Raw genomic sequence first — 106,367 nt, 5'->3', positions numbered from 1 at the left:
TCCACAAATACAGGGGCCTTTTTCTGTCATGTTCACTGTTTTGTCTCCTGGGCCTTAGCACAATGCCTGGGACATCAAAGATACCCAATAAATTGTTGATGAATGAATTCAAATAATTCTTTTTATGTGTGGTTGAATTCAGAACTTCAAAATGCTTATACAATGCTGATAGCTATGTTATACTACAGGGCTTATAAGAAAGGTATATAAAGAAATTAATAGCACAATGCATAAAGATTTCCAATTTAAAGTAATTCTGTAGAAGACAGAGCATGTAATGTGCTATGTACAAATATCTTAGTAAAGAACAGGAAAACCAGAAATTCTACAGTAAAAGCACACCTGGAATATTAAAACAGAAATCTCCATAATCTTCAAAAAAGTTGATTTTATAGATAGCACCTTTGACTTTACATATTAAAGAATACCTTTATTTTATTTTTTTTTAGTCATATAGAAGGGCTATCTACTCAAAGGTTAACTAATTTCAAAATATGGTGAATGTGTGAATTTAATACTTCATCAATACTCTTTCAAAATTCAATTACTTTCATAGTCCTTTCTGGCCACTGGCCCCAATAAAAGGATTTTAACAGTGTTCATATACGAATTCAGTGAATATGTAATTTTGCTCTCTGTAGCAAGGTCTCAATACTTCATTACCAGATTTATATTGATTAGAAAGGACAATATTCAAGCTGATAAATCGTTAGAATATCTAATGTATGAATATAAGGTTGCCTCTTGGTTCCAACTGTATTAGAGTGACAGTTTTAAGATTTTTATAATTAAGTACTACAGATATTTAATTGTAGAGACTGAAGAATATATAGAATATATTGAATATGCTTTGTTTTGTGAAGTCTGATTTTCCAACTGTGAGTTACTGGCACTTGGAGGAAAAAAAACAATCACTTAAATGAAAACTGAAAATATAAAGCCTATGTTTAAAACATGGCCTTTATTAATACTGCCCACTGAGCTCCATTTTTATTTTACATTGAAATACTTCTGCTTTGCAAAGAAAAGACAGAAAAGTGCATTTTACAAGAGTACTTTTTTGTTTTTAATTCTCTGCGAAAATGGAAGTAATCTGAATCACAAGTTCACAATGTGGTAAAATGAAATTAAGAAACAATGATTTCAGTAATGCTATGCCATCACTAGTGTTTGGCTCTGACTTTGTTCTTGTAAATCAGATCCTGATATACAGTCTAGAGCATCTAGGTTATTACTCTACAGCATATTAAACACAGAAAAGGAGGTTTAAAAAAAACCCCTTTCAATGTACAAACATGAATTTAAAAACTGATTTTAAAAAATCACCTTTTTACATAATGTATATGGCAAAAATGCTTTAAATACATGATTTTGGAAGAATTATTTACAAAATGTATCAGTCTGTGAAACAATTCACAAACAAAGCATACATAATTGCTTTACTTAGTTGTCGCATCTCAACTTTGGGAGATATAAATTTATTCGGCAGTATAGCAAACATAAAAACGGTGACAAAATATTTTAAGGGCAACCAAAAATTTGATCCTCAAAATGGTTTAAATACTAGGACTGCCAAAGTTTCTAAACAAGGACATACTTTAATGATCCAGATGCCCATTTATATAGTTCTACACTGTTCGAAGGACTGAGACAGATTCCCTTCAATACAGGCAAAGCTGCTGGATGCAACCTCCTGTAAAAGGGACAGCTGAGAGCTATTGTCATTTGAAGAGTGAATTAACCTAGAATTTTCTTTTTTTCAATTTTATTAATATTTTAAAAAATACATAAAAATACAACATCCAATGTCTGAATAAATATATTTAACAAGTTGCAAGATAATACCTTATTTTACACAAAATTTTCAGCTTTAGAAATCTTGTTAAATAACTTCATTGTTGTTATATATTTCATTTTTGGTTTTTTGTAACAAAATAAAAACTCTGAAATTACATAGAAAAAAGACAAAATATTTTTGTCAAGGGATAAGATAGTCCACTGAAAACTTATTCACAATTCCACTGTAAACATTAATAAACATTAAAATATTTGCATAATTGTGTGCTCAAAAATCCTATAAAAAGTGGAAGACTTATTACAACTGTAGTTTTCAGTCAACTACACTTCCTTTCACAATTTATTTTGTCCCATTTACACATTAAACCTGGGCACACTGCTGAACATATACTTTGGCAGTTCTAAAGAGCAAGTGCTTCCACAAAAAGAATAAAACCAACAACAATTAAAAAGAACACAACATAAACCCCCTACTCACCAAGTGTTCAAATACATCTCAGTGAAAGTGCAGCAGTAACTATGTAGCTGGATAATATTTGATGTTTATCATGTGCACTTGCTTGTCTATGATTTCTGTAACACCTGAAAGCTTTATTATACAGTTTCAAATTTGCTAAGTGCCCTTTTTCTATCTTCACAAGAAAAAATGAAAAAAAAATTATAAAGGAAAAATTATGACAAATATGGCAGGCTGCCTAAACTTCAGTTACTAATCAGCGTATTTTTTGCAACAGAAAAAAAGAAAAGAGAAGGGAGTAGATACAATCCAGCCTTGAAAAGTGTACAGGATATACTTAGCAATGTCAAACCAGTTGAGTGCTTTCTGTGGTTGTATTTCAGGGTTTGGGGATTTATGTCCATGGCAGCAAACTGCTGGGAAGGCAGAGAAAACGTTTATCACCTGCATTCTACAGCAAGCACGTTTTGTGGGGGAGACGATGAAGAGGGACTCATTCCAGTGTCTGATGAAGCAGATGACATGGAGGCTCCGGCATGAGACACTGTGGAATCAAACAAGCTGCATTAGACTGGAAAACTATCACACACAGATACCCAACCACTGGCAAATTAGAAATAAATTTCTTAAATATTATTCACTTCCATTACAGTCCTCTCAAATGGTGCATGAAGGAATTAACAGCAGCAAAAACTTTGTTTGGCTTAACTGAGTGGAATCAGTCTCTAATCACTTAAGTAACTGAGTTCAAAAAAGGCACCATAAAATATAAAGACTAGGTATAACCTCTTAAATTCCTACTTGAAAGATCCCTGAAAGAAAATCACCTTGTCCCCAAATCAGAAACAAGATCAACCTGAGATAAGTTCTCACTGTAGCAAATTCCTGCCTTTCTCTGGGTTATAGGGCTCTAAAAGAATTCCCCATCCTAGAAAATATCTTGTAACCAGCTAACCATTGGCTTCCTATCTTTATCCTGTCCCAATATATCTGATGGACACAAGACTCTCATAAGCAAAGAGCAGTAATCTAGATCAGATATCAGAATCATGGGATCAGGATGGAACTGTGGCTGAGTGACTAGAAAAAGTACCCAAATGACTTTAACATAATGCTCCAGAAGCATGGATTTAAGATCACTATTCTATGCATCAGCTGCTTTGCCATTTTTTAGTTTACACTTCTTTGCAGAGCTCTATCTTTTGCCAATCTTTGCTCAATTATTCCTATTTTACGTAAAGTTTTAATTTTTATTTAGGTATACCTCCCTCTGTGTACTGTCAATATATTTAACTCAATACTACAAATTCCAATATGTATACTAGAAGTCACTCAATGTCTCACTTTAATAACTCACTTCACACACACACCCCCACACACACACCCCCACACACACATTTTAAAAATCAAAAAAGGGAAAAAGACAGTAAGAAAATTATATTTTTGGTTGTCTGAAACTTGTATGACCTTTAGGAAACTCAAAGCAACTCAAAGTTCTTTGAAGAAAGTTCCATTTGTTGATTTGTTCTTCTTGTGTTTAAAAATTCTGTAAAGACTTCTTGCTATTTAGTTTTCCAAGAAAAGGACAAACATGGAAAGTCAGTCTCTTTCCTTTTGCTCCACTGTATTTCCAGGACTTGAGAACTGCTGGACTTGGAGTCGAATGCTTCAAGACCATATATGATACAGGCCATTCTATCAGTAATTCATCTCTTAAGTGCCATAAATAGAAAACTTCTCTCGAGATGGGCAAGCCTATCAGGTAATTTACTTTTTTTTTTTCCTTAAAGGGACATCTCTCCTAGAGCCCTCCCCTACTGTTCTATCCTATTTCTGAAATAGACGCTTTGTAGGCTTGCTATGCAGTAGTCATTCTAGGGCTTCCCTTCACCATCATTTTGAGATTTTCCTTATTGTTTTCCTATATGGGATTCCTTCTTTGCTGGATCTCATGTTATCTTCATAACTTGGCTTCTAGTTTTAATGTCACCATCGAGAAATCTGACATGAGAAATCTGACGCTGTTCTGAGGCCAATCTTTTTGTATGTACCTTTATATGGTAAAGGGCTTCCCAGGTGGTGCTAGTGATAAAGAACCCAGCTGCCGATGCAGGAGATGTACGAGACATGGGTTCAATCCCTGGGTCGGGAAGATCCCCTGGAGAAGGAAATGGCTACCCTCTCCAGTATTCTTGCCTGGAAAATCCCATGGGCAAAGCAGCCTGGTGGGCTACGGTTCCCTAGGGTTGCAGAGAGTCAGACACGACTGAGAGAATAACACATATATGGTAAACTTTTAGAATCTTACCTTTATCCAAAGGTTTCTGAAGTTTCATAATTTGCTTTGGTGTGATTCCTGCCCACCCTCCCACCACCCCCACTCCCATTCTTTATAGAGGTCACAGCAAGTCCTTTCAATCTTCTAATCCATCTCCTTCAGTTTTGGAAATTTTTCTTAGGTCTTTGATGACAATTTCCTATGTTTATTCAGTGCTCTCTAGAAAGCTTATGATTCAGAAGTTGGATCTCCTATACTTCTCTTATTCTCTATTATCTTTTTTACTTTTTACTGGTATCTCTCTAGCCTTGTTATCTAATCCTTCTTTTTATTTTTTATTCCTACCACCATATTTTTAAGAGATCCTTCATGTTTCTGAATTTCATTAACAGTCTCATATTCTGGCTTCCTGGGGAAGGAAATGGCAACCCACTCCAGTATTCTTGCCTGGAGAATCCCATGGACAGAGGAACCTGGCAGGCTACAGTCCATGGGATCACAAGAGTCAGATACAACTTAGTAACTAAACCACCACCACATTCTTGTTTCAAGGATACTGCAGTATCCTCCTGTAACTCTGGATATTAATTATGGTTGTTTTTATGTGGCATGTTGTCCAAGTTCTTTTTTGTTCTCATTTTCTATTTTGGTTTCTGTATTTATGTAAGGGTTTTCCTCAAACATCTGGTCTTCACTTCCATGTTTAAGAGAAGGAGCATTAAGCTAATCGGAAGCTGTACATGAGGATGTCAGGCTTTTTTTTTTTTTTTTTTTTGGATGTCAGGCTTTTAAATGTTGGGCACTGCACATGTAGTGACTGGCAAGGAACTTGCTTTTTGGTTCAGGAACCTCCAAATGCTAGTATCTCTGTTAGATCATTTCTCTTGGACTAACCAGTTTCTTTAGAGGAATCTTTCAGTCTCCTTCCAGGAATAATCATAAGCTTAGTTACCAGCTTTCAGAGAGCTAAGAAGATGAGATCTTTGTTTGGAAAAGGAATAGGAGTCTCGTCATTCATTACTGGCAACTTTCACTTAAGCTCCCTTTTCGGTTTACCACTTAATACCATTTAACCCTCACCTTCAGCTATGGTTGGTTTCCTGAGTCTTTTTATAAGCCTGTGATCCCTTCCAGCCTCCAATAACTTAACCTCCTGGGTTTTTTTTTTTTGGCTAAAGCTAGGGGAAAAGGTAGTTTGCTTCACAGAGTGGGATGAAAGGATCCAATTTCTCTTTCCATTTCAACCAGTCTCCATTTTTCAGCCTCACACTTTACACTGCCTTCAGAGCTTTTCTGGGGGGTGATGTAGTATGAATTAGCTTCTGCTTGTTTTGTCCCGCTACAAGGATAAACAAGCTTAGGTTTTTAGCATTCTCTCACGTGCTGACATACCGCTGACATTTCCTGTTGGCCACAGTCAATCTGCTGTCCCATTCTCTTGTCCTTGGGCATATAGGGCTTCTAGTTTTCTTTATATTATTTTAGTGAGGCCTGGGCTTGGGGCTTGGGGTAGACATGAGCATGACAATGTTTAGCTAAAGCCAATCCTATATATTTTTAAAGTTTAGCTTAGATGCTACTGTCTTTATGATTATATCAAAGTCATCTCTCCTTCCACCTATACTTGTGTATCACTCTTAGGACTCTCAACACACAGTTTCACTGGACAATAAGACTTTGAGATCGAGGTCTGTATCTCATTCATCTCTGTACTTTCACCACCTGAAAGAAGGCCTGGCATATGATATATGTGCATTAATGTTGTAGAGCTGAAGTATCTTATGCAGTAGTTGCTTAGGAAATGACTTACGATCCCAACAAGACAATCTCCTAGAGAAGCCATATGCCTCTTCATTTTGATGAACCCCATAATATATAATGCCTGTTAATAGGCAGTCAATAAAATGTCTGTTGAATAGTGAGAGATACTCAGAGGGAGCAGGCTCTTCCAGCACATTTAGTAAAATCACATGTTTTGTAAAACAGCTCATAGTCCCTTTCAAAAGTCTCATTCTGGACTGCCCTGGTGGAGCAGTGGAGTCCACTGCCAATGAAGGGGACACAGGGTGGGTTCAGCCCTGGTCTGTGAAGATTCCACACGCCACAGAGCAGCGAAGCCCACGCACCACAATTACGGAGCCTGTGAGCTGCAACTACGGAAACCCATGTGCCCTGGAGCCTGTGCTCCACAACAAGAAAAGCCACCCGACTAAGAAGCCTGCACATCGCAATGAAGGGCAGTCCTCGCTCGTGGAAATCAGAGAAAGCACACACAAAGCAGACCCAGCACAGCCAAAAAATAAAAATAAATAGTTAAAAAAAAAACCATTTAAAGCCCAAAAGCAAAAGTCTTATTCTGACTAATTCAGTTGTTGACTCATTTCAACAACAGCAACAAAGAAGAAAACCTAGGAATCTAAAAATAATTTATATACTATATTCAAAAAGTGACAAACCTAAATCTTCTAAAGTGATACGATATATATTTGAAAAATAGAGGGAAAAAATTATAATCAAATTACCTTCTCTGTCTTTCTTTTTTAATCTTTTTCTCCTCCTGTCTATGGTTGCAACTTCAGACTTCAAAGACATGTAATATTTTCTGATTTCCTGTAGTTTTTCTTGGAGAAAAGAGATTCTCTCTGTACTGTTCATATTATCTAATTCATCTAAAGGGCAAAAAAACAGTTACTTTGGATTTAAAAATAATTCTATAAGAAAAAATAGATGGCAGTTCTTTCAAAACTCTGACTCATAAATCAACAAAAGCTTTAGTTTATTAAAACCTAATAGTACACTAAATAAGGTTCTATAAAAACAGAAGACATTAAATTCATGAATAAGATTTCTATATACATCCCAAATTTTCTTAACTAAACATAATACTTAATGATATGTCACTGAAATGATCAGAGAAGCACAAGAAAACATCCAACATACAGCATCTCTGATCTATAATTGTACCTGTTCACCCATATAGTGTCTTTGTATTGATGTTTTAGTTATTTCCAATTGTCAATACAAGAAAGGATATTTAAGTTTCATCAATCTGTATAAATCATTCATGTCTCATTTCATAACTGGAGAGCTTTCTCCAGTATTTATTAAGTTAACATATAAGACACATATTCTTTCATTTATGATAATAAGTAAAGGTTATTGATAAGGCAATATTTAGGATACCTAAATAAATGAATGTGCTAATTATTATTCCTTGTTTTGACATTTTAACATATCACTTTTGACATCTGACATATCACTTTGTGATATACATTCAAGTTTTCTATAAGCATCTTACTTAGCTGAAAGCTCCACTTATATGCCCGAGGGGATGAATTCGGATGTTTTTCTTTCTGTTTATCTTTTTCTCCATCTTTGATGTGAGGGGATATCCTTGCAGGGGATCGTGCAAGCTTCTGTGGCTTAGATACACTAAGATGCTTTACTGGGGTACATTTACTTGAATTGTCTAGGACAGGAAGATCTTCACTATCACTGCTTTGTCCTATAAGAAGAAAAAGTTAACTCAGATTATAAATTATAAAAACTTTAAAAATGCAACAGACTCAGCAATTACACTTTTTGGTATCCTAAAGAAACAAACGTACAAAAGTGCTAAGTTTTATAACAATAAAAAGATGGAAATAACCTAAATACCCACCAAAAGGGAAATGGCCAAGAATTATATATTATTATTGTTTTTCAGTTGCTGAGTCGTGTCTGACTATTTGCAACCCCATGAACTGCAGCATGCCAGGCTTTCCTGTCCTTCACCATCTCCTGGAGCTTGTTCAAACTCATGCCCATTGAGTCGGTGAGACCATCCAACCATCTCATCTTCTGTTACCCCCTTCTCTTTTTGCCTTCAATCTTCCCCTGATGCTGGGGAAGGGTCTGGCATTAGGGTCTTTTCCAGTAGTCAGCTCTTCACGTCAGATGGCTAAAAGTATTGGAACTTTAGCTTCAGCAGCAGTCTTTTCAATGATTATTCAGGATTGATTTCCTTTAGGACTGACTGGTTTTATCTCCTTGCTGTCCAGGGGACTCTCAGTCTTCTCCACACCACAGTTCAAAAGCATCAATTCTTCCACATTCTGCCTTCTTTATGGTTCAACTCTCACATTCATACATGACTACTGGAAAAACCATAGCTTTGACTAGACGGACCTTTATCAGCAAAGTGATGGCTCTGATTTTTAATATGCTTTCTAGGTTGGTCATAGCTGCTTTTCTTCTAAGGAGCAAGTGTCTTTTAATTTCACAGCTGCAGTCACCATCTGCAATGATTTTAGAGCCTGGGAAAATAAAATCTGCCACTGCTTCCACATTTTCCCCATCTACTTGCCATGAAATGACAGGACCAGATGGCAGGATCTTAGTTTTATGAATGCTGAGTTTTAAAGCAGCTTTTTCACTTTCCTCTTTCACCTTCATCAAGAGGCTCTTTAGTTCCTCTTTGCTTTCTGCCATTAGAGTGGTATTATCTGCATATCTGAGGTTGTTGGTACTTCTCCTGGCAATCTTGATTCCAGCTTGTGCTTCATCCAGCCCAGCATTTCACATGATGTACTCTGCTTATAAGTTAAATAAGCAGGGTGACAGTATACAGCCTTGACGTACTCCTTTTCCAATTTGGAACCAGTCTGTTGTTCCATGTCCAGTTCTAACTGTTGCTTCTTGATCTGCATACAGGTTTTTCAGGAGGCAGGTCAGGTGGTCTGGTATCCTCATCTCTTTTTAGAACAAAAATGACCAAATATCCAAAATAGATTATGAAATGATAAAGTTAAAAAAAACAATAGGCATAGTATTGCCCTATATATGTTTAAAACAAAACACAAAAACAACCCAAAAGGGGGACCAACCCAAACTATATATATGAAGAAGCACGAAATAAACACCCAGCTGTTAATATGTGTCTAATAAAATGTGAGCAGATATTTGGTTGCAAATCTGCATCCCTCCTCACCAAATCTGCACTGAGAGAGATGCTTTTGGTGTTCATTTAATAACAAATTAGAATTTTCTCTCAACTTTTCTGCTTTATTTCAAAGTCTACACCCTACTTCCACCATATTTACTCTCAAAATCCAACTTTGCCTTCTACTAAAAAGGCAAAGTTGTGGGTTACACACCAAACTTCCCAGCCCCTTCCCTACTGTATCTGTCCCTTTGGCACTTTTTCAGCTTCAAAAACAGGAGACTGTTAATTCTGGGCAAACTACTATAATATCTTCAGCTATACTCTTGAAGCCATTTATTCTCAGCTCCTCTGAAACAACCCAATGTCATTTTATCTTTTCTTCTTTTTTCAGAGTCTACAAACATGCTTTAAGCTAAGGAGGGAAGGAGAGGAAAACCTCCCCCTTTGGCTGGTACCTCTTTCCTTCCCTTTAGGGTCAAATTTCATGAAAGAGAAATCCTTTGTTATCCTGATTTCCATACCTTCTAATTTATCTCCTTCCCATGCTCTTATTAGGGCCCCTAACACTATTCACCAACTTCAATGAATACATTTTAATCACCACATGAATATTCTATTGCATTTGAACCCTCTTTCCTATTCAAACCAACAACTGTTTACTGATTTTCATTTATCTCTAATCTGCTTCTATTCTCCTCTTCCTGGCCCACTTAAAGGGATATGCCACATAATTCCACTCCTGGTCCTTTTTCTTCTCATTTTACAACTCTCACATAGCAGCTTTATCATCTTGTAATCCTTCGACAACTATCTTCTAAAACCATACTCTCTTCAAAGCTCCAGAGCCTTATTTCCCTAGTACTTGGTACCTCTAATAAGGGCTTCCCTGGTGGTGCAGAGGTTAAAGCGTCTGCCTGCAATGTGGGAGACCTGGGTTTGATCCCTGGGTTGGGAAGATCCCCTGGAGAAGGAAATGGCAACCCACTCCAGTATTCTTGCCTGGAGAATCCCATGGACGGAGGAGCTTGGTAGGCTGCAGTCCATGGGGTCGCAAAGAGTCGGGCATGACTGAGCGACTTCACTTGGTACCTCTAATACAACATTCCCTAAATTACTCTTCCAACAATCTGCTGCTACTCCTGTATGCCATACGTTAGTTAACCAGTTCCTCATATCTTACTACTAACAGAGTCCTAGTGATTTTATGGGCTTCCCTGGCAGCTTAAATGGTAAACTTAAGCCCACAATGGAGACCCAGGTTTGATCTTGGGTCAGGAAGATCCCCTGGAGAAGAAATGGCTACCCACTCCAGTATTCTTGGGTTTCCCAGGTGGCACTGGTGGTAAAGAACCTGCCTACCAATGCGAGAGACATAACAGACACAGGTTCGATCCCTGGGTTGGGAAGATCCCCTGAGGAAGAAATGGCAACCCGCTCCAGTATTCTTGCCTGGAGAATCCCATGGACAGAGGAGCTTGGCAGGCTACAGTCCATGGGGTCACAGAGTTGGACAAGACTAAAGCAACTTAGCGTACACACACAGTGATTTTCTGTCCTAATTCTCTTCATTCATTCCTTCTTTCACTGCCTCAGTTAAGCCAAAGATTCTTTCCAAAAAGAAAAACTGATCATCTCCTTTCTTTTTTCCTTTTCTAACTTTTTACTTTGAGACCATTTTCGAACTTACAGAAAAGATGAAGAATTGTTACTAAAACATGTTTTTCTGCCATTTGAGGATAACTTGCCCTGCCATATTCGAGCACCTTATAGTGTTTATGTCTTACAAATGAGAACATTCTCCTTGTTTTAGTTATCTACAAATTAGCCAAAAATTAGCAGTTTAAACTACAAATGTTTAGTATCTCACATGGTTTCTGAGGATCAGAATCTGGGAGCATCTTGGCTCTGTGGCCTGGCTCAGGGAATCTTGTGGGGTTGCAGCCAAGCATTTCGCCCAGGCTCTGGTCTCTGAAGACCTGACTGGAGCTGAATCATATGCTCCAGGATGGCTCACTCACATGGCTGTTAGTGAGCATCAGGAAGCCTCAGTTCTTGCTGGCTGTAGGAAGGATATGCTTGGTTCCTCACCACACAGGCCTCTCCATACACTGCCTGACTGTCCTCCCAACATGGCAGCTAACTTTCCCCAGAGCAACTGATCCAGAGGAAAGCAGAGAGGAATCTGTTGTGCCTTTAAGTCATACTTGAAGTATGAGCTTCAAGTCATACTGCATCACGTCCACTCTATTTTACTAGTTAAAAGAAAGTGACTAAATACAGCTCATACTCAAGAGGAAGGAACTGGGCTTTGCCTCTTGAAGAGAAGCATATCAACACATTTGTGGATGTATTTTTAAATCCACCACACTCCTAAACAACCAGATATATTACTGTCATCTAATCCTCAGACTCCACACAACTATCTCTAGTTTGACCTAATAATGTTCGTTATACCAACAGCATCCAGGTGAGAATTATATACCTCATTTAGTTGTCACATAAATCTCCTTCATTCTGGAATGGTTCCTCCTTGACTTTCATGACCTTGACAATTTTTAAAATTACAGGCCAATCATTCTACAGAGTATCCTTCAGTTTGAACTTGTTGCTGGGTCCTCACGATCACAGTCAGGTTATACATCTTTGACAGGAATGTTACAGACGTGCACTCCACTCTTCAGGGTGCATCCTGTCAGGTGGCACATGAGTTCACTTGATCCCCTTCCTGGTGGTGTTCATTTTGACTAAGGTAGGGTCTGTCCATGCATCCACTGTAAACGTAATCATTTTCCCTTTGTGATTCCTGCTATCTTTCTAGTCTCATCTCCTACACTCTTTCTCTATACTCTATACCTGTCTTGTTCAGCCATTAGCCACATCTGGTTACTGAGTACTTGAAATATAGTTCAAAGGATTTTTTTTTGAAATGCCCTTTGTCCTAAATAAATTATATGCTCCTTCCTTGTGTCTACTGTAATCTAGTATTTCCATTTCAGACTTGTATGAAGGCATGTTTTGGATGTAAAATTATCATTTGTCAAAATCAACCATGTTTTTTCCTACTATATCCCATAACTTAACTTTATTCTTTATTGTACATACATCTGTTTTTCAGATGTATTTGAAAAACATTCTCATGTTTTTCAAATTCTGTTTTATTCTATTCTTATTTTTTTCAAGATTTCCAAACATATTCCTAATATTAAACTGTATTACATAAGAAATGCAATAAGCATAAAAAATAACCACAGCTATCTCAGCTCTAAATAAAATTGACAAGCAAATTTTCAGATGAAAAGCTAATGGAAAAATTGCTACTTTTCAGAAAAGAACAAACCAAATTTAGTTTTAAGCTGACACAGATGATCAGGCCAAAAAACTGCTGAAAGTACTAACACCATACTAAAGCCAGCGCTGCAAAGCACCAACCTGCTCCATTCTTTTCATTTTTGGCTACAGCACTTGTTCGCTTTGGGGTTCGCTTCTGCTTTTTTGCCAATAATCCACTAGTTCCATCACTTGGCCTTTTCTGACCTGAAAGAAGTGGAAAGAGAAAATTAGAAAAAAAATCAAGAGTGAGTATGTTCATTCATCTGCCTACACGCATTCCCATGTATATGTTTTCTAAAACGGGTTGGGTAGAGAGGGAGGGGGGGAGGGAAGGAAGGAAAAAGAGAAGAAACACAGGAGGGGAGGAAGGGAAAAAGGGAAGGAAGGAGGGAGGGACAGAAGAAGGAAGGGAAGAAGGGTACTTAACAGATCAAAGCTCCTAAAACTCTTAGCATACTAATTTTGAATTTTAACATAAAGACTGATTTTCTCCCTAGGAAGTCCTTACCCTTCTCTCTGCTCTCTCTTTCTTGAACAATTATACTACAGGTACCAGAGGCAGCTTCAAAGCCATTTGCTGATTCCCTCTCACAGAGACCTTCTTGAGATTCTTCAGCAATACTGTCAACTTCAATAGTTATGTCACTCTCACTTTTTATACTTCGAGACTCATCTTGGCTGAGAGTAAGTGGTGACGCTGCTGAAAAGTTATGCTGTACTACAGGAGGTAGGGCAGGTGGAATAGAAATAAGAGAGTTAGATTCAGAGCTTTCAACTATGGCGTCCTCAATGCTGGTTTTATCCTTTTCATCCAAATCATCCAAATCTACTTCATGGCAAACCAAGGTTTCTGGTCCAATCAGAGGCATTGCATCCTCTTCTTCCTTTAGTGGAGTATTTACAGTTTCTTCTGCTGGACCATCAAATTTTTCATTAGTCAATTCTTGAACGCATTGGTTTGGCTCTGCTATTAATGATGGCATTCCTTCATTTTCTATTTCAAAGTGTTGTTCAAAATTTTTCATTCCCTCAGATGCAGTGCAATCACTGGTCCTTTCTTGAGATATGCTAGATATGCTATTTGTCATTTCCATTCCATTCTCAATTCTTATTCTTTTCTCTGGTGATAACTGTCCCAGTATCTTTCGTTTCAACTTTTTTTCTTTTGCACATTGGTCAATTTCATCTTCAGTAGCAGAAGAAAAGTTTTTACTGTCTAACGAAGAAAATTCTGGACTCTGAGCATCTGTATGAGGTTCAATTCCTGCTTCATCCTGGCTAAACGATGACATCTTTATAGTTTCTAAAGAAAGATCTTTTGTCTTGCTTCGTCTTCCCTTTCCTTTAGGAGATTTTTCTGCTTCTTTCTTAACTACTTCTTGCTCCACTTTATTTCCTATAATCTGTACTATTTGTTCATTTTCTCCAACTTCTAACTTTAAGGTTTCTAAAGGCTGCATTTGAGTCCTATCATTTTCTTTTAATATATGTGGAGCAGTCTTTGGATTTTCTTCATCTAGCTTATCATCATTTAAATTTTCATTTTTTTCTAATTCTTCTTTAATATCAGGAGAAAGTTCTTCATTCATCAAATTCTTTTCTAAAAGGTCTTCTGTTTCACTATCAGATGAACAGGAGTCTGCAAGAGAAAACATTATATTACACAAGTTTCTACTTAATTACCAATGTAATTTATAATAAAAATTCTGCCAAAGGCAAAACTCTTCATCATGTACCTCTGAACACCTCCTTGTAGAAATTTCTCATATAAAATAAACCATATATTTGTGCCAAAAATGGGGGAGGGGAGATCTCAAATAAAACTCCATGTGAAAATATATTACATAGAAAAATATTACTGTCTCAATTCTGTAAAAGAGCTCTTTTCCAATTTTTACTAGTATCATATTTATGCTACAGTAACCCTTAGAAAAATCAAAGGACTAGTATTGAAATATGAAGTTAACATATGAAGTGGTTTGATTTGAGAAGGTACTGATTAAAATCTGGAATGCCCATTTTATGTCTTTAGAAAGGAGTATGACATTCTACTTAATTCTGAAAAGATGTATAAAAATGAGAAGCTTGAATTCTCAAAAATGTAAATATTCCTCTGATTAAGAGAAAGGAAAGTATAGGCCAGTAACCATTCTGCAAAGAAAACCATTCTCCTAAGTCAGAGCATTTTTTAAATAAATAATGTTATAAGATGATATAGAAGTTGTAAAATACAAGAATTCTGCCCACATGGTGCTCATATTTTAAAGTGCAAAAAGGCAAGCTTAAATGTACTTTTTAAGTGAAAAGGTATGTAGTTTTATGGTTTTATCATATACAGAATTTAGAATTTTGTCTCATGTTTTTTAAAAAGGTAGTTTTTTACTTTTACTTTTATGAAGCAGTTTAGCAAGAAAATGTATAGTTTTGTAGGCTGTACATGTGCAGGCTTCTAAGAGCATTTGCAACTTTGTAGAACTCTTGCATTTGTGTATTATGTCAGCATTCCAGCAGATGGCAGTAAAGAGGAGGAAAGATGCCCTTTCTAACTTGCACAAAAGCTCATGGCAATCCTGTGGTTCAGAAAAGTTTTCAAGGGAGGAAAATTCTTATGTGAACATTTTCTATATTTAACATCTCTTAAATTACGTAGAAAAATATACAAAAGTAGAAAAGCTGGAAAAAACGTAAAAGCAGAATAAAATATGTTCACTTATATTCATCACAAAACCTGTCTACCACTTTAGTTTGTGCTCTCTTTGAAAAACAGTCTCAGCTTTATTGAAAGATCCTAGGTGAACAGCAATGGTGAAGATCCTAGGTGAAGGCAATGGCAACCCACTCCAGTACTCTTGCCTGGAAAATCCCATGGACAGAGGAGCCTGATGGGCTGCAGTCCATGGGGTCGCTAAGAGTTGGGCACGATTAAGCGACTTCACTTTCACTTTTCACTTTCATGCACTGGAGAAGGAAATGGCAACCCACTCCAGGGGTCTTGCCTGGAGAATCCCAGGGACAGAGGAGCCTGGTGGGCTGCCATCTAAGGGGTCACACAGAGTCAGACACGACTGAAGCGACTTAGCAGCAGCAGCAGGTGAACAGCAGTGGATTACAGGAGACACCAGTGCATGCTTTGTAGGACAGGGTGGCATACTGGCTTGTCAACCCATGCTCTATTAAAATAGCATATTCTCTGATATTGTCAAGAAAAGGTACTCCTAGTTGAAGTAAAATACCACTTAATTTTAAATAAATAGGGTACAGCAAAATAAATATTTTGTTCAAATCAAATTTTTTAATTTAAATCATGTATTAAAAACCTAGATAACCTCCTATGAATCTCTCACACAACTGGTTTTATTATTTATATGATTGATTTTTTTTTTTTTTTAATCAATGATCCTCAAAATTGAGCACCTTCCATTCCATTTGACAGAGGTGAGCTGTCTGGCATATTGCTTCGAGCACTTCTGGTACCTGATTTTCCGTCACTGTTTGCAGTCTTAGATAAACCATATGGCATGTTAGACGAAAGAGTAGATTTTAAAGGAGGTCGTCCCCGTTTTGACTTCTGCCTCTCCTCATCCCTCTTTTCATCCTTTTCACTGTCTTCTTTGTTCTAGGTTACAACAATAAAATGTATGAGAAACAGTACCTTTATGGAAAATAAATACGCTACTTTGCCAAGGAAAACTGTAACTCAAAAAGATTAGTTGTTACATCAACACCTAATCTGTAGTTACGGAAAAATTAAAAGTAAATAGTTTTCTAATGTTTTGTACTTAAATGAGTATGATGTTCTACAACAAGGTTACACTGCAATTATATTGTGAAGGTCAGAGGCAGCACATAAGAGAGCTATATACTACGCAGCTCTCCCCTTGTCTCGCACTACTTCCTTCCTGAGAAAAAGAAAAGATATGTCATCATCACTACAGCAAAGGCTGAAAATTGAGGGTGTGGATGAGAATAGAACATATAGCCAATGTATGCTTTAAAACTTAGTATTAGCTTCCAGCATTTAAAAATCAGATTTTACTTTTTAAAAAATATAGTTGTCTTGAGAGACAAAAAAAGTTCTAAAATCTGGCAAGCCTGAGTCTGCCTCCCACAGCACAGTGTTAGTTCCATCCGCTCCAGATGAGGGACATCACCTCTTTGTTACTCTCAGTCCTACTTCACTCTCCTGGAGAGCCTCGTAAGCCTTTGCATTTGAAGCCTGTGCCCCAAGGGAAGCTGGATTTTACCTTTCCCGAAATAGTGCGGAAATGTGTTCACAGTTTTTACTTTTTAGCTTCTGGGACATAAGGGGAAAAGTCACAATTACTTTGAAAGACTCAACATGATTATATGAGAAAATAAGTTTTATAAAAAACACAGTAGTAATACAATATGAACAACTCCTGTTATCTAAAGGATATGGCACCTGTATACATACTTTAGCTTTTTTCTTCTGTTTTTTCTTTGGTCCACCTTTGTCCAATGGCCAGATTATCCTGTCAGCCTTTACCCATTCATCATACCTTAAAATAAAGAATATATTTTAAAATTCACAAGAACACCTTATTTGAAATGTAGTCACCAAGTACAAACAACACTGAGACAGACTGCAGAGGGCTGAGTTCTATGTCGACAGAAGGTGATGGGCACAGGGGCCAACTTGCTGGTAGTGTGTGCCAGGTGCTGCAGCAGGTATTTTGGGTACCCACCACCAACAGGGCACAGTGAGAGAATTTCTCAGGACAGACAGGTTTAAGGGGGAGAGGAGGGTAGGCAAACTAAAGAGATTCACGGCTGTTTGAACTGCCTTTTTCCCCACAACTCCCACTCATCTGAGCTTAATTAAATAAGCTGATTCTGCACTGGAATTCATTCTAGTAACCAAATAATGCAAAACAAGTGAGACAAATTCAAACTTGTAGTATGATGAGTTCTAGATTATTTTATGAACTCCTTTTCAACTCTTTTCCTCCCAGAACTCTCTCTAGCCTCCAGTATTTCTAATAAAATTTTATTCTGAACTGTACACCTCTAAAACTGAAATTTCTTTTAGAGGTATTTTAAGTTTATTCTGAAAACTCATTTTCCCCTTTCCCATAATACTGACATAACTTCTAGATTTTAATATAGCCAGTCCAAGTTACTAATCAGGGGCAAATAAGAAATTAAACCTCCCACAACTAAACAATAGCTTTTACATTATAAGTATATATTTATAGATCTATCTATGATTTATATGTTTAATGTGCATTTATAGGTATTTATAGAGATGAACCAAAATCTAAAATCTGAACATTTTAGCTAAAAAAAAAAAAAAAAGAAAAGAAAAAAACTACAGGCAGTCCTTGCTTTGAACTGCACCCTGGTGATGCAAACCACACCTTCACTTTGTAACCCAATCACCGTTCACCGATGCGAAAGAAGGACCCTGTTCCAACCGGCACAAGTTCAGCTGACCCAGTACCATGACTCTACACTATGGTTTAAACATGATCTTCTCATGCATTATCCCAGTATCTAGCAGGGTGGAAGGCTAACGAAAAACTATTAACCATGTGAATTCCAGTTGGGTAGGAAGATAACCAGTTAGAACAAACATGATCATATAATAAAATGACTGTTAAGGGTCATACAGTAAAAAATTAAAGAGATAAAAAGAGAAGGATGCTAGGAGGGGGATAGTCTAGAAAACAGAACAGACACACTGATGGCAAGTAAAAGCAGATGGTTGTGAACTAAGTAGACTCTGAGGAAAAAAGAAGGCTACGTCGGGCTGCACATGCAAAGCAGGGAGGTTTGTTAAGGTTGTCAAGTGTAGTCTTTAGCCCTGAATTCAATACATAAAAAACTACTGAGAGATGGACAAGAAAGTTTGTTTTTAGTGTTGGCAGAAATGTGAAGGGTACAGAAGCTGATCTGAGAAAAAAGAAAAGAAATTTTAAATTTTTTTTAAAAGTTTTACTTTTAAAATTTTTTATTTTTAATTGGAGACTAATTACTTTATAATATTGTGGTGGTTTTTGCCATACAGCAACGTGAATCAGTCACAGGTGTACATGTGTCCCCCCATCCTGAACCCCTCTGCCACCTCCCTTCCCCCCATCCCATCCCTTTGGGTCATCTCAGTGCACCAGCTTTGAGTGCCCTGTTTCATGCATCGAACTTGGACTGGTCATCTATTTCACATATGGTAATATACATGTTTCAATGCTATTCTTTCAAGTCATCCCATCCTCACCTTCTCCCAGAGTCCAAAAGTCTGTTCTTTACATCTGTGTCTTTTTTGCTGTCCTGAACATAGGGCCATTGTTACCATCTTTCTAAATTCCATATATATGTGTTAATATGCTGAATTGGTGTTTTTCTTTCTGACTTACTTCACTCTGTGTAATAGGCTCCAGTTTCATCCATCTCATTAGAACTGACTCAAATGCGTTCTTTTTAATGGCTGAGTAATATTTCATCGTGTATATGTACCACAACTTCCTTATCCATTCGTCTGCCGATGAACATCTAGGTTGCTTCCATGTCCTGGCTATTGTAAACAGTGCTGCGATGAACACTGGGGTACATGTGTCTTTCAATTCTGGTTTCCTTGGTGTGTATGGCCAGCAGTAGGATTGCTGGGTCATAAGGCAGTTCCATTTCCAGTTTTTAAAGGAATCTCCACACTGTTCTCCGTAGTGGCTGTGCTAGTTTGCATTCCCACCTACAGTGTAAGAGGGTTCCCTTTTCTCCACACCCTCTCCAGCATTTATTGTTTGTAGACTGTTTGATAGCAGTCATTCTGACTGGAGTGAGATGGTACCTCACTGTGGTTTTGACTTGCAAGAAATTGTAAAGTTTTATATGCTATTCATTCAATCCATGTTCTTTTTAAAATGATGTGAGAGGACAGAAACCAAACATGCCCCCACTAAAGAATAAGTTAATGTTTGCTGAGCACTTAAGTAAGTGCCAGGCACTAACTATATAAACTTTCATGTTAATATAATTATCACTACTTCTCAGAAAATCCCAATAAAGTAGATGCTCTGTATTTCCCAACTCAGAGATGAGGAAACTGAGTATGTAGGGAAATTCTGGAACACCTGGGCTCCAAGCAACTACAGGGCCCGCAGATACAGTGAACACACAAGACTTCCCAACGAACAGAGAGAAAAGTAGTCCCTGACATCCAGCAACTGGCCTGGTACTATTAGCTGGGACTTGCTGTTGCTACAGAGCCGTCCTGGCCCTCACAGCGAGGGTGTGTTATTCTCCTGTTGCACATAAACAATTTCACAGAACATCAATATCAGACAGGTCTGTTCCATGACCATGATGGATTAAGACAAAAAAAAGACCACTTCCTAGTTGTATCTCAACACAAAAAATAACAGGAACACTGTCCAAGCCACAGAAATGACCAAACATCCTTTCTACCCCGAGTGACTGCTACTGCTTTACCAATGACAGCATTGTGGTGGTGGTGGCAGTATGGGGGTGGTTTAGTCGCTAAACTGTGTCCAAGTCTTGCAACCCCCATGGACTATAGCCCGCCAGGTTCCTCTGTCCATAATTTTCCAAGCAAGAATACTGGAATGGGTTGCCATTTCCTTCTCCAGGGGATCTTCCTGGCCCAGGAATCAAACCTGCATCTCCTGTGTCTCCTGCACTGCAGACGGATTCTTTACCCACTGAGCCATTGCGGAGAAGTCCAAAGATAGCATTAACCTTGGTCTAGTCTTCCCTTCTTACAGGTAAGATTAAGATAACCAATCAGAATTGTCCCCTGCTTCTTGACAGCATCCAGTCTAGAGCAATGCCCTATTTCCTAAACCCTCCCAAACTCACCTAACAGAAGCTCAGATCTAAGTCTTATCTAACATTCTTATTTATTAATTTTCCAATTCGGACCTATTACAGTGCTTGATATAGGCTTGATTTCTGATAAATTTAATAAACAAGCAAACAAGCAAAACCACTTGTGATGTTGGGAGCCATGGGTCTAGCTCCCTAAAGGATGTTTCCACAGAATCCTGAGTTGTTGCTACTCCCAAAGGTGGCACCCTGAGCTTTCATGACCCACCTTCTAACTGACATGCCACATGGTTCCCTAAGTTAGGTGTCCTCCCTTACTGCAAATGAGTAGCAAACCCAGCTTGTTCAGGTACAGATGTGATCCTGGTGATCTCTGGCTGGAAGTATTGACATGGGAAGTGAAATAGTAGGAATGTTCAAAGTCCTGGAAAAATCAAATGCAAGGTGTGCTGTGTAAGTGCATATATACTATTTGCTTTAGTTCTTCAAAACATTAAAAATGATCTTTCTGAACCAAAAACAAATTTCAAAATAGGAAAATACATTTCTTGTTTACCTGACATTCCATCCATAGTAATGTACCAAGTATAAAACTTCTCCATCATCAATTTCAGTGCTTTTAATACTGGCTTCATAGATCTTCTGCGTTTTCCCTCGTCCATATTTTACTTTCACTTTGGTGCCTGTTAGGCAGGGTTCTGTGTCTTCCTCATCTTCCTCCCCTTCAGAGTCACATTTGCTTTCAGTTTCTTCCCTGCAGTAAGTTATAACACTGATAATGCTACTGATAACTTAATGGAAAACAAAATAATATATGCTAAAAGAATCCAACATGTAGAAGAGTCACAACCTAATTATTACCTTCATAACCTGTCAGTGGAGGAGGAGAAGAAGGAGGAGAAGGAGAAGATTTTCATAGACTACTTAGTAAGGAACTGATTTATTATGAAAAGGTGCACTGTACCAAAAGTAAATCCGTACTTCTTAAAGGCAAGTCAGTCATCACAGTTAATGGTGATATGGAATCAAATAAATCACTTTTGATAAAGCAAAATTAGAACAACATGCTTTGAAGAAGTCTTTAGGATTCAAGTGCCACCTTATATGTGAAAATGACCTAAAGACAGTGTTTAACTTTCTGCAACTGAAGTGTCTTAAGTCTACCTGACTACTACTTTTTGCTCAATTCAGAGTAGTTCTTAACCCAGACTTTTTTGGTGGGAAAAATAATGAACAAGGGCTAACTACCTCAGTAACTTTTTTAAACTAGTTTATATTTTAAAGGTTTCCCCACCCTCATGAAGACACAATAGACATCTGGGTATCAGGTCTCTTGTTATCACTGTGGGATAGCACCAGAAGAACAAAGGTTTTGCATATCTTACATTGGTTCCTATTTGTTCTTACACATCTCCCATCAGCTTTTGTTTTGATAATCATATATAAAGGAGATTCACATAGGGAGATCCAAGTATTTTTAATATTTTTAAACAAACATTCTTTATTAGCCCAGCAAAAATTCAGAACAGATTTGCATCAAAGATCATTCTAGTGTCACAAGAGTTTTAAAAACCTTAAGACGAGGTACTATCTTCTGTCATAAACATAGGGCATTATTTTAGGGACCACTGGGGGACCCAACATGAAGAAACTTTGACAACTCATTAGCAGTGGGAATGTTTTCTTTACAAGGGCACCTTCTAATTATATTCTGAGAAGGTAATTTCAAAACACCATGGAAAACTACTTAAAACAGAAGTCTCTATAGATTAAAAAAAAAGTCTATTTCCAGGATTCCTGCTATTAAATGAGAATACAGCCTGTATATTCAGTTTTTGTAATAAAAGGAAATATCGTCCTTCATATTCAAGTCTGTGAAACTTTATGTCTCTAAAATAAATATTCTATTTACATATCAATTATAAAGGCTTTTTAAAGCACATGGTGTGTATGTATGTGTGTGTGTGTGTATATATATATATATATAGTGTGTATTACATAAATACTATAAAACATACACATTTTGATGGTTATTTTTAACAAATCTTCAAACTATAGTTAGGCTTTACTTTTTAAATAGTCTACCTTACCCTATTAATTTACTGTCCAAATATCTGAATTAATACACTCATATCATTATATTCAACTCCAATTATTTCCTCCTACTTTCCCTAATCTTAATCGTATTTCACTACAGAACTTTCTTTATTCACTATTCTAATTCACATGTGACTGTGAATATTCCTATACCTATATTTATGCTGAATCATAAAATTACCTCTCCCACTCACCAATCATTACTATTTTTGCAGTTATTTTTTTAACGGTTAATTTTCAGATGGGTGTCAGCCACTAGTTGGAAACAGCAGGCCACTTTTCTCAATTCTGCCTAATCACTCAAATTTCTAGAAAATTTAGCACTGAAAAATAACTGTGGAGGAGAGCTTCTACACAAGTAAGTGTGTTATGCTGTTGCTGAGTTAAAATTCATTTTTTAGTAGTGTCTAAAAATTAGTAAATCCATTTGACAATAAAGGAATGGCCACCAAACATAGTTGGACATTACCATGATCTAGCTGGACTGCCTAATCTCTGGTTATTTTTAAGTCAATTCAGTCCATACGTGTATAATGCATGAAGAAAAAAAAAAACAGTTTTCACTCAACAACAAACAGGATGAACATTAAAAAGGCAAAATTTAATGTGATGTGGGGCAAGAATGAATTTTCCAAGCTAGAATCAGGGGTGCATGCCACTTACTCTAATACAGTAACTTGGAAAAGAAAACTGTCTTAGATAAAGCTAACACACAGAAACATCTGCTAGTACTGTGCACCCACGTGTTTGTTAGCTTTCCCACATTGTACCTTTTTTAAAATGGCATTTTTGCTGTCGCTGTTTCCTCTTGTCCACTTCCTCCATTTTTCTCCAGCTCCCTTCCCTGCTGTCAACTGCAGGGCCTTTCTTTTGACTGGGTGGCGCAGCCTTCTTTGAGGCCACTGTTTAGGGCACAAGCGCTATTAAAATGGTGCGACCAGTATATTCTCCAACTCCGAAAGGCGACACACATCATCTTCACAATGTGTCTCACCTTCATCAGACAAGAGGAATGGAAGTCCCAATAAGAAAGCATTCCCTCAAACCTGAACCTCTAAGCAGGAGCAGAGCACTGCTGTTACCCCAGACAGGTGTTTCTGGAGAATAAACATAAGATAATGTACCTCTCTTGGCTTTTCTCTTCCTCTTCCTCTGAGTCTTTGTCAGAATCCTCCTGCTTTCTAATTTTCTTCTCCTTTTGCTTTGGTGTATTTTTTCTCCCCAGTAGTAGTTCGTTTTCCTTCTTCTCCGCAGTTTCATAGTCATCATCGACATCCTTATTTTCTGTATCATTATCTCTTAATTTGTCTTCCGTTTTTTCTTCTTCAATTTCCTTTTTAATAGAATTTGCATCTCGAGCAATTCTCCTTCGTCCCTAGTAGAGAGGATGAAAACTTTAAAGTAACTCACTACAAAGGGGGAAAAAACATAGAAAAATGTTATCTTTTTCTTAAACCATCATGGCAATGACTAGTCTTCTTTCTAGCTTGAGATGTGATACTGATAACCCGTCAGCTCCAGTGTACTTTTTGCTTCCTCTCAAAGTAAATAAATCAACCCATGTAAATTACTTACGTCCAAATCTATTATGTCCCCTGGCTACATACTACATGAAAAATAAAATTTTTTTCCTGTGTTCACTATATTATCTCATTTTAATATTTCTTGACTACAATAAAAGTTTTTAAAGAATTATCTAAGTGTCAATGATATAAGTTAATAATAAGGAAAATAATCAGTCCCTTAATTTTCTGGAAGTTCTTTCATCTCTAACTCTATTGTTTACTAAGATAAAATTCACATTATCACTGTATTTCAATGTAACTACATTTTATTACATTTTAAAAGAACTGAATTGTACTAATGGCCAAAAAGTGAGCTGATTTCTTTGAATCTGGAGAGCTCACTAGGCCAGTAGTAACTTGTTACAACCTCAGCAACTGTTATCCATTCTCTTGTTGCATGCTCAACTGACCAGGAAACTGTTGAGCCATTTCATTATCTCCTGAATTCTCCTTCCAGTCAACTTCTGCACACTGGCAGAATTCCCCCCTACTTGAAATAAACTGAGGATTAAAGGGAAAAAAAGAGTCAACAACTCTAGGAGCACTAGAATACTTTACAATTATTATCTCAGTATAACAAATGTTTTGCCTAGTTCCTGACTATGTACTATTTAAACATCAACAGTAGTGGGGGAAAAAAGAACTTAAATTTAAGTTCCATGAGGGCAGGGTCTTTGTCACACTCACATCTATAACCTCAGATCTAAACAGTGCCTGGCACATGTGCAGGTACTCTTTTAAGAATTTGTAGGTAAATGAATGAAAGCATCTGTTATCCATAAAATTTTAAATTTGTATAACTTGTACCTTTGTCCCAGAAATCTCATTTTTAGAAGTCTGTATTCAGATGAATAAGGAGGACATTTTTACAAGTCTCTATATTTAGATAAATTCGGAGGACATTTTTACAAGTATATTTACTGCAGTACTTTCTGTAATCATAAAAAATTGGGAGAAAATCTTGAGGAAGGTAAATTTATGGTACATACATACTATGCAATACTCTGCAGATGTTTTACATAAGATGAGGAAGCCCTTTATATAATGAGAAGCAAGTATGTCCACAATACATACAATGGGGTATTATTCAGTCTTAAAAAGGAAGGAAATTCTAATCCATACATGGATGAACCTTGAAGATCTTCTGCTGAATGAAATAAACCAGTCACAAAAGGACAAATACTATCTAATTCCACTTATATGAGATATCCAGAGTAGTCAAATTCATAGCGACATAAAGTAGACTGGTGGTTGCCAGAGGCTGGGGAAGAGAAGAATGAGGAGTTACTGTTCAACAGGCAGAGTTTCAGTTTTCCAAGATGAAAAAAATTCTGGAGATAGATGATGGTAATGGTCATAAAACAATATGAATGTAGTTAATGCCACTGAACTGTGCATGTAAAAATGGTTAAGATGACAAATGTCATGTTTCTTTACCATAATCTTTAAAAATTAAGAAAAGAAACAAAGCACTCTGGAGGTTTCATGAAATTCACTATAAAGTGCCACTTACTAAGTAAAATGAACAGTTTTAAAAAATGGTTTCTGAGCAAATAAAAGAGATGACTTCACCTTGTCTTTTAATAAGATGTATTATTACAATAACTGAACTCCTTTTACAATGTGGTAAATTTTTTTTTCTACTTCTAAAATTTGATAAAACCTACTGTGTAGACATCATCAGACAATGATCAAAACAGTGGGTGACAACTCCTGACTTGAATTATATATTAGTGGAGAGGAAGAGCAGAGTTAGAAGATAAAACCAGGATGCATGTGACTAGGAAAGAAGGCAGGGCATGAAAAACTGCCCCAAGAGCTGTACAGTGTGTTGTGGAGTAAGTAAAGAGAAAGCAAAGATCCCACCTGGCTGAGGACACAGGTATTATAAACAGGAGATTCATTCACTCAACCATCTAGAAAGTCCTTAATATGTGCAAGGCACTATTCTAGATGCCTGGGATCTCTGAATGAATGGAGTAACACTAATCTCTGCCGTTGTGGAGTGTGATTCTAGCTCAGAGTGTGGTAAAAGAACAATAAATAATAAACAGAATAAATAAGTAAATAAGACAGAGCAACATTAGAGGGACTGAACAGGACAGGGGCTTCCCAGGTGGCTCAGTGGTAAAAGAATACACCTGTCGAAGGAGGAGATGCTGGTTCGATCCCTGGGTTGGGAAGATACCCTGGAGGAGGAAATGGCAACCCGATCCAGTATTCTTGCCTGGAGAATCCCACGGACGGAGGAGCCTGGTAGACCTACAGTCTATGAGATCACAAAGAGTTGGACACGACTTAGTGACTGAGCAGACATGCTTGACCAGGATTTGCTTCAGTGACCTGACACGTTAGCAAAAGACTCGAAGGAAGTGAGTATTTGAGACTGACCTCACTTGAGAATCGCTTGAACAGATATAAATAGAGAACAAGAAATAATATGTGATATATTTAGACAAAGGGAGTGAAGCTAGCTTGGCTGAAGCATAACTAAATACTACAAAATAAACTATGTTCATAGGAGTATTTTTGTATATATCTGAAACTGCCCATATTAAAAAGACTAAAATAACGCTTAAAAAAACTGGATAAAATTAGTATTAAGTACTCACCCTTGGAGATTTTAATTCTACTTCTTCTCTTTCACTTTCACTGTTTGAATCAATATTTTCCTCAGGTTCACTCTTCACTTCTACTAAAGGCATTTCTTGATCTACTTTTGGAGCCTCCTCTTCCATGGATTCTTCTAAGTCTTTTTTTTCCTCTTTTACTTTTGGTTCATGGTGGTGAATAGTTCTGAACTGAATATTTGCGGAACGGCAGTACTCCTCAAAACCATAGAGATACCTAAACAAATGACATTTCATTTTAAGAAATCTTAGTCATTATATTTAATTTGATTACTATACATTAAATAAATATTTTTTGAAAAGTAAAACACAAGCCTTTTAATACAAAGTACTTTTCCTGTTACTGGTTTCTTGGTGTTTTATTTAGGATAGCAGAAATACTGACCAGAAAATAAAATTTCTTTCCTGAAAAATCTGAGCTTGTGATAATGGAACACAGCTATCATAGTTTTAATATGAAGGCTGTTCACTATAAAAGATACAATTCTAGAACATGTAATTTCAGACAATTAGAGATACTGCCTGTATCTCTAATTTTAAAAACAAAATCCAAACATGAAAAACAGAGTAAAGTAGACTTGTTGCATTGAAGTAACTTTCAATCACAGTATCCACTAACCTAAACCTTTTTATGTACTTTCTCTAACTTTAATGTTCTTTGACTGATGTGTTCTTACTTAACTGTTAACAAATTAAATGGAAAATATTCCTTGTAATTATGTATTCTTTGATGAATAAACTATACTACTTACTTTCTATAAGCAGTTTTTACATTGTAGGAAGCAGCTGAATTCAAAATAGGAATGCCAAGGTCCATATAAATTTGCTTCCATACAGCACCACTATCAATCTGGAAAATTAAGTTTTTATTTGTTAACGTTTGCAAAGGGAAATGATCTTTATACTAATATTCTATGTTCATTAAGAAAATGTGTTTATTACCTAAAGTACATATAACAGTGCAACGCTAGACAATTTTGATTTTTATTACAGTCTTACTTACATTGTCACATCCACCTTGATGATAAACCAGTCTGAAGAGCTTGAAAAGGTTGAGATCTTTATAGCCCAAAACAGGTGGTTTGTTGATTGGAGTACCTTTTTAATATTCAAGAGCCGAAATACAATGTTAATTTCAATGGAAAATACTAAGTTGAAAACAAAGCTTATCAATTTCTAATTTCCCAAATATCATTAATCAGAGGCATATATTTTAAAGATGCTCAAATTATGTAAGACAACACAAAATATTCTCTATATTCTTTATACAGCACTGTGGTGATCTTTAGATTTATTATACTTCCAGAACTAGTAAAATCACCTAACTGCCACTGAATTTGGATAAAACTGAATCAAACCTTGGGCCTGCAAGGTGTAGCCAATAATGCTGCTGCTTCAAGAAGCCTGGGCAAAAACACACACAATGAAAAGGGCACATTTTAGGCCATGGTTTCATTTCAGTGCTTTAACACAAATGTTAAGACTGTTGGTAGTAATCTGAAGGATCACTTCTGAAGGCCACAAAATGTCTACGACCAACGTATCTGAGGATTTCCAAGGACTGATGTAATGTCACCAACTATGATTTATAAAGGCTCTATTTCTTCTAACTTTATTAGAAATCCTACTCTATTTAGATAGAAGCTAATCCATTATGTTTAATTTGTTGAGACCAAGGGTCAGACTAGATTACTTGCCATAAAAACAGCATTCATTAGTAAATAATGGGTATGTAGATTTACATTATGACTGCTCACTTTCTGTTACTCAATTATTACTATAATATTTTCTGGTTTTATAAGTCTCAAGGAGATAAAATTTAACTATATCACAACTACTTTTCCTCTACATTTGTACTCAAAATAGGTATCAGTAGTTATAGTATCTATTTGTACTCAAAATAGATACTAGTAGTACTAACAGTAGTAGTAGTAATAAAGTAGATGTCTTTATTCCCAATACTTAGTTATTATTATTAGCTATAACTGATTCTTAGGCTTGAAATACAAATCCATATACCCACGCTTTAAGCGAAAATGATACATAAACATAGAACATAAAACAGTAAAAGAAAAAACATCTACCTTTTGGGTTGGGGGGAGACACAATGCTGCACTAGTTCCCAGATCAGGGATTGAACTTGGGCCCATGACAGCAAAAGCACCATGTCCTAAACACTGGACTGTCAGGGAATTCCTAGAAATGTCGGTTTTAAAACAATAAGCATGAAAATACCTCTGTCTTCCATAAACTTATAAAGCTGTTGGAGGAAGTTGTCCCTCTCTTCAGGATCAGGTTCTTCCTCAGGCTGCAAAGGTAAAAGACAATAAATGTATAGAACAAATAGAAGGAGGATATACTGCCCTCTTTTTCTTTTTGTAAACCCCCAATTTTACTGAACCCAGAAAATATGAATTTTTTTAAAAATCCTATGTCAGATTTTAATTCATACTTTGATACAGCTAGTTTGATGCAACCGTCAAGAAACACAGTCTCTACTCTTTACTCAATCTACCACTTGAAACTTCCCTTCAATTCTCACCATGGGGACTAAGGTTAGCCATGCGGAAAAGGTTCTGGAATGGGGTGAGAATGTTTTTACCTCATTTGTTGTTTTTTAAAAAAATCCTCAAAATACCATGTGTTCCGAGTGAATATATTGATAGATGAGCATAATAATTACAAACATGTTACTTTCAAGTAATCCACATACATTAACCTTTGTTACTGTTGAATGAATATAAACTAGAGGCAGAAAAGTCACATGGCAAAGGTTATTTGTTTGGATTGCACAATGTTTTAGAGAAACTTAAATGAGCCACACAAATTTTATTTTGTCTCAGACTCCACGAGTCCCTCTTGCTTCACAGTAGCCTGCTTTTCTCATTTGTCTTTCATGCACGGCTTCTGTAGTTGACTTTGCAACCCTTTAAAATAGAACAATGAACATTACTTCTTAGGGACAGAAACTAAATACACACTAAAATTTAGCTCTATGGAAAAAAAAAAAACTAATGGAAACATTCATGCAGAAACAACTATTCCTACAAATACCTATTTGTTTGTTGTTTTACTAATTATAGAAACCTAATCATTTCTTCTTATACAGACAAATGGATTATGGATTTTAACAAAATATTTCCCTTTCTGGTAGACTACTTAAAAACTGATATTTGGGAAAATTCTTAAGTTTAACAATACTATGGAGAAACAAAGGAAACATGGATATATATATATTTCTTCCATATACATAATCATAATTTTACTTCAGAGTACCACTATTTTTGTGTTCCAAAAGAATTCAAAGCCATACTCAAAGCAAAGGCAGTGTCAAGCAATAAACATTGAGAGCTCACAAGTTCAGAGAGCAATAAGCTCATTAAAGTCATGTATTTTCAAAAAATTTTGAATAGCTAATATGTAGTTGATTAAAATATATTTTTAAAAATCATGCTATCTAGGTCAATTAAATATGTAATTTTTAAAAAGCATCAGGCAATCAACGGAAAGGGAGTAAGATCTTTTAGTACAATCTTGTTTTTTCTTTTATTACATTAAGAATGATTTCTAACATTGGAGTAGTTTCACTTTAATAAAATATAAGAAACTTAAGTCAAAGTTCTAGTAAGCCTCAAAATTTAGCAATATACAGACTTTATAATCACTACAGAGTTAACAGAGGTGTTTACTAAATGCTCAAACCAACAGGTGGCAATTTTTCCCCAAGTGAATTAAAAAATTTTGCTTTTGCACTTTTTTTTTTTCAATTTGTTTCTTTCTGGCTGTACTGTTTTTGTTGCTACACAGGCTTTTCTCCAGGTGCAGTGCACGAGCTTCTCACTGCTGTGACTTCTACTGTTGCAGAGCATGGGCTCTAGGGCACACGGGCTTCAGTAGTCGTGGCACGTGGGCTCAGTAGTTGGGGCTCCCAAGCTCTAGAGCACAAAACACTCAGTACTTGTGGGGTATGGGCTTAGTTGCTCCACAGTATGTGGGATCTTCCTGGATCAGGGACTGGACTCATGTCTCCTGCAATGGCAGATGGACTCTTCACCACTAAGCACCAGGGAAGCCCCCTTTGCAAGGTTATTAAAACAACTGCCAATGAGTTAACTCAATTGAGTAATCTGGCAGCCTATAAATTATTTCAGATGTGAATTTTAAGGAATTCTGGTAGGGGGAAAAACAAAACAACTTATACCAGACTGGCTCTATGCTTTGCCTGTCCCTCATAATCATAATAGTCTCTCCTCAGACTAATACCTCATTTTTAGTATTTATCATCTTACAGAATTTAAAGAAGACTGTTGTATCCAGTACATGTAAAAAGCAAATCTTTTTTTAAAAAAAGACACTGATTTGAAAACAAAGTTTCTTCTAAAAGCAAGTAAATAAAATGAACCCATCAAATGCAAATTTGACATTCATTAAGTTTTACCAAACATCTGATAAATTTTTAATGCTGAAGAATATAGCTTTATAGATAAAAAGTCAATAATTTAAATTTAAATTTATTGGAATTAAAAGTTAGTGACTATCAAGAGTGCTTTATGTCCATGAGAAACCATGGCCCTAAAACTGCTAAGTACAGAATGCAGTCATCAGGTGTAAAAACAAGATATAAATGAATAAAGAATTTAAGTTAAGTTAAAAGCAACTGCCTGAGAGAAAATTTATTATAAGTAAAATAAATATAAGATGAGGTTATATACAAAGTTTTACATTTATCTGATGGGTCTTTGTAAAAATCAAAATTGCTTAATCTAATAAGTAATTCTTACACAATCACTTTTTTAAAAATTAGCTATCTTGTTAGTCCCCTTAGAGTAAAATTGCATATGGTAGAAAAACAATGTCTCCAACTAGAAGACTCTGCCTTTAAGACTAGAATATTAGGGCTTGTGTTTGCTATCACAGAGTGCTTTCTCTGCTCACAGTACTCTCACACCTACAGGGCCTATCTCCTGGTCAGGAGCCAGAGGGTGCTGCCTCCCTCAAGGGTTTTGGAGTTGGAGTCGTAATAATGGGAGGTGGAGTACAACAGATTGCTGATGAGCCTTCTTTCCTTCATTTAATCAAACGTGAAGCTAACTGTGCATCCAGTAAAACGTCAGCAATAGAGTTAAGGACATAGAAGAGGCATGAATATGATCATAATTTCCAGGAACTTACAATTTTAGTTACTTGCAATAGACACTACCTGGCATTCCAGGTAGCTGTGTATCTATCTGTGCGCTCACTCAGTTGTGTCCAACTCTCTGTGACCTTTTGGACTGCAGTGCGCCAGGCTACTCTGTCCATGGGATTTTCCAGGCAAGAATACTGGAGCAGGTTGCCATTTCCTCCTCCAGGTATCTTCCCAACCCAGGGATCAGACCATCATCTCTCACACTGCAGGTGGATTCTTTACTGCTGAGCCATCAGGGAAACCCTAGCTGCTATTATTTTATGAAATTTCTAACTTTGAGTAGTGTGTCTTCAAATACAGCTCAAACATTTTTGATCATGATGAATCACAGACTTCTGCCACAAGTAAAATGAGAAGGCACTTTTGGCCTTCCACTTTGGGGCCTCAAGTCTAGCAGGAGGTGGAGAAATATAAAACCAGTCAATTCAACAAAATGTGACATGTCATGCTATGGTTTGTTAGATGATATACTAGAGAATCAAAATTGGACACTGTGCATAGATATGAGGTTTGAGAGAGCTAAATAAGAATTAGGTCAGAGTTATATTTTTAAAAGTTCTCTGCCAAGAATAAGTTTGATGGATTGGAAGGGAAACGGGAGTTACTGTCACAGTCTGCAATGAGGAGAATCAGTGCCTGAATGAGTCTTGCTGCCTGATGATGCAAAGATGAACCCTCCCCCTGAAAGAAAGAGTAAGAGAGCACGCAGGAGAGAGAGAAGTGTTGATGCTGAGTTTGTTTGTACTCCTCAAAGTTTCAATGTGTTAAAATACTCAGGAAGTTCCATGAGGTTAAAGACAAGCTGATTTTAGTCAAAATTTTATTATCAATGACTGGCATTTAGTTTTATTTATTATTTTGTGCCCAAAGATTAATTTATTCCATGAGGAATCCCATTTTTATATACTTAGTTTTAAAAAACCCACTTCAATGCAGTACAGAGAATAGACTGGAGCAGGGAAAGCACGGACAGATGTGGGAAGAACAAGCTGCTATTGTGGCAGTCTAGCTAGGTGAAAGAGAAGAGCGGCTTGGACTAGGGTGACAGACTAGAAAGAGGCAAGAGTGAGAAGATTAAGGTGACTTTCATTTATCTAGTTTGAGTAATTAGGTGAATGGTGCTTCCATTCAAATGAATTAGGAACAAACAGGGAAAGGACAGGTTTTGGGAATGAGTGCAGTCTTGCACATACTGAGTCTGAGGACTTACAAAATATGAAGAAATCCTCACTGAAAGTTTAATAGAAATGTCTGGAGCTAAAAAGAGATATAAAAGCCAGAAACTAATATAACATTGCAAAGCAACTATACTCCAATAAAAATTAATTTTAAAAAGGACATGAGACATCACGTGCATTGATGCACATATAGATTTGGAGTCAATATATCATTTAGTTAGGAAGTAAACCAGAAAGGAAAGAATCTGAGCAAACTCCATGAGATAGTGAAGGACCGAGGAGCCTGGCGTGCTGCAGTCCATGGGGTCACAGAGTTGAACGTGACTTAGCAACTGAACAACAATGAACAGCAAAACAAGAAAAAAAAGTAATATCATGTATGTCAGCTGATTTTAGAAGGCAGGCAAGTCAAAGATGCTGAATACTACTAAGGAGTCAAATGAAATCATGATAAAATTTTTTGGACTTAGCACAAAAATTTGTTGAACTTGGCACAAAATTTTGTTGGAGGTCACTAGTGACCTCAGTAAAGCTGTTTTAGGTGTGGTAAAGTACAAGAGGCACTACAGGAAAACAGAACAGTGTACAGAACTCTGAGCCATCTGGCCATAAGGTAGAGGGGTTGGTGGAAGGAGTCTGTGCAGTTCCCAGAAGGTTGGAAGAGATGTAAGCATGTTTTAAAAGGCTAATAAGAAGAATACAACAGAAAGGAATAGATAAAAGATGCTGGGAAGAAAAGGGATACATCACAGTCTAAGACAAGGAAGAAGGGAATGAGATCCACAGCATAAAAAGAGGGACTCATCTTACAGAAGAGGACAACATATTATTAACTGTACATTAAGCAAAGAAGAGCAGGCAGGTATGGTTTAGAGCTGGCTCCCAGTGTGAAGTTCCTAATCTCTTTCCTAAGTGAGCAGAGTAGGGGTAGGGTTGTTGGCATAAAGGAGATAATGATTGTAGAAACTGAGAACTGACTAATGGTGTTGAAGACCCAAGGAAATTTGTTAATGATAAAATTTACAGTTCTATCATTCTTCTCTGTAGGGTACACTTAAATAGAAAATTTTAAAAACCACATATCATGCACGATACATTCATTGTATAGTAAGACACTGTTTCATAATTTCAGAAAACAGTTTAACAACCACTTGCCTATAACAAATTAGTAATTTCTCCCACCCCATTTGAAAAGGTTCACTCATCTTACTTTCAGTCATCAAGCTGTAGCTCGGATGCTATTAAATCTAAGGCTTTAAACTCAGTTATACTACCGTAACTGTAAGACACATTTTTCTATAAATGCATAAAAATGTAGCAGTATCTGTGTGTACAAATGTGCAATCCTCATTAATCTGATTAGGTGATTCTAACTTGGTTAGAGTTTTATACTAGCATTGTGGAAAAAAAGGTTGTGCTAAATACATTAGGTCACTTTTGCTTGCTTGTTTAATAGGCTAAACTTTAGCAAATAAGTTATATTTGAATGCAAGCTAAATTTTCACTTATTTATTAAAAACTGGCTTTATAAGACTCGCTTAGAAATACTTAGTTGACAGCTGAAGTTATTAGATATACCTAAAATAGTAACATTACCTTTAAATTTTTCTATCAATTTTATTGATTTAACAGTATTTTTCTGAGTTATCAAGCATTTACTATAGGTTTATACCTAAAGTGATCTTGAATGATCACTAACAAATGCCTTTATGGTTTATCTAAAAAAGGCATAAACACACACAAATAACACTTGATTTAAGTACTCAGATTTCCATGAATTAAAAAAATCAGGCACTTATATGATTTTTATAATAACGGAATATAATCCTAGGAATTCAAAGTAACAGTGATTTTAGAAATTCAACAATTGGAAAAATGTGAACCAATACTTCTAAACAAAAAAGAGCATTTTTATAAAAATTCACTAAATTCAAATTTTCATTACTAAGTATGAAAGCAGAGAAGATTTTGGGGAGGTTCCAACATATAAGCCTACCTATAGCAAATCAAAAGGATAAAAGAGCTAAGAGTAGTCAAAGTCAGTCTTCTAAATAATCACCTATTTATTTTATTCTTAGACAACTGTCCTACATTGATCCAAAGTGAATATAAGTTGGGAGTATATGAATACCTGATATCACTGCTTGTGTTTACACTGACTTTTCAGTTTCAAAATTCAAAAGGAAATTCAGTAATATCTTTTCTAATATAAAAATGTCTTGACAAAAGACATTTTAGTAATACCCACAAAAATATTCTCCAGAATCTTTTTCAATATAATTATCAATAAGTTAAAGTCATCAATATAGATAGGAACTAACTTCCTATCAGACTCTCAAGCCTCTTCCTACTCAGTAACAATATGAAATATGTATATTATACTCAAATCCTAAACCACTAATGCTCAGAAATTCAAAATAATATTAAGTAAAAAAGAAGCTCCTCCATGGTAAATCTCAAATTTCCTTATTAAGGCTATGTTAGGGTACTCAAAGTATCAAATATAAAAACAATGTCCACTGCCCATTAGCACTGCAGAAGTGTCTAACACTTGTTTGATTCTACTGTATAAAATTTACAAACACCAAATGGCAAGATAAAGTACTGTTATAGTGGTTATAAAAGCTCTTTTTTTTAATCATTGTAAAGCAATATTATATCTTCATGAAAAGCACAGAGTAACTAAATTTTGGAAGAATGAAATATAATGTAACGTAACAGCCTAGCCTCACTCATGTAGTAAAGGCCTATAATGACTAAGCCAGGTAGGCCCTGGCTTATCAGATTTTAATTCCCTTTTATACCATACCCATTTTTTTCCTTTGCTAAATACAGATTAAAATGCTTTTCAGTTTTACAATACTTCAAATTTTAAAAATTACTGTTCAAGACAGGTTAGAATGATTCAGCATCCAAAGCTTAAATCCAAGAGCATGAAATGCAGCTGATTTTTTTCCCCAAAGCAACCAAAATCTCAGAAGAAAATCTACTTGTATAGCCACAGAAAATGAAGAAATTAGTTTCATTAGGCAATACAATAAAGCACATGCTAAGAAAATTAAGATATGAAAAATAGTTTTAAATTATCATATAATCAGTGACCATATTTTGTGATTTTGCTTTTTCTTTTTCAGTAGATGAAAAGCATCTTGGTTCACTTAATCTTAACAGGTTCATAATTAAAGTAATAGATTTTAAGAAGACATTCTCCTTACAAAGGTCCTTACCTTTTAAAATTTCTTTACTTGCTACCTGCAAACAATAGGTAGCCTGCCTCTGCTCTTCAGTATTTTTTACTAACATTTACTCACAGCTTAAATAAAACATTATGACCTTTATGAAATTAATAGCTATAATAAGAGCACTATTTATTACTTACTATTTTATGGCCATCATCTTTAACCTTACTACAAAGCCTTTTTAAACCTCTTTGTTTAAAATTTCAGGGTTTTTTTTGGGGGGGGGGGCAGGGAAGAAGTAGGAAAAATGCATTTTGAAAGGGATACCAATTAAAAGTATTAACAAAAATAAAGAGACTAATGTATTTCAGTATTTTGTAACATAAGATCCTAACTTCAACGTTAAAAAAAAAAAAGGCAAACCCAGACTGCAACAGTTCACACCCTGAAAATGTGGCCTATTTACCCTGAAAACATATAATCTATAAATAAATACAGATAAAAATACAAAAATCACATTTAATATTTAGACTTCCAATCCTGAATTTTGCCAAACTGTCATTATCATTTTCATTTCAAAATCTATCTTATATTTCAGAAAAATAGCCTTCATCCTCTAATATTCTAAAAATAGACTCCTACTGTCTCTTTTACATGAAACAATTAAGCTTAGTTACGAATCCTACCATATCAGCCACATCATCAATATCTAAAATTCTTATTTAACCTCATTTTTGGCAATCAAAATGGTAACATATATATTAAAAAAATCTTACCTATATGCTGCATTTTCTTTCACATGCAAAATGGTTAGATTCCCCTTCTACTTAATCAGTACAGTGTCTGAACATCTTTCAGTCTGACTTGCAAATATTTGCTTTCCCTCTTAGGGCATAGCATCCGCAGGGTTATACAGCACTACTTACATTCTCTTCCACATAAAAATCAGACATTACATGAAAGGAAAAGAAAGACAGCCCATTTCAAAGCATCTGGCAAACCTCCATTGGCAACCTGCCAAGCCTCTGCAAAACCTTCCTGTCTTTCCGAGCATGCTCACTTAAAACCAACAGCATGTTACTATGGCAACTCTGTAGGCAGCCTGTAAGTATGAACCGCCATTCTGATTTCAGAGTGCAAAAAACCAAATACTGCAGGGGAAGTAAAAGGAAAGAAACACTGTATACCCTGTATCACACACAAGTATACTCATTTTGCTTTATAAATTCCTATTTGTGTATCCAAGAAGAAACAAGCACTCCATGTTTTTTCCAAGCAAGTATTTTTGATGCTCAAATAGGTCTTCTTTTTAAGTAAACTCATTCTCTTTGTCTGCCACCAAGCCCCTTTACCTCAAAACAGCCAAAAACATACTGAATAGTTTATACCACTTAGCAAAACATTGCTGAACAAACAGACAGCAATATTCATGTAAGCAATTATGTGGAGCTTCATGAATGATTTCCTACAATTACATATACATTCTCAAAGAACACAGTGATACCACAAAGGAAACCATTAACATTTATAAAACAGAATCTGAATCTTCTCTATGATTTATCCAACTGCCAAACAAAATATTCTTTCAGTTTAGATAGGATTTTTAAATCCCCATTATCCTTGAGATACTGTGAAATGTCTAAAAGAGCTGAGACTTCAAAGTTCAGACAAACCAGACCTGCGTTCAAATCTCTGTTCTCCACATTTGAGCTCTGCCATCTTGGGAAAGTTACTTAAACTTTCTGATTCTCACTTTTCTCTTTAAAGTAGAATAGTAACAGTTATTCCATCTAGCAGTAATTTAAATGAGTTAACTAACACATGGAATATATCTAAAAGTTACATTGTCTTCCTCCTTGGTTATTTGGAAAAGATGTTAGTAAATGCACTTGTTGCTCATTTAACCTGAAAAGTTCTTCTATGTAATCTCTTGTGTGTGTGTTAAGATGTTTCAGTTGTGTCCAACTCTATGTGACTCTATGGACTGGACCATAGCCTGCCAGGCTCCTCTGTCCATGGGATTCTCTAGGCAAGAATACTGGAGTGGGTTGCCATGCCCTTCCCCACGGCATCTTCCTGACCCAGGGATTGAACCCATGTCTCTTGTCTCCTGCATTGGCGGGCAGGTTCTTTACCACTAGCACCACCTGGGAAGCTCCTATAATCTCTTACACACTAAAAATTAGTTCTGATTTGCCTACTAAGAAAGCCATAAAGATCCTCCTCCCCCAAATAAAGTTGAGCTAGAAAAAGACGACAACAAATAAACAATCTAACCATAGGGAAGATATAGGAAGGCATTATTTTTATAGAGTATTAAACTATTTCTATATGTTACAAACATGAAATTTCACCTACCATCTCTTCTTCTTCCTTTTTGGCCTCCTTTAACTTCTCTTCATCATTTTCTTCAGCTGGACCATCTTCATCATCACTACTGGATGATTCAAGGATTTCACTTATATCCATTTTCCAATTATCAGGAACAACTCTAGTTTTTAAGAAGATGCTTGCTTTCTGCAGCCCTAAAAGTAAAAATGTATTTCAGCATTTGTTATGCAATTAGCAGCATAGAACAGAAAGCCATGACATTCAGAGTCAGAAGATCTGGATTCAAATTCAGCTATTACTTCTAAAATGATACCATAAATCTAAATATATTTCATAAGTTACAGTATTATATTAATGTTTATTTTTCTCTAGAGAATACTGTCAGAAATGTTCACGGTAAAACATAAAAAGTATTACAGGTCAAATGCTTTACCTAGAAACTAAAAAAGGCATCAAAGAAGAACAGATAACAACTCAAAACAGCTCAAATGGTGCCAGAAAATATTGTCTTGTTTTAGTCGCTAAATTTGCCATTTACAGCATCACACCATGAAATAACAGACTGAGTCATCCTTATTTTACCTGGTTTAGCAGAGAGCTCAGATTCAGGCAGATTGAGAATGTCTACTTCCTTGATATCCTTTCTTGCTATAGAATAACTAATTATAGAGAAGAATAAATGGGAGGGAAACCATTATTAAATAAGAATTATCACTTAAATAGTCATGTTAACACCTAGAAAATATAAACCTCAAAATCAAAATTACCTATAAATTATTTTAAAAAGACCATGTATACCCTAATTCTTAAAAAAAAGGGCCAGAGGTAATATAGGCAAAGCTAATATCTTAATTCTAAAGATGCACATACTCAAAGTACACTAATTTGAGAGCTTCACATTTGTAATATTTCTATTTATGCAACCTTCTTGCACACAGAATGGGGTGGTTCAATCAGCATGGTACTTCCCTTATTTATTATTTTGATCTTTCATATTTCTCAAATTTACTATGCCATTTAGTAAGAACAATTCAACAGAAGGTAATATTAAAATTTTTTATCATTGTTAGATACATTATGGTATCAAATTTTTCACAGAGAATCACAACTCAATAAACAGATAATTCTACAGTTTTTTAGAAAAAAGTAAAGTTGAGGTTAAGGAAGGCTTCTAAAAAATCTGACTTTTTTAAAAATTAAATTTTACTGGAGTTCAAAATATCACTTTTAATCAGAAAAAAGTCAAAATAATTATTCTAGTAATATAAACCCCATTAAAAGTAAATTTCATTTTTCATAATATGAAATGATACACATGATAAAAATATAGAATTCTTACAATTAGGGAGAAAATCAATACTATACTTCATTTAAAAACTTTAAAAATATTACTCATATATTATTCAGTTTTATATAAAAATTTCAAGTAAAAAATAACCTACATTATAAAAAATGAAAAGATTTTAGGTAATAACTTCTCAGGTTCATAAAATGATTAAACCTTTAAAAATAAAGTTCTGATTTCCATTTTTTTCCTCCCAATGTAACACTATTAAGTGATTCATTACTCACAATTTAGAATCGATAAATGACCGAATTAAACACTGGTCTTTTTTCACTGTGATATCATCATTACAACTGGGAGATATTACCTGAAATATAAAATAAAACATGTTCATCATTATTTTCTCTCTTCAAACAAAGAATGTATTTTCTAAAATAATCACCCTGGAAGCCCTAACTTCTTAAAAGGATCATATTTGACAAGAAATAGGCACACTGTCAATAATAAATTACTTACAAACTATCAATTTATAAGTTTTCTTTAGCATATTGGTTTTCTATATATTTAATTTATACTAATTAAATAATTAATTAATTGCCAGTCCATCCTAAAGGAAATCAGTCCTGAATATTCAATGGAAGGACTGATGTTGAAGCTGAAACTCCAATACTTTGGCCACCTGATGCAAAGAACTGACTCATTTGAAAAGACCCTGATGCTGGGAAAAATTGAAGGCAGGAAGAGAAGGGGACGACAGAGGATGAGATGGTTGGATGGCATCACTGACTCCATGGACATGAGTTTGAGTAAACTCTGGAAGATGGTGATGGACAGGGAGGCCTGGCGTGCCGCAGTCCATGGGGTTGCAGAGAGCTGGACACTACTGAGAGACTGAACTGAACTGATATATTTAATTTACCCAGCCATTATATTATAAAATGAATAACTAATGAAATATAAATAATAATGTGACCACTTTTAAAATATTAGGATTTATTCTAAGCCAAATAACAATTCATTTATTAAGACACAAAATGTATGAGCTATAATAAAAATAAGGCATATTATAATTTTTCAAAATATACTTGAATCAGGATCTATTTTGAAATCTGGCTGTTTAAAATAAGCACCTAAGTTCCCATTCTTACCAAGGCATGCACAGTTTTTAGTAATTAAACAGATCAGAGAAAATCTGAGTAATGAACTTTCAAAGTTTTTAACATTTAAAAATAACAAATGTCTTAGCATTAGTAACTAACCAATCTATTTTTCTACAGTTTAGTATTAAAAAAATTAAAGTCTAATAAATTGCTGAAATGTACCTGCTCCACAGTAGCCCCTCTGTGATAATCTAGCACCAACCCCAGAACCTTATGCAAGATGGAAATGTTCTCTGTCTGCACTGACCAATACAGAAACAGTGAATCACATGGGAGTGAGCACCTTAAATGTGGCCAGTACAACTGAGAAACTGAAGTTTTTATTCTATTTAATATTAATTTAGTTAAGTTTAAACTTAAATAGCCACATAGGACTCATGGCTATCATTAAACACTGTATCTCCAGACAATTAAAAAGTCTTGGAAGGTATATCAGCTGTCTCAGTATCAGATGGTATTATATTTTTTTTGTTTGGTGTTGGAAATTATTGGATTAATAATATAGTCTGCCCTCAAGGAGCTAACACTGAAATGGAGGGGTAAATACAAAAAGATACACAAGAAGAATATAACTGAGGAGAGGGACAGTGATACCACTAGGCATAAGATAAAATAAAAATAACTCAGAGGAAGATCCAAATTATCTTCTGCCCTCAATCCAAATTATCTTCCCAGTCTTATTTCCTATTATGCCCCTATTCACATCTAATATTTAGCCAAAATGGATTTCCAAAGCACAGTTTCATGAAGAAACCCCTTCTTTCCTGTTATTTCTTATTCTGTTTCTTCTAAGAAAATCCTCTAGTGAAGTTTTCTGCTAACTTTAAGTCCTTCAAGTCTCAGCCCAAAAGCACCAGCTTCATGAAGACTTTTTTTTTCTTTCTTTCAAATAAATGTGAGGTATTGGGACAAGAAGTCCTAATATCGAATGCAAACTATCTTATATTACAATTACTTGGATTATCTCTGCTACCTGCTAAGTCACTTCAGTCGTGTCCGACTCTGTGCGACCCCATAGACGGCAGCCCACCATGCTCTGCCAGCCCTGGGATTCTCCAGGCAAGAACACTGGAGTGGGTTGCCATTTCCTTCTCCAATGCATGAAAGTGAAAAGTGAAAAGTGAAGTCGCTCAGTTGTGTCTGACTCTACACTAAAATCATCAAATGTAGGATTGACTCTTACTCATCTTTTTTCACCTCAGAAATGATAAGCCATTCAGTAAAGGCATTATTTTTAAATCTATTGGCAAACTATGATCTGAGTATTCTGAATCCAAGCCCGTTTACTTGTCAGCCTGTACAACTGAAAGGTTCAAAGGACTTTCAGACTTTTCCTATATAAAGTAAATGTACTACATAGGAAGTCACGTATTTCCATGCACATGGAAACCTAAAAAAAAAAAATGCCCTCAGTTTCTTAAAGGAGTCTAATCTAATCCGGGACATATTTTATGCAAAAATTATTATTAGAGATATAAATGATATCAAAACACAAAGAAGCAGCATACTTATGTTGAAGTGGTTAAGAGAGAATCTGTAGAAAAGGTAGGACTTGAGCTGACCCTTGAGACATATTTAAGAGGAGAGGAGAAGGAAGAGGAAAAACAGGAGATAGGTATTACCAAGTTTACTGAATCTTCTCGTGAAATAATTCTCTTGCCCATACCTTCTCATTCCTTCCCCAAGTAATCAAAGATTAGTTTTCTCTATCAACCTACCCAAGATTTCCATTTCTAAAGCCAAAGTGTTGCCTTCCTTTCCCTAATACTCTTTGTCCTAGTCTCTTGTCTACATCAAGTTTTAAAAATTACAATATTTAACCACAACATTACCTTTTAGATGTTTATAGTAAATTCCATGAGGGCAATGTGTTACAAGTCTCATACATCTTTATTTTCTAAGGTGCTTAAAGAAAAGCTGAACTCACTGCAAATCCTCAGTAAATACCAATCAATTTAAGGGGTAAAGGACTGGAGGAGTGAAGGGTCTTATACATGGAGCAGTTAAGAAAGAGCCTTAAGTAGACAGCTTACCGTGAAAATGGGAAACAAACTAAGAACTAGGGATGACCTCAGATGTCCATCTAAAGAATACAAAATTGATTCTAATGGAAGTCAGTGCAGGGTTCTTTTTTTTGAGAATGGGACTATCGTGATTAAACCAGTATTGTAAAATTTCTCTATAAAAAGTTACTTCTAGAAAATTAGTTTGTATTTAGTGAAGATGGCATTCAGGCATCAAGTTAAGCAATGCTGGAGGTAAGCAGTATGTATCAGGTAAAAGAAGGCAATGAGAACAGAGCAAAAAAGAGACCACTGGACACATTTTGAAGGAAAAACTGAAAGACCCCAATAAATATTTGGTTCTAGAGAATTAAAGTAAGGAAATAATAGAAGACAGTGAAGTACATGGGACTGGGGAAGGAATGCTTAATTTTGCAAGGAAGTCCACACTAAATATATGTAACACTCTCAAAATATTTTTAAGTTTCTAAAAATCCATATTAAACGAATATTTTAAAAGGCTAATTAACTTGCAAAATACTATACTTACCAAAGCAGGATACCACTCACTCTTCTCAGATGTAGATACCACACTTACAACTTTTCCTAATAATTCGTCATTGAGACGTCGCTTATCTTCATCTTCCTCTTCACTACTTTCTTCTTCTTTTTCATCTTCGTTACTAAAAGTTAGAATAACTTTATCATGATCTTAACATAAACCATTTTGATATAGTTATTATCCCAGGGTAATAGCTTCTTCATCCACACTGGAATGGAACAGATATTTCCCTGGTCCCACAGAAGTAGTTCTGAGCTATCCACTAGATCAATGAGAACCAGGACTTACACTCTCATGCCAGCCACTGGCTGGGACAGAAAAGCTCTATCATCATGAAGTACTTACTGTGCCAAATACATTTTAAGAGACTGCCCTTCGACTTTTTATGCATGCCAGATGCCTGATAATCACTCCAATTTTCTAAAAGGTTACGAAAAGATCTCATCAAACACATCAGTTAACCTATCTGATAACTAAACAATTAGACAAACTCACAGTGAGGGAAAGTCTACAAAACAATTGGCCTGTACTATTCAAAAATGTCAACATCATGAAAAAAAGGCTGAGGAACTCTTCTAGGTTAAAGGAGACTTAAGAACCACAAAAATTAAATGCAATGCGTGATCTTGGACTGAATCCAAGAAATGGAAGATAGTATAAAGACCATTACTGGGACAGGTGGCAACTTCAGATAATAGTATTCTATCAGTGCTATCTGCTCTGAATTTGATAATCATACTTTGGTTATGTAAGAGAATGTCTGTATATTTCAACACAAACGAGGGGTAAGTGATGATGATTGCAACTTCCTCTCAAATGGTTCAGCCCATTAAAATTATTATTATTAAGAAATAATAATATATGTATATAAAGAGAGGAAATATAAAGCAAATATGCCAGAAAGTTTTAACAATTCAGTGAATCTAAGATGATGAGTATATGAAAGTTTATTGTATCATGATTACAATTTTTCAATTTGAAATGTTTTTGAAATAGAAAGGTTAAAAAAACACATTATTCTCACTTAAAATAGGAAAATCATCGTATTAAAGCATTTGGCATGCACACGCAAGCACGCCTGTGGTTGTATGTGTGTGTGCGCGCACACGTGCACATATGCACACACACACTCAGTTGCATCCAACTCTTTGCAACCTCATGGACTGTAGCCCGCCAGGTTCTACTATCCATCAAGTTTTCCAGGCAGAAATACTGGAGTGGGTTGCCATTTCCTACTCCAGGGTTTCTTCCCAACCTGGACTGAACCCATGTCTCTTGAGTCTCCTGATTTGGCAGGTGGATTCTTTACCACTGCGCCACCAGAGATGCCAAGGAATTTGGCAAAGTAACTCAAAACAAAAATAGCCTGTTTTAAAAAGGGGTTGTGATCATTATTTCTATTACTTTGTCCAAGAATCAAGAAAAAGGTCTGCTCAAGGCAAAATGTCTAAAACAAGGATACAAGATATTATGGAAAGGTCACCCAAACAAATTTGGCCACTGTAGAGAAACCACTTGTTTAATGTTGTGATAACTGTAATGTACGTGAAAACACTCACACAGGCAGAGAGGACCTCCTTCCTCTGTTCATCTTCTTTGCAATTACTGGAGTTCCAAAATGCTCTGGATTTGTTAATGGAAGTTGGTCAAGTGTCTGGATAAGAAACAGACAAATTAAATCACTTCTTGCCTCTATATTAGTAGCTGCTGTTCAATTCAAAATGTTCATCCATGGCACTCTACCTCACTCTCAGCAAAATGTCTCTCTCCTTTTAGGCAAAGAGAGGTACGTCTCAGTGTTCTCTCATCACCATCATCAAACACTGCAATAAACAAGACATCAGAGAATTTATTCACACTAATTAAAATTGGAACTGCACAGAATGCTACTGTTGCTGTTTACCTGGGGCTTAAGAACCATTATGTTAGTTATGCTTCAAAATCTTTTAAATTATACATACCATATTTTGCATTCTATAGATACCAAACAAATACAAGTTAATGGCTGTCCCCAATTGCTTAAGTGTCTCCATTTACTTCTTCAGTTTCTACCAATACAGAACCACCTTCTTAAACCATTAACAACCTAGTCAAAGCACAGATATTAAATTACCTTTAATCCTAGAAGAATTAGCAAAAACCTTGTTTAAAAAAAAGGACTATGGGTTTTTCTGGCAACAGTTATCAATAGCGTATCTCTAACATTGAGAAACTGTTTAATTTCTGGTAATGCTGTTGGATTACTCTACCGCTTCTACTTCTTTGCATCATAACCCACTATAACAGAAATACTTGCTGCCAAATTCTAAAGTTCACAAGATTCAACTTGTTTCTTTTGCTAGAAGAGGGTGAAAGATGTTTAGAAGTAAAAGCAGAATCAAGGAAACATTAGAAAGATGAAAAACTTTTTAATTCTAAAAAATAAGTCATAATGGCACAGCAACTTTCTCAAGTTTTTACTTCTACTACATTAAAAAGAAATCATATTACTTGTAGAGTATGTGTAAATATTTCAAGGATATGAGGTTAAGGAATGTAACAGCTCCCAGGTGGCGGTAGTGATAAAGAACCTGTCTGCCAATGCAGGAGACACAAAAGACTCAGGTCTAATCCCAGAGTCAGGAGATCCCTTGGAGGAGGGTGTGGCAACCCATCTAATATTCTTGCTTGGAGAATCCCACTCACAGGGGAACCTGGCAGGCTACAGTCTATAGGGTCACAGACAGTCGGACACAACTGAAGCAACTTAGCAAGCATGCATGCTCTCCATATATCTAGCTATATATATTTTGATAATTTTATAAGTTTAATTTTTCAGACATATACTGATTTTAATATCTGATATTCACAAAGAAAATGTTCTCAGAAGACACCTGATACCCAGCATTATGAAAAGATAAAATACAAGAAGACAGAATCCTTACCTCTGATATTTAAAATGCCATGTACACATAAACAAATGTTTATATATGTTACAGAAAAAGCACATATACAGAAAAGCAAACATACACAAAAAATGATCATTAATTTCAAGATTTAATATTAATTTTTAAAATCTATATGTTTTTCTATTTTGACACAATAGATTAATGTTAAGAAAGGAAAATTCTACATCATCTTAATTTAATAACATCTTAGAATCTTTACCATGCTATCTATTTAACTGAAATCCTGAATTTTTCTTGAAGGGTTGTTTTATTAGTAAACACTCTGCCTTTAAATCACAAACTTAACTTTTTTCATGCTAGAAACATAATTATATAAGAGTGCTCAACTCCTTTAATATTTATCTACCTCAGTCAGCTCTTCCTGTTAGACTAAAGATACCTAGTTTTAGATTCTCTTACATGCAGGAGAAAATAAGAAAATTAAAAACTCCTGATACACGTATTTAAAGAACCATAATGATTACAAGGGCTTCCCTTGTAGCTTAACTGGTAAAGAATCTGTCTGCAATGTGGGAAACCTGGGTTTGATCCCTGGGTTGGGAAGATCCCCTGGAGAAGGGAAAGGCTACCCACTGCAGTAGTCTGGCCTGGAGAATTCCATGGACTGCACAGTCCATGGGTCACAGAGTTGGACACAACTGAGTGACTTTCACTTTCACTTTCAATGATTACATAAAATCATCTGTGTTACATACTGTCAATGATGCATAAATTAATGACTACCTGCAGATACAATGACAAAACACAATATTCTCCAACAATTATATCACTAATCTACACCTGATGAACAGTGCTCTAAACATTTACATCACAATTATGATTCATATGGTAACATCAAGTCTGATAAATAAACCACCGTACTTTTAAAAATTCAAAATCATGAAATTATCATATCAAACTTAAAATAATTCGTCTTTATTAATGTAAGGATGCTAAAGAATAAAGCCTAAAAGTTCCAATTTTCCTTAATGCCAGCCATATAATACAGTAGCAAAAATGATGACAATGGACATACATGTATACACTAATACATACCACATTTAAGACACAGAGGTGTGAGGAAGGAAAATGCGGGTTTAAGACCAATCACTAATATCAAATTTATGCAACAAAATCTTTTTCACAATTTTTATTATTAATCAACAGCAGCCCCAAATCAAAATGCCCTGATGAGAAATTTCAAGAATTTAATATTAGTTCTTTTTTTTTAATAGTCACTTTGAAATGTATCTAATTTTTTAAGAAAAAAAATTACTTCCACTTCAGCATACTTCATCATGGTTAGAAATGACATAAAAACCAAAGACAACAGTGATACAAACCACCATCGTGTAGTTTTACCTAGGAACCCTTCCAACTTCAAGTGAAAAAGAGAAACAGTTCAAGAACTTTAATTCCTAAAACTATACAAAGATATGTGTTTGAGTATTTTATACAAGTCTGTTGAGCCATGTAATTTCTCAAGATGTTCTAAAAGACAAACAGAAAACCCAACAATATAGTGCACCTATTTAATCAGGACATCCTTGATTATAAAAATCATGAAGAAGCTCCATCTATATGAAATTTTCTCTGTAACTTCCATGTTACAAGTATCATCTAAAAGAACACGTAATTTAAAGCACTAAAGAGTGACTCTGGCACTTTGATAAGAGTGAAAGAATTAACTGGTGCATATAGTAAATTTAGTTTATTTTTGGTTCGAGATGGATATTACAGAATGCCAAGAGAAAAAAAAGATTATAAGATTTAGTAATCGTAAGGCACAAAATGTCTTATACTTGCCAAAAATGGCATGCAAATATATTACTGATTGAGTGCAAGAGAACAGTACAAAAATCATATCTGTCAGTATATTTTATATAAATACTAAAACCTAAGTAACAAAGCTAAGACTTGATAACCTTCAACACAGTAGACAAAATAAAGCTAATGCAAAAGCATACGAAGCCTAACCCTAAATTGTTAGAATTCAAAGAAACAAAAGCAACAGGGATCCAATCTAACTACTAATATGAAAGATCTACCTGTTATCACAGCACTGTTAGATGATGGAGAGTAACTGATAACAACAGCAGTAGATTAACTTTATCAATTCAAAGATACAAATGGCTATTACTATTAATCTTCCACTATGTCTTAATCCTCACAGCAACCTCAGCAGAGTAGGCATCACTATCTTCCTTTTTATAGATAAAGAAGTCGAGAATTAGAAGGTTAATCTATGAGCTACAATTTAGTTAAGGAGGGGATCAAAATGATAATAAATAGGTACAAAGCAGAGGCATAAAATGAACACTGGGAAGGAAGTTAAGAATTCTGACTCTGATAAACAACAAAGTCCTACTGTATAGCACTGGGTATGATGTTCAATATCCTGTGATAAACCACAATGCAAAAGAATATAAAAAGAATATATACATATATATATGTATGGGCTTCCCCGGTAGCACAGTGCTAAAGAATCCACCTGCCAATGCAGGAGATGCAAGAGAGGCAGGTTTGATCCCTGGGTCAGGAAAATCCCCTGGAGTAGGGCTTGGCAACCCACTCCAGTATTCTTGCCTGGAGAATTTCATGACAGAGGAACTGGGCAGCCTCCAGTCCACAGAGTTGGACACAACTGAAGAGACTTAGCAGTTACAATTAATAAAACATTTCATATAATAAATACTTTAAAATTATGGATATCCTTGGTAAAAACAATAGTTGTATTACTCATAAAATCATTCATGATAACTACAGATGTCACTCAGCAGCTAATATAAAAAAATTAATGAATCTGGAAGCCTAAGATATTAATGTTCAAATGTATAGCTCTATTAATAAAATATCATAGGAATGCTAAGTCTCAGAAAAGGCTATTTAAACAATGGGTTAAAGCCTATCACGGGACTGAAGAGATGTGTTACTTAGTACTTTTTTTGTTAGTGCAACTTTTCTAGTCAGTGGAATAACCACTTGGCTTTGAAAACATTTTGTCGTTGACTTTGGTTATAACAAATTTGTCGTAAGTGAAGTGAAAGTCACTCAGTTGTGTCCAACTCTTTGCGACCCCATGGACTATGCAGTCCATGGAATTCTCCACGGCAGAATACTGGAGTGGGTAGCCTTTCCCTGCTCCAGTGGATCTTCCTAACCCAGGGATCGAACCCAGGTCTCCCGCACTGCAGGCTCCAGCTGAGCCACCAGGGAAGCCTTGTTAAGAGGTTCTAATTAAATTAAAAGCCTCTTAAGCCTAGAGAACATTCTACAAAAGTCAGTTCATTCACCAGTTTAATCTTAACCCTCTTCTCCTCCTTTAACTTAGAATTTCCATGGGATATGATAAAACTGATATGCAGAATAATAAGTACACGGCACGAAAAAATCCCAAATCTTAAAAAACATTTGTTACAAAAATATATGATTAAAAAAGATTTTAGTGTTAAACTTGATATAAGACCTACGTACATTTATATATAAATTAAAGCAAACAGCAACTAATTCCTTTACATTTTCCTTATTTTTCACTGTTTCCCTCACATTTTCCTTATTTTTCAAATATAGTGTGTTATTTTTATATTCTAAAAAAGCAAAGGAACAGTTAAAGAATGTCTCACTGACAGTTGAATTTGGCAGGATTTTTGATGACTGGACAGATTAACAGTACAATTACATACATTCCTCATCTTTAATGCAAGGATAAGAACTGCCAAATGAATGAACTATACTACAAAGGCAGTGTTTTAGTATAGGAAGAGGAGATATTTCCAAGTCTCAAACCTCCCCCAACCCTGTCCAAAATCCATGGACTGGTGTTACTCATCATTCAAAACTTAGAGGACAAGGTAATATTACATTTTTTAAATTGAGTTATGGTAGATCCATAATCTCTTTAAAAATTTGTTATAATAGGAAAAATTAATACCTGTATTATATAAAGAGTTAATATTACATTCTCAGATAACTTTTTGATAACTAATGATTATAACTCCTATTTTATCCAAACTATTAGTGTGGTATCCCCTTTTGTTTCATTTTTTAATAGTTTAATTTCAAGTTCTTTTAAAACCAAAAATATCATTGAGAACATTAATAACACTTTTGTATAACTTTCTGATTCTACCTATGTTAACACTTTTCAGAAATCAAGAAAAATTACAAAAGGAGAATTTAAATCCAACAGATAAGTAGGCACCCAATTATAAATACAGGAAGTCTGTGATCCATGAGAGATCACACATTTTATTTTGCCACTTTCTAACTCTGATCCTTCTTTATGTGGTCTGCATCCTTCAATATCTAAACACTCTATACAGCAGAGCGCTACACTGAGTCTCCTTAAAAGAACAGTACCTCTTACCATTTTAAAACTTTTTGATCACTGTGTCTCACTACACAGATGCAAAGATCTTATTTTGCATTTTTCTCCCAAATTAGTTTCTGACAAATGTGGCCTGTTTTCATAACTGTGTATGACCTGCATTAGATTCACCCAATGCACTTATAAAAGAAATTCTTGGGTTGCCATCCTAGACCTGCTAAACTGGAGAGACCTGCGGCCCTCAAATTCTCATTTTTTAAAACTAGCACCATGTGAGTCTTATGTACACCATCTGATACATGAATCACATGGAATTAAGATTCTAAGCTCTTGGAGGAAAAAAATTATACAATTTCTTCTGTAATTACCTGTCATAGAAAATCACCACAGAGAATGCTCAGTATCAACTAGTTTTTTTAAGTATTAATACTAAAATGCCATTCATGTACAGGACAGAAATAGCTATTCATAGCTGAAGTATTATTCTGGGGTGCAGAAGTCCAAAATGTGAATGAAAAACAGTATTGTTTCCGTAAAAGCTGAGCATTATATCATTAAAACTTCACAAGCACTGTGAATGTAACCTTGATATTAAGTATCAAACAGGATGTATATTAGTATCTGAACATGCATCATATAATGTCCCATGCTTGTGCACATATCAACTCCTTTAATTTTTACCACTGCTTTATTTAATACAGCAAAATTGCATCTACCTAATCTATAAGAGTTAACTTTAAACTTAGTTTTAAATCTCTTAACAACTATCAATGGCCACAACCAACCCTTCTAAAAAATATAGTTCAGAATAATAGCACTATTGTGAACCAACATCAACTTCTAGGAGGTCTAAGAATAAAAATGGTTAGAAAATAATAGATACATAGTGCAGATTGCTACTATTAATAGAAGCCACAGCATAACACAAAGTTTCTTTGTCTTATGTACAAAGTACAATTTTTACCTAAAGACTGTTCTTCACATCTCTGAGCATCAACTAGAGATGAATGATTTTTATCCAAAGCAACAAATCAAGTAAACTAAAAATAAATCTAAAGGGTCATTTCTTTTCCTTCTGCAGGGAAACCACAATATTATAATTACATCTTTTATACCAAGACATACATGTATAAACGAAACAATGCCATAGATGTTCAGTGTGGAGCCAAGGATAGCATGATATCTGCAGGACTGTGTTGTTTCAAAGTACTGAAAGGAGACTCGGAAATATTAATTGTTGTTATTCTCAGCACAATGACAGCAACTATGTAGGTACTATATTCAGGTTTGCATTTATATGTATTGCGACACTTGTTGCTACTCACTAAAGTTTTTTAAAGTCAGCATAAGCGTATGCATCAAATGTTAAGAATGTATTTATATTAGCAGCATATATTGTTGTTGTTTAGTTGCTAAATTGTGTCCAACTCTTTTATGACCCCATAGACTGTAGCCCACCAGGCTCCTCTCTCCATGGGATCTTCCAGCCAAGAATACCAGAGTGGGTTGCCACTTCCTACTTCGAGGGATCTTCCCGACCCAGGGACCGAACCTGTGTCTCCCATACTGGCAGGCAGATTCTTTATTGGCAGGGAATGACCCAGTAGCATATATATCTTTCTTGAAAGGTGTTAAGAGTCCTGACTACATAGAAAATCAAAAATTAAGCTATGATCATCTACGCTTGAATCTACTCTGGCCAGGACTTTTTCAGTCTGTGAATTCTATGGTAACATCTGTATTACCCTTATACAAAGCAGGCAGCAAGACAATATAAGACTGCAACTATGCAATTTTAATTCCAGAAAAAGTTTAAAAAGTCTGATGACTAAGTTGTACTGACTTTTCTAAAGGAAGAAAAATAACCATAGAATTTAACTTTCTTGAAGGGAAATATCAAGATAACCTAAAAAAGGAGTACACTCTTGGATGAAATAACTCTAAGTGGCCAAGTTACTGTAAAGAGATAATTGATAATTACCATCAAGGTGTCATTAAAATTTTACCCATCTGTATCAAGTAAATTGACAAGAAAAAGTACATATTTCTCCGCCAATATAATGTTTCAATGTATTTACAAAACAGAGGTACATATATATGAAACCCCCCAAATTAAATCCTTTCTATTAAATTACTTAACTACTTACCCACAGTATACCAACTAGCATCTGTCAACTTGCTGATAACAGCTTCCTGAAAGGATCCATCAGACGTCCTTGTTTCGACAATAGCTCCAACCTAAAAACATAAAATCAAAATTTCATCATCAAATTTAAATAAATAAACTAAATCACTCCTACCAACCATATGACCTGGGTAAAAAAAAATATATCTATCTATCTTACATTCCCAGAGATCTTTATCATTTATAGTGCTCTAACATTTATCATGCAGTTCCAGCCTCAAAACACTGAGGCTTATGTAAGACAGTTATTATTACCCCATTTTATACGTTGGAAGTTGTGACTCAGGAAGAGAAAATAATCTGCAAAGAATCCAGGATGAGAACCCAGTCTTTTAAGTCTTATTTCAGAGCTTTTTTACTATATCATATTGCCTATAAGAAAACTGTGGAGTATTAAGAACCAAAAACCATAAAGATAACAAAAATAACTTCAATTTTCTTTCATAGAAATGTTGACTATTGGATTCAGCATTTATAATTAAGGGACTTTTTAAATAAAGTTTCACCTGGATACAGAGAGATGGACCAGTTGAACTTCTTCCAGCTTCCAGACCTTTTTATATCAGATATTAACTGAAGTGGTACTTTGACATAACAAAGATTTATAACATAAACAAATGGCCAGACATGGATGGAAAACATAATGTAGGCATTCATTAAATTGAATTATTAAGTCAACATAGTTTACTTGGTAAGTCTGAACAACAGAATATTCAGACTTATATTAGTATAACACACTTAACAAGTTAAACCTCTGTGGTAACAATATGAAAAACAAAATAAAGTATTCAATCCAAGAAATCAAAACAAAAAGCAGTGAAACTCATATTCATATGTATTAAAATACTCTTCCTTAAAGACACTCAACATTCTTAAACTAAGGATACAGACACTGTTAATGTCATAATTTATATTAACTATACAACACCTCATTTGTATTGCTGTTTTCTAATTAACATTTAAAAGTGTATTTACACGTGTAAAATTCAATAAATCATTGTATGGATTTATGACTAATCGTTTTAGATTTTAAACTGTACAAAATACGTACTCTTAAAGGACCCTTTACTTGGTCATCTTGCACCAATTGTGTAGTATTATCCTGTTTCAGGAGTACCTAAAAAACATTTTTGCACAACAGTTCACATGTTACTTTTAAAATAATCTATTTATGGTAACACTGTAACAAAAATGTCTTTAATCTATGCTTTCTTAGCATCCTGTGGTTACCTCTGGTATGATACTTATTACATTGTCCTATGTTTGTTTTTATTGTCTCTCCCATTAACTGTGAGCTCCCTGAGGGCTAGAATCCTCTTTCATCACTGTATCTGCAGCAGTTAGCAAGTATCAATGCATGTCATAAGCACTTAATAAATATTTGCAGAATTAACTATACAAGATTTATAATCTGTAGTGATTACAGTAAAACTTTAAAACTGCCTTAATTTCGTTTTATCAAAGAGTCATAAAAGTTCATATCATCACCAAGGTTATTACCCCCCAAAATAAAAACAGTATCAAACTTTATCCCCTATATGCAAGGTAAACAAATTAAGAACAGACATTTTCTGGTTCTTTATAAAATAAACCTAAATAGTAATATGATAAGCAATTTAGTCACAAATAAGTGTTCCTTTCTATTACAGATCATCCTACACATATAACTTGTTCTAGTAAGAGAGGGACTTCCCTGGTGGCTCAGACAGTAAGGAATCCGCCTGCAATACGAGAGACATGCAGGAGATCTGGGTTCAATCCCTTGGTTGGGAAGATCCACTGAAGGAGGGCATGGTCACCTGCTCCAGTGTTCTTGCCTAGAGAATCTCCTGGACAGAGGAGCCTGGTGGGCTACAGTCCATGGGGTCACAAAGAGTTGGATACAACTGAGCCCCTAAGCATAGCATATTAACAGAGAGGGTTGATGGGAGAGGGAAACTGAAATGGAACAAGTACCCAATAAGGAGAAACTTCAGATTCTAGGTAATTTATCTTATCATTAAGACGTCCTGGAACAAGCATGGTATTGATTTTAAATTCAGTAAGTTAATCTACAAAGAGCTATGATGCTAACAAAAAGTTAAAATTCTCAAACAAATTCCAAGCAAATATTTGGTAAGCAGATCCTGTATAGCTGGTATTGTAAAAAAAGGATATAATGAAACAAGAAATTAATGAATGTCAAATGATATCCTAACAATACTTGAGGAAAGTTTCAACATCAGATGGGAATTTAAACAGAAAGTTTATAATAATCCTAGATAAATCTATTTGCCTGCCACACAAATCTCATTCCTCTAGTTCAACGGTTGTCAAACTTTAACATGCATCAAAAACAACCAGGGGCTTGTTATGACACAACCATTGGACCCCACCCTCAGAGTTTCTGAGTCAGTATGTCAGGGGCAGGGACCTAAGAATTTGCATTTTAAACAAGTTCTTAGGCGAGGCTAATGATGCTGGTCCTGGACCCACTGTTCATTCATTTATTCAGCATTTCATTTATTTAACACATTTTAAGCACCCACTATGTAGAAGACACTAATCTAGGTATTCAAACAGAATAAGACAGACAATTTCTCCTTTCACAGTGCTTAATTTTTGTAGGAAAGCAAATTGCAAAACTGAAAGTAGAGCATGATCCAATGAATAATAGTAAAAACAACACTTGTTATTGAAAGGCACAGCCCCAAATCTAGAACACATCAAATCTCTTTGGCATACTATCAAAATGGACTTTGATGAATTTTATTATACAGCTCTAGAATGTTAAAAATGTTTATAATAAGCATGGATTACTTTTGTAGTCTAAATAACTAAGATTATTAAAAACATTTATACAGAAAAATTGCTTGGGGGAAACATAAAAATGATACTAGTGTTTCTGACGTAAACTATTGGTTTTACTCCTTCAGTACTTTTCTATGTTTCCAAATACTGTACAAGAATAAGTAACTGTTTTTCTGGCCATAAAAGCATCTTAAAAATAGAATTCTTAAATCATTTTTAATGCTGTCTTGAAAGTATACTTCCCACAGTTTTGTTTTTAGTAATCTATTGCTTTTTCTAACTACTTGAAATTGCCTCTACCTAAATAATAAGGGAAAGATAACAGATTAGAGCCCACCACAAATAGGAAAGATCCAAATAATGGGAAGTACCATGAGTACAGTATTTTCATAGTAGCAGTTCGGAATAATTTCTCATTTTGAGTTATTTCCCAGTTCCTAATGTGCCTTTCCTACAGTTTTGTATACAACAGTTCTTCACATATTAATGATTCAGTAAGTGAAGTAATGATTCAATAAATAAAGTGTTGATTTGCAGTCTCCTCACCCCTAATTCTCTTCAATTGAGTTAATAAAGCTGTTGCATTAAAAAGAAAAATTACCTTAACCTTTACCAGCCTTTTCACAGTCTTAATTTTTGCCTCACAGAAGGCACCTCGGTACTTGGCGCTGACATCAGTTCCCACTGTCAGGTAGGCAGGCTCATCCGCCGCCTGATGAAAGAAAGATGAAATATTAAAGTCACTACTGTTCTCCCCAACTCCAACCCCAGGTCTCACTGAAAGGTTCTATATTTCAAGTAGTAGGAACATTAACATTATTTGCTTATTAATATCATTAATAATTTGAAAAAAAAATATTCCTAAAGCACTTTATTAGCAATCCTTTACTTAATAAACTATATCTTGATAACATAAAACATTTTAAATTGTAACTATAAAGTAACAGTAGGGAAATATAATGTTTTCTCATTCAGGTACAAAATGATTCAACAATTTTACAATATATTTAAGAAATGAAAAAATTTTAAAATTCAAAAAAGTCTATTTATATTGTCTCATAGAATTTTAAGTTATTCACTTATGGCCTCCTGAAAATTTTATTTTCAAATTAAAAGAAATATGCTATTAAAATTAATACTAACTAGTACATAATTAAATGTTTAATATAGTTACATAAAGGCAACATTTTGGATACACTGTAACAGTATAGATAATTAATGAAGCCAATATTTTTGACAAAGAGAGCATTATTTAGAAAAACCATTGGCTAAGTGCTGCGTTTTAGAGCTTCAAGTCTAAATTATCTGATTAATGCAGAGATGTGAATTGATGGTAGTAGTACCAAGTTTATTACACTAATCTTGGTATATATTTTTTTAAGTTTCAGAAAGAAATACCTGCTTTCAGCAAATGGTCATGATCAGAATGATACACTGAAAGATGTGAGAAATATTATTTCTCCATTCATTTTAATCTTGATAGTAACAGAATAATTGCTATCTCAGTCTGTCACTTTACCAACTTTTTTCAAAAGTTAAGTATATGTATACAAATTCAATTCAACATTGCTAAGTGCAACGGTGACAGTGTACAGTTTAGAGAAATACTTTCAAGCAGAAAATGATTTTTCATTCTATTTTCCCAACTAACATTAAAGAAGGTACACTGTCACTTCAAAACTTCAAGGAGATAGGAAAGCGAGAGGAAGTTTGGGAAAATACTGTATTTCAGAGCTCAATACACTGAAACAGTAAATGAGTAAGAAATCAAATTTAAAGTTAGTGCATTTATGAATAATGCAAATTGATGAGAAATACTTTTTGCAAATATTCAACACCTCAGAACTACAGGTTGATATACCTTCCTTTCCCTTTAAACATCACAGGATGTCTGCAATATCAGCTGTCTTCAGAAGAATTTTTTTTAGGTTGGGTATATGTTTAAAATATTTACTATAAGGACTGAACTGAAATTAAGTGCTATTAGTTATGATAATAATATACAAAATTTAGTTTTCCTTCACCTTCAAGTATATTCCAGCCACAAAATTTCACTTTATCCCCAGAGGAAATGATATGTCCCTAACACAATACACACGTTCCTTCTTTAGAAAATCTCATTGGCACTGGGGAAGAAAAAAAATTCAAAAAATCCCCCAAAGAACCAAAGCAGGACAAAAGCTTTACTTCTGCAAAGGGTGCTGCCAACACAGGAAGTGTTTAAAAATACTAGCCCACTGGACAACAATGGGAAGGCTGCAGCAGCCTGTCCAAAGTGCTAACTGCTTCGGAGAGGGGCCAAACTGACCGCATTTAGACACAATGATCATCTCTTACCCATTCAACACGTCCTCATTTTCAGAAAGCTCTGCTTAGTAGAGGAATCAATTTTGAGTAGCCAAAAAAATGACATTCCACAGCACCAGCCTCACGACAGGCAGTGTTCAGGGCACGAGGTTCCGAGCAGCGTCGACTCCACTTACCTTCATTTTCACTGGCGATCTGTGGGGTTCCAGCTCAACGAGCTATCTTCTCCGTCGCTATAACCAAGGGGAGGAGAAAGACAGGCACAGAATCAGTCAACGGAGGGGAGCGACCCCGGTAAAGAAAGTAAACAAACGCCAGCGGGGAGGGGCAGAACCCTTACCAGGGAAGGGATAAGATCCCCTCCGAGGGCAGCCAGGACGCAGGAGCCTAGAGAGCGGCGAGAACCCCACCGGCGCCAAAGGGCAGCGGGTTCCACCGCGGAGTTCGCCAGCGGCCCACCGCGCCCCCGCCTCGCTAGCCACTTTGACCCGGAATGCTCAACTCAGTGCCCCCGGACGGGTTGCTCCGGAGAAGGGCAGAGCGCCGTTTGGGCTTCTCCGGGCTCCTCGCAGGCACGGCCGCCCAGCCTTCTCTCGGCCGCCCCCCGGATACCCCGACTTCGGCCCGCGCCCCGCCTCCGCCGCTCAGCCCCCTCGGCCCGCCCCGGGCCCGCGGTGGCGGCAGCGGAGTGTCACGGCGCCATTGCTCTCCTTCCTCCGCTCTGCACCATGTCAGGAAGGAGAAGCGCTTCTTCACCCAATGGGGCAGGGGCCGTGGCCTTCAGCCTGGAGGCGCGCGAGGGAGGGCAGACCCGCGAGGGAGAGAGAGCTGGGAGGAGGGGGGGGCGGAGAGGAGGAGGGGAGGTGGCCCGGACAGGGTGTGGGAGGGGAGGGGAGCTGCACAGCGGCAGCCGCCGCCTCCTCCCCGCGCCCGCCTCAACTTTTTGTACAGCCCAGAGCGGTACCAGCCACCAGCCCCTCGGGTCCTGCCACGGACTCCACCCGGGAGGACGCACCGCGGAGTTGGGGGCCGGCTTCCCTAATCAGTCCGCTCCTCGCCTCGCGGAAGCAAACTTAGCGGCGCGACCAGCCCCACAGCCATTTTCCCGGGGAACCTGGGGAAGCGGCCGAGGAGGTTGCTGCGGAGGCTCTTCTTGCAGTTGCTGCCGCTGCTCCACGACTAGCCCCTTCCCCGGTGCTCACCGCCCCGCTTGCCAAGCATCCCCCTCCCCACCTCCTAAGCTTCCAACTGCACCGGGACCCCGGGCAGCAGCGCCAGCTGCTAGTGCCGCTTCGTCCACTCAGTACCCTCGCTTCCCTTCTTCTCACCTACCAACTGTGGGTGAAGTGCTCGCTGTCAGCTCCCGAGTCCTCCGCCCCGCTGACCCCCGTGGGCCCCCGTCCGGGAAGCACCACTCCCGGCCGCGGCGGCAGTTCCTGCGCCGGGTTCCCCACTCGCCCGATTTACTGCCACAATCCACCAAATAACAAGCTGTTGAGCAGACTCGCTTCTACACGAACTCCTATTGGCTGCTCATGACGCCGAAGAGTTTCGGATTGGAGTTCGCTACCTGCCGTCCTCATTGGATGTAGCTCTGAAACTTCACGGATTGGTGCGAAAAACAGCAGGTAGGACATTTCCCACTTATGATTGGCTGTCTCCGAAGACTAACGTTACTGGAGAATCAGGTATTGAGTAAGCAAGTCCTGAAAAATGATTGGTAAATACGACTACGGATGTGCTCGACTGAGCACTGATTGGTCAATTGAGGGGTCAGGAAGAGCAGTGCGGCACGAGGATTGGCGGTGGAGTGTCCCATGGAAACCGAACCCGGAGCTGCGGCCAGGACTTACACGGGGGCGGGGCAGGGTCTTTCCAAGGCGCCTGCGCTGAAGCAGCTTCTCGGCGCCATTTTGTCTGGGCAGAGGTGGCCGCAGCTGTATCGCATTTTATGTTTCTGGTGAGAGGAGAGCGGAATCTATATCCCGTGAATTCATTTAACTGCGGCAACCATCCGCCGGTTCCTCCAGGACAGCACCTAGTGAAGGTCGGAAGAGTCCGGATCTCTCAGAAAGGTCAGTTGAAAGCGGTGGTTGTCCGGTAGACTGGGGGATGGCGCAGCTCTAGCGGCGCCGGCACCGGAAGTGAGGGGGCCGCGCGGCGGCCATAGCAGAGATCTCCCTGCGCCGGGGTGGGGAGCTGGTCGCGGGCGGGGGCGGGGGACGGGCTAAGAGGGGGCGAGGCTTCGTCTCCCGCGGCCTCAGAGAAAGGGGCGGAGGGGACGTGCACGTCTCCTTCTCCGGGCTGACCGTTTGGGCTCCTCTCGGGAGGGTGAGGGATTTTCGGGATTCTGCTCATCTCAGAGCAGTGCGTCCTCCCTTTGGAAGTGGTTTCGGCAGCTTGTCATGTTCTGCGACCAAAGCCACCGACTGATGAAGGTTCCTCACCAGTTAAGATGGAGAGGGGAGGGTTCTTAGTCCCATCCTCCGTGGGAAGGTGTTTCCGCGTGCTCCTCACGCGGTTAAGCAATGAGACAGAAGGAAACGCTGAGTTTGGGTGCTGAGAAATTCGAATTCCCTTGTTAGCACGACTCTGCTGCTCTAACCATAGACAAATGGGAGTGCCAGAGTGCACGGGGCTCACGCTGCTTTTCGAAAGGAAAGAGCAGTGGATTTGTGGGGACTGAAAACATTAAATGAAAGAACCTCCTCGATAGGACTTTGTTAGAGCAGCTATTGATTTTGCTCCATGAGCAAGATCTTGTACTCTGTTTCAGAAAACTCTCATTTGAAATGGTAGGAATAAAGTATTATTGGGCAAGTTATTTTAAAGATTGAAATAATCAAGGAAATGTAAAATATAGGCAATAATCCACGTTGACTAAATTTACTCGAGGACATCTTTACTAAAGCTGAATCAATTTTTCACTCGTAACAGTTTTTTCAGAATTATTTGTTAAGGAAATGTAATGCTTATTAATAGTATTTTTATTGAGTCAACTAATTACACTGATTTGAATAGCTGCTTAAAATGATCCTCATAATACTTGTTTTGAACCCTATTGTTGAGGTGGGGCTCCAGACTAGAAAATGATCCAGTGATTTAATGATTTATTTGGGCTTTTTTAGCAATTGGTCTGAAGAAAACAGAACAGCTCAGTGACAGACATCTGCAAGTATTCCTGAGGTGAGTTCTAATGTCTGTAAAAATGTTTGGAATTGGGGCGAGTGCCTGGAAGGTTTTTTATGGATCAATAAGTAGAGCCATAAATAACAAAATCAAAGAGTGGTAGTTTAAAAAGTCTTTGGTCAAGGGTTCAAATGAATCTGTAATTCCCTTCCTGACAGTGATACTTTAGAAGGAAGTCTTAAAGTTAGGACACACATGAATTTGTTTACCCACTCATGCTGTTCCCATTTCTAGAATATTAAGTACTTAATTCTTTTATCAAGGAATATGGAAATTTTTATGATTTTTTTCCTCCATATTTAAAAATGTGGCATATAGAAAAGATGTTTCAATAAGAATTTGGAAGTTAACCTTTTTTTTTTTTTCCAAAGGAAATTATAGAATATGTAGTACTATTCAGCTTCCCCAGGGGGTAATCACCTGTAATGCCACTGCCTGACTTAAAACTTATTATCTGATCCAAATAATGCCTGTCAGTGGGCGTTTGAGAAAAAAGAGAAGTGTCTTGTATCACCACCACCAAAAGGTGATTGCAGTTTATACCATACTTATATATTATTCAGAGAGATTTCTCTTTTTCTCTGGTTTTGTTTTACAAAAATAAAGGTCATTCTAGTCGTGCTCATTTTGTCATTCGAGTTTTTTTCTTTGTGGGAAATACTGGGAACATATGTGTTCATAGTTGCATAGTGTTCTGTAGGATAAATGTACCATATTTTATGTAACCAGATCTCTTAATTTTTGTAATAGCAGTAATATGTCTAAATATCCTTGTGCGTGTTTTACAAAAGATATTCTCTGAGAACTGGCGTCTATGACTAAAATTTCTACGCATCTAGGTATTTCCTGACATGCCCGATTATTTCTTCAGAATAAATTTCTAGAAGTGGAAATAAAAGGGCAAAGAAATCATACCACTGTCCATCAAAGCATTTGCTCTTACTTTTTTTCTTGTACTTTTTCCTTTTATTACTCTCTTTACTCTCCTGCCCCCCTTTTCTTTATATAATTTAGCTTTATTTTTGAGCTTTATCTCCTGGGTCTCTGTTTGGTCAGGTAAAATTACCAGTCTTTTGTGTCACCCATATAGTAAAATAAATGAGAATTTTTTGGACCTTTTAGGTGTATATTCTTAAAATTTTTTTTTTTGCTCCAGTACAGTTGGGTGTTTATACAGTGAAACATTTTGTTATGCAAAAGCGACATTTCAAATTACTAAAAACAAATTATTTTTATGGTAGAGTTAGTTGAGATTAAGTATGTTTCCATGTAACCTTCCTGAAAGTGAAGTGAAAGTCGTAGTTGTGTCCAACTCTTTGCAACCCCATGGGCTATACAGTCCATGGCATGGAATTCTCCAGGCCAGAATACTGGAGTGGATAGCCATTCCCTTCTCCAGGGGGTCTTCCCAACCCGGGGATTGAACCCTGGTCTCTTCCTCATTGCAGGGAGATTCTTTACCAGCTGAGCTACCAGGAAAGCCCAAGAATACTGGAGTGAATAGCCTATCCCTTCTCCAGCAGATCTTCACGATCCAGGAATTGAACTGGGGTCATTCCCAGGTACTTTTGTACTCATAAGACCCTCTGTGTGCCTCTCTCATCACGTTTAATCACTGTTACGTTACCCTACCTGATATATGTATGCTATCACTATTTCTTATGAATCTTTATGTACTTTTATATAGAAAACGTGACATAAGCAGACTTAACGTTTTCTTTAACAGTAATTCTCTTCTGAAAATTTGTATTTCACCAGTGCCAGCTTAACTTTCAAATTTTTTTAATGTTTTAAATACTTGATTTAGTACTTGAGTTGAATTATAATTGTTCATGTAATAAAGATATAGAAAACCATTAAGAATAGTTTAATAGACAAATTCATGACATTTGTCTCTTTTTTTTAAGATTTTATGATGCTTTAGTGGAAGGTAACTAGAGGTGAATATAACTGAACATTTATAAATCATCTCTTAGGAATAAATGAAAGAAAATTAATTTTGATAGAATCGGTTTTTGTAATCTATTTCAGTGATCCCAAATTGTTAGAATAATGTTTCTACAATTGTCAAGTTTTTAATAATGTTTTTATGAAGAAAAACTATTTTGAAAGCAGAATATTTTATTTATTTGGTCAAGGATTCAAATAAGCGTGTAAAATCAGCTTCATGGACATGATATCTTAGGGGCTTCCCCAGTGCCTCAGTGGTAAAGAATCCATCTGCAGCACGGGAGTTGCAGGTTTGATATCCCTGGGTCGGAAATAATCCCCTGGAGGAGGGCATGGCAACCCACTGCAGTATTCTTGCCTGGAGAATCCCATGGACAGAGGAGTCTGGTGGACTACAGTCCATAGGGTTGCAGAGAGTCAGACACGAGTGACTGAGCATGCACATGTGGTATTTTAGACTGAAATCTCAAAATTAGAACATCTCTATGAATTTTTTTTACCCATTGATGGTGTTCCCATTTCTGAATTTTTAATGACAGAGCACAGTGAATATTTTCATGATTTTTTTTTTTTTAAACGTATGGTAAAACACTTGACATACAAAGGTCTCATCAGGAAAAGTGTTTAGAAATGAAGCAAAACAGTCTATTTTGTGTTGGGGGGTTGCCATATAGCATACTCAAAAAAGTCTTTTGTCTTCTAGAGGGAGCCTCACTCTGAAAAAATGGAAAGGTGTTCCAGTTTTTAAAAGACCTGAATCTGCTATCTGTTGAAATTATATTTCTGGTATGCAATTTTACTTAAATATTCTTTAGTAATCAAGATGGGCCTTGTTACTATTATATGTCTGTCTCTTTAAAAATGATAGAATTTGTCCCACTGTACAGTTATCTCTGAATGTCTGTATATTGAAAAGTAGAGTAAATTGCTGTGTTGAGTGTAGCTGCTTTCCTAATGGTTTCATTTTTTGAAAAGTTACTAAATTTCCTTATTTGCAGCCAGAGCAGCCTTCGTCAAACTATATGATCTTTTGCCCTAGTAGATGTCTTCTTATTTTGATTTAAATCATGGCGTATGAGAAAAATAGATTTGTCAGAGTTCAGTATATAGTTAAATCTAATTGTTTTTTGTAACAAATTGGTTTTATAATACAGAACAGAAAGAAATATTTTTAGCCATCATTGAAGACTTTTCAAGGTTAATGATATGTAATATGTAGAATTAGAAGAAAGGAAGTCTTTCTGAAGGTTGTGAACAAGGATGAAGTACTTAAGAAAAGCTGTGTTTGGGACAATGAGAAAACCAGTTTGGAAAGGATGGCTGATTAAAGTTTACCTTGGGAATATTGTGTGAAACCAGCTTGTCAAGGTTTCTAGAATTAGTTGCACATCAGAATTTTATATAGTGCTTGTGTTGTATAGGTTTGGAAATTTCTAGACGGCCTTGAGAGCTGGGACGTGAGCAGAAAGTGATTATTCTTTTGTTTTATTTTCAGATTTGACAAATCAAGATGGAATTTAAAAATTACTTCTAATCCCACCCTAACATTAGATTTTTTAATTTGCTTCTTCCAGTCTGTGCACATATAGTTTTTTTTAGACTTAGAGAAATTTTTGTTTTTCTTCATTACTTAATATTGTAATAGGTATTCAATATGACTGCACAGCCTCCACAGTAATTTTAATGTCTGAAAGTTTTCCATCAAACTGTTTCCATCTAACTATTTTTCTGTTGTTTACCCATAGAAAAATTGTGCTATAATTATCATCTGTGCATATAGAGTATTTTCTGTCTTTTGCACTGTTCTTTTAGGATTGATTTAAAAGGTTTAAATCATGGCATAAAAATGTGTGAATATTTTTGTGACTCTGAAACGTTGCCATGTTGTTTTCCGAAAAGTTATAATTTACATTGTCACCTTTCCTGTGAGTTTAACTACCAGCCTTGGGTAGCCTTTAATTATAATCATTTTTGCTGATTCAATATGTTGAACTCTTTCTTTGTAATATTTTTGTTGTTAGCTAATGAAATGGGACCTTTATCCGTAATTTCACTTACTGATTCTTAGCAATGGACGAGTTGTCTATTCAAGGCTTTTGTCCATTTATATATATGAGAGTTTTGATATTTTGTTCCCTAGTTCTTTTGATTTCATTATATATTTAGTAGTAAGTTGCTGCAGATACTTTTGCATAGAGACTTCCCTTTTGATTTTCATTATTTTTGTTGAGGGTTTTGAGCAGATACAAAGTGTATTATTGGAAAATTATTTGGAAACAGTATCCAGTATGACTAGAGAAGTGACACAGGAATTGAAGGTAGAGAAACCATTGAGATACTCTTGCAGGGGTGTCAGCATGAGGGGAAACTAGCGTGAGTAGGGCCTGGAGAGAAGAATAGGTGAGCACGAGATTGAGAAAAAGAGCATTTGATTTCCAGTTGATGACATGTGATTTCCAGTTGATCAGTTGATGACAGAAGTAAAGAAGGAGGAAAACCTCAGGATTCTAAAAAGTGGGAAATAGATGGTGCGGTTAATAAACTTGGAAAGGCAGAAGAGACTGCTGGTTGGTAAGGAAGGTGAAATCAGTTTTAACCTGCTAGTTAGAGCCTGAACAGTAAGTGTGTGTTCTTCCTTTTCTGAAAGTGCCTGTGAGATCCCTAGGGGATAAGGCATATGCTGGGCCTTGTATTGTTTTCTGTATTCTGACTTTCTGGCCGTGTGGTGTAGCTTGTGGGATCTTAAACTTCCCCAACCAGTGAAAGTGAGGAGTCCTAACCACTGGACCTCCAGGGAGTTCCCTGTATTCTGACTTTTAATTCCATTATTCCAGTAGATATTTTGGTGCTTTTATTAGGGCTTTCTTAGTTCTGAGTTTTAAAGTACAACTTGGAAAGCAAAGTTGAAATGGATTATTAAGTAAAATAAACGGAGGAAAAACGGATGATTCTTGAACTAAGTTCAAGAAAGGTAACATGTACATTATATCTCAAGTACTCATAACTGGCGGTTTGTGCCTTTTGACTACCCTTATCTAAATCCCCCTTGTCACATTCCCCATCTCTGGTGACCACAAATCTGATGTCTTTGTTTTTGAGGTACAATTGACAAACTGCTGTGTGTTGGTTTCTGGTACACAACATAGTGATTTGATAATTTTATACATTTCAGAATGAGTACATTGAAAATTGGTAATTCTAGCTATCATAGTTTTCATTTTTTGAAAAAAAAAATTTATCTTGTATATTTCAAAGACTAAGTCACTTGAGTTACTTAGAAGATTTAGGTCTCCCCAATATCCTCACTAGAATTATAATTTTAAAAATTATTCAGGAATAGCAAAGAAGATACTTGAGCTTTAAAATGTATATATGTGGCCAGGCTTTTTGTGGGGATGGGTGGTTTAGGGTAGATTTCTTAACCTCTGCCTCAGCTATAAAATAGGGATAGTAATAGAGCTGACTTGGTTAGGATTAGTATTAAATGAGTTAATAGCTGTAAAGTACTTATAATGATGCTAGATATTAGGTGGTGGTGTTAGTGTGTGTGTCCTGTTACATAACGTCATTCCAAGAGAATTTTATATTTATATACAGAAATAAATCATCTAGACTCTTTTGTCTCCCCTTCCTGAAGGTCATATCAACCTCTCTCAAAACTTCATACTTACTCCCTTCAGGTATTATTTGCTATAGTCACACTAAAACTATCGTGGCTGTCCTGCATAAGCTCTGTATTTTCCCAGTTCTTTGTTTTTATTCATATTTTTCTCACCATCTAGAATATTGCCCTATTGTCAAATATTCAAAAGCTGCTTTTTTAAGTGATGCTTTCATGATACTTCTGCAGCTATAGGTAATGTGTCCATATGAATTTCATGTATTTCCTTTTGCATAATTTATACCACTTTCTATATTGCTTTATTACCGTTTTGTCTACTTAAATGTCCTTCACTAAGTTATGACATCTTAGAATTGTACCTTATTCACTTTTGTAGGTTTAGAACCTGTCACAGGCCTTGGCACTTAGAAGGCACTCATTTGTGGAGTAACAGTTTATAAAAAAATATAGCAAGCTAAAAGGCGATAGTTAATGGAGAATGCATGCCAGTAAAAATGTGCTTTGTCAGTTTTTGTACACTAGGAACAACCTGCCTGATGAGTTACTTAAAATGAGATCACTTGAGGTTTAGGAAATGGGTCAGATTCCAGAATGTATAGTCGGCTAGATGACTCTGGGGACTATCCACAGGTCAAGGATTTTAGTTAGAATGATTTCCTATTGCTTTATAAAAGCTAGTGTGTCTAATTAACCACGAGAGGGATTGTTTTTCTGACAACCGAATTTTCACAGGTCTGCCTGCCCACCAATCTTCCTCATTTTCAGTGGTCCAAATTTGTGAAAAGTTTGGCCAGGATTAAGGGTACATCTGCTGCCAGTAACAATATACAAATGACCTGACTCAGTCAGTTATTGAACCCATAATCTCTCTCTCCAAATACATTTTTCTTAGCATAATGCCATAATACCTCTAGACATGAAAGGAAGAGTAAGCTGAAAATAGGAACTGGGTGAGATAGTATTTATATAACTGATACTTAACCCCTGAAAATCAGAAGTATCAGACACTGACTTGATAATTTTAGCACTTTTGGAATTTGCTGCTATTCCTGCTGAATGGGTTCAAATTGACAGAAGCTTTAATGTCCTTACCCAGTCTCACTGTTTTATATCTAACAAGTGTTCTGACAAAACAGATACTTGGATTATAGCTAAGCAAGGTCATTGATTAATTTCATTTTAGTGATATTTCTGTTCTGTGTATGTGTGTGTACTTCTCATACACACAACAAATGAAAGTACAGTGCACTCTAATTTTTTTCTCCTGTGGTTCACTTTTTAAAAAAATCTGTTGTGACCTGCAAATTAATTTTATAACTTACAGATGTGAACCTGCTTTGGAGGAGTAGGAAAATGGACCTGACTAACAATGGTTTACATTTATTTGGTAGGTTTTAACACTTAGAAGGCACTTTGATATATTTTTGTACACTTAAGTGTGATAGCTTAAAAGTGAAGGTACAAACTATTACCTGAAAATGCTTCTAGTTGTTTTCAGCAGCAGTGAAATTGGGTGTAGAGGGTGGCAACTTGAAATCACGGGGGAGGATTCTTTTTTATTTACGGTGTGTTTGATAATGTGTTATTGATTCTGCTAATCCTAACAGCCCATTTAAGGGTGTATATTTATTTGTAGTTAGGGTGAGTCTTTGTGTTTCTTAGTCTTTAGATCCAGACATAAAACTCCTTTCAGTGTGTGTATAGTTTTGGTGGCTTAGCTTTTGGTCAGACAGGGTAAGGAGGGGGATTCTTAAATGAAGTAACATAACAAAAGGAAAACCATCTTCCTGTTTCTTATTTCTCTATGTATCATGTGATACTGTCTTTTTAAGACCTTTAAAATGCCAAGGGAAGCTTGGTAACCAAGGCAGGGTTTTGTTGTTTTCTTCTCAGATTTGTAGTTCTGCATTTTATTACAGAGTCACGAAGAACTTAGTCTGTTACCAGTAAAAACTGAAGCCGCAAGACTTGCTTCTCTATGCTGCCAAATACTTCCTGTTTTGTCAGATTTCCATTTAGGGAAAAGAATGGATTTAGAGTAGACAAGCCTGAAAGCATCTCTTCTGAAACTCATTTTGAAAGCTGTCCAAATATCTAGATTGAGGGAGAGGGGATGGCACGACAAGTCTTCACATGAAGTCATTTGTCAGAAAGCTTCATTTGGCTTATCATGAAAGGGTTGCCAACAAGGAAGAAAAACTTTGTTGTCAGAAGTAATTGCTAAAGTATAAACTTGCCAGCATTGGTGAGTTGCCTGTTAGGCTTTCCATGTCAAACATGTTTCAGTCTGTTGAGTGAATTCATTGTATTGTCTGTGAAGGAAGTTTTATTTGTGTTCATTTCTAGTAGACCTTTCCTCTAGAAATATGTAAGAACTGCATTCAGCCACGTTTATTCCATTTACAGTAGGGACAGGTGAAAGATCAAATAGTGATTAATTGAAATGGGCTACCTTGTGAATATTGAATATCTTTGGGGAAAAGGCTGCCGTAAAAGGATACTAATCTCTTGTTAAAATAGTAAATAACATTTATGTAAATATAATTCTGTCACTTATTCTTTATCCAGATAGCTCAGTGGTAAAGAATCCACTTACCAACAGAGGGGATGCAGGTTTGAGGCCTGGGTCAGGAAGATCCCCTGGAAAAGGAAATGGCAACCCACTCCAGTATTCTTGGCTGAGAAATTCCATGGGCAGAGCACCTGGTGGGCTGTAGTCCGTAGGGTCGCAAAAGAGTCAGATATGACTTAGTGACTAAATAGCAGTAACATTTTTATCCTATGAAATGAACTTCAAATTAGGTGTTAATAGAACATGTAATAGAACATATCAGTAGAAGATGCTTTCAGTGTAAACCTGAATCCCTTCATATTGCTGGTAAAGGAGTCTTGTGTTCAGGTTCTTTGTAATGGCAGAACTGAGCCCACATGTAAAATTTTCTTTGACCGTATTGACCTGGCCTGTTTTAAATCAGAGCTATTTTTCTTTCTTGACCTGTTGGTAAAATATAAAAGATGCTCTTTTTTTATGTTGCTTTTTACTCTCTGAACTCTTACACATTTTTTTTTTCCTTATCAGCTACCTGGCTCTGTCCTGCTTCATGTTGAAGATGTTCAACTGACGTTGAATCAGTGAGATATTAGAAATCATCTATTATAAAGTTTCTACCATATATTTATCTAGTTATGTGTTCCTCTTTCTGAAACATGTTACTTTAAAATCCAGTGGAAAAAAGTTTTCCCAAGTACCCATCATGTCCTACAGCTTCATCTTCCATTTTGCTACACATCAGAAATCTCTTAAAATTCTTTAATAACCATTTGTTGCCATATTCTTTTTTAAGCTATACCCAAATCAATGATTCTCACATTTTAGTGTATTCAGTAGCATTACATCAGGTACTTATTCAAAATAGATTCATGGGACTCAATTCAGATCTCATGAATTCACTTCTTTGGAAATTTATTATGCAGGTGGTCTCTTAACCAGATGGAGAAACAGTAATCTGCTGCATGTGTGCCCATTTGTCATCTCTTCTTCATACTCTTACATGAAACATTCTTTTTACTTTGTTTCAATTATTGACATCTCAGTTTTTTTCCTCTAATTGTTGACATCCTTAGCTTTTCTCCTAAATTCAGTGGTTGAAGAGTTTATCCACCAGATATCCAGGAAACGGTTCAAGATGCCTTTCCTTGTCAGGATTTATCACTTCCCCTTGCCAAAGCACACACGTTTGGAGGTCAGTATATACATACTGGCTATGTGTACATAATAATACATGCACATGTGTTTCTAATATATCTTGCTAGTGATTTTTAAAGGTCTTTTTCCCAAAGGGGGAAGAACTGCATACTTGATTTTTAGTTTTTCCTGGCAATATGATATATTGTAGACATCTAAATATTTGCATTGAATCTTTACTGTGCTGTCACTTGATTGCTGCTGACTCTTAAACCCAGTCTACTAAAGGTGGGTTATTGTTTTTCTATGTCAGATTTTCCCATATTACATTAGCCTTGAGGCCCGTTGACTTTTCCCAAAAAATTTAAGTTTTTAATAAATTCCATATTGACTGTATAGTTGAACTCCTTATTTAAATGATTTTTCCTAAAATTCCACTTCATGGTTCCACATAGTAAAAAGTCATTCCAGTCATACAAATCAAACACAAACTCAGGATGTATTATGACCCTTGCTCTGTAACAGTCTTTATAATTACACCAGCATTTACTTTAAGAATTGTTATTTGTTGACTGAAAGGTGTGTGTCTGTGTGTGTGTGTATGTATAATATGGTGATTACCCCTTACAGAGTTAGGATGGTTAAAGAAAGAACATTAGTTTTATTTGTAATACAAATTTGAGTCTTTTTCCCATTTTTTAAAATCGGGTTGTTCAATTTTCAGAGTTTTTATACATTCTGGTCTGCTCTCCTTTGTCAGATGTGATTTATTTTCCCTAGAATCTTTTCCTTTTCATCCTCTTAAAGGAGAGCAGAAGCTTTTAATTCAGGTGATATTCAGTTGGTCAGTTTTTTTCATTTACGTATCATGCTTTTGGTGCATTATAGTATCTGAGAACTCTTCTTTAAACCAGGGTCATAAAGATTCTTTTTTTCATCCAGAAGTTTTAGACTTTGAGGTACATTTTGACTCACCATCACTTTGAGTTAATTTCTGTATATGGTACAAGGTATGGTTTGGTTTTGGGTGTTAGTTTCTTTTTGTATACAGATGTCCCCGTTGTTCCAGCACTGTTTGTGGAAAAGCATTGTCTTTCTCCACTGATGTGTCTTTTCACCTCTGTCACAATCAACCATGTGTTTAATGAGTCTATTTTTAGACTTTTCTATTAATAATATTACATTAAATTTTATAGTTAAGTCTTGAAATCAGATGGCATAGGCCTTGTAACTTTTTCTTTTTAGAAAATGTTTTGGCTATTCTGATTTCTTTTCCCAAATAAATGTTAGCAACAGCTTGTTGATTTCTTTACACACACCCCACACATACACTCCCCAAATAAACCACTTGCAAATTTGATTGGGTTTTACATTAAATCTGTAGATCATTTTAGAGAGAACTGACAACAATACTGAGAGAACTGACAACAATACTGAGTCTTCCCATAACTTTAGTTCATTTTCTCACCAGCATTTTTAATTTCCAACACAAAATCTTGTACAAATCTAAATTTATACCTTAGTATCCCTGTTTTTGATGTTATTGTAAGTGGGTATAATTGTATAGATGAGGGAATAAGTAACTTGCCCAAGCTGAAGTGGCAAAGCCAGTATGAAACCTACATTAGGTTATAAACCACTATCCTGGTTTTCATTATGATACTGTTTTTCTTATTCTGAAATCATGGTTATAGTGGTGGCAGAGAGGAAGCCCTAGTTTTATGGCAAGAAAAAATCCCATTACCATGCAGGTATGATTCCTCCAGAGTTTATGGATTTCCTGAGTTTAGGTTTTCCAGATCTGCTCAGATCATAAACCATGCTTATCTTAATTTAGAAGCCTCTGATCAGTACAGTTGTGAACTAGTATTTTTAAGTATATCTTACCCTTTAGTTAGCTAGTATGAATTATTTCATTTTTAAAAATACATACCCTTCGCATTTGAATCCCTACCGTGTGCTCCCCAGTACAGATACAAAGATGATTTCTTGAACAACTCCCATGGGAGGCTAGGTGGGGTGGAATACATTTATTATAGTAAGTATTAAACATTGTAATAAATACATACACATGGTCAGTAAAAGCTTTTATTTGGTTGCAATTAAGAGTAGCTGTACTCTTGTTTCATGTTTTAGAATTCCTTTTAAAAAATAATTTGAAAACAGTTAAGTGGAAAACATGTAAAGGGTTTTGAGAGGGAGAAATCTGTCAATCATTTCATAAGGATTGCTTTTGCACTTGATGGGGAATCCTTAGGAAAGACCAGTTAATAAATAACCTAGGCATGATAAATGCAATATGGTGTCATACAGTGTAGGAAAATAAAAAAGGTTCAGTATGAGTTTCATTTCAAAAGGTGAGGAACAGTATTTGAGTTTTTACATTAAGACTTCATTTTTTTCATTTGTGGATATAAATGTATTAATGAGAATTAATTTGTAATCTGAATTTGCTCTTCAAATATTGAGTATTCTAATGTTTCAATCAGTTAAATATATTGAGGATTTACAACTTAATTTTTCTTATTTTTCAGATCCCCTTGTGAATGATAGAAATGAAAGTGAATGGATAGTCTTACCAGGTAAGTTTTTTCAGTCTCAATGTATTTTTTTCCATAAGATGGCTCTAGTGCTAATCTTTATTTGAAACAATTTTGTTACATTGTATCATGACAGCTGACATATCAGCATGCACTTTAAAAAATGTTATAAAAATGGGTGAATTTTTGTGTAGCTATTTTAATATTGAAGATGGAAGAAGAAAAACATTTTCAGCATATTGTGCCTTTTTATTTCAAGAAAGGTAAAAATGGTACTGAAACACAAATATTTATGCAGAATATGGAGATGGTGCTGTGACTGATCAAACATCTTGCAAGTGGTTTATGAAGTTTCATATTGGAGATTTCTCACTGGACCATGCTCCCACTTAAACTAGCTAAAACTTGATGAAAAGTGTCTGTAATTAATCAATAGAAAAAGCATAGTCTTCCATCAGGATAACACAAGACTGAATGTTTGATGACCAGGCAAAAACCGTCTTAGTTTGGCTGGTAAGTTGATTCGTTTTCCATATTCTCCAGACAGTAAGCCTTCAGATTTACATTTAGTTTGGTCTTTAAAAAATTATCTTAATGGAAAAAATTTCAATTCCCTAGAAGACTGTAAAAGGCATCTGAACAGTTCTTTGCTCAGAAAGATAAAAAGTTTTGTTAAGTTGGAATTACAAAGTTGCCTAAAAAAATGTCAGAAGATAGTGAAATAAAACAGTGACTACATTCTTCAATAAAGTTATTGGTGAAAAGGAAAAAACGTGTTTTTTGTTTTTTTTAACTTAAAAATTGAAGGACCTTTCTGGCCAATCCAGTATTTGTAATCTGTAAGCCAAAACTGTATTCCTTAAGACTTTTTTGATACTAGTATCAAGATTCCTGAAAATAAATTTGTATTGTAACCTTGTGAAAGCAAACTGTACCTGCCGTTTTTTTCTCTCCCCAAGACCAGTTATACCTCAGTTACAAAGTGCCCATACAGTTGTACCTAGATTATTTATTAATGCTCTGTATAGTATATATAGCTAGATATATCTGCTTGGTTTTAGATTTATCTGATTATGTTTTGAAGTGGCTTAACTGCTTAAATTTAAATTTCATTAAAACCACTGAGTGAACTCCAGGAGTTGGTGATGGACAGGGAGGCCTGGCGTGCTGTGATGCATGGGGTTGCAAAGAGTTGGACACAACTGAGAAACTGAACTGAACTGAACGGCTATTCCAGTGTGAATTTAAGAACAGGTGTACTTAAAGATGAAAACAGAAGATTTGTGTGCCATTCATACTTGGAAGTAGGAAGTATAGAATGGTCAGACACTGGCTTAGGGTATTAAGTTTATTACCCAATTAAATGTTCTTTCAGTGTTTCTCCAAGGCCACTGGGGTCATTCTCAGTTAAATACATGAGTTGTAAAATGTAGCAGATAATTTTACTTAAAAGCAGCCATGATAATGAGAATTGGTTTTTAGTTGTTTATATAGTAGTTAACTATTCTTGCATGATTTGCTATTTGAACTATACAAATGCTCAAAGTCCAGCAACACCCTACTGCCAAACTCTGACCTCAGGAAAGTATGACAGTTGAATGGAGTGACACTGGCATGAGGCCTGTATAGGGTGTGTGTATACCTAGCATACTTGGCCTGAGTTCAGAGTGTTCCTCCTGTGAGTGCTACTGTTCCTTGAAGGCCACAAAGCTGATTATATCACTCAATAACAGTTTTTTGTTTACAGGGCACTTACATATGCATTCTAATATATTAAGCATAAAATACAGCTTTTTACATTTGGACTTACGGATCAAGAAATTTTTTAAGTGACACAATAGGGACTTTCTGAATCCTTAAATCCACTCCTCAAAAATAAAATTCTAAAGGTTAACAGTGGCTGTTAACCAACAATTACTTCATTAAACACAAAGCTGAGCAGTGGCATCAGTTACCTATGAAGCTGGTAGATGCAAAACACAACAGTCCAGTAGGATATGATACAGATGAGCGATGGGGTTTTAAATTAATCTGATTCCAAAGCCTCTGTGTACAGTATTTTAACTAAGGAATTTCACAACAGGCATAAAGCTACGTCTTAATGCTGAATAAACAGGTGCTCAATTACCCCTACCAGTTCTGTCAGGCAAATATTAACCAAACTTGAATCGTTATAAGACAAAAATTTAATGAAAATTGGTATGTAATAATCCAAAGGACTAAATAGTTACATGGGACTGTATTAGAAATTTAATATACAAGTTAATGTTACATGTTATCATCATCTGATTCATCTTCTTCCTTCAAAGATTCCTGGTAAGAGAAAAACAGTGTTTAAAATCAATTTTTAGCACTGCTATAACAAGCTGAATCTAAGTGCTTGTCATTCAGAATTCTTTATAAGTAAAATGGAACACTGGTTTAGAATGTTACACTTTACACTTTACTTGAATGTCTTAAGTACATCCTGCTCTATCAATGACTATATTCTTGATAGGATACACACGGTATGAAAGCATTAAATGTTCTCAAAAAAACCTTGCCATTTTCACATGCACAAAAAAATTTTTTTGGAACCAGGGCAACTCTATCCCCATTGAGGATAACCTAGAAAGTTTCTTTTAGTTCAGCTCAACTCTTAAGTATTATTTAATAGAATTCAACATATTTCCATGATGCTTTTACCTTGAGCTGTTTTCATGCTATGGCTTACCTTGGCATATTTCTCTGCCTCTTCCCTTATATCTTTAGGAACTATTTCATGTCTTCCATTAGTTACTGTAAATTAAGCCATATATTTAAATGAATTAAAAATGAGAAATGTCACTGGGATTTGAAAAGACTAAATAATCTAGCCAATCCAGATAATACCAGATTCTTTGACCTCATCTTTGTTCTTCCCCTACATAAGCACTTACAATAAAGAAATTATGCTATGATTTATCCTTGTGCTATAAATCCTGAGCATTCATTCACATATATATATTCACAAACACAGTCAAAGCTATGGTTTTTCCAGTAGTCGCGCTGATGTGACAGGTGGACCAAAAAGAAGGCTAAGTGCCAAAGAACTGATGATGCTTTTTTGAATTGTCCTGGAGAAGACTCTTGAGAGTCCTTTGGACTGCAAGGAAATCAACCCTGAATATTCACTGGAAGGACTGATGCTAAATCCAAAGCTCCAATACTCTGGCCACCTGATGTGAAGAGCCAACAACATGGAAAAGACCTAATGCTAGGAAAGGTTGAAGGCAAAATGAGAAGGGGGCAGCAGAGGATGAAATGGTTACACAGCCATCACTAACTCAATGGACATGAATTTGAGCAAATTCTAGGATTTAGTGAAGAACAGAGGAGCCTAGTATACTACAGTCCATGGGGTTGCAAAGATTCATGAGTCAGCGACTGAACAACAATTTATTCACAGCATGAATAGATTTTAAAATCTGTCCCTGAAGCCCTATGGTTGCCTTCCCAGAAAGGAAAAAGGTTACTTTCCAATAATACTGTATGCAATGGATGTTTCAAAGTAAACTACTCACAATATATAGTCTCTTATTAAGCGGAACTTTTCCATCATCACCTCCTAAATTTATTCTAGCTTGGTTTGTATTACAAAAGGACCCAGCAGTCAGAACACATTGTGGCCAATACTGCAATTGAATGAATGCTTATTTCATGATCCACCAATTCCACTCTTAACATAAATTTCTAGAATGCTACTACATATGCATGCCACAGTAGATGTAAAGGACATCCACAGCTGCGTTATTCATTTCAGTAAACACTGGAAAGAGCCCAGTTGTCTACTGGAATTCAAGACAATGGTTACTTTTGGAGAAGGTAAGGGTTGTTGACCTAATGGAGGCCTAAGGGTTGAGTTATTCCAAATCCTAAAATATGATGCTGTGAAAGTGCTGCATTCAGTATGTCAGCAAATTTGGAAAACTCAGCTGTGGCCACAGGACTGGAAAAGGTCAGTTTTCATTCCAAGCCCAAAGAAAGGCAATGCCAAAGAATGCTCAGACTACCGCACAGTTGCACTCATCTCACACGGTAGTAAATCAATGCTCAAAATTCTCTAAGCCAGGCTTCCGCAATATGTGAACCGTGAACTTCCAGATAGCTGGTTTTAGAAAAGGCAGAGGAACCAGAAATCAAATGGCCAACATCCTCTGGATCATCGAAAAAGCGAGACAGTTCCAGAAAAACATCTATTTGTGCTTTACTGACTATGCCAAAGCCTTTGTGTGGATCACAATAAACTGGAAAATTCTGAAAGAGATGGGAATACCAGACCACCTGACCTGCCTCTTGAGAAACCTGTATGCAGGTCAGGAAGCAACAGTTAGAACTGGACATGGAACATTAGACTGGTTCTAAATTGGGAAAAGAGTATGTCAAGGCTGTATATTGTCACCCTGCTTATTTAACTTATATGCAGAGTACGTCATGAGAAACGCTGGGCTAGAAGCAGCACAAACTGGAATCAAGATTGCAGGGAGAAGTATCAATAACCTCAGATATGCAGCTGACACCACCCTAATGGCCGAAAGGGAAGAATGAATAAAGAGCCTCTTGATAAAAAGTGAAAGAGGAGAGTGAAAAAGTTGGCTTAAAGCTCAACGTTCAGAAAATGAAGATCATGGCATCTGGTTCCATCACTTCATGGCAAACAGATGGGGAAACAGGGTCAGACTTTATTTTTTGGGGCTCCAAAATCATTGCAGATGGTGATTGTAGCCATGAAATTAAAAGATGCTTTCTCCTTGGAAGGAAAGTTATGACCAACCTAGACAGCACATTCAAAAGCAGAGACATTACTTTGCCAACAAAGGTCCGTCTAGTCAAGGCTATGGTTTTTCTAGTAGTCGTGTATGGATGTGAGTGTTGGAATACTGAGCATGAAAGAATTGATGCTTTTGAACTGTGGCTTTGGAGAAGACTCTTGAGAGTCCCTTGGACTGCAAGGAGATCCAACCAGTCCATCCTAAAGGAGATCAGTCCTGGGTGTTCGTTGGAAGGACTGATGTTGAGGCGGAAACTCCAATACTTTGGCCACCTGATGCAAAAAGCTGCCTCATTTGAAAAGACCCTGATGTTGGGAAAGATTGAGGGCAGAAGAAGGGGACCACAGAGGGTGAGATGGTTGGATGGCATCACTGACACAATGGACATGCGTTTCAGTGGACTCCAAGAGTTGGTGATAGACAGGGAGGCCTGGCATGTTGCAGTTCATGGGGTCACAAAGAGTCGGACAGTACTGAGTTACTGAACTGAAAACTGAAGGGTAATTTGGCAGGCTGGTCTACTGTTGACCAAATTAGTGTTTCACTAATGTATCCATGCTGTTTGTTATTTGTGTACTTTTCTATGGGTACATGCCATTACTAAATTTTTTTTAAGATTGAAAAAAAATGGCACTTATAGTAAATTAGGCTTGGTACAGATGACTCTGAGAGCAAGTAAGTACAGAATAATCACTTACTTTCACCAACCCAGCTGAGCTCTAGTTCAAAAGCTTTATCCTTAACTTCATCGTGTACTATGTAAATTCTAGAACAGAAAGAAGAAATTCACATTTGGCCATCTACCAACATAGTTCATGCACCCAACTCAGCAAATCAACATCCATTCCTAATATAAGGATTTATAAAATTATACACACAGTATAGTCTATATTATGAAAATTAACTAGGACTGATAAAAAATTAACTACTACAAAGGATTCACTATACCTTATACCTTTATACAACCCAAGCTGTTTACTTTGATACATTCTTTCAGAGACAGAACTAAGATAAGATGTCTCATAAGGAACATTCAAATGGGAGAAAGCTATTACCTGTGCCTTTCCAGGATATTTGGTATTTTCTATTCATTAACTGATTTTTAAACAAAAACTAATTTATTAGCTTACAATTAGTATTCATTCTGCACTTTCTTGGCAGGAATATTTTTAAACCCCTTTACTAAAAAAAAAAAAAAAAACAAACAAACAAACAAAAAAAACCCTTTACTATTCTGGATGTCCCTAAACCTGGCCTTTAAACAGTACAAGACAAACTGCAGCAAACAAGGAAGCAGTGTCACACAACATATGAAAAGTGGAAGTAAAAACAAGGCTTCCCTCATGACTCAGTGGTAAAGAATCTGCCTGCCAATGCAGCAGATGGGTTTGATCCCTGATCCCAGAAGATCCCACATGCTGCAGAGCAACTAGACTATGGGCCCTAACTACTGAACCTGTGCTCTTAAGAGCCTGGGAGTTGAACTACTGAAGCTACCAGGCCACACTGAGGAGCCTGTGCAGGACAAGAGAAAAAGCCTGAGCAGCAATGAAGACCCAGCACAGCCAAAAATAAAATTATTTATAAAAAGTAAAAAGTATCAGCAAAGCTTTTTTTAAAAATTTTATACTTTACCATCTCCCACAACAAAGTAGCAAAAATAATTTGGAGGGTATTCCTAAATCCTTGCTATAACAGCTGTAACATAAGAAAGCATCTTAAACTTTCCAGAACTAAAAGAGGCACAGTGCTCCATTTTATTAAATGGTGAAAGGATGGCTTTCCTACACAGAACAATATAAAAATAAAGCTGTGGTAAGAACTGATGACCAGATGACTTCTCGATGAAGGAAAAAAACTGTTGTACAATTCAATGATTATGTACTTCTTATTGGTTCTATTATATGTTAGTTGCCAGTGTCCTCTAGGTTGTCGTTATTAATAAATGACAATCACAGAATGGAATGGATTCCCCTTCACAAGAAAGGGCAAGGGTCTCATGGTAAAAAGGCAGTGGGGGAAGGACGGCGTCAGTAGCAGCAGTGGTAGATTAGTATAACATTATAAAACATTTGTGAGTTTAATATTTTGTTACAACTATCAGTACACAGATAAAGAGTATCATTCAAATAATAGGTTTATCATGATAGACCCTCCTGGACTTTTTTTTCCCCTCGCACATATTATTAGATGTAAAACCTGCTGACTAGACCATGATGACGTAGTTCTAATGTGGAACAGAGGTGTTATGAATTCTCTGGAATATTACATTTATTACTCTTTAACTCGAAAAGCTGACTACAAAACCAGCATTTTATCAGATTTTTTGAAATACTAGATGCCTGCATTCTTTGATGTAAAAAATAATGTATTTTGAAGCATGGTCACTGAGATTTTACTGGCATTGTTGCTGCTTACTAACTGTTACACAGCTTTCTACCTAGGTATCTGTAACATAGACTACTTCAGGCTTTCTTAAGCTATTTCTAGATGTTCTGAAATACTTCTCTATTCATCTTGTTATAAGAACTTCAGCTGTAGACCTTAAAGTTATAAGCTAAGGTTAATATTATTGGGACCTCTGAGATTTAAGAAGTCGAGAGCTAGCAAATGAAGTCTCTAGAGCTTCACTATATCCTCCAAACCTTGAATTCTGTCAATGGAACAGGAGTATATTTTATCAAAAGCTGTTTTTTCCCATCCTATTCACTGTCACCTAAAATGAAGCCTCTCAGAATGTTGGATTCACCTACAATTAATGCAATAACTAATTTCCAAACAAAACAGCCTCTTAGGATTAACATATAAGGTAAGGTCAAGTGAAATATTTGTCAATACTAATGAAAATTTCAACTTACATTTTTGCAACTTCTTTAACAACATCACGGCAGGTCATTTCTTTCATCTACAGAAAATAAAATATATATTCATTATGTTACGAGTCAAAGGAAGAACACTTTCCACTTGTGTAACTTTTCAGATTCTTTTTGCACCTTTTATCAGTAACCTATGCTCTTGAGATAAGATTCTTAAATATAAAACCAAGGAAAATAACCTGAAATTCAAAAAGAACAGAACTTAAGTTTTTTATTGTTTAATGTTTTTTAATGATTATCCAAAAAAAGCCTTGGGCACCAATAATTTTGTGAATTAAACTTTATAAAAATCTAGACTCCTTTATGAATTTATTCACAGGCAGACCCTGACATTTAAAAGATTATCAAGAAATGTTTTTTTCTTTATAGTGAATTCAGGATAATAAGAAGCAAACAAACCACAAATACTTCTATATGTTAGATAAACAAGGATAAATTAACCCTCATGAAACTGTTCAAGACAAAACTGCAAAGGAAAAGCTCTGAAGGGAAACTGTCAGGGAAAGCTCTGAAGAACCAAGATCTGAGTGGAATCTTAGAACACAGATTTATCTGATTTTATTATGAGGAAGATAAATGAACTGCAAAAGTGAACATATGGAAATCAAGGCAGAAAAATAGCCTTTAGATGCCCAGCAGAAAAGTCTATTATACTAAAGGTACTGCAAGTAACCAGTGCAGAAATTTTTTTAAGTATATGTGTTTCTGAACACATTTGACAAAATTTTTTAAAATGTGCAAACCTGGTATTCATATTCTGAATATGTGGAGGATGGAAAATAGTGAAAAAATAATGAACAGTCATACAGCAATCTAAACTTGAGGTGGTTTAACTACTGTATCTCTAAACTGGGCTTATTAATATTTTTTGTGTTTTTAAAATATTTACAAATCTTGATGCCCAGGCTCATAGAAATAGGAAAAATATTGGAAAGCAACAACTTTCAGTCTAGACAGATGTTTGTTGTATGGTATTTTTTCTGATTGAATTTCTGATTAAACTTTTTCATGGCAAATTGGGGGTAAAGAAAAGGAAAATACTGATATTCATATTTTTGCCCTTACAAGTTACGGTTTTTATTTAGTAGATTAATTGTAACATACAAAGGTAAACTTAAACTTGAAGCGATACATCTTAAGTGTCAAATACATTTTTACATACATTGGTAAAGTTTACTTTGTAAAATTACATTCTTGGTAAACAGAACACAAGTAGAAAAGCAGACCAGAGTAATGATTGAGAGCAGGGGCTGGCAAACTCTGTTAAAGGGCCAAGTAGTAAATATTTTAGACTTTCATCATAGGGATAAGGTTTTCAGTCTCCATTCCAACTACTAAACTCCACTGTTGTACTAGAGCAAAAGCAGCCCGTGACTGGATAGGGCTATGTTCCAATAAAACTGTAAAAAGCATTCCAACTAGAGATTATCATACAAAGTCGAGTAAGTCAGAAAGAGAAAAACAAACACCATATAATATCACTCATATGTGGCATCTAAAATATGACACAAATAAACTTAATTATGAAACAAAACCAGACTCACAGATTTAGACAACAGAGTTGTAGTTGCAAAGGAGAAGGGAGAAGGGGGCTAGTGGAGGGATGGAGCAGGACGTTGGGATTAGCAGATGTAAGCTATTATATACATAGAATGGATAAACAGCAAGGTCCTACTGTACAGCACAATGAACTACATTCAATATCCTATAAGCCCTAGTAGAAAAGAATATATGACAGAAAAGACCACTCATCTAAGAGTTATAAGGTCTTGGATTGTTTGTAAGCAAGTCTATGACTCTACCCAGTGTGTTTTAACCGAGGGTTGGACTTGGGCTAAGTGATCTCTAAGGTCCTTTTGTCAATTTTATCAATCCTAAAATACCAAACATAAATTAGGCTTTTACAGGTCTAGAATTTGGTGTTAAATTCCAAGCACTAAAAGCTTAGCATTAAAAAAGCTGAAAGTGAATTAGTTGAACAAGGTTCCAGTACAGCATTAACATTAAATGTACAAGAAATTTTTGTCACTAATTTACCAAAATGCTGCTAAATCATATGCCTGTCTTTTAAGGAAGTTTCTATAAGCAATGAAGAGTTTGTGGGTACTATTTCAATGTCAAGTTCATCAATTTATAGCTAGAAGGAAAGCCAGCAAATTTTTAAGAAACTTTTTTCACACTAATAGATGTTGGGAACAAAGGAAAGAGAAGCAAAGGAGCACAGACTTTAATGTGTAAGACTTCAGACAAAAGCTGTTTTCTAGATGAAAGAAATGATAGAGTAAAAGACCAAAGTTCTGAACCTAAGGGGCACAGGGTTCAGTGAACGGGTCTTAAGGATTTTGTGAAATGATATGAAACTTTTTTTTTTAAGATTAGACAGCCATAAAAATCATAAAAGGACCCATGACACAACTCTAAAGATAATATGCTGCCAGCTTTCCTGCTCAGCCAATCTAACAGCTTCAGAAAGCTTGACTCAAAATGGCAAACCACACTTGGGACTAAAAGCTTTAGTCTGTGGTGATGAAACTTAACCACATGAGAATAATGGTATAGCAGAATTTTAAACAATAAAAATTATTACCTGAAGCTTTTCAATTTCTGTCTTTGCAGCCTGCCTGGCTTTGCCAATGGCACAGCCCCAATAACCCTATTTAAAAAGAACATACACCAAAAAAAAAAGTATTATTAAATTAATATACTATCATAAGTCATTAATGACTACTGTTTCTATTTAAAGATTAATAGAAGGATGCTAAATGATATTCAAAACCACATATGGACAAATACAGTAAAAAGACATTTACTAAAATGAATAACAAGGGACTCAAAACGTTTAAAATATCAAACTTAAGTATAGAATAACCTGGATTATTTTCAAGAAATATCCAAAGGAAAACAAATTATATCATTTTATACACACACACACACAGACCATGAGCTAGAGGTGTATTTGAGGCTAGAAATAGAAAAACAATTATCTTTATGAATTGGAATGATTTTTGAGAGAAAGAAATAATCCCTAAGAGTTAAATACGCTAAGCCTTCTAAATGAATATATACACATTTTTCGGCAGCACCAGTGCAGCTTGTGGAATTTTCAGTTTCCCAACCAACAGGCAGTGAGAGCACGGAGTCCTAACCCATGGACCACCAGGGAATTCTCTAATTTATATTGTAAAGGTGTTTTTTTTTTTAATTAAGTATGTCCAGTCATACTTGTATAACTATACTTGTATGTAATGACAAAACCTAAAGAGCCTTAATTTTGTTAATGAGTATAAAAACCATTAAAATCTCACAAGATACTTCAAGAAAAGAAAGATCCAAGAAAGCCCACTTAAAATCCTTTGTACTGGGGAATTCCCTGGCAGTTCAACAGTTAAGACACAGGCTTTCACTGTCATGGACCTGGGTTAGATCCCTGGTTGAACCCTGTTCAGGAAACTTAAGAGCCCACAAGCCATGTAGTGAAACCAGAAAAAGAACAAAACAAAACCCCAAAACAACATCAAAAAACTTCAAAAGGGAGGGCATTATATTCATTTTAAAGACACTGCTAATATTTATGGTAATAAAATAGCACATATCCAAAATTTTATGTTGATTATGCAGTTTCTACATGGCAACCCACTCCAGTATTCCTGACTGGAGAATCCCAGGGACAGAGGAGCCTGGCAGGCTACATGGGGTCACAAGAGTTGGACATGACTCAGCGACAAAACCATGCAGTTTCTACAGTAGCATATTAAAAGCCACAAATCTGGGACTTCTCTAGTGGTCTAGTGGTTAAGAATGCACACTCCCAACACACAGGGCACAAGTTCAATCCCTCGTCAGTTCACTAAGATCCCTCATGCCATATGGCACAGTCCAAAAAAAAGTCACGAATCTTTGCTGTCTCATACCCATAGGTTCTTGTTATTAATGTTAAATAAGAAAATATTAAATGAATATTAAAGAAACATCATATAATCTGAATATATGATTTAAGTGAGAGACCATTAAACTGGAAATAGAATTTCAGAAGATTCAAAATTAACTCACATATGAAACACCCGATGGGTCAATCATGTAGAGTTGTGCACCGTCATTCACACTGTAAGACCCTAACATGAAACTGCACAAAAGTAATCATTTTAAACCATGGTTCTTAATACCAGAAAAGTATTAAAAAGTACAGTGATAAAAATGCAATTTATTTTCTAAGGTAAACATTGACTAAAACCCATATAACTGACAGTAAGCACTCTGATAATATAGTTTGGATAAAAACTAGTATATACTTGAAAACGTTCAAAATTCATGTGCCTTGGTTTAGTATTAAACTTTCTAATCAACCTTTCCTGCGAGGATAGCTCTGCAGGGAAAGGAGTACTGATACACAGACATAACACGAGGGCCCAAGAGCTAAAGGCATAAACATGAAAAAGCCAAGGGAACAAAATTCTTGCTATGAACACACTGAAGCTACCTCAAGCTCTTGTTCCACCCTTCATTCTTTCTTGGCTATTCCCGAATATTCCTCCAATTATTTTCCTGCAATAATCCAAATTGATTCAATGCATTTTTTATGTGCAACAAAATTAAAATTAGGGTACTGAACAATCATATGAATTACTGATTCTTTGGAAATTATAAATAGAAACCAGCCTCATCTTATATTACTACTTCATGTGCAGAATACCATAACAACCAATTCCCATTTAAGAGCATTTTACCTGTTGCTTACACAAGATAAGACGGAAACTAATGAAAAAACTAAGATGTCAGTACAGTTGACTACGTAATAACAACAAATGAACTCTATTTAAAATCAGTTTGGGGGGCTTCCCTGGTGGCTCAGTGGTGAAGAGTCTGCCTACCAGTGCAGGACACACAGGCTCGATCCCTTATCTGGGAAGATCTCACATACTGCGGAGCAACTGAGCCCATGCACCACAACTATGGGACCTGTGCTCTAGAGCCCAGGAGCCACAGCTGTTGAAGGCCACGCACCCTATAGCCTGTGCTCGGCAACAAGAGAAGCCACCACAGTGAGAAGCCCACGCATCACAACTAGAGAGCAGCCCCTGCTCTCCACAACTAGAGAAAAGCCTGCACAACAACAAAGACCCAAAAATAAAATTTTTTTAAAAATTTTAATAAAATCAGTTTGCAACTTCCTGAAAATGTCTGAATCGAATTTCAGAGAACCCCCCCAAGTTTCATTAATAAATAATTGACATGCATCACTACATTAAATTTAAGGTACACAGCATAAAGGTTTGATTTATATACACTGTGAAATGCAATGATTACCACAGGTTTAGGTAATATCCATCATGTCACATAGATACAATAAAAAAAGTTCAAGTACATCTTGATGAAAGTTCATTTCTTAAGGGTATAAAAGGTTAATAAGATGCTGGGAAAACAGATAACTGTAGTACAGATATCACTGAATATCTCACTAAATTTCATACCTGCAGCCGAAAGGTCTAACAGCACTGTAGAGCGTATACGCGTGTACATACATGGCCACTCTGTCTGCAAGATGCTGTGGGGGTAAAACAGAAGAGTTTATTAAGACTCTTCTCTTGCTGTTCCAGAGGCTCAACCGTTACCAACTTACTTTTAGTGGAATGTTATATCCAAAGTTAGATCTAAAGTTGGAAGCCTCTTCTCTTGCAATGTCTGCTAAAGAACGAGCATCTGCCAACAAACCTGCTACTGCCTGAAAAAACAAAAAGTACCAATTACCATTCCTACCACAAATGAAGGAAAAGCACGTGACTGTGACAGGCTTACTTGATATTTTTAACAAGCATCATCATTAGAATCAATTAGTTAGGCTTAAAGGTCTTTGCAAGAATCAGACACAAATTAGTGACCAAACCACCATCTTTGCAAGGCATCCTGGAACTTCGATGCTTGAGTATGGGATATCAATTTGGAAATTTCCCAACTGTGACTTCATTCTTTTGTCAAATGACCACATTAAAAAAAACTCCATGTCTCCCTATTTCCCACTTCATTATAAAGACTAAAACAACCACAAAGAAGAATAAAACCATGCATGGGTTTTGGTTACAACTGGTTTTTAATTTAAAGCCATTCTATGTTTAAAAAGTTATTAAAGGTTTTGATTTAAAAGGCATAACCTCAAAACTCCTTTCTTTTTCAGTGTACCAATGAACTGTAATGCCGAACCAAAACATGACAGACCACAAACCTAGTGGCTTACAACTGCAATTACCAAACCACACACTGAGATATCCCAGGGAACTACAGTGAACTCAGAGTTGTGGGGTGCTGTAAGTTTTGGGGGAAACACATATTGAAGTAGTTCAGTTTCAACATCAGATCATTCCACATTCCTTTCAATGCCATCGGATCACTGAGAAGCTGGGGCTGCTGTGATAGAAAATAAGCACTGTGCAAAAATCTGTGAAACAGGAAGCAGAGTCGGGTGGGGCACAGCCATCTAATCCAATTCCAAACTTTAAGACACTGAACAGTACACGTTAGTAGTAGTAGTTGTTTGAAAATAAAAACATTTTTATTTTACTGTCATATGGTGAGGTTTTGTTTTTATAGCTACTAAGTTTTTAGAACATAAACAGTTATTTAGACCTACATATATAATACACAGAACCACTGGGTATTTCTTTAGGTCTAGGGAAGCCATGAAAACAGAAATGTTGAAACAGTTACAGGTACTGGAAACCACTGACATAAGAAGATTTTCAGAATAAATGTTATCAAAAATTTTAATAAAAAAAAATTTTAATAGCCTTTTCTTCTACTGCTACCTAATAATAGTAATGATTATGAAAATCCTTAATCCATTATTGATCACTCATGACATGCTAAGCATTTTACATAATTACACATGAGGACAGGCACTATTACCACCATAGTTTTGCAGGTGAGGGAACTGGAGTTTAGAGTAACCCAGGTAGTAATTTTCATGATTTAAATAATCTTCCATTGCTTTGGATAAAACTCACTGTGAAGTTTAGTAATTTGTCAAATCACTTGAAGATGACAACTGTGGAGACAGACTATCAATCCTTTTTTCCTCCAACCTTCTTCAATGTCTAATATTTTGCCAATTTCCAGTTGCATGGAATGCCATCAGTTTTTAATAACAAATGGGACAAATTTGAAAATTCTAGGAAAATCTTTCCACCACTGAACTATCTATAAGCATATATGATTTTTTTCAAAATACACCTACCGAAAGCTATCTTTTTTACTAAGTAAAAGAAAGCAGAATTCACTAATTCCCTTCTATCAGTTAGGTTACAATCTGGCCAAGTTTCAGGAAAACATACCAGCTTCATTGGCAGTAATAAATCTGTTCAGGAGAGAAAACAGATTCAGAAAAATAACTGAAGGAAAAAAAATGTATCTGTAGCTTTATAGATTACTGGTTATATTTTGCTAGTCCTTTCTGTGTTGTGTGTAACACATCTTATTTAGAAATACTAATAATATTTCTAAATAAGCTATTTAGAAGCTGAAAGCTAGCTGAAGCTACCAATACTTCAGCAGAATAAGTGGACCCTACAGAATCTCACCCTGAAGAATGGGCTCTAGAGTAACACACAGACCATGGAGACCCAAGTAAGAATCCCAGCACATTTCGTTACCAGTTGAGTGTTTCCTCATCTGTAAAAATGGGATTAATATTACTTTCACTGGTTTGTTATGTAAAGAACTTCTGGCATAGTACCTAGCACACAGAATACGTATTCACTTTTCTTCCTTGACTTTTCAGAAAGCAGGGTTAAAAATCACTTTTCTCTTTTTTCCGGACTGTTATACCTACTAAAGAAAGTCTGATATTTATATAGGATGACTTCAGTATATCCCAGTAATCTATTTATGTCATACCAGCTGCATGAAATAAATATAGTGATGCTTATGAAGCTACTAAAAAGGATGTACTCACTCTTCCTTTTGTCAGACATCCCTTCCTGATACTCTACCTTACTATGAAGGTATTCTCTTTCTGATAACATCTTCAGTGTGACAGTTATCCCCAGAAAGGACACAAAAAACTAAAGACTTATTGCCTCTCAAGCATGTGCCTTGATTGGCGATCTATGCTGCCAAGATTTTTTACCCAAGCTTCTCACTCCTCTCCCCTCCTCATTTGCTTCAACTTGGTTTTTCCTATGTATCTCCAATTGGGTTATAAGAATGCCACCAGTATTCTTCCTGGAAAATTCCATGGGCAGAGGAGCTTGGTGGGCTACAGTCCATGGAGTCACAAAGAGTTGGACATGACTGAGCAACTGAGCATGCATGCACGCACCTTTCTTTTAGACAGTGAACTGTTCACAAACCAGTCTTTCCGATTATTTCTATGGCTGCTCTCTGATCTGTTTTTGCCTCAATGCTAAAGTCATAAATAGGTTCTTATAATTACATTTTGATATATTCCAATTAATTACGTCACAAGAAACAGGACAAAGCAAAAAGGAACATTTTTAAATGTGACCTTACCATTCCAACATGTCGATCAACATTAAAAAGTCGTTTGTTGGAACCTTCTTCATAAAGTTTAGACAGGACTAATTTTTCTACCCCAAAGACGACGCCGTCTTTACATCTGATTCCAATAGCTGTACTGAAACAAGTAGAAAAAAAATCAATTTAACTGAAAATAAAACAAACTTTGTAAACTCAAGTTAAAAGAAACAAAAAACAGGCAAATTTGTTTCTTAGAATATATCAAGTTTTTAAAGCAAATACATTTGAAAACTAGAAAAGGCAAGTGTCCTAAAGTATGATGAATTGGATCCATACAAATAATCATGTCATGACATGGAAAGACAATAATACACAAATGAAAAAGATGCTAACAAAATGTGTAACAAGTGGCACAGTATCTAGCATATGCTGGCTGTCTTATGACAAATGCTGACTAGCCATGTCCATTAAAAATGGTATATAACATGCACACAAATGATAGGCTACATACAAACTAAAAAGTTAACAGTTTCTAATCTGGGTGGAAAGATTATAATCCTTTCCCCTCCTTTTGCTTTTTCTGCATTAACAATGTGTTGCTTACAGTAAGTGTAAAAGAATAAACATTCTGTTCAACTGTTTAAAACAAAATTGATCAAAAAAACAAGTAAAATGTGGAGAAATTATACACCGCCATTTTGAGAAAAAACAATTATTTTAAATCTTCTAATTCTTTTAACAAAGAGTATCTATCAGAAACAACCAGAAAAATGAACTGAGCCACATGCACAAATTTTGTAAAGAATTTCAGACACTCCTTCCCCCACACTTCAGGTACCTTTTCAAGTTTAAATTCCTTGGTCCAAATTTCCTAACTCCCAAGAATCTGCAAAGCCCATCTAGCTAATTCAATTTCATATTATAAATTCTGTGCTCTACTGAATTCAACCTCATTGTTGTCCCTCAAACACCATTTTTGCTTTCAAGTCTTTATTGAAGTTATCCTGGGTACTAGAATACACTTCCTCCTCACCGCAGCACATTTAAATAAATTTCCACAAACTTTCTCAAGTTTACTTGAATAGTCTCAGACAGCCTTTCCCAGTTATTACAATTTCTCATCTTCCTCATTTTTCAGAATCTAAAATGTCTTTTTCCCTAAACCAAAAGTTCTCAAAGTGTGGTCTGTCAGGTCAAAATTATCTTTATAAAAATACAGAAACATCATTTGACTTTCTTCATTGTGTGGATGTTTGCACCAATGGTATTGGCTGACAATAAACGGTAGCAGTAAATACCACTCATTGTATTCTTTATTGCTACGCTCAGTTATTTTTTTCAAAAAAACATTTTTAGTTAAGCATGTCCCTGATAAAGCTGTAGTTAATTTTATTAGACATTAATCCTTAAGTATCTATCTTTTTATTATCCTAACAAAAAGCAAGTTAGCCAAGTTCTTCTGCTGCACATCAAAATATGATGGTTGCATATAGGAAAAAGCACTAATAAACTGCTTTCAAATGTAAATTTTTTCATGGAACATCTGTTTTTACCATCAAAGAATAATAACTATGGTTATTTACACTTAGGTATGTGGCAGACTTTTCTCTAAAATGAACAAAACGAGCCTGTCACTTCAAGGAAAACAAAAGAGTATTTTCTTGCCAGTGATAAAATCTGAGTTTTCAAACACAAACTGGAGTTTTGGAAAACATATTGGTGGTGATATTTAAAAATGTGATGTTTCTAACAGTTTATAATGAAATATGTCTACTTTGGAAGGTCTGTTATAACTCAGTGAACCAATATTTTCCAAATGACCAACACACAATGTTACAAATCGTGCATAGATAAAACACGCAAAGTACAAAACAGTGCAATAGATCTTAATAACAGTACAAAATTCATTATTATGTTTTCAGACTCCACACTACAACTAACCTTTACGATACTAAAATTTGTCCAGTAGGGTACAGTATTAATAAACAACATGCATAAGGTTATTAAATGACTCCTCTCTTTTCCAACTACGTATGTATATGAAGCCTGATCTGTGGCACAAACTTCAACAAAAGTTACAACATACTGAAGCAGCAGCAACTATGAGACTCTGCCCTTTATTAAGATTCAATTCATCACTGAGATTTTCAAGAATGTAAAACAATGTAACTCTTCTCTCCACACTTTTTTCCCATGCTTTGGAAAAGTAATTTTCATTAAAAATGTTATGGTTACTTAAGTATTTTAATAAATGTTAACATAATTTTTGTTAACATGCAATTTTATTACTGTTATTTAAATAAATTTAGAAGTATTTTTTGGTTTTAATTTCTAATAGTAAATACGGATGAACCAATAACCTGCATAAATAAATGCTCTTTGGGGTGAGCATTATGGTAAATACTTACGGAACCTAAGAGCCTACTTAATTAAATATTCATCAAGGTTCTAATGATTTTTTTTCAAGTATAAGGATGTCCTAAGACCACAATTTTGTGTACATTTTTGTTCTAAACAATCTAGCCTCACAATTATGTTGCACAATCTTCCTTTCATATCTTGTCCCCTCAATGAGGATAAACTGAAAAATTATAATTTAACTCCTTTTTTTCTCTTGCATATTACCTTCTAGGGGCATCCTTTTATAAAATAGTTATGATCATCATATGTAGGTTTTTTTCAATAGTGTTTTAAGTATCCTCTCATATGTTCTTAATTATATGTTTTGGTAGTTCCTGTCCCTAACAAAGTGAAGTGAAGTGAAGTCGCTTAGTTGTGTCCGACTCTTTGCGACCCCATGGACTGTAGCCTACCAGGCTCCTTGGTCCATGGGATTTTCCAGGCAAGAGTACTGGAGTGGGTTGCCATTTCCTTCTCCAGGGGATCTTTCCGACCCAGGGATTGAACCCTGGTCTCCTACATAGTAGGCAGACGCTTTATCATCTGAGCTACTATTAACCTGTCCCTAACAAAACACGTACTCAAAAATATCTAACATTTAAATCCCCAAGAATGAATTTCTTTCTTTGAAAGAATTTATCTCTAGGACTTCCTGGTGGTCAAGTGGTTAAGACTTCACACTTACACCTCAGGGCACACAGGTTTGATTCCTGGTTGGGGAACTAAGATCTCGCATGCTGTACAGATGCGGCCAAAAAATAATAATAAATAATGAAAATAAAGACAAAAATAAACAAATGGGTCCTAATGAAGCTTAAAAGCTTTTACACAGCAAAGGAAACCATAAACAAGATGAAAAGACAACTCTCAGAATGGGAGAAAATAATCTGCAAAGGAAGCAATGACAACGGATTAATCTCGAAAATATACAACACTCATACAGCTCAATATCAAGAAAACAACCCAATTAAAAAATGGGCATAAGACCTTAACAGAAATTTCTCCAAAGGAGACATAAAGATGGCCAACAAATATATGAAAAAATGTTCATGATTATTTATTAAATAAATGCAAATCAAAACTACAATGACATATCACCTCACACCAGTCAGAATGGCCATCAGCAAAAATTCCATGAACAGTAAATGCTGGAGAAGGTGTGGAGAAAAGGGAACCCTCCTACACTGTTGATGGGAATGTAAACTGGTATAGCCACTAAGAAGAATAGTATAGAGGTGCCTTAAAAAACTAAAAATGCAACTACCATATGACTAAGCAATCCCACTCCTGGGCATATACCTAAAGAAAATCATAATTCAAAAAGATACATGCACTCCAATGTTTATGGCAGCACTATTTACAATAGAAAGGACATGGAAGTAACCTAAATGTCCATCAACAGAGGAACGGAAAAAGAAAGTGTGGGATATACATACAATGGAATATCACTCAGCTATAGAAAGGAATGAAACTGTGCCATCTGCAGACACGTGGATGGATCTAAAGATTGTCACACAGAGTGAAGTAAGTCAGAAAGAGAAAAACAAGTTATTATATATTAATGCATACATATAATGATTTCCAGTGAAAGCTAGAAAAACAGTATACATGAATTTACTGCAAAGCAAAAATAGGGACACAAATATAGAGAACTAATATATGGATATCAAAGGGGGAAAGGGGGAAATGTGGTGGATTAGGATTTACATATGTACACTACTAAGAAGCAAGAGTTTCAGAAAAACATCAATTTCTGCTTTATTGACTATGCCAAAGCCTTTGACTGTGTGGATCACAATCAACTGTGGAAAATTCTGAAAGAGATGGGAATACCAGACCACCTGACCTGCTTCTTGAGAAACCTGTATGCAGGTCAGGAAGCAACAGTTAGAACTGGACATGGAACAACAGACTGGTTCCAGGAAAGGAGTACATCAAGGCTGTATATTGTCACCCTGCTTATTTAACTTATACACAGAGTACATCATGAGATATGCCAGGCTGGAGGAACTGGAGGAAGCACAATCTGGAATCAAGACTGCCAGGAGAAATATCAATAACCTCAGATATGCAGATGACACCACCCTTATGGCAGAAAGTGAAGAAAACTAAAGAGCCTCTTGATGAAAGTGAAAAAGGAGAGTGAAAAAGTTGGCTTAAAGCTCAACATTCAGAAAACTAAGATCATGGCATCTGGTCCCATCACTTCATGGCAAATAGATGGGGCAACAGTGGAAACAGTGGCTGACTTTATTTTTGGGGGCTCCAAAATCACTGCAGATGGTGATTGCAGCCATGAAATTAAAAGACACTTACTCCTTGGAAGGAAAGTTATGACCAACCTAGACAGCATATTAAAAAGCAGAGACATTACTTCGCCAACAAAGGTCCATCTAGTCAAGGCTATGGTTTTTCCAGTAGTCATGTATGGATGTGAGAGTTGGACTGTGAAGAAAGCTGAGTGCCAAGGAATTGATGCTTTTGAACTGTGGTGCTGGAGAAGACTCTTGAGAGTCCCTTGGACTGCAAGGAGATCCAACTAGTCCATTCTAAAGGAAATCAGTCCTGGGTGTTCATTGGAAGGACTGATGTTGAAGCTGAAACTCCAACATTTTGGCCACCTGATGCGAAGAGCTGATTCATTTGAAAAGACCCTGATGTTGGGAAAGAATGAAGGCAGGAGAAGGGCACAACAGTGGACGACATGGTTGGATGGCATCACTGACTCAATGGACATGAGTATGGGTGGACTCTGGGAGTTGGTGATGGACAGGGAGGCCTGGCGTGCTGTGGTTCATGGGGTTGCAGAGTCAGACATGACTGAGCGACTGAACTGAACTGAAGAATAAAACAGATAACTAATGAGAACAAATTGTACATCCCAAGAAACTCTACTCAGGGCTTTGTGATGACCTAAATAGGAAGGAAATCCAAAGAAGAGAGGATATATATGTATACATGTGGCTGATTCACTTTGCAATATAGCAGAAACTAACACAACATTGTAAAGCCACTAAACTATACTCCAGTTAAACAGCAAAAATAATGATAAACTAAAAAATAATTTATCTCCTTTCAATGCAGGCATATAATCTTATTTAAAATTATTTGGTTAAATGTTTTCTAAGAATCAGTCTATATGTCTCACTCTTAAGAAGATTCACATCTAATTTTTCTATTTTCCACTTAGGGAATGGCTACCCACTCTAGTATTCTGGCCTGGAGAATTCCATGGTACAGTCCATGGGGTTGCAAAGAGTCTGACACAACTGAGCAACTTTCACATTCACTTTTTCAAGCTCACAAAACACGTAAAAATTTTCCAATTTCATTTTTCTGGTAAGGTATGGGAAGCAGTTAGATTAGATGTCCGCATCCCAGTTTTACAGATAAAAAAGTGACATTCAGGGGACTGAATACTGGAACCTTATATATTATTACCATTTGGCAGCAGCTAGCAGGAAAATTCACATCTTCTGATCCTCATCCAATATTCTATCATACCAGGTGACATAAGTCCCTTTAAAAAAGGAACTTTCCAAGTGATTTTTCTTTATGTAAAAAAATATTCATTTTTAATGTTTCCAGTTTTTAAAATTACATTTAAGTTTGCTTAAATGTAACTGTTCACATGACCCTCCCAAAATTAAATGTAACTGTTTAAAGTCATATTTAGAAATAATTTACAGAAAACAAATTGCTAAAATACACAGACCTCACAGCCTAATCTCAATTTTCTCAGTTACAGATGGTTTCAAAATGTATCTCCAGTTCTTCTTAGTCAAGACATCTTCCACCTGTTTTTTCACACCAATGAAAATGCAAAGATGCAAAGGAGGAAAAGAAAAACAATAAACTACCTCAAATCTTGCTCCAACTTATTGGCCAAAGAGCCTATCTTCTTTTATCAAGAGGGGAAAAAACGTCAACTTTTCTTGAATTTGGCTCTGTTCTGAACTCTTTTAGGCCTTGTACACAATGACAAATATAGTTCAACCTAAAATTCTTGCCTCACTTCTACATTATCAGATACTGACAGTTTGTAAGTACTTATATCTATAAAAATACAACACTTAAACACAAAATCAACTAGCTTCACTAACAAATCCCATAAGAAGACTCAAAATGTGTATTTGTTCAAAAATTTTTAAATACTATTTCATAAACCATTAGAAATCTATACATCTTTCTACCACCAAGAAAATGGCACACACAAAAAATGAACATCTATTTATTCAGTATCTACTGAGGGCTATGAGGCTTCCCAGGTGGTACTAGTAGTGGTAAAGAACCCGCTTGGCAATGGGTCAGGAAGATCCCTCTGGAGAACATCATGGCCACCCACTTCAATATTCTTGCCTGGAAAATCCCATGGACAGAGGAGCCTGGCAGGCTACAGCCCATAGGATCACAAAGAATCAGACACGACTAAAGCAACTTAGCATGTACACACTGAGGGCTATGTGCCAGCACATGCAAAGACCAGTTACTATCTATAACCTCATGAAAATTCCATAATCGAATATTGAAGGTATTAGTAGAAAATGAGAAAACTACATCTACACATGGGCTTTTCTAATATTCTCAACACATTTTCCAATTATACAACTTTTTATTACATTAAAAACATTGAGCTCAAACATCAACACAGCTTATTTAGCAACCTAAAAAAAATTTAAGAGATCTGAATGACATGAAAGAAAATTTTTAAAATCTTTTATCTCATACCAAAGCTGCTTTATATTCAAAAATACAATGATTACTTATATATATTATATAGATATAGGTATAACTGAATCACTATGCTATACACTTGAAACTACGTTATAAATCAACTATACTTCAATTTAAAAATTAAGAATGAAACCTGTCTTGGCAGACTATTCAATTAGAAGTAATTTTTTAAAATGATCATATAATTGATAAAAATCTTCAATGTAAGACTCAGAATTTGTCAACAAGCCAGTAATTCAACTAAGATGTTACAGTGGTCATTTTAGAGAATTACTCTAAACAGAGTGTAGAGAAGGAAATGGTAACCCACTGCAGTATTCTTGTCTGGGAAACCCCATGGACAGAGGAGCCTGGTGGGTTACAGTCCATGGGGTTGCAAAGAGTAGGACACGACTGAGCGACTAACACTAACACTTTCACGCTCAGGGTGGATTTTCTAGCTCCAAGTCACCCTTTAAGGAACTGCTTCATTTTGTACTGCTTTGTGTAAAAATAAAGATTAGTGTTTAAGACAAAAAAAAAAAAAAGAGTGAAGGAAGTAATCCAACAGGAAAATATCTTGGTGGTCCTGCACCTTTTGGAGTATGGCAGCAGAAAAGAAAAATAAAAAATATCCCTGCTGAGATGATCAAGTGACCAACTGCACAGGGCACTGAAATCACAAGGAAATAAAGATTAGACAATAAAGTCACAAACCTATTGGCCAAGGAAACCAATGATATAAGTCAAGAATCTGAAAAAGGGAAAAAGGGCTAGCAAAGATGTTGAGACATGGTAGAATGTTTAAGTGTGTAATTCTGGAGTCAACTGGAAATAGAGTCACATGGAAAGAGCTGGCCTAAAGAGAAATGTGGAAATTACTAATAAATTGAGATTATTTTAGGGCATGTATTATTTGTGCCAAAGTAACATAACAAAGCCTAATTACCAATAACAAAGAGAAGGAGACATTTAATATTTGGCTAAAACACTAATTTCAAGTAAAACATTGTTTCTTACCTACTGTTTTCCACAGCCTTCATAGCATATTCAACTTGAAAAACTCTTCCATCCGGAGAGAATGTAGAAGCTGACAGATCATACTACAAGGAAAAGGCAATAACAAGCTTAGAAGGATGCACCTTTGGCAGTAATAACAATTTTTTCCTAAATGGCTTACACATCAGAAATGTATGTTCAATCTCAGTGAAGATTTTGCTGTAAAGAGAAAGGGAAAGCATGTCAAAGCAGGAACAGCAGCTAAGAGAAAAGTTACACACTTTAGATTTCTGCTATTGACAAGCAATGAACACAAGTCCTGGGTAAAGTCAGAACTTTTCCCACACAGAACATGGCTCATTTCTGAAAAAATTACCATTACCAGTGTAGAAACAACACTGGCTTCTCTTTAGTACCACAGCTTCTCATAGCTGTGGCAGTAATGAACTAAAGGAGCTTGGATACATCATTCAGCATTCAGATATTTAATAAGCATCTATTATATGTCAGTCACTATGAGAAAATACAAAGACTACTCATTCTTAAAGTCCTTCATTTTCAAATCAGACCTCAAACAGATCCAGGTGCTGGAGATAAAAGGTTCTAAAATAAGACAAAGTGAACTTATGGTCTCAGGGAATACCACAGACTACCTGATCAGGAAAGGCATTGCTACAGAAATTAGATTTATGTTATTTAAGCTGAGCCAGACCTAAAAGACAAGTAACTACTCATTTAGAATATGGAGGAGTGTCCTGGCATCTGGCATAAAAGAACTCAGGGTAGAAATAAGAGCAGCAAAATTAAGAAAAGGAAATAATAATGCCACTGAATCTTGAGCACCATAAATGGTAAACAGAACAGTAAACTATATTAGAGGCATATAAGGGCCAAGTTATGCTAAGTCTTTTATTTTAGGCTGGAGCAGGAAGTTTACGTTTTATTCTAAATGCAATAGAAAGTCATTGGAGTTTGGGTGGGGTGAGGGGAAGAGGTTCTAATTTTTTATTAAATGCTGTTCATCTGGTAAATGAATTACAGAGAAAACAAGAGGGGAAGCAGAGATAGGGTAATCCAAAGGGAGTGTCTTAGACAAGAGAGAAAAACGTGGAAGGTGTTACCCTTTGAGTGTGCAGTCAAAAAAACCTTGCTAATGGATTGGCTTTAGGAATACAGTAAAAAAGAACTCAGAAGTGCATCATAGATTTTTTTTTTTTTCATTTAAGCAACTAAAATTGAACCATTCACTGAAATGTAAATTGTAGGAGATGCAAAATGGCAACAGAAGAAGAAAACTCAGAGATCTACTCTGGACGTGTCATTTGAAATGCCTATCAAATAATCAAGTGGAGAGAAATGTCAAGACAGGTCTTCCCATCTGGAGTTCTTGGGACAAGACAAGCGTTAAGTCTTCAATAGTGGTGTTTCTTGCCTCTCAGCTTGTTGGTCTGTTAAAGGAAGATCTTTAACTCTACCAGCGTTAATACCAAAACATCTCACCTATTTACATTATCAAACATTTTTAAAGGGTTTGTAGAACCTTTCAGAACACTATTAATCTAGGGTAATTGGTCTGTTGGTCTGCCGAACGAAGATCTTTACCACCGTAATACTCAAAATTTATCACCTATTTATATTATCAAATATTTTTAAAATGTTTGTAGAACCCTTCAGAACACTATTAATCCAGGGTAATATTAATGTAGTTGCAAAGTCAATGAGCATCAACTAATCCAAAAACGGTATGACAACCTTAGTATAAATTGTCTATTATCTAACTCGGAAAACCAGTATTTGGGCCTAATGGTGAGAATCAAAATCTAATGCACAATGGGAGTAGATGAACTGAGAAACCCATTACCCAATGCCTCTAGTGGAACCAATCAATAAATATTTCTAAACACTATGTTTTCTATATGGGGAAATACATAAAAGGAACAAGCTGAAGACTGTATATATGCAGTACGTTTAACAAAGGAAAGTTAGTAGGCCGAACAAGTTAACAAATCTAACTCCAAAATCCTGGACAGTCTGTTCAAAGAAGCGGTTAAGTCCGTAGCTAATCATTTAAACGCTTACGGTGCCGAGACCTCACACTGCTGTTATTCCTCTAGGAGAAAAGCTGGGACAACGGAAAAATGTAAAAGATTCTTCAGATTCCGCTTTTTAGACTATTTTCCTTGTCAGTTCTCAGAAGGTTTCAGGGACTCATACAGAGAGGTCCATCGGTAACCTCGAAGCTAAGGCAGAGAATCCCCGGGAGTCAGCAGCATCCCAGGAACCGCAAGGGTGGGAGGCGGGGAGAGGTTCTTGGAAAGCGGCGTCACAAACTTTGGACTCTTAAGCCGCCTTGCCTCAGTGGTGCTCAAGAGCTTAATTGTTCCCCAAGTCCTTCACAGCGCGTGCACACACACCATTTCAGGCCTCAAGAGTTTCCACTTTCGGTTTCCCTAAGTGGCTAAAGAAAGTGACTCAGCAACCTTTTAAAGAGGCTCCAAATCTCACTGCTGCGCGGCAAGCCCGCTACACCTGAGCTGAGAAGCGTCAAGTCACGGTCACCGCAGGCGCGGGCCTAGACCGTCCGGCACTGCACAACTGGAAGCGGCCCACCTGCCCCCAGGCAGTCCCAGAGGACCCCGAGTCCGCGCACCCACCGCGGTCTGTCTGCGTTCCCTTCCACGCTAATCCTTAGCCTATCACACAGAGAAACAAAGAACTCACCCCGGTGCCGATTGAGCTCATGGTGCCAAAATCACTAGGACGCTTATGGCTTCAGGCCTAAAGCGATCCCCCAGCACCACAGTAAGAGACTAGTAACAAGCTCTCTCATTGACTATTCTTTCAACCAATAGTCTTTTTTGTAGCTCGTTCCTGGAGCGTTGGTCCACAGAACAGAGGATTGTGGGAAAGGAGGGGGCGGGAAATGCACCCGGCAAGTAACGCGCATGTGCAAAAGCAATCTCACCGGGGTTAGGTAGGCTGTTGGTTGTTTCGTCTTCGGTTTGAGTTCGTAGGTTCGTTCTGTCTTCTGGTTGCTTGAGAAGCTCCGCCAGTCCTTTTCCTAGAATTATTATTTATCTTTTATCCTTCTCTTTCGCTTCCTTATTTTTTTTTTTAAAGCAAAACGGAGAGATGTTCTCATACCCTTACAAAGGCCAGAGAAAACGGTAAGGGAGAGGTCTCCCTCCACCATTGGCGGCCTGGTTCTAACCCAATATGTTGAAGCAACCCTATCATCCACCTATTCTAACAAGAAGGAAGAAAGTTGTATTCTTGCATTCTAAGGGTATCACCTCTGGGCTTAGGTCGGAATTTTACAGGATTAGTACCCTTTGTATAACTCTAGTAGAATTGAGGATAAGCTTGATTAAATATTATTTGTTGAACTCTGTATGTCCCAAATACTCGTTACATCCTGCTGATGAAACGATGAAAGAGACGGCACCTCATCCTTTACACTCAATGGGAAGAAACAGGCAACAGGGAGTAAATGGGCAAATAGTTGCACCTTTTGGTAAAAAAAAAAAAAGAGAGAGAGACAATGGACGTTTGAACTTTAAACCTGTTATTTAAGGAATGACTTTCCGAATGGGTGATACTTAAATGGAAATTTGGGATTGTTATCTCAGTATAAGCTTGGCTTATTATAGGAACTGTCAGGTCAGTATGGCCTTAAGCGGGAGAGAGTGACAGGAAATGAAATCAGAGAGGTGGATATGGAATCAGATTTCATAATAGTTCGAATTTTAATCTGATTTTAAATGGAAAGCTGTCAGCATTTTTTAAACTGCTAAATACTTCCGTGTGTATTTCCCCCAAAAGAACATCATTTTAAATATCCACACTGTAACTGTGAAAATAGAAAAGTACCATTCCTTTTTTTTTTTTTTTTAATCTGCAGACTTTGTTTACAGATTTTGGCAAATCCCTCAATAATGCCCTTCACAGCCAAAGAAAATCCAAGATCACATGTTGTATTCAGTTGTCATGTCTCTAGTCTCCTTTAATCTGGAAACACTTTCTTAATATTTCTTTAGATTTCATGGCATTAACACTATTGACAAAAAACATTTGCTTTATAAGATATTCCGCAGTTTAGGTTTGTATGATGTTTTTTCATGATTCAATTTGGATAAATGCAGTTTTGTCAGGAATATGACAAAAGTAACCTTCTATTCATATTAGAACCTTATGTTAGGAGGCACATTGTGTCAATTTGTTCCACTAGTGATGATGTTAACTTTGATCACTTGCTTTAGATTTCTCCACTGTAGTTTCACTTTTGCCCTTTGTAATTTATAAACATCTTATGCAGAAATACCTGGAGACTATGTAAATATCCTGCTATTCCTCCACCTTTTACCCGCTAATTATAGTATCTGATGATTCTTATGATGATGGTTTCCAAATGGTGATTTTCTAATTTTTCTCTTCCCTTTGGGCTTTATACTATGAGATCACCACAGTTTTGTAAGCAGAATGATATAATTATTAAATGAAGTCTCTTGCTTCTATATGGAGAATGATACATATATGAAAGCTTAGAAGCACAGAGACTCCTATGCTTTATTGGCGTCAGAAGAAAGAGTAGAAGCACTGTGCTTTACTGGCATTATACTATAGAAAAAGTAGAAACACAGAGACTTCTGTGCTTTATTGGCATTATACTATGAGATCATTAGCAGTTTTTTAATCAGAATGATATGATTATTAAATGAAGTCTCTTGCTTCTGTGTGGAGAAAGATAAATACAGGGAAGAATAGAAATACAGAGACTAGTTGGAAATCTTGCAGTCCAGTGTGCAAGCAGTAATGGAGAGTGAGTAGAGTTGTCGCAGTGGAGGTGGAAATATGTGGATGGATTTTAGATGTGCAGGCTTGCTGAAAAATTAAATGTAGAAAGTAAAGGGAAAAGGAACTTCGATTGCTTCTTCCTATTAATGAAGCATTATAATCAAAAGTTTTTATTCATGAATAACTGGATAAAAAGGATATGGATATACTTGGAAGACTAGCAGTTTAATTTGTCTGACCCTCACTGAAATATCCTAGCTGCAATTTTTTCATGAAGAGTCCTGAGTTAGACCACTGTAGGCCAAGAAGGGACTTCTTCCCAGGTGTTACTAGTGGTAAAGAATTCGCCTACCAATGCAGGAGACAGATGCAGGTTTGAGGCCAAGAAAATGCTGAAGAAAGCTAGAGTATAGTCCTAGAAGGGTTCACCTTGAAGGTACTAGTATTAGTACTCCAAACTTGTTTAAGGATCCAGTGAAACCCTTAATTAACTTTCCTGTTTGTGTGTGATAAACACAATTTGAGTGCCTAGGGCCTACTGCGTATTCATTAACAATTATGAATTTGGAGCTCTTTCTGAACCCATTATCAGATTAACTGTTTATGTGGGGGCTGGATTGTTGATTTATCTTGTACCTTGGAAAAATGCATTAAGGTTCATGATTATTTGCCTAATTTCTTAGAAAACTTAAAAGGTGTGAGTATGGATGTGTTTTAATTATTTTAAGTTACTTTTGGAAATAGTACATTTAAAATCAGTATGTAATCTACGCATATATCTTTCTTATAGGGTGATAAAGGCTTTTGAGGTTATCAGAATCTGTTTATACTTCCATCTATTGGAATAGTGCTTTGCACATGGTAGGTACTTAATAATTGTGTTGAAAATGCAAATAAATACAAATTCATTTCCCAGGTACATTCTGCCAAGTTATGAAATAGTTACAATACACCAGAATTTGCAACTGCAAGAAAAAAAAATTGTTGGTGAATAATTGCATTAATATTTCAAGCTTGAAAATTGTAAATATTCTGCTTAAATCCTAGGGCACTTTGAAGAATCTAAACATAGTTTATGCCACAGTTTATGACTCTGTTTTAATTAAAATAGCCCTGGAAACATGGTGCCCAATGTGTTTAACTTGTAAATACTGTGTTTTAGGGTTTCAGAAATTACTATTCCTAAGAATTCTTTGTGACTCCCAGGTTTACAATTAGGTTTTATCTTGCTGTTCTGAGCAGTAGAATGGATACCACTCCCATCACAGAAATCTGCAGATTTCCTTATCTAGAGAACTGCACTAGTATCTCAGAATATATATATTTCTGTAGATTATTCCATTATCTCAGCTTGTCATAGTTTGATCAAAATTAGTTCTTTTCCCCTAGAATTAATTCTTTACCATAAGACTCAGACTCTACAATCCTTTCCTCTCGGCCTGTCTTTTGTGATGGATGTATAATAACAACCTCTGAGAGGCCTATCTGAATTGTCAGGCAATTATGAGAAAGAGGGCTCATTTTAACTGAACCGGTTTCCTCTTCCTCAATTTAGCTTTCCTTGACTAGATCATATTAAAGGGAAATAACTAAGCTCCACTGTTCTTCCGCATGTGTAACTAACTTCATTAAAAACTGTATTTACGCTGCGTCCAAAATGGTAGGAATCCATTATGACATTCGATAGAAAGTGAACAGTCTTGATACGTGTTTATGTAAAGAAAACAACTATCGGGTAGTAAATATTTTAACACACTTCAGAAAAAAGATTCAGTGATTCTGTAATGACAGACATAAATTTTCAGTGCTCTTGTGATAGGCCCACGCTAAAAAATTGCTAAATATAAGTACAGTTAAAGAATTTTTTTAAAGAATTTTTAAAACCAGTTTGGAAGTTAACGTCTCATAGCATGACATAAATGTTTTTTATACCAATAAAGAGGTATAAGAAAACAAAATCAAATATAGTTAAACACTTTAAGAAGAGAAAAATCAACATCTTGAAACAGGCGCCCGGCTAGCTCAGTCGGTAGAGCATGGGACTCTTAATCCCAGGGTCGTGGGTTCGAGCCCCACGTTGGGCGCATGAAGTGTTTTTGGTTTTTCACTTTGCTTTAACATTCCGAGGTCTCTCCACAGCATTGTAACACACGAGGGTTTTTTGTTTTGTTTTGTTTTGTTTTGTTTTTAAACCGATTTTAGATACTGTCAGTGTTAACCAAATCTCTGGAAAAAAGACGAGTTTGCAAATTAAACAGTTCTCAAATTGCGCTTGCGTACTTAAAAAGCACTCGTTCCTATTCCTTTCTCCTATCCCTCTCCTAGCTCCTCCTTCACTGAGGAAACTGAAACGGCCAATGTTTACAGTTGAAATTGACTTTCTGTGTTACTGTGCCTTGCTGCATTATTGCTGAGAGAGGACGGTTTTTTATTTAATCAGAACAAAATTCAGTTCAGTTCAGTTCAGTCGCTCAGTCGTGTCCGACTCTGCGACCCCACGAATCGCAGTATGCCTGGCCTCCCTGTCCATCACCAACTCCCGAAGTTCACTCAAACTCCTGTCCATAGAGTCCATGATGCCATCCAGCCATCTCATCCTCTGTCGTCCCCTTCTCCTCCTGCCCCCAATCCCTCCCAGCAGCAGGAACAAAATTAGGAGCCTCAATACTGGCAACTTTTCTAAAATTTAAGCAATCCCATGGAAAAGCAGAGAGTCGGAGGACTTCGAAGTTCTCTCTTGTTTATTTTACGTTTTTTCTCAATATAGGGACGGGGAAATGTCTTCTGGCGAAACATACAGTGAGAAATGTTCCATGCTGTTGTGAGAACCAGGGCGCAATCAGGTTTTCTTCCACTGTTCGTGGGACTTATTTGGAATCTATCCATCCAGTTGGATAAATATTAGCAAGTTAACATTCCGGTAAAGGGGAGGCTCTTTGAAACGAAAGCACAGAAGAACTGAGATGTGAAACTTCGAAAGGGCAATTGTTACTAAGTATTATGGAATGTAGGACTTCCGCTTTTTTTACCCTCTTCGCTAAGAACTTTGAAATAACCAGGAAGAGAATGTGCACACCACAGCCAGTCACGTTCCAGGATCTCACTCACCGGCCGCTGTAGGTGAAGGGCCAGGTTCCAACCTTTACTGTTTCCTGTACGCCGCATGTTATCCGCTAGCTTTCCTTCTACTAAAGGACCAATTTGTCTCTCTCGGTTTTTCCCCTCAACAAACAAACATGCTGTTAATTCTCTATCTTAAAACAAAACGAAGAACTTTGACCTAGTTTCCCTGCAAGCTACCATTTTACCGTATTTCTCTGTTCCTCTTTGGAGCAAGTTACCCCACAGTGGCGCAAGCTCACCATTTTCTCCTCACACCTGACAATGCCCTTCAGCCAAAGACCAAAAAACAAACTCCTGTAGTTGAACAAGTTTGACTTATAACCCCTTGCGGCGAGGGAGACCTGTGGGGTGTCTCAGTAAGAGGGTGTTAGAATCTACTACAGGACTTGTGTTTTAGTCAGGGAATTTGAGAGAGGGTCTAAGGAAATGACCCTGGTGGCTCAGAGGTTAAAGCGTCCGCCCGCAATGCGTGAGACCTGGGCTCAACCCCTGAGTCAGGGAGATACACTGGAGAAGGAAATGGCAACCCACTCCAGTACTCTGGCCTGGAGAATCCCATTGACGGAGGAGCCTGGCGGGCTACAGTCCACCGGGTCGCAAAGAGTCCGACACGACTGAGCGACTGCACTTTCACTTTAAGGAAATGAGGGCGCCCCCTGGATTTCTGGTGTTCTCAGGAAGCAGGGGCCATCCTATGATGAGAAGGCGATGGCAGCCCACTCCAGTACTCTTGCCTGGAAAATCCCATGGAAGGAGGAGCCTGGTAGGCTGCAGTCCATGGGGTCACTAAGAGTCGGACACGACTGAGCAACTTCACTTTCACTTTCCTCTTTCATGCATTGGAGAAGGAAATGGCAACCCACTCCGGTATTCTTGCCTGGAGACTCCCGGGATGGGGGAGACTGGTGGGCTGCTGTTTA

At 36.3% G+C, this 106,367-nt stretch overlaps 2 protein-coding genes and 1 non-coding gene across 6 annotated transcripts; 1 reads left to right on the top strand and 2 right to left on the bottom strand.

The window, feature by feature from the left end:
* Window positions 1-942: 942 nt before the first annotated feature.
* ARID4A (AT-rich interaction domain 4A) lies at window positions 943-60,488 on the bottom strand. Of its 4 annotated transcripts, none has more exons than XM_069596707.1 (24): window positions 59,633-60,488; window positions 58,477-58,533; window positions 56,595-56,705; window positions 54,255-54,320; window positions 53,166-53,256; window positions 45,508-45,587; window positions 45,324-45,418; window positions 43,753-43,885; window positions 40,327-40,406; window positions 39,337-39,413; window positions 38,782-38,948; window positions 29,114-29,186; window positions 27,882-27,976; window positions 27,631-27,728; window positions 26,861-27,095; window positions 23,808-24,058; window positions 21,143-21,340; window positions 17,222-17,306; window positions 16,201-16,402; window positions 13,295-14,425; window positions 12,886-12,990; window positions 7,831-8,037; window positions 7,055-7,201; window positions 943-2,798 (listed from the first exon to the last, which is right to left on the bottom strand). In XM_069596707.1, the coding sequence occupies exons 2-24, from the start codon at window positions 58,480-58,482 to the stop codon at window positions 2,695-2,697; spliced, it is 3,837 nt and encodes a 1,278-aa protein (XP_069452808.1). In that variant the 5' UTR covers window positions 58,483-58,533; window positions 59,633-60,488; the 3' UTR covers window positions 943-2,694. The 4 variants fall into 4 exon arrangements, with proteins under 4 accessions (XP_069452808.1, XP_069452811.1, XP_069452809.1 ...); XM_069596710.1 differs by having other exon boundaries at window positions 16,261-16,402; XM_069596708.1 differs by having other exon boundaries at window positions 59,629-59,860.
* Window positions 60,489-75,454: 14,966 nt separating this feature from the next.
* Window positions 75,455-100,438, bottom strand: PSMA3 (proteasome 20S subunit alpha 3). Its single transcript, XM_069596712.1, has 11 exons — window positions 100,252-100,438; window positions 97,552-97,634; window positions 89,452-89,575; window positions 86,570-86,671; window positions 86,421-86,494; window positions 85,003-85,075; window positions 83,540-83,605; window positions 80,935-80,981; window positions 78,775-78,842; window positions 76,000-76,064; window positions 75,455-75,599 (listed from the first exon to the last, which is right to left on the bottom strand). The coding sequence occupies exons 1-11, from the start codon at window positions 100,270-100,272 to the stop codon at window positions 75,555-75,557; spliced, it is 768 nt and encodes a 255-aa protein (XP_069452813.1). The 5' UTR covers window positions 100,273-100,438; the 3' UTR covers window positions 75,455-75,554.
* Window positions 100,439-104,335: 3,897 nt separating this feature from the next.
* On the top strand, window positions 104,336-104,408 carry TRNAK-CUU (transfer RNA lysine (anticodon CUU)). Its single transcript has one exon. It is a non-coding gene; the product is annotated as a tRNA-Lys (tRNA).
* Window positions 104,409-106,367: the final 1,959 nt, after the last annotated feature.

Source organism: Ovis canadensis, chromosome 7 (genome assembly GCF_042477335.2).
Source record: "Ovis canadensis isolate MfBH-ARS-UI-01 breed Bighorn chromosome 7, ARS-UI_OviCan_v2, whole genome shotgun sequence".
NCBI classification, from domain to species: Eukaryota; Metazoa; Chordata; class Mammalia; order Artiodactyla; family Bovidae; genus Ovis; species Ovis canadensis.
This window is presented reverse-complemented; position numbering and strand designations above follow the sequence as displayed.

Bases quoted from the DNA above. Each gene is read 5' to 3' on its own strand.
- ARID4A (XM_069596707.1), bottom strand. The intron at 39,414-40,326 runs GTGAGTAATGAA...CTCTATAATTAG, and splicing joins TCATTTATCGATTCTAAATT to TTATTCTATAGCAAGAAAGG. The intron at 16,403-17,221 runs GTATGTATACAG...GTTGTAACCTAG, and splicing joins AACAGAAGAAAAAAGCTAAA to AACAAAGAAGACAGTGAAAA.
- PSMA3 (XM_069596712.1), bottom strand. From the start codon at position 100,272: ATGAGCTCAATCGGCACCGGG. The intron at 97,635-100,251 runs GTGAGTTCTTTG...TTTTCCTTGTAG, and splicing joins TGAGCTCAATCGGCACCGGG to TATGATCTGTCAGCTTCTAC. The intron at 86,672-89,451 runs GTAAGGTCACAT...TTGTTTTTTCAG, and splicing joins TTGATCGACATGTTGGAATG to GCAGTAGCAGGTTTGTTGGC.